This window comes from Eutrigla gurnardus (assembly GCF_963514095.1).
Source record: "Eutrigla gurnardus genome assembly, chromosome: 6".
NCBI classification, from domain to species: Eukaryota; Metazoa; Chordata; class Actinopteri; order Perciformes; family Triglidae; genus Eutrigla; species Eutrigla gurnardus.
The window spans coordinates 19,260,842-19,397,344 of record NC_139920.1 but is presented as its reverse complement, the minus strand read 5'-3'; the positions used below and the strand labels follow the sequence as shown (position 1 = coordinate 19,397,344).

General features: G+C 46.1%; 15 protein-coding genes and 1 long non-coding RNA gene across 38 annotated transcripts in view; 8 read left to right on the top strand and 8 right to left on the bottom strand.

Moving 5' to 3' along the window:
- The window catches only part of ptbp1b (polypyrimidine tract binding protein 1b), a 19,512-nt gene extending 8,430 nt beyond the window's left edge, over positions 1-11,082 (bottom strand). Inside the window, exons 1-3 of one of the 4 annotated variants that reach the window (XM_084012064.1) lie at positions 10,043-10,089; positions 8,058-8,091; positions 556-616 (exon numbers count right to left, since the gene is read on the bottom strand). In XM_084012064.1, the coding sequence (XP_083868190.1) occupies positions 556-616; positions 8,058-8,091; positions 10,043-10,074 (127 nt within the window). In that variant the 5' untranslated portion in view covers positions 10,075-10,089. Of the gene's footprint in view, positions 1-519; positions 617-8,057; positions 8,092-10,042; positions 10,090-10,541 lie in introns of those variants that run through there. The other 3 variants (XR_014597318.1, XM_084012062.1, XM_084012063.1) reach the window with 3 other exon arrangements.
- Positions 11,083-12,224: 1,142 nt separating this feature from the next.
- Positions 12,225-18,938, top strand: stil (STIL centriolar assembly protein). 3 transcript variants are annotated; one of them, XM_084012059.1, is made up of 16 exons: positions 12,225-12,362; positions 12,680-12,778; positions 12,919-13,034; positions 13,209-13,396; positions 13,768-14,018; positions 14,509-14,592; positions 14,679-14,765; positions 14,842-14,989; positions 15,069-15,169; positions 15,253-15,361; positions 15,445-16,575; positions 16,652-16,751; positions 17,044-17,224; positions 17,305-17,470; positions 17,553-17,776; positions 18,014-18,938. In XM_084012059.1, exons 1-16 carry the CDS (start codon positions 12,283-12,285, stop codon positions 18,552-18,554), a joined length of 3,606 nt encoding a protein of 1,201 aa, XP_083868185.1. In that variant the 5' UTR covers positions 12,225-12,282; the 3' UTR covers positions 18,555-18,938. The 3 variants fall into 3 exon arrangements, with proteins under 3 accessions (XP_083868185.1, XP_083868184.1, XP_083868183.1); XM_084012058.1 differs by lacking the exon at positions 12,225-12,362 and having other exon boundaries at positions 12,480-12,778; positions 17,341-17,470; XM_084012057.1 differs by lacking the exon at positions 12,225-12,362 and having other exon boundaries at positions 12,481-12,778.
- Positions 18,939-19,532: 594 nt separating this feature from the next.
- serpinc1 (serpin peptidase inhibitor, clade C (antithrombin), member 1) lies at positions 19,533-22,598 on the top strand (the record flags this gene model as incomplete). The annotated part of the gene is given in 10 exon segments (XM_084012068.1): positions 19,533-19,550; positions 19,554-19,623; positions 19,626-19,641; positions 19,987-20,353; positions 20,831-21,046; positions 21,129-21,266; positions 21,356-21,574; positions 21,659-21,833; positions 21,987-22,051; positions 22,221-22,598. Coding segments are annotated over 10 exon segments (1,461 nt in total). The 3' UTR covers positions 22,398-22,598.
- A 624-nt stretch (positions 22,599-23,222) lies between these two features.
- LOC311015041 lies at positions 23,223-26,476 on the top strand. The gene is made up of 2 exons (XR_014597320.1): positions 23,223-23,685; positions 23,791-26,476. It is a non-coding gene; the product is annotated as an uncharacterized lncRNA (long non-coding RNA).
- Positions 26,477-26,616: 140 nt separating this feature from the next.
- zbtb37 (zinc finger and BTB domain containing 37) lies at positions 26,617-35,210 on the bottom strand. Of its 2 annotated transcripts, none has more exons than XM_084012067.1 (4): positions 34,803-35,210; positions 32,361-33,294; positions 32,183-32,282; positions 26,617-29,905 (listed from the first exon to the last, which is right to left on the bottom strand). In XM_084012067.1, the coding sequence occupies exons 2-4, from the start codon at positions 33,284-33,286 to the stop codon at positions 29,387-29,389; spliced, it is 1,545 nt and encodes a 514-aa protein (XP_083868193.1). In that variant the 5' UTR covers positions 33,287-33,294; positions 34,803-35,210; the 3' UTR covers positions 26,617-29,386. The 2 variants fall into 2 exon arrangements, with proteins under 2 accessions (XP_083868193.1, XP_083868192.1); XM_084012066.1 differs by having other exon boundaries at positions 32,361-33,305; positions 34,803-35,209.
- Positions 35,211-38,841: 3,631 nt separating this feature from the next.
- s1pr1 (sphingosine-1-phosphate receptor 1) lies at positions 38,842-42,214 on the bottom strand. Of its 2 annotated transcripts, none has more exons than XM_084012246.1 (2): positions 42,174-42,214; positions 38,842-41,479 (listed from the first exon to the last, which is right to left on the bottom strand). In XM_084012246.1, exon 2 carries the CDS (start codon positions 41,359-41,361, stop codon positions 40,243-40,245), a length of 1,119 nt encoding a protein of 372 aa, XP_083868372.1. In that variant the 5' UTR covers positions 41,362-41,479; positions 42,174-42,214; the 3' UTR covers positions 38,842-40,242. The 2 variants fall into 2 exon arrangements, with proteins under 2 accessions (XP_083868372.1, XP_083868373.1); XM_084012247.1 differs by lacking the exon at positions 42,174-42,214 and adding an exon at positions 42,076-42,172.
- Positions 42,215-48,603: 6,389 nt separating this feature from the next.
- dph5 (diphthamide biosynthesis 5) lies at positions 48,604-53,304 on the top strand. The gene is made up of 7 exons (XM_084011308.1): positions 48,604-48,903; positions 49,823-49,947; positions 50,589-50,697; positions 51,014-51,134; positions 51,363-51,402; positions 51,934-52,055; positions 53,033-53,304. Exons 1-7 carry the CDS (start codon positions 48,769-48,771, stop codon positions 53,263-53,265), a joined length of 885 nt encoding a protein of 294 aa, XP_083867434.1. The 5' UTR covers positions 48,604-48,768; the 3' UTR covers positions 53,266-53,304.
- Positions 53,305-53,375: 71 nt separating this feature from the next.
- slc30a7 (solute carrier family 30 member 7) lies at positions 53,376-60,808 on the bottom strand. Its single transcript, XM_084011307.1, has 11 exons — positions 60,641-60,808; positions 60,271-60,372; positions 59,620-59,733; positions 59,062-59,149; positions 58,828-58,957; positions 57,587-57,781; positions 57,446-57,496; positions 56,328-56,463; positions 54,630-54,720; positions 53,985-54,134; positions 53,376-53,796 (listed from the first exon to the last, which is right to left on the bottom strand). Exons 1-11 carry the CDS (start codon positions 60,718-60,720, stop codon positions 53,749-53,751), a joined length of 1,185 nt encoding a protein of 394 aa, XP_083867433.1. The 5' UTR covers positions 60,721-60,808; the 3' UTR covers positions 53,376-53,748.
- Positions 60,809-66,102: 5,294 nt separating this feature from the next.
- Positions 66,103-73,232, bottom strand: vcam1b (vascular cell adhesion molecule 1b). Of its 2 annotated transcripts, none has more exons than XM_084010709.1 (10): positions 72,985-73,232; positions 71,976-72,324; positions 71,500-71,805; positions 71,145-71,405; positions 70,803-71,069; positions 70,042-70,314; positions 68,347-68,649; positions 68,001-68,267; positions 66,497-66,757; positions 66,103-66,405 (listed from the first exon to the last, which is right to left on the bottom strand). In XM_084010709.1, exons 2-10 carry the CDS (start codon positions 72,094-72,096, stop codon positions 66,239-66,241), a joined length of 2,226 nt encoding a protein of 741 aa, XP_083866835.1. In that variant the 5' UTR covers positions 72,097-72,324; positions 72,985-73,232; the 3' UTR covers positions 66,103-66,238. The 2 variants fall into 2 exon arrangements, with proteins under 2 accessions (XP_083866835.1, XP_083866834.1); XM_084010708.1 differs by having other exon boundaries at positions 72,019-72,324; positions 72,985-73,231.
- Positions 73,233-73,382: 150 nt separating this feature from the next.
- On the bottom strand, positions 73,383-85,316 carry cdc14ab (cell division cycle 14Ab). Its single transcript, XM_084012065.1, has 16 exons — positions 84,909-85,316; positions 83,513-83,603; positions 82,392-82,467; positions 81,828-81,920; positions 81,348-81,427; positions 79,080-79,146; positions 78,929-78,991; positions 78,349-78,436; positions 77,951-78,181; positions 77,580-77,718; positions 77,201-77,336; positions 77,021-77,121; positions 76,052-76,099; positions 75,601-75,729; positions 74,969-75,290; positions 73,383-74,458 (listed from the first exon to the last, which is right to left on the bottom strand). Exons 1-16 carry the CDS (start codon positions 85,003-85,005, stop codon positions 74,429-74,431), a joined length of 1,791 nt encoding a protein of 596 aa, XP_083868191.1. The 5' UTR covers positions 85,006-85,316; the 3' UTR covers positions 73,383-74,428.
- A 2,446-nt stretch (positions 85,317-87,762) lies between these two features.
- On the bottom strand, positions 87,763-92,704 carry rtca (RNA 3'-terminal phosphate cyclase). Of its 3 annotated transcripts, none has more exons than XR_014597283.1 (12): positions 92,516-92,704; positions 92,302-92,402; positions 91,832-91,975; positions 91,564-91,687; positions 91,236-91,294; positions 91,017-91,158; positions 90,212-90,333; positions 89,487-89,545; positions 88,480-88,574; positions 88,283-88,387; positions 87,982-88,181; positions 87,763-87,895 (listed from the first exon to the last, which is right to left on the bottom strand). XR_014597283.1 is itself a non-coding variant. In XM_084011346.1 (11 exons), exons 1-11 carry the CDS (start codon positions 92,552-92,554, stop codon positions 88,092-88,094), a joined length of 1,080 nt encoding a protein of 359 aa, XP_083867472.1. In that variant the 5' UTR covers positions 92,555-92,704; the 3' UTR covers positions 87,763-88,091. The 3 variants fall into 3 exon arrangements, 1 of the variants encoding a protein (XP_083867472.1); XR_014597284.1 differs by having other exon boundaries at positions 87,763-87,944; positions 88,019-88,181; XM_084011346.1 differs by having other exon boundaries at positions 87,763-88,181.
- A 1,408-nt stretch (positions 92,705-94,112) lies between these two features.
- Positions 94,113-100,270, top strand: dbt (dihydrolipoamide branched chain transacylase E2). Its single transcript, XM_084011664.1, has 11 exons — positions 94,113-94,219; positions 95,054-95,186; positions 95,916-95,991; positions 96,392-96,573; positions 96,661-96,788; positions 97,181-97,424; positions 97,504-97,670; positions 97,744-97,821; positions 98,340-98,531; positions 98,928-98,999; positions 99,090-100,270. Exons 1-11 carry the CDS (start codon positions 94,175-94,177, stop codon positions 99,255-99,257), a joined length of 1,485 nt encoding a protein of 494 aa, XP_083867790.1. The 5' UTR covers positions 94,113-94,174; the 3' UTR covers positions 99,258-100,270.
- A 1,193-nt stretch (positions 100,271-101,463) lies between these two features.
- Positions 101,464-104,085, top strand: lrrc39 (leucine rich repeat containing 39). Of its 4 annotated transcripts, none has more exons than XM_084011651.1 (7): positions 101,465-101,655; positions 101,864-101,972; positions 102,042-102,198; positions 102,301-102,437; positions 102,570-102,715; positions 102,788-102,940; positions 103,618-104,084. In XM_084011651.1, the coding sequence occupies exons 1-7, from the start codon at positions 101,534-101,536 to the stop codon at positions 103,811-103,813; spliced, it is 1,020 nt and encodes a 339-aa protein (XP_083867777.1). In that variant the 5' UTR covers positions 101,465-101,533; the 3' UTR covers positions 103,814-104,084. The 4 variants fall into 4 exon arrangements, with proteins under 4 accessions (XP_083867775.1, XP_083867777.1, XP_083867778.1 ...); XM_084011652.1 differs by having other exon boundaries at positions 103,621-104,074; XM_084011649.1 differs by having other exon boundaries at positions 101,464-101,655; positions 102,570-102,940; positions 103,621-104,085.
- Positions 104,086-104,178: 93 nt separating this feature from the next.
- trmt13 (tRNA methyltransferase 13 homolog) lies at positions 104,179-107,414 on the bottom strand. Of its 3 annotated transcripts, none has more exons than XM_084011645.1 (12): positions 107,302-107,414; positions 107,045-107,203; positions 106,481-106,548; positions 106,340-106,406; positions 106,191-106,247; positions 106,049-106,118; positions 105,845-105,951; positions 105,590-105,775; positions 105,400-105,472; positions 105,236-105,310; positions 104,747-105,161; positions 104,179-104,662 (listed from the first exon to the last, which is right to left on the bottom strand). In XM_084011645.1, exons 2-12 carry the CDS (start codon positions 107,153-107,155, stop codon positions 104,473-104,475), a joined length of 1,419 nt encoding a protein of 472 aa, XP_083867771.1. In that variant the 5' UTR covers positions 107,156-107,203; positions 107,302-107,414; the 3' UTR covers positions 104,179-104,472. The 3 variants fall into 3 exon arrangements, with proteins under 3 accessions (XP_083867771.1, XP_083867770.1, XP_083867772.1); XM_084011644.1 differs by lacking the exon at positions 107,302-107,414 and having other exon boundaries at positions 104,179-104,335; positions 104,488-104,662; positions 107,045-107,288; XM_084011646.1 differs by lacking the exon at positions 107,302-107,414 and having other exon boundaries at positions 106,481-106,527; positions 107,045-107,288.
- Positions 107,415-107,459: 45 nt separating this feature from the next.
- On the top strand, positions 107,460-118,492 carry map1sa (microtubule-associated protein 1Sa). Its single transcript, XM_084011643.1, has 7 exons — positions 107,460-107,739; positions 110,497-110,598; positions 110,921-111,003; positions 111,777-111,917; positions 112,668-115,596; positions 116,184-116,407; positions 116,488-118,492. The coding sequence occupies exons 1-7, from the start codon at positions 107,586-107,588 to the stop codon at positions 116,641-116,643; spliced, it is 3,789 nt and encodes a 1,262-aa protein (XP_083867769.1). The 5' UTR covers positions 107,460-107,585; the 3' UTR covers positions 116,644-118,492.
- A 2,241-nt stretch (positions 118,493-120,733) lies between these two features.
- Positions 120,734-133,170, top strand: palm1a (paralemmin 1a). Of its 8 annotated transcripts, XM_084011695.1 has the most exons (12): positions 120,734-120,888; positions 123,674-123,713; positions 126,180-126,260; positions 127,212-127,339; positions 127,508-127,571; positions 127,874-127,895; positions 127,973-128,041; positions 128,544-128,618; positions 130,126-130,257; positions 131,263-131,852; positions 131,895-131,937; positions 132,955-133,170. In XM_084011695.1, the coding sequence occupies exons 1-12, from the start codon at positions 120,884-120,886 to the stop codon at positions 132,963-132,965; spliced, it is 1,260 nt and encodes a 419-aa protein (XP_083867821.1). In that variant the 5' UTR covers positions 120,734-120,883; the 3' UTR covers positions 132,966-133,170. The 8 variants fall into 8 exon arrangements, with proteins under 8 accessions (XP_083867821.1, XP_083867819.1, XP_083867822.1 ...); XM_084011693.1 differs by having other exon boundaries at positions 131,263-131,937; XM_084011694.1 differs by lacking the exon at positions 132,955-133,170 and having other exon boundaries at positions 120,737-120,888; positions 131,895-132,615.
- The last annotated feature ends 3,333 nt before the right edge of the window (positions 133,171-136,503 follow it).

The window sequence follows — 136,503 nt, the reverse complement described above, 5'->3', positions numbered from 1 at the left end:
TTTCTTCTTCTGACTTTTTTTATTAGCCTATTATTATTAATCAAAAGTATGGCATATGACTATGAAGGATTGGGTCTAACGTGAATTAACACATTTATTTCCTATAAATTAGTCACAATAAAAGTACCCCCGTATTTTGTTATTTTAAAGCTTTTATTGTGAAGCGCAGAAACGGGAAATGCCGGGTTTCCGTGAGCGGTAATTTAACACGAGTCCTATGCAGCTTGAAGAACAACAAACGGTTAAAAAAAAAAGATGTTTTGTGAAAGTACTAACAGAGAAACCAAATTTTAGACCACAGAGCATCAAAAAAAACCTGTCATGTACCCCACCACGCATGTAGGCTAAGCCCCGCCCCTTCCAGTGCCATGGGACCATATTTCAGAATAAATATGCATGTTACTCAACAGAGACACAAATAATTTATTTGTCTCTCCACTGACTGATTGATGGTCACATGGTGGACACAGGAATGGGCGGGGCTTAGCTGGACTGCTGTGTACCTGGCAAGGTGTGTACCTGTGTGAGGTGTGTTGAGTGAGGAAGACATCTGACCTGTGGTGCTCATGATATACGGGCCGTTGGAGATGCTGGAGAAAAGCTCGTCAGATCCTCTCTGAAACACAACCAACGTCCATCATCAGCCCACATTAGAACACGTTGATCATTATTACTAGGGGCCCGAGCGCCGACAACATCAAGCCTTGCAAGGTTCTATTGCAACTAGGGCTGAACGATATATCATTATCGTATCTATATCTAGATATTAACATTCAAGATATTAATATCGAAAAAGCAACGATATAAACAATATAGATTTCCCCCGCGCTCGCCCTGCATGTACAGCTCTGGCAGTCACTATAAACTTCATTTTTACGATTGCCCTTGAATGCACCGCTATGGCCAGCCAACCACAAACCTTATTTCATGCTTGCTGTGGATCGACAGCTGAAGCTAACCAATGACGAACATACGAGGGCGGGACTCCCGCTGCGGGAGTGAGGGAGACGGAGACTGAGACGCAGACGCAATATACGCAGCGGGGAAATCAAAAAGAAAGAAAGAAAAGTGAGACGAGTGCGGAAGATAATGCGGCCAGTGGCGGTGCCGAATCTGATTTGGTGCCAAAACATAAATCATCCTCCATTATTTGGAGGTATTTTGGATTTAGTAACGATGATGTCAACCAGAGCGAGTGGTTGTGCAGGTTGTGTTTGGCGAAAATTGCACCGAGTGTACTGAAATGCGTTCAGTAGCGTTACACCGTATGAGTCGGCGTCCACCAGACATAAAGACATTACAGACGCTATAACATACCACATTGCAAAAGACATGGTACCCGTGTATACAGTCTAATATGTTTGATTTTTTTATTTATTGATTGGTGACTTTATGTTAATGTTGATGACTGGCAGTGAGTTATCATCAATAAATTGATTGTATTATGATGTTTTTAATTTTCTGAAAAATATTTGTTTTTCGGGGCTGCACGGTGGTGTAGTGGGTAGCACTCTCGCCTCACAGCAAGAGGGTCCTGGGTTTGATTCCCGGGTCGGCCCGGGTTCCTTCTGTGTGGAGTTTGCATGTTCTCCCCGTGTAAGCGTGGGTTCTCTCCGGGTTCTCCGGCTTCCTCCCACAGTCCAAAGACATGCAAGATGGGGATAGGTTAATTGGTGACTCTAAATTGCCCGTAGGTGTGAATGTGAGTGTGAATGGTTGTCTGTCTGTACATGTCGGCACTGCGATAGACTGGCGTCCTGTCCAGGGTGTACCCTGCCTTCGCCCAATGACAGCTGGGATCGGCTCCAGCCCGCCGGCGACCCTACATACAGGATAAGCGGTAGAAAATGGATGGATGGATATTTGGTTTTCACCGAACCCGTAGTCATATCGTATCGTATCGATATCTGGCATGAATATCGAGATATGAAATTTTGTACATATCGTTCAGCCCTAATTGCAACTGTGTCATTTATTATTCTTTAAAAAACTCAAAGTTGGTGTGGACATGCGCCCTGGTGAAAAATTTGAGAATTTGGAGGTTTCATATTCACCACAAAAAGTCACTCGCTAGTGCTATCTAGGTTCAGCTATAGGTAGCCCTGCCACACCGTAACTCCAATTGACATGAAGTTTTGCACACATGTGCAGGTGAGTGACCTCTACAAAAAAGTACCTTGGAGTACTAAAGTCCGTCTAGAAAAACACATTTTTGGGTACTCATTAGACCAAGCTAGGGTTTCGAAAATATGGTTTTATTCCGAAATTATTGGCCAATGAACATAAGAGGGGCGTGGCTCCGGAAAGAAATATGCATAACACCATAACCTTTGGGCCAATCATCACCACTTATGTTGACATCGCTACAGGGAACATTGTGTGCGAAATCGTTTCAGCAAGGCTACAGGAAAGCATTACAAAATTGCCCTTTTTTGGCCATTTCAGGCCAATTTCAGGGGTTCAGTTTATCAAAGTTACTCCTACCGTTGATCCGATTCATACCGAGCTAAGATTATCCTGTTTGAAAGGCCTCAAGGATAAAAGCTACCTATAAAGATCCTCAGAATACAAAGGGTGTGTTCAGGGCGACACCTTGACCGCGCTACAATTTTTTAACCTTCGCCAGGAACATATTTTCTTCTACTCTAGAGATGTACAAAAAAGCCACTTGGACCCTTCTCTAAAGACAACAGGAAGTCGTAAAAAAAATGTTTGGCACCGCCTGCTTATTTCACCAATTTCTCTCATTTCAACCTGCAGAGAGGAGTAACAGAGGGGGAGGGGCGCGAGACAACTGTGGTTGTCAGAGAGCTTTTAAGGAGGCATGGAGATGGATGTGACCTCCGTCACTGTTAAATGCAGTTCCACTTTGGCTAACACCAGATCAACAGTCATGAAACTTTGAACACCTGCTGAGCATGATGACTTTATACATTGTCTGACCTGACCTCTACACACTTCACATGAACCTCGGAGAGCTGTCAGGGAGAAAGATGGCTTTGAATGTCAATCACTTGTGTCACTGTTTAAGCCAGCAGCACTGGCAGGCAACCGCGGCACTCCACGGTCGCATATGCAGTTTTAATTATTATCATCAAATCAGTGTTCTCTTTCTAGTATGAAGATACCTTTCTGGTATCAGAATACCTTTCTAGTATGACGATACTTTTCTAGTATGATGATATCTTTCTAGTAGCAGGATACCTTTCTAGTACGAGGATACTTTTCTAGTACGAAGACACCTTTCTAGTATGACGATACTTTTCTAGTATGATGATACTTTTCTAGTTGCAGGATACCTTTCTAGTAGCAGGATACCTTTCTAGCACGAGGATACTTTTCTAGTACGAAGACACCTTTCTAGTATGACGATACTTTTCTAGTATGATGATATCTTTCTAGTAGCAGGATACCTTTCTAGTACGAGGATACTTTTCTAGTACGAAGACACCTTTCTAGTATGACGATACTTTTCTAGTATGATGATACTTTTCTAGTTGCAGGATACCTTTCTAGTAGCAGGATACCTTTCTAGCACGAGGATACTTTTCTAGTACGAAGACACCTTTCTAGTATGACGATACTTTTCTAGTATGATGATATCTTTCTAGTAGCAGGATACCTTTCTAGTACGAGGATACTTTTCTAGTACGAAGACACCTTTCTAGTATGACGATACTTTTCTAGTATGAAGACACCTTTCTAGTATGACAATACTTTTCTAGTATGACGGTACTTTTCTAGTAGCAGGATACTTTTCTAGATGAGGATCATCACTAATGTGTATCGTGTAAAAGGAAAGGGAGTGGACCGTGCTGTCAGCCATCACTGAGCCTCTCCTACTGCTATCAGACCATGTGACTGGAAGTGCCCTGTTGTCATAGCGATACAACCATCAGACTTCCTCTGTTCTGATACTGATACCTGGTCTTTGTTAATCAGATGACACTGAAAACTGATCCGATACTCGTGTTTAACCATCTGCCACATTTCTACGGCAGCTCAGAAGGGACAAACCAAACTCACTTGTAGTTCTCCTTCAAAGTTGGTTGTAATTTGCAACTACTCAAATATACGACTACAGCTTCAAGGTAGTGGTACTAATGAACTAATAAACTGACTAATTAACTAATAGAGACTAATGAACCAATAAACAGACTAATTAACTAACAGATCAATGAACTAATAAACAGACTAATGAGAAGAATGATAAACACTTACAAAGAGCCTAATAAACAAACTAATGAACTAATAAAGAGACGAATGAATGAATAAACAGTCTAATGAAATAATAAACGGACTAATTAACTAACAGACTAAAGAACAGACTAATGAACTAATACACAGACTAATCAATGAATAAACAGACTAATGAACTAATAAACAGACTAACAAACTAATGACCTAATAAACACTAATGAACTAATAAACGAACAAATTAACAGACTCATGAACTAAAAAACAGACTAATGAACTAATAAACAGACTGATTAACCAATAAATAAACAAATGAAATAACAGACTAATGAACTAATAAAAAAACAAATTCACTAATGAACATACTAATTAACGAATAAACGAATTAACTTGTAAACAAGACTAATGAACAGACTATTAACTAATGAGCAGAGTAATGAACTAATACATAAACTAATGAACAGCTGATCAGCGACAGTATCTGGTCCAGAGAGGAACCTGATCAGCAGACTCCTTTATTTGAACAGCAGCAACTCAGATCTGCTTTCAGCTCCTCACATGAATAATAGAGCAGAAACCTGAGTCCTGGTCTCCTCTCTGGTCATGGACCAGCTGCTAACCGGCCTCACGAAGACCAAGAGGGGGGACCCACTGATCTGAACCCAAACCGTCCTGTTTCTTTTCTTCTCTAAATGTTTTTCCTTTATTACAATAAAACCATCATTAAAATAAAAGCAATGAATTGGATGTTATTCTGGTGGCAGAAGAAGAAGACGAGTGAATCTAGTTAGAGAATCAGACTCTAGTTAAATCATCGATAGCTCCAGATCTATTACTGGACCCTCCAGATCTGCTGCTGGACCCTCCAGATCTGCTGCTGGACCCTCCATTCAGATTTGTTCCTCTCTGCTGCTTTTAACAAGGTTCATTAAAAAATTGAAGATGTGGAAAATCATCTGTCTGACGATGATGGAAACAACAACCATGAAAACAAAAAAGTTAAACACAAGTCCTCCATTGACGTGAAGACATTAAAACCCTGAACTGTCCCTTTAACAGGATCAGGTCTGAGGAGGCAACAGCAGAGCAGTGATCATCAAAACTCATCCTCCTCTTCCTCTCGTCACTTCCTGTTCTCACACCACAGCCTCCCTCTGCCTTCATGTGGTTTTGGCTCGGATTCTGGTTTGGGTCCCAAGACCAGAGCCTCACATTCCTCTGTTTGGAATGCGTCCGGCTGCAGAGCAATGCTCACTGCCGTAGCTGGACGCATTCCAAACAGAGGAATGTGAGCAAAGGCTGCTGGGAGATGAGAAACCAGCTCCTCTCTGATGTCGGACCACATGATCCGTAACAGTCAGGAAGTAGACATCAACACAAAGTGACATCAGTAAAGACAAACGCTACATATGAGTTCAGGACAGCAGGAGGAAACCCCAACACAAGGCCACTCCCACCACAGGTGATCAGTGGGCTCCAACACAAGGCCACGCCCATCACAGGTTATCAGTGGGCTCCAACACAAGGCCACGCCCACCACATGTGATCAGTGGGCTCCAACACAAGGCCACGCCCACCACAGGTGATCAGTGGGCTTCAACACAAGGCCACGCCCACCACAGGTGATCAAGTGGTCAGTGGGCTCCAACAGAAGCAGACCGACTGGTTCCTGTTGGTTTGGGTTTTCCTCTGACAGGAAGTGAACAGCCGACGGTCCTATTTGATGCCAGCATCTTTCTACAAACCTCATTAAAAACAACAGAGTAGGGCTGCAGCTATCGATTCTTTTTGTAATCGATTAATTTAGCACTTTATCGATCGATTAATCGAGGAATCGGATAAAAAAAAATTGCGTTTTTAAACAACCAAAACAAATAATGCATAACGAAAATGATGTGGCTGTAAAATCATCAAGCATTTCTAAAAAAAATAAACAGAGGTATTCATTCCAACTCCAAAATTTGGCTCCAAAACTAAGCCCATTTATTAAGTGCCAGTGAGAATTTAACAACAATACAGTTAAATCAACTTGGATAAAAACTGGATAACATTTAATTTACGTTTTGTTTTGCCAGCAATGGCCCTTTCCTCTCCCTGCCCTAAATATGTGTGTATATAGTGTATACTTCTTCTGTGCCATTTATGTATTTAGCTTTCTCTATCACTACAGTAACTGTTTGACCATTCTTTTCTCTGCTTTGAACTCCTCCGTCCGTTTGGGCGAACACAACAACTCACAGCCAAGCGTAAATCAGGCTTTCCGATTGGCTGTAAAAGCCGCTACGGGAGCCAATACGAGCGTCCGATGCATAAACGTAACTCTATACGTCACTCGCAAGATGGCGGATGAGAAGTGATCGATATACAAACAAAACGGAGAAATGCGCCACGGAGACGAGGAGACATCTAGTCACACATTTTACAACTTTACGCATTCGTTTTGTTGTCAGAAATAAATCGCTCACATGGGCAAGCAGGATACCGTTGTTTAGCCCCGATACTCTCTGTCGTTTACGGACATTCTGAGGCTGACTTTCCGCCATCGCGCCAACTAAATTCAGAATGAATGACCGTGTATGACGCGCTGGTGTGCTTCCTGAACAACGGTCCGTGTGGAACAATCAGATCCCTGCACATAGGCGCGTCATAGGAATTTAACGAGGCTTCGAGGCAGATGTTTTGCCTCGAGGAATTTTCATAATCGAGTTAATCGAGTAACTCGATGAATCGTTGCAGCCCTACAACAGAGATTAACTTTATCAGTAAGAATGACAAGTGTCTAAATGTGTGGTTGTCACGTGTCCGTGCGTCAGGATCAGGATGGTGTTTCAATTAAACCAGTGACCATGGTAAATGGTGACTTTCAGCTTATGGTAACTTCATTAAAAGGGTCACTTCTAGGGCTGTCAACAAATATTCTAAATTCGAATATATATTTCGAATAGTTGTTAAAAACAGAATTTCAAATGTGAAAATTAATATTCCAATCATATGTAAAAAGAAAAAAAAAAGCAGCGGCGCAACTGTCTGCTTTGCGGGTGGGCGCGTGCCTGATGTCAGAGAGTCCTTGTACCCAACACCATAAAGGTGACTCTTGGCTGGCTCTACTAGACATGGAAACTGACATCCCACTAGAAACCATCAGCTTTTAAGGCAACAACTGAGTCGCCATCTTTGTGAGCTCAGCTTCCTGTTCCACTGACACTGACCTCTGGTGGCGTCGGCTGGTCACTACAACACATCAACACAACACAGCATCATAGACAGAGCCGCATACTGAACCCAAAAGTGATATTGTAGTACTGCGATATTGTAGTACTGTGATATTGTAATACCTGTGATAGTGTAGTACTTTGATAGTGTAGTACTGTGATAGTGTAACATGTGATAGTGTAGTACTGTGATAGTGTAGTACTGTGGTATTGTAGCAATGTGATATTGGAATACTGTTGATATCATATTACTGTGATAGTGTAGTCAATGATATTGTAGTACTGTGGCATTGTAGTAGTGATAGTGTAGTATGGTGATAGTGCAGTACCGTGATAGTGCAGTACCGTGATAGTGCAGTACCGTGATAGTGCAGTACCGTGATAGTGCAGTACCGTGATAGTGCAGTACCGTGATAGTGCAGTACCGTATTTTGACCGGCCATTTAAGAGTGTCGTGAAGAACAAGACTGAATCACTGCTGCAGTTACAATAATATGTCTGATTGGTCCCAGATGTTCCGTTACCCTCTAGACACGATCACAGCAACACACACCAGGAGGGGAGGGGGTGGGGGAGTAGGGGGAGAGAGGAGGAGCAGCAGCAGGAGGCAGAGGAGCGGGGGGAGCAGCAGGAGGAGCAGGTGCCTACCTTAGTACCAACTGTTATATCTTGGTGGACACTGCTGTGAAGAGAAGACAGCGTGTTAGAAGCAGCAGGGAGAAAAACTCAAAACAACAAGCCAACAGAAGTTAAAATGAGGTTAAAGCCTGAGGGGAGAGAGAGGACCAGGGAGAGAGAGGATAGGGGAGAGAGGGGACAGGGACACCTAGCTAACTAGCTGCCTAGCTAGACATCATCTACAGAACTGATGCTCTCTCTTCCTGTGAGCAGCCACTAGACATATGCAAGTTTCATGTCATCCTGCCAAATTATGGCAATTTCACCATAATCTGCACAAAAGGCCTCAAACTCTTTGAAAATGGCACAAAGACATCCTGGAATCACAGAAACAAATGAGCAGAAACCCAGATCAATTTATTGAGTCTTTTATCTCTTTTAGAAAATCCTTTACTGTCCCATCACTAGCTGTGACATCACTTTACAGCCCCACTGACGTGTGTCATCACCATAGCAACTAACTACAATCACCATTTCCATCTGTACGAGACACATAACCTCTGAGAACAGTTCTACGTCCATTCTACTCCGAATGTGGAAGATCTGGTCTCCTCCTGCAGTCTGGAGGGTCCTAATTCTAATCTGTGGCCCCCCTTCAGGCCTCTACATCAGTTTCTTGCTCTATCATCCAGGTGTTCTTCACACTCTGCTGCCTGTAACACTTGTACACAATTTATCTCTGGTAAAATTGATTTCCAATAAAACCGTTCATTGACTGCCTTCCCTCCTCGTCACAATCACTGAGCCTGTTTGTGACAACATTTGGGGCCCAGACCCAGTTGATCCGTCCCACACAGAACCACGATTGTAGCATCATTTTTATTATAAAAAGGACGGAGTGTCGCCCACGAGGTCCCGCTCCTGTTCTAACCACACATGAGCTGTGGATAAGCAACAGTACCGAGCAGCACAGCCCTTCCTACGTACGAGGACCGAGAGAGTGGACCAGGGTTGGGGACGGTATGGAGCGTCACACTAGTCACGGATGTTGTAGTGTGAGTGAGTGTGATTAAAATATTTAAGAATATTATAAAAATCTGTTAAATAATCTTTGACAAACTTTAGCACCAGTGTGAGTGTATGTAATAGCAGCCCCAATGGAAAAAGGTTTAAATGTTTATATGTGTGGATTTAAAATATTAATGTTGATGCATTATTAACGTCATTGATTACACCGACTCGTCCCAGCAAGCACCACAGATCCACACGTCACCTGTACATGTAGTTCAAATGTTAGATCGCACGTAGAAATGAACAGGCGAAGCACAGAGTTGGAGTAGCGACTGAAGATGGGCGGCTGGAAAACCGGCTGGTCGGGCTGCAGAGCACTGAAGCAGCTGGGAGACGACCCCTCAGGGCCCAGATGAGTCCTGACAAAGCACAAACATGCACAGCAGGAATCGAACGTCTCCCCGTCTGCAGACAACGGGACACGATTTCCATCAAAGAGGAGCAAATGAGTCGACCGGACCGGATCAACCCTCATCAGTCCTCATACACAGAAAACAATCATTAGCAGGTTTAACAGGAAGCGTAGACAGCTGCAGGACAAACAGGTCGGTCTCTTCTGAGCCCGGTTCTGAGCCGATTCAAAAGACCACATTGAACAAGCAACCTGCAGCGTTTAACAACTGAGCCCCAGTTGGACGCTGAACTTCATATGAAAGACGACGTAATTTTAAAGTTCGGCTCCTTCTCTTCAAACCCACAGAGCTGATAGGACAGGACTCTTACATTTAAACTGATCAACAAGGAGTCGTCTTTAATCCGGTTCTCATCAGTAATCCAAACCATTTTAATCCAAACTGTTTCATTGATGTTTGAGCAGTCTGAGTGCCAGTTGTTTCCGTTCGTTCACCAGCAAGTAAAACTGAATCCCGTATGAACTTCTTCCGTTGTTAAGATCTCATCCAGATTATCAACGCCACAAAACCATAACGGACCCGTTATTGTACCTCAGAAGAACCAGCTGGGCCTGGTCTTCCATTCGGCACAGATGAGACAACATGAAGCCTCGTCAACTTAAAACAGTCTGGACCTCTCAGAGAGGGACGGTCCGGCTCCACGACACCGCAGTGGGCGTGAAGCCGAGGTCGAAGTTTAGCACGTTTGCTAATCGATTACTTCCAAAGAAGCATATCTATCAATCAGAGGACCAGAAGCAAGAGGTGACGTGTTAATTAAACGCAGTTGAACGACAAGTTGAGTTAACGGCCGTCTGTGTGGAGAGAACGGCCCGCTCCGAGGCTAACGCTACAGCTAACGCGGCTAGCTTCCTGCTATCACCACAAACACACAGTTTCGCGACAGTTAAGCGACCAACACGAACACCCACGGCCCTCCGGGGGAGACGCCGCCCGCCATCGTGTCTGTGTCGTCGCTCCCCGCGGCGAGGAGCACGGCCGCGGACGACATTAATTGTGAGAGAACACATAAGACGACGGGAGAACTCACCCGTCCATTGCACAACACGGAACTGCGGAGCAACAGGTTCCAGCCAGTGGCCGCGCAGAGTCGATCTCCGGTGCTGCGAACCCGACAAAATGGCGTTCGGCGGGGGCGAGCTGCCTGATTGGACGGCTGGCTAGAATTGTAGGCGGTCGTGACCTGCAGCCGGGCCGCTGATTGGCTGGTTGGCACAAGCGAGCGCGACAACAAAGACCTGAGGAAATTCCAGCGATGGTCGCTTAAGGATGTGCGACCCCCGTGGCAGAGAGCGGACCCTGGAGGGGGCGTTTCCCCGGTAAAACAACATGTCGGTGTCCCATTACAGCGGCGGAAACCTTCCTCTGATGAAGAAGAAGTAAAGTCATACATGTCCTCGTGAACAAGAGTGATTCCTCCGTGAGGACATCTGGAGAAGAAACTAACATGTTTCTAGTATCAGCAAGCAGAACAACATGGCGTCTCCTCGTAAACATCATCTACCAAGCCTACTACTTTCAAAGAAACACACTAGTCAGCAATATATTCAGAGAGGACAGTGAGGACAGAGAGGACATAGGACAGTGAGGACACAGGACAGAGCAGGCAGGTTTCTGAGTCTCAAGTATCCAGCTGATGAATAATTCCTCCACTTGCTGCTTTTCAGGAGATTGGTTGAAGAAGAGACAGCTGCTCTCACATCAATTATTCAACACACACACAAACACTGCCACCTTGTGACTTACACTTTCATAGGTTTCATAGATCTGTGGCTGCTGGTTTAGTTCTTCCTTCCTGTTTACGTCTGTTACTGATCAGGGACATTGATAAGGAACTAATCTGGATGCTGTCGATCCTGAAGCCTCTTTATCCAAACACATCCGCCTGCTAGCACACACAAGTCTAGCAGACCTGAAGACATTGAGTCTTTTCTCCCTCAAAGGCAAACCCAGGGGGGGAAAAAACTTGTATCTACGGCCCAGTTAGCAAACAATGACAGTCTTCTCAACACGGTTTAATTTATTTTAAAGATACATAATTGGAGCTGGGATCGGCTCCAGCCCACCCGTGACCCTGAATACAGGATAAGCAGTAGACAATGGATGGATGGATGGATACATAATTGGAGGTGGTGCAAGAAAGCAGCAGAGAAGACCAAGAGCTGAAAATATATAAAACTGTCTTAATTTCTTTAAAATTATCATCATCATCATCATCACCATCATCATCGTTATTATTATTTATTGTATTACTATTATCGTTATTTCTTTTATTATTATTGTCATTATTTATTTTATTATTACCGGTATTATAATTATTATTGTTGTAGTTGCTGTTCTGACTCGTGGGGGGCGGTGTCGAGCTTCGGTTCATTGAATCTACCGCTGACGACACAAGCGGGACTAGAAGAAGAAGAAGACGTTCCGTCAGTTTCCTATTGGCTGGTTGAGTTGCCCCGCCAGTGAGTCCATAAACAGCGCCATAATTAAACGCCGTCCAGCTGGCGGTTCTCTGCAGACTGGTTGTGGTAATATTCACACGCGTAGATCGAGATTAACCAGAGTAAACTCAGAGTTCGTGACTTTATTAACGTCCCGTCATCCGAGCGTCTCGAGCTTCGTCCCGGATGTGAAACTTACGAAGCTACCGGAGGGAGTCGATGCGGTGCGAGCAAGAAGTTAACGTGGCTAGCTGCTGTTAGCTAAACTCACCGCGGTGTTTCCGGCGTTTAGTGGCCGTAAATAGTTCCACGCTCTCGGCCTTAGCAGGGATGAGCTGCCCGGTGAACCTCCAAGCTCTGCCGTCCGGAGTATTGGACGTGGTTTTTACTCCAGAGAACGTGAGAGGAAGGTGAGCTGACGTTAACGCGCGTTAACCCTGACGTAAACACGTTACTAACGTTAACCCTGACGTAAACACACCTTACTCACTCACTAACTAACGTTAACCCTGACGTTAAAACACGTTCACCCTGACGACGTTTTCCCTGACGTAAACACACCATAACCCTGATTATGTTAACACAAGTTAACCCTGATGACGTTAACACACGTTAACCCTAATGGTGGTCACCATCGTACATCACAGTGCAACATGTGTTTGAGTATGACAGAGCGCTTGGTCCAGAGACGGGGATTTAATCCTCCTTTAACACTCTCCTTCTTCAGAACATCCATGTCTCCGCTGAGTTTCCCCAAATCCCGATCAGCTCTGTGGGACGGCAGTCCAGCTGGAGAGGAGCTCCGCCTTCAGCTCTGTGCTCACAGGTACACGAACACACAAGCACACGCTATCACACCACCACATGCTAACACAAATAAACACAACTCGTGTTTCAAATGATAGTATTTATTTTTATAAGCTGCTTCGAGCTGCTGATAGTCATTAATCGTGTGCATGTGTGTAGGAAGCCTCGGCTGGTGCTGTTGGAGAAAGCTCTTCGTCTGGCTCAACGCCACGCCCGTCACAGCAACAAGCCCCGCCTCCTGTGTTTCTTCCTGGGGTCGGTGTGTGTCGATGCAGGTAAGATCTGACCTGCATCTAGTCATGAAACCAAGAACCGGTTTCACACCTCAGGCGTCACTTCCTCTTATCGATGCCACCATCTCAGTTCTCATCCTGGCCTCTGATTTAGTCCAGTTCAACCAGTAGGATTGTGGCGGTCTTATTGACTCCCTTGTCCTGTGCCTGGTCCAGATGAGGAGGGGATCACGTTGACTCTGGACCGGTTCGATCCGGGTCGGGACCTGGCCGGAGCCTCAGACCGGGTTCCCTCTGCTCTGCTGCCTGGAGACGTCCTGGTTCCCTGTTGGTTCTCCACACAGACCGAGACCAGGTCTGGTGGCGTCGTGCAATCAGAGGCGGAGCTACATCACTGCTTCAAGGTGCATCCTTTTCTGTTGTCATGACAACGTCTCAGTTCTGTCACCAACAGCTGATTTTCTCAACTCTTCCAAAACAGCCTGATGACGTTTAACTCTAAGAATAAATATAAACTCACACTTCCCTAAGTTGCTGCTGTGTGATTAATTAATGATATTTATGAATTAACTGATAAATTAATTATTATTAATAATAGATAACAATTCAGTAAATTTATATTGATGTATTTGTTACATTTTGTGTTATGAAGTTAGTAAAGCAGTGTTTAAGTGAGGGTATCACATCAGTGTCCCTGTCTCTTTGTCTCTCTCTCTCTCTATTATCTGTCTGCCCCTCTGTCTGTCTATCTGTTGTCTCTCTCTGTCTGTCTCAGGCGTTGCAGCAGTACGTGAGCAGCAGACAGACTCTGGATCTGTCTCAGCTGATGAAGGTCAGAGGTCAGGTCCTTGTCTCCCAGCAGCTGGATTCCTCGGCATTCGTCCTCAGCTGGTGGTCCGTGTGTCCGTCCGTCAGTGTGGACGTGGAGTCGGTCCGATGCGTTCCCATCATCCCCAGCGCTCTGCTGAGGAGTCTGACCAGCATCACCCGGCCATCACCGGTGCATGCTGCCAACCACCAGCGAGGGTGAGGAGGACGCCATTACTGTTATCACTCTTATTATTACTGTTATTATTATTACTATTACTATCGTTATTGTTACTGTTATTTTTAGAGTTATTATTACTGTTATTACTATACTTATTACTACTGTTATTATTACGGTTATTATTACGGTTATTATTACAGTTATTATTACATTTATTATTACCATTATTATTACCGTTGTTATTGTGATCACCACCATGTTTCGTCATGATAATCTGTTTTGCTGTTTTCTCTTATTTCTATGATTGTTATTATATTTTCATTATTCTATGTTTTTCCTCCTGTCAATTATATTTACTTTGATTATTTATTAATTTTATGAGTGTGTTTCTATTGATTGTCCATTATTGGACCAGAACAGGAGTAGGCGGAGTCTGATAAACAGACCCCCCCCCCACCTGTTAGGGTGAGGACGGGTCATTGGTCTCGGTCTCTGCTGGACTCACGTTTCACTACTGTTTGTCTGCAGGTTTCTGACCATGGACCAGACCAGGAAGCTGCTCCTGCTCCTGGAGTCTGATCCTAAAGCCTCCAAGCTGCCGCTGGTCGGACTGTGAGTGTTTCATTCTTGATCCATCACGAACCAAGTCCACGTAGGGAGGAGGTCTAACCCTAACTGTACTTCCTGTCATGTGGCAGCTGGCTGAGTGGCGTCACACACGTGTCCAGTCCTCAGGTATGGGCCTGGTGTCTACGGTTCCTCTACAGCTCGACCATCCAGGATAGGTGAGTCTACTGGTCTGATTCAGTCCAGAAGAGGTCTGTGGATGTGGACACACTGAGGGATCCTCTTGTGTTTCAGAGTTCTGTCAGAGAGCCAGCATTTTCTCCTGGTCCTGTTCAGCTCCACCCATAGAGCTCCTCAGTTCTTCCAGTGTCGAGGACCGGGACCAGGAGCACAGCTGGACTACCAGCTGTGGACCGCCTCCCAGTGTGTCACACTGTTCCAGGTAAACTTGATACCCCACAGAGACTGAAGCGATGGTAGTTGATGAACATGGACTGATGAGGACTGATCTGGACCTTCAGCAGGTGGTTTTGGTGGAGGGTCGGACTCTGCAGTGTGAGCTGGGTTCAGAAGAGGGCAGACCGGCAGAGGTCTTCAGGGAGGCTCAGGCCTCCTTCAACAGGTACCAGAAACTGTACAACTCCACCTGATCATGAATATTAATTAACCTGAATAATTAATTAACCCGGTCCCCTTTTTCCTCAGGACCGTCCCCCCAGCTGCTGGTCTGTCTGTCAGCGATCAGGATTCGGGAGTCGAGGATGAGGACCTGTCTCCACGGCCATCCCCGAGCCCCCACCCCCCCGCTCAGCAGGTCCGACCTGCTAATGAGGCTAACGACGCTAACGAGCTGCCCGTGCTCACCTGTGTTCACCTGCAGGTGTGTTTGTGTTTCAGGCTCGCAGAGTTCAGCCGTCTGTCCCAGAACTCTCGCTGCTGATTGACAGCAGCTTCTCCTCCAATCACAATGGCTGGCAGGATCCTGGCCCCGCCCACAGACCTGCTGCTGCTGACAGGAAGTCTGTTCCTCTAGCCAGACCCTCCTCCTCAGCTCCTGGACCTGCTGCTCCTCCTCACCTCCACAGCACCCCCATCTCCACCCTACAGCCTCCCTCCTGCAGCTGCTCCTCCTACGACTGCACCTCCATCTACTCCTCCCCAGGACTTCTCCCTGCTGCCTTCTCACATCATCATCACTATCCTGCTCCTACACCCTCCCACCACCAAACTCCTCCTTCCTCCTCCAGTCTCCATCCTGGTCCTCCACCCTCCCACCACCACACTCCTCCTTCCTCCTCCAGTCTCCATCCTGGTCCTCCACCCTCCCACCACCACCACACTCCTCCTTCCTCCTCCAGTCTCCATCCTGGTCCTCCACCCTCCCACCACCACACTCCTCCTTCCTCCTCCAGTCTCCATCCTGGTCCTCCACCCTCCCACCACCACACTCCTCCTCCTTCCACCTCCAGTCTCCATCATGCTCCTCCACCCTCCCACCACCACACTCCTCCTCCTTCCTCCAGCCTCCATCCTGCTCCTCCACCCTCCCACCAACACCCTCCTCCTCCTAGCAACCATCCGACCACTCCTTTTGTCCCTCCTTCCTCTGTTCGCAGTACTCCTCTCTCCTCCCATCACCGTGCTCCATCTCCCTTCCTGAACTACTCACCCCACATCTCCTCTTCTCCTCCAGCTCCTCACCCCCATCACCACATTCCTCCTCCTCACAACTGTCAGTCTACTTCTGTTCCTCTGTCTTCCCATCACCACACTCCATCTCCACCCCACACCTCCTCTTCTTCTCCCTCTGCTCATCTCTCTGCTCCGCCTCTTCCTCCCGCCCCGTGGTGTGTTGACTCCCCCGCTCCTCCCCCCTCCCGTCCAGCAGCAGACCCCGTGTCTCCTCCTGGTTTCTCTCATCCCCCCTGTGAGACTCAGTGCTGTGATCAGGTGGGAGGAGTCCTGCCATCTGATGCCTACCAGCTCCTCCTCCACCAGGACCGCCAGCTCCGCCTCCTGCAGGCTCAGGTAAGAACAGTCTGCACCCACTCATCAGGTTGTTGTGGTTACGATGTTGAGTTGAAGATGGGCGGTCTGTCTTCAGGTCCAGATGTTGCTGAAGGCTCAGGGGAACCTTCAGTCATCTAGTCGGCAGGCTGACATTCAGCCACCCAGGAGCACCGCCAGCATTGCTGTGGGGACAGGTGAGTCCCCGAGTCCAATGGGACAGATGGGTGGTGGGCGGACGGGTGGGCGGGTCCCACCATGTACACAGGTGTAATGTAAAGTGAAATGTTTGTGCGGGCCGATTACATATAAAGTAAATTCAAAGATGCAAATTTGCACCGGAAACATGAATGAGGAAACAGGAAATAAGCATATTCACATGTAATAATTAAACTTGAGCGATGAAGTCGCATGGCGATGGGAGGAAGTCACATGACACTCCTGGTGGCGTGAACAGTCGGCATCATCATCTCCCTCTCTGGTCTTCAGGAGCCAGTCTGTTCTGGGGGGACCCTGTCCAGTCCCACGTCCCCCATCAGGAGGTGCAAGATCTTCCACCCAGCCCCCCCTACTCCTCCAAATCCCCCTCACACGCGGACCTGTCCCTCATCGGGGCTGTGGGCGGGGCCGAGGACAGTGACATCACAGGTCAGGTTGCTGGTCGTCACAGGTGAGACTGATGGAGACAGACAGCTGGCAGCACCTCTTACAGACCTGGAGGCAGACTTGTGATGACTTGTTTGTGTGCAGCGTTGGGGGTCTGCAGAGTCCAGTTCTGGGGGAGAGCGTTGGGGTTTTGCGGAGTCCGGTTCTGGGGGAGAGCGTTGGGGATCTGCAGAGTTTGGTTCTGGGGGAAAGCGTCAGCATGTTGAGACCTGCAGACGCTGAGCAGCAGAGCTTCTATCACAACCTGAAGGTAACAACAACCTTCAGTCTGGCAACCATCAATTCATGTTTAAAAATCAAAAGTCCTCATCAGATTCTCCGTGTGTCCGCAGAGTCAGCTGACCAGCCGTCTCCAGGACTCGGATTGTAGACAGGAAGTGGACGAGGACTCCAGGAGGAGGAGCCTGTCTGAGGCGTCCAGGAGGAAGTGGAGCGGGGGAGGAGACCCGGTGGTCAGCGCCACCGTGAGGCGGCTGCAGCAGCTCGGAGTCCACGTGGACCACGAAGACCTGAGCGAGTCTGACAGGAGAGTCCACCTGACGGCAGAGAGCAGCAGGTATGAGCGTAGTTGCGACCAGGGTTCTATGATGCCGGTTTTTAAGAGTCATGATCATCTATCCAGGGTTGGTACGGGTGCTGGAAGTCCTTGAAAACACTTGAATTTTAGTGTGGTGTTTTCAAGGTCACCTGAATACCTGTTGATCACCTGTTGATTTATCTTCTAATTAGTGTTAAACTGGCGGGGCAGCATCAGGTGCTCAGGTTAACGTGTGTGTGATGTGTGTATCGGCAGCACCCTGGCGGGCATCAACCCGGCGGCGGTCCTGTCCAGACTGAGCGTGTCGGAGGCAACTCTGTTTCCGGGAGGCAGCGTGGATCTGAGTCTGGAGGCCAACGCCATCGCCCTGCGCTACCTCAGTGACTCTCAGCTCAGCAGGCTGTCTCTGGGTGGCCACGCCCCCCAGCCAGGCCCCACCTCCAACAGCTCCCTGCTGTCGCCTAGCAACATGTCTCTGGCCACCAGGAAGTACATGAGGAGGTACGGCCTGATCGAGGAGGAGGAGGAGGACAGCGAGGATGAGGAGGAGGTGCAGGAGGCGTTGGCTCGCCAGCCCCTGACCGAAGCTCTGAATGTGAAGCTCCTCCCACAGAGTCAGCTGATCCGGGACCTGCAGCCCAAAATGCAGCTGTTTGCCACCACCGCCGCCGTGGACAAAGAGAACTGCTCCAGCAGGCGACCATCTTTATTAAGGGCGAGCAGCCCTCAGACGGAAGGCTCGGTGGGGAACATCCTGGACCTGAGCCGCCTGAGACAGCTGCCCAAACTCTTCTAACCCAGCAGCACCAGGCTGGAGTCTGCTGCAAGGTTCTGGTCTGATTGGGTCCAACTGGGAGCATGGTTTCTGTACTGAGCTGGAGGGACGGTGAGGATCTGTCCAAACCAGAAACCAGAACCCTGTTTCAGCCCGACGATGTCAAAGGCCTGCTGGAAGATTTTAAAAACTGTTATTTCTTAAATGGAGTCTGGTGTGACTGAGATGCCTGGTGTGGACTCAGGTCCTGGTATATATGGGGCTCCTGGTATGTATGGGGCTCCTGGTCTTACTGCATCTCTGCCACCTCCAGTTTGTTTGTTTGATCTCTTCTGTCATCTCTTCCTGTTTTAATGTGAAATATTTTGCACAGATTTTTTTTTTTTATATTTATTATTTCACAAATAAAATTTACAATACTTTAAAGACCTGAGTCCATATTTACATGTAAATATCAAACAGCGTGGGGGGGGGGGGGGGAATTGTCCCCAAATGTTGAACTTAAATTTGAAAAAAAAGACAGAAAGTTCAGTAAGCTAAAACATGACCACTACGTCTCACTTTAATTATATTAATGGTTATCTTATTCATGAAAATGAATCCCTGGAACAAAGCATATGTGCCCCTAGTGGACGACAGGAGAACAGCATGCATTTGTTCCACAGAACAAACACGAAATAAATGTTTCTCTGCTGTCCTGGGATCAAAGGTTTCATATTTTATGGCTACAAGGTTCATTATAGACTTAATAATAATAATAAAGATCTGAGTTTTAACTTCCAAAATATAAAAACTCACGACCAGGCGTGAAGAAGAAATTATGTAAACATTAAAAAGCTGCAAATGTCCTCAGTGAGCAGCGTACTGAATGTTCCCAGAATCCTCTGAGATTCTGGTGAATCATGTTGGCGTTCAGGCTGAAGTGATGAACGGAGCCTCGTGCTTAGTTATTGATCGGGGATCAGAGCTGCTCTGTGTGCTGTTGACAACACACAATCAATGTCTCAAAGGTTACTGTGATGCTCGGGCGCTCTGCAGGACACTGACCTGGGTTCAGCTCAAACTGCAAACGTCTGCCCGTCTGAGCACTCGACTATTACCTGCTCAGGTAAGATTTACCAGCTAATTCTCTACATGTTGAACTTCTCCACTTTCTGTTCGTTTGGAAAGGAAAGTCATTTGACTGGTTGATTAATTCTGTTTGCAGTGTCGGTTCTATTCATGGCTCAGTGATCAATATTGTCAATAATGTTAATAATGTTATACGTTACATTCAAACGTAAGAAAATGTCCTCTGACTCATGTTTACAATAATCAATGATCTCATGATATTTACATATTAATGTCTTTTGATCTGAAAACGATCATCTGCTGATCAGAGTGAAATCTGCTAGAATCTGTTATTCTTTTAATGGTGTGAATCAAACTCACCTCTGACTGGCTCTCTGTGCAGAATGAGAGCTGTTGATTGGCTGTTGGTTCTGGCGATCCTGCCACTCGTGTCTCTCGCCATTCACCCGGACATCTGTACTGCCAAACCCCGAGACCTCCTCCTGGAGCCCCGCTGCATCTACCGCAGCCCAGACCTCGAGGCCCCCGAGGGCCCGACAGCCGAGCCGGAGCAGGTCCCCGAGTCCACCAACCCCCGAGTATGGGAGTTGTCTAAGGCTAACAGCCGCTTTGCTGTGTCACTGTACAAACAACTGGCCCTCAACAAGACCCCCGAGTCCAACATTTTCATGTCCCCCATCAGCATCTCCACCGCCTTCGCCATGACCAAACTGGGAGCCTGCAGCCAGACGCTGCAGCAGATCATGGAGGTTGTTATTGTCATCATTATTATCATTATTATAATCATTGTTATCATTATTATTAACATTGTTATCATTATTATTATCATCAGTTATCATTATAATTTTATTATTATCATCAGTTATCATTATAATTTTATTATCATCATTATTGTTAGCATCATCATTATTATTATTATTATTATTATTATTATTATTATTATTATCATAATCATTGGTATTATTATCATTGTTATTATTATTGTTATTATTATTATGATCATTGTTGTTATTATTATTATAGTGTTGTAGATTTAAATTGAGTGATGATTTGATTAACTACTATTGTCAGTTTATTCGGGTCGGTTTCTTCAGCTGGCGGTTAAGAACTAGACTAAGGGGGGCAGATGGACTCCCATAGTATGTGTGGTGGGCTCATGTGAGACCACCAGACTGTTGACCAGAAGCAGTGACAGTAAGAAGCAGTCTCCGTGTTCCTGTCTGTAGGTGTTTGAGTTCGACACCATCAAAGAGAAGACCTCAGACCAGGTCCACTTCTTCTTCGCCAAACTCAACTGTCGTCTGTACAGGAAGAAGGACGAGACCACCGAGCTGATCTCCGCCAACCGATTGTTCGGGGACAAGTCTCTGGTCTTCAATGAGACATACCAGAACATCAGTGAGACGGTCTACGGGGCCAAACTGCTGCCCCTCAACTTCAAGGTCACATACTGGTCTCAACACAAGTCCACTTCACGATCGCCCTAGAAGAAGTTAAACTCATAACCCCGGTTCTGTGCTGCAGGAGAACCCAGAGAAGGCCCGGGTCGTCATCAATGACTGGATCTCCAACAAGACTGAGAACCTGATCCAGGACACATTGCCAGCGGGGGCACTGGACTCCAACAGCATCCTGGTCCTTGTCAACACCATCTACTTCAAGGTAGCTGAGCTGGTTCCTCATTCCCTCTGCAACACCCTGTTCCACACAGTAACTCTCTGGTGACGTCTGACCTCTCTCTCTCCTCTCAGGGTCAGTGGAAGAACAAGTTCGACAAAGACAACGTTTACGTTTCAGACTTCCACGTCAGTGGGACTCGAACCTGCAACGTCAACATGATGTACCAGGAGACCAGGTTCAGGTACAGGTACTTCCCTGACGACCAGGTGCAGCTGCTGGAGATGCCGTACCGCGGAGACGACATCACCATGGTGATCATCCTGCCGGGCAAAGACACCACACTCAGCCAGGTAACCATGACGATGACAAACCGATGAGATCGTGACAGGATCCCATAAGTTCTAGTGTGTATTAAGGTGCGTGTGTGTGTGTAGGTAGAGCAGAACCTGGACCTGAACAAACTGACGTCCTGGTTCGAAGATATGAAGGAGACCGCGGTGGCGGTCCACGTACCCCGGTTCAGGATTGAGGACAGCTTCAGTCTGAAGGAGCGGCTGCAGGCGATGGGTCTGACGGACCTGTTCAGCCCCGACAAGGCCAGTCTGCCAGGTACCAGGACCAGCAGGGACCAGTTCATATCTATGAAAAGGGGGCGTTCTTTTGTTTTTTATTTATTCTTTTATAAGTGCAGGAAGTGACTTTCTTGTGAGATGTTGTACTTAATAAAGGGTGTCTGTCTCTCTTTCTCTTTCTGTGTCTCAGGTCTGCTGGACCAGGACTCAACAGGAGTCCACATCTCTGATGCGTTCCACAAGGCGTTCCTGGAGGTTGGTTCATTTAACATCTGCAACATGTTTGAATACTTGTTTCACATTGGAACTGATCCAGATCAGAGCCCCTTATTAGAGACCCAGAGCAGAGACCCACATCAGAGACCCTTATTAGAGACCCAGATCAGAGCCCCTGATCAGTGCCCCTGGTGTTTTGTGGTTCTAGGTGAACGAGGAGGGCAGCGAGGCAGCGGCGTCCACCGCCGTCGTAGCAGTGGGCCGCTCCATCAACCTAAACCGGGAGGTGTTCCTGGTCAACAGGCCATTCCTGCTGCTCATCAGAGAGTCCACCATCAACGCGCTGCTGTTCACTGCCAGGGTGGCCGACCCCTGCAGCCAATGAGAGCCCAGCGGCGGTGCTTCACTGTGACCTCATAGTCCTCTAGAAACCAATCAGCTGAGCTTCTTGTGTTTACATGTTCAGTAGCTTCACACCCAGCATGACATCACCACCAGCCCTGCCCCCTCCAGGGACCACCATGGGACCTTCCTTTGGTCGTCAACCGCAACAGACACATCCTGTTTGAATTGTCCCGTGAGTGAAGTTTGTTCACACCAAACGCAACGACGAAGACTTGTTTAAATGTTTTACATTTACATTTAGGTCATTTATCAGACACTTTTGTCCAAAGCGACTTACAATAAGTACATTTGTCATAAGAAAGAAACCACAACATATCATTGCCGATAAAGTAAGAGCAAAAAAAACAAAAAACAAGTGTTGGGTCCTAGTCTGAGTAAAGTAGTAGCTGTTTTAACTCGAGAGATACATTCTCATGATGCTGTCACTAAATCCTCTCGGCGTCCTCCTGGATCCTAAATGTGGTCCCCCAGAGGTCTACGATAGTAGCTCACATTAGTCCAGAGACCAGACCAGACTGTGTGGAGAAACTAGAGACTGTCTGTAATCCAAACAACAAGGTCTCTGCTGTATGAACATCTAGACGACCTTATTTGGAGTGTTGATGGAGCAGGTACATTGTTAACCCAGACAGGATGGGGTCTGGGTTCCTGGTGGATCTGGGACTTCAACATGTACAAAAACAGTGATAGTGGTGATTTTAGCCCAGATGGAGGAGACGTGTTGGTGTCCATGTGGTGCTAAGCCTCCTCTCTGGATAGGCCAATAAACAGGGATGATAATGCGCTCAAACGTTTGCTTTGCATTTGGTGTGAACTCACCTTTAGACTGTGAGAATGCAGATTTATAAAGACGATACAATGAAAAGTTGTGTAAGTGTCATCGCAACATCGTAACTCCGACGTGTTCGGTACCAGGATATAACTTTCTTTCACATCTGTGTGTGGAGCATCGCTTCATTAGCTAGCTAGCAACCTATAGACTCCTGCTGTTAGTAAACAATGACATGTTTAGGTAAGCGGAGCATCAGCGTAAACTAACACGGCTAGCAAGATATTTCAAGTTATTTTTTAACGATTGTAGAAAAAAAATGTGTTTTTCAAATTCTCTCTGGGACCTTCAGTGTTACTGGAGAACGTTCTGTCGACTCATTGATCACATTATCGTGTTAGCTGACGGCTACGCTGCCTGACTGGTGAGCAGACGGGACTCCTGTAGAGGACAGCTGGATAGTTAGCTAGCTCATTAGCTTGTCCATCTCCAGAGCTGGGTAGTTAGCTTGTCCAGCTCCAGAGCAAGGTAGTTAGCTAGTCCATATCCAGAGCTGTCATTAGTTAGCTAGCTAGTTAGCTTGTCCAGCTCCAGAGCTATGTAGTTAGTAAGCTAGCTAGTTAGCTTGTCCATATCAAGGACTAGGTAGTTAGCTTGTCCAGCTCCAGAGCTAGGTAGTTATTTAGCTAGCTAGTTAGCTTGTCCAGCTCCAGAGCTAGGCAGTTAGTTTGTTCAGCTCCAGAGCTGGGTAGTTAGCTAGTTATCTTGTCCATCTCCAGATCTAAGTAGCTAGCTAGTTAGCTTGTCCATATCCAGCGCTAGGTAGTCAGCTAGTCCATATTCATTGCTAGGTAGCTTATCCAGCTCCAGAGCTGGCTAGCTAGCTAGCTGGTCTGTAGCCACGCCTGCTCTCCTTGTCTACTCGTCTCCCTGTAACTTGTAAAACGCTGACTCATGTATTTGTCTCCCTGTAACTTGTAAAACGCTGACTCATGTACTCGTCTCCCTGTAACTTGTAAAACGCTGACTCATGCTACAGTTCAAACGGGATCGAACATTGTTAGCGTCTGTTGACGAGCGGGCTAACCATAGCGTACGTTTGTGCACTCCTTGGGGAACAAGGACACGTTATCAGCTGCATTGTGGGTAAAGAAAGAGGCGGGTGGGCTGTGGACACTTAAAGTGCTTTATTTGCTGGAGGAGACCTGTGAGTGATCTAGTGATCGAGTGATCTAGTGGTCACGGTGGACGAAGCGTCTTCACATTCTACTAAACTAATAACCGACCTTTGACCCCCAACATGCAACATAAACCAGCCCCCTTCAATCAGATGTACAGGATTAAAAGTGAATTATTTGACTCGTCATCTCCTGCTTCCACATGTTAGGACACTCTCAACAGGGAAGAGTAATCTCATTACATCTCCAATAAGTCTGGTTGTTGTCAAGGTTACGGGATATAATCAACATTTGATTCACACAGTAAAAAGAATAAAAAGCCAGAAGCTGAAGAAACATGAAACCAGCTGATCAGAGGGGTGAAGCCTCGATGGAGGACGAGGATGATGAAGTTGATGATGAGGTTAAGGTTGATGAAGATGATGATCATGAAGATGAGGTTGAGCCGTTTTCACAGTTTTTAGTTGAATCTGAACCATCGAGGAGGAAAAGTCAAATCTTTAAAAAATGTTTATAAAACATGTCTCTGATTCTCCTCAAACATCTGACTGGAACCTGAAGGCAGTTCTCATCAGGTCCAGACTCTGAAATCTTGTTCTAAAACCAGACTCTGAAATCTAGTTCTAAAGCCAGACTCTGAAATCTAGTTCTAAAACCAGACTCTGAAATCTGGTTCTAAAACCAGGCTGTGAAATATAGTTCTAAAACCTTGAACCAGCTTGAACATCTTCTTGAAAGTTTTCTTCTGTAGAGGTTCCTCCAGCTGGACCTGAACCGGGCTAGACCGGTTTGGACTGAAGCGGAGCAGTTGTGGAAGCAGCGTTTTCTGGACACAACGTCCCTCTGGATCGGTTCAGAAAGGACAAACCAAGGACATGACCCGGTCTGAGGACTGAGATTCCGGTTTTACTGCTGAATCTCTCTGAGACTTGGAATGAAGATGAGATCAGGTGCTGGTCAGAGCTGGACAACATGGTCTCTAGTCTTTAGTTTCACGTCCTGTTAACCATAAACACAAAGACCCTGATCCTCACTTAGTCCACATCCCACCAGTTCAGACTGGGACCTGTTCAGACTGGTCTAAGAACCATAACAATTAGGAATCTGATCAGCAGCCAAAAGCTATTTGTATTTATTTAAAAATCACTGAAACATCGAGACTCCAGGATGGTGTGATGTCACTGGTGGGTGTGGCTAATCAGTCTTTTTTACAGATGTAAATGAACAAAATGTGAAGATTTTTTTTATCTAAATAATATTCATCAGGTTGACCCTGTATTCAGGGTCACTTGGGGAGCTGGAGCCAATCCCAGCTGACATTGGGCCAAGGCAGGGTACACCTGGACAGGTAACCAGTCTATCACAGGGCTGACATGTAGAGACAGACAACCACTCACACCTATGGGCAATTTAGAGTCATCAATGAACCTATCGAACCCAGGACCCGCTCGCTGTGAGGTGACCGTGCTACCCACTACACCACCTTGCAGCCATATCATCATATATAAATAAAATATCCTAATATTCATAATCAGATATTGTGAGCGGCGACTTATGAAGGAACGGATTAAAAACTCCATACAGGAGCTCAACCAATCAGAGAGCAGGTCCATGTTGTCCAGCCCTGGTTGGTGGTGTTTTGCTGCAGCGATTCGCAGGTGTTTCTTGCCTGCGGCCGTGGAGTTCCTTTACAGGTGAGTTAGGTTTCTGCGGCGTGTAGCTCACTGAGGTTTAGCGTTCTGCTACGTGAGGAAAGGTAAACGTCCGATTCACTGAATAAAAGAGTCTGTATACCTGATAGTTCCTGGTTTTGCCTGAAGAGTGAGTGCAGCGGCGTCGGCAGGTTCTGGACTCTGTAGTCCTGGACTCCAGAGTCCAGGACTCCATAGTCCAGCCTGCCGGCGTTAGGACGAGCCGCTGGCGTCACTTGCATAAAAAAGGTTCCCGTCCACTGAGAATGACTCTCAGCTCAGTAGAAAACAGTAACAGCCGATCCAAGTGCTACCTGCCTGCCGACTTTTGACCTCCAGCTTACTGACTTTATTCATACGCAAAGAAAACATCTTAGTAGTTAAATATGTTGCTAATATGATTTTATATTGTTCTTTTTTTTATAAAAAGTTCTGCTTTTGATCCTCTGATAAGTGCTGAAGTTGTTTTGGAGCCAACGAGGCCACGTCATCTTTCCTTTGGTTCCCTGGCGGTCCGACCCGCTTCCCCAGCGGTCTGACCCACTTCCCAGCGGTCCGACTCGCTTCCCCCTCCGCCAGGTGAACTTTCACCTCTGGCGGGTTTTTCTTTAGTCCAGCTCCATGGCCTGACTACTACATCCATCTGGTCTGACAGGATCTGGCTCCTCGCCCTGTCGCTACCCGATCAGTGACCCAATCAATGACCCGATCAGAACAGTCCGTCGTCGTGATGCATTACCTCTACTGCACATGTGCAACTTTCACAACACCAGAACGATATTTCAACTACTGTTCATCCGTCAGAATGATGAGAAAAGCTAACATTAGCTAAGGTACAGCTATGCTACTAGTTACTGCCCACCTCCAGTCATTGTGCTAAGCTAGGCTAAACACGACCTGGAGCTAACTCTGTATCTCATACAGAGAAGTGAAACTGTGGGAATCACTAATGTTCTATGAACACTAACGTTGGCTAACTAGCTCATAAGCTCTTTTAAACATGGAGGTCTGCAGTGTGTCATTAAAATATAAAAGTAGAATACAATTGGAGTGCAGTTAACCTGTTAGCTTGTAGCTTCATGTACATTTTAGTCTTGGTCAACAGCTAGCTAACTAGCGGTTAGCTCATACAGCAATGGAGGTCGGTGGTGTAGTTTGAAATGTAAGAGTAGAATACAATTTCCAAAAATCTGTTAGCCTACAAGCTAACATAACTTCCTGTGTGTGTGCCTCAAGAAAATATACGTCAAATAGGCTAAACTTGTTAGCTTACGAAGGTTTAAGCAGCATCATGGAGAATAAAAATCTACTGGAATACAAATGAGATATAGTAAGTATGCTAAGTTAATTTATGTTAGCTAACCAGCACATGAACTTGAGTTAATTTTTTACTTTTGCGAAAATAGTCGGTGTCAGGTAATAAACGTCGGCTAACTAGCCCACAGCTGTCACTAATTAGCATTAGAATGACTTGTACTTGTTTTAAGCTAGTAGAATACAAAGTGTGTATTATGGGTAAGCAAATATTGGTTAGCTTGCAAGCTAATGCTCAATGAACTAACTAAAGCTAGCTGAACGTTAGCTCTTTTCGCAACGTAGGTCTGTCGTTTGTAATCGCTTGTAAAATAGATTGCTTAGAACTATGCATTATAATTAAGGGGGGCCTGTTAGCTTGCTAGCTAATGTTAGCATTATTTCCCTCCATTTTTGACGATGACCCTGTTAGCTAGCCACATGCTAGTTGGGTTATTTCCCTTCGTGGACGTGCAGCAGATTTAATGCGTCAGGGACAGGAACGTGAAAGGCTGATCCGGTCGTGACGTCGAAGCTTGGGTCGTACGTCACACATTGTCAGAGCAAAGAAAGTGTCCAAGAAACACAAAAAACAATAAAAAACACATGCTTGTTTATAAAAATATCTGAGAAGACTGTCAGAGATCTCCGAGTGGATCAGAGCGCCCCCCCGGTGGTGCGGTGCTGTGCAGCAGCTGTATTGCGTAGTGATGAGAGGTAACTGAGCTGTGTAGCTTATCCGAGGCTGGATCCGTCCAGGTTCCTGCTGAGTCCAGGTTCATGCCGAGTTGATCGGATCCGTTAACGTTGTTTTTTACCGTCAAACAACAATCGGAGGAATTTATTTTACAGCCAAATTAACTGATCAGTGACCAGAGTTCTTCACCTTGTCTCTTTATTCCTGGAGGTTTTGAATGCATCACATGACCTTCTTCTGGTTTATTGAACAGGCGGCTAGGTCACCGAGGTCCTCTGGGCCCCCTCGTACGACCACCTGTTATGATCATGTGACTAATGTCCTGATGACACCTGAGCAGGTTTGATCCGCTGAAGAAGGCCATGGGATTCAGTCGAAAGCTCTGTTAACAGTAGAACATTTAGATGATGATGGAACATCCTGATAACTGACGTTCTATATTAATTATTGATCCAAACAGAAAATCTAAAGATTGGAAGCAGCCATTTTCCCTGATTGTGGAAGATTACGTATCCTAATTTATTTTTGATTGATATCATGTGACAACAAAGTAATTTTGCATTTGAAATATGTGGAGCAGAATTCAGCATCTGAAACGTGAAACGAAATTTAGTTCCTCATTTAAATGCTGTGACAGTAAATTATTCATCTACTCATCCATAACCTGAAATCAATCATCATCAAGATTATTGTTACCTGCAGACAGATTTCCTGGTTTTATGAGAAAGTAAAGATAATACATTTGTCGTAAGATGATGAGAAACTCTGATCACTAACTAAACTTTAACAGTCGGAGGTTTTTCTCATTGAACTTATTTGTGCAACTAAATATTTGAACGCCGATGTGGCACTTTAAAGAGCAGGCAGGATTATTATTATTATTATTATTATTATTATTATTAACCAGCTGCTCCAGATTGTCTCAAGGCAAATAGGAAGGATTTGAAGTGTTAAACTGGCACTGAGTAGTTTGGCAAGGTTCCCAGCAGACGGACTGTTGTGACGCTGCATTGAGAACCTGGAACAATATAAAAGTAGAAATCTGTAACATAAAGTCAACGGAGGCAGACGATGACCACGACGAGGACCACGACGAGGACCTGACGAGGACCATGACGTCGTGGTTATGAGGTTGTTGGAGTGTGTGGCGTTTCTTCAGTTTAGCTTCATCGGTTCCGTTTGGTTAGTGAAGGTAGATGCGGTTTAAAGCGGAAAAATCTCAGTTTGGACTCTGAGGCGTCTTTTCTGTCGCCGTGATTCAGCGTTTTGTTGGCTTCAGGTGCAACAGGATCAGAGCAGCCCCCCTACCCCCAACAGGGACCGTTTCCTCCTCCCTCGGGGTCAGTCGGGCCCAGTGGTGGAGACCGAGGCCTGGGGACCCTCACTGTACTGGCCCCCTCCGCTGCTGCTCCCGCCCTCGGGCTCATCCTGGCTGGGGGAGGCCTCATCACTCGGCCCTCCCCTGGATGTGACGGAGGCGGTGGTGGTCTCAGGGGAGGCGCTGTGGGCCTCCTGGGGGGCGCAGCCTGGGTGGTTCTTGCGGAAGTGCTGGTTGAGGATGGCCTGAAAGGGGAAGCTCTTTCCGCAGACGTGACAGTGGAAGGGTTTGTTGCCGGTGTGCTTGCGGATGTGGTACTCCAGCTGGTCCTTGCGGGTGTACTTCTTCCCACAGATGCGGCAAACGAAGGGTGTGATGCCCATGTGCAGGCGCATGTGCCGGTCCAGGCTGCCCTTTTGGTTGAAGGACTTGCAGCAGTAGATGCAGGTGAGCCGAGGGTTGTAGCGGTACCAGCGGTCTCCTACCTGCTCCCTCAGGTAGTCCTCGTAGCCACCCATATCAAACGATGCATGCTCCTCCCCCTGACAGACAGAATGAACCGTTAATACAGCCCAGAACCGGAACAGACTGCATCAGTTTTAATGTCTGAATGAGGTTTTGTGTTGGCAGCATCAGTCTTTCTAAGGTTCTTGTGGTTACAGACAAGGTTCTAGGGATCCTTAAGGTTGTAGTGGCTATTAAAGCTATAAATGGTTAATTAGGGAGTTCAGAAGGTTTTAGAGGTCATGCAAGGTTCTAATGACCACCATTCATCTACAAGGTTCTCGTGGTCATTGAGGAGATTGACTGGGGAAGTAATAGTACTAATACTTGTACTTTTTACAGCAAAGGTAAAGGCTAGCTCCCTCCCAAAGACCTTGGGAGAGTTATTCATTCTTTTATTCCCTCCTGGTTGGACGACTGCTTGATTTTAAGGTTTTAAATGGACTGGCTCCACCCAAGGCTGGGCAATTTATTCGATTTTAATTGATTCATTTGCATTTTTGCTTTCCTACGGTTTGTGATATCGCTGAACCGCAAAATCGTGATGTAAAAACAGTTCTAGACTCCGCAGATTTGTTTTGCTTCAAAGGGCCTCCGTAGTAGCCTACTCTCACTTTCCAGAACGGCAAATACGATCACACCCACCGCGCCCCGACAGACGTACCATTAAAATGTCCACAAAGTCAAACCTCCTTTTACCAATTAAGGAGAATACTTCCAAAAGTGTGCGATCTCAATTTACTGCTCCTTGGCGCTATCCTATCTCTCCTCTCTCTTCCCTCTTGCGTCTTTCTGCCCCTCCTCCTTAAGCCCCGCCCCTCCCGGGCTCTTCCTTACCTGTGGCCAATTGTAACAGACGACACTGACAGATACATGCAGTGAATCAAATTACACAAACAAGAAAAAGGCAGTCTCTATTTTTCTCCTTTACCTTACTGTTACAAACATTTAGAATAATTTACTCATTTATGATTTATTTGTCTTGATCTCTGAGTTAACCATTTTTACTCTTTATTAAACCAAATACATTTTACTTCAGCTTACTTACGGATTTACGGCACTTATTTAGGAACTCATATTTTTGAATCCCTGCTTTCTACACCCGGACTACATATTATTTATTGTATTTCATTTTACAAGTTTTTTCAGGGATGGCCTACAAGAGACATTTTCTGTAGTGGTGCTGTTTTTTTTTTTTTTTAGGCATAGAGGTCCTCCAGCCGGGATTCGAACCAGGGTCGGCTGCTTATGTACCTTCGTACAAGGCATGCGCTCTAACCACTCCGCCACCAGCACACCAGTGCTGTTTTTTTTAAATTCTTGAACAACTGATTTGTTCACATAGGCCTAGACTACTTGGTAATCTCATTGTGTCTCTCATGTATTTAAATTTTGCATTGGGCTTTTTTAGTTGTTGTTTAGAAGAAAAGAGAAAAAAATCGAGGTTTAAAAAGAAAATTGTCTATTAGTTTGAAAAAAATTGAGATTTTATTTTTAGGTCAAATCGCCCGGCCTTAGCGCCACCTTATCTAGCAGATCTATACTCCGGTCAGAGAACTGAAGTCAATCAATCAGATGCTCCTGTACACAATAACTGTTGCGACCGAGTCTTTGGGGTGTGAATAGCAAAGACACATAGTTTACTACAAAGGTATGCGCCAACATCAGACAATTTTGTTATGATTTAACTGCAAACAGATCAAAATGAGGCCAAAGTCACAATATAATGAGGCTGATTGGTTAAAAGTCCAAAGCCATGGTTTGTTAAGTCTCTCCCTAAGACGTTACGCAAATAACTTAAAATGCATGTTTTCTTAATGGCGTTCGGCTCAATCAGAGCTCGATGTTTTCTAGGTATTTGGTCCTCGGGGTGGACAAGCCTTTGCCTCAGGGTGTTGCTAAGCTTGAAGTGCACAGGGACAGGGTGTTTTTTGAATATCCTCCTGAGTTTTGGGAGGAATTGCTTTTTGATTCACAACACCAACCGGAACACAAGTTAGGGGCCATCAGAACCCTCCAGAACTGGCCCAAAATGTACCCACAAGTCCAGGTTCAGGGTCGGTCTAAAAACTTGTGGGTCCCCTGACTGGGCTTCAATCACCCGAACAAAGAGACAACACATACACAACAACATTGTCATTCCATATATTGCGGGTGAGAAACTCACTCCTGGATCCAACCAGGAGGGGGGCCACACTCCTGGACCCCCATGACTCTCACAGTATTAACAACCCTACAAGAAGCTGTGTAAATACATGTAAATGAGTAGCAGGGGTACTAGAAGGAGTAATAGTGAGTAGTCTGGTTCCTGGTACCTGGGAGCTGGACTGACGCAGCTCGTCCGCCCTGCTGGGAGACTCGCTCTTCGCTCTCTGCCGCTCCGCCAGGACGACTACGCTGCCGGTGGGACTGAACCTGAGAGGAACACATGAACACCCTCATCAGGCATCTTCACTTCAGTCAGGAAGACTCTGCAGGGTTAAGGTGACTCACCTTTCTGTCTCACTGAAGCTGGACGACGGCTGGGCGCTCCGGGTCGCCAGCGCCCCCACCGGCCCCGTCACCAGGGTACTGCGTCCTGAAGTGTCAATCATCACGGTAGCCCCCTCCTCCACCTGCCCCCCCTCCTCCTCCTGGTGCTCACCTGCTCCGATCCAATCCTCCATCCTCTCAGTCTTGATCCTTACGCGTTCCATGCCCCCGCCCTCCTCGGCACTACCGGTACGCTCCGGCTCGCTGCTCGTCTCCACATACCACTGACCGGCCCGGTTGATGCGAAGGATGGGTTCTTTGCCAGCTCTACCGGAGGTCCCGGTCTCCTCCAGCCCACTGTGCTCCACTGTTGGCGGCGGGCTGAGGGCCTCTTCGGCGGGGCTGACTGCCTCGCACACCTCAGCACCTCCTCGTGCACCAAGCAGCCGGAGGCTGGCATGATGACCGCCTGCTCGCACCACGGCCTCCAGAGTCCTGCTGCCCCTGGACCCTCGTGCCGCTTCTTCCTCCCTAGGCTCCTCATCCAGGTCGGCCAAACTGATCTTCAGGTGGATGCCCTCCAGGATCTGGGTGCAGCGGTCTATGATGTGCTGCATCTGTAAGAAGCTGGCGGCCGTCAGGTAGCTGATGATGTCGGCAAGCTGCAGACAGAGCCGGCCCGTGTAGCAGAAGGACAGCAGCTGCTCGAAGACAGACGGGTTGCGGATCACGGTCAGCGACACGGTGCTCATCTGGCCTAGAGACATGTGGTCCCGGAAGTACGGTGAGCTGGCGGCAAGGACCACCTTGTGCGCCCGGAAGCTCTGACCCTGTACGTTGACCACAATGTCACAGAGACGGCCCTGCACACGCAGCTGGTTCAGGTGAGACAGAACCGAGTTACTGAAGTCCGGGATGTCCAGCTGGATACTGCCGGAGCGCTCCATGCTGCAGCCTGCAGGGACCCTGTAACAACAGGGACCAGGATCAAATGGTGAACAGTCAAAATACCTGCAGTGACATCACTAAAAGGGGTGTGGCCAGAGGAGACAGAAGTATTAAAAGCCAGGAAGATTTTTTTTAAAACAAAAGTAATTCAAAGAGTCCAATTTTCAAATGACGAGCGTACAAAATTAAATTAAAATGGTCCGCTGGGGCCTGTTAGTACATTTAAAGGTAGTAGAAGTAGGAGTAGTAGTGGTAGTAGTAGTAGTAGTAGCAGTAGTAGTAGTTATAGTAGTAGCAGTAGTGGTAGTAGTAGCAGTAGTAGTAGTAGTAGTAGCAGTAGTAGTAGTAATAGTGGTAGTAGTAGTAGTAGCAGCAGTAGTAGTAGTAGTAGTGGTGGTGGTAGTAGCAGTAGTAGTAGTAATAGTGGTAGTAGTAGTAGTAGCAGCAGTAGTAGTAGTAGTAGTAGTGGTAGTAGCAGTAGTAGTAGTAATAGTGGTAGTAGTAGTGGTAGTAGCAGTAGTAGTAGTAATAGTGGTAGTAGTAGTAGTAGCAGCAGTAGTAGTAGTAGTAGTATTGGTAGCAGTAGTTATAGTAGTAGCAGACTGAAAGTCTGTCAGACGGTGTTTTCTCTCCACTAGGTGACGCTGTAATTCTTTACTCCTGGTGATGTTGGGAGTCTGAACTTTGTTGACTCGAGAAGACCCTGGCTCGGTTCTAGTCCTGACCCTGTTCTAGTCCTGCTCTACGTGGAAATGGTCCTGAGATATCGTAATTAATTATTGATCATATTTAGTTTGAATCATCTGAATCTAAAGTTGAATCTAAATGTTTGTTTTCTGTTAATTTATAGAAATCAGAACTGAACCTTTTGGATCAGACCTGAGCCTGAGTCCTGTCAGACTCTGTGATGCTGGTGTCAGCTCTCAGTCATGTGACACATGAAAACACTGGAACCTGGTTCCACCCAGATCCACATGGAGACTTCAGGTCTGGTACAAGCAGCACAGAACCTGAGACAGGTTCAGGATTCATCTGACCAGCAGCACCCAGAACCAGATTAGGACCCGACCAGTTTGAAGCAGGACCCAAAGCCATATCAGGACTAGACCAGTCTCACAACAGGACCCAGAACCTGACCAGGACCAGACCAGTCAGGACCCAGAACCAAACCAGGACCAGATCAGTCTGCCAACAGGATCCTGAACCAGATCAGAACAAGATTGGGACAAAACCAGTATGACAACAGGATCCTGAACCAGACTAGGACCAGACCAGTCTACTAACAGGATCCTGAATCAGGACCGGTTCAGGACCAGACCATTCTGACAGCAGGATCCTGAACCAGTTCAGGACCAGTACAATCTAACAGCAGGATCCTGAAACAGATCAGGACCAGAGCAGTCTGACAGCAGGATCCAGAACCAATAGAAATCTGGATCAGGGTCCAGATTCATGTCAGTGCCGGTCTGTGTCGGGGGACCAGGTAAACCACCAGGTGTGCAGCCGGACTCTCACCTGAAGGGGGACGGGGAGATCGCTTCTGGTTTCGGGGTGCGGTACGGTAGAGGCTTCAGTCCTGCAGCCGGCTGAGCATCGTCAGCAGGCCGGGGGATGACAACTCGGCTCGGCTTAGCGCGGCCCGGTCCGACCCGGTCTGGCAGACTGCAGCTCCACCCGCCGCTCCTCCGGGCTCCGGGACTCCAGCGGCGGTCGCGACGGGTTCAAGGCCGAGGACCAGCAACTGAGCTCGGGAACCGGTCCGTCGGCTGCCGCAGCGCCGCCATTCCGCTGGAAGTCAGACGGTTCTGGGTCGGACTCGGTTCTGGTTCCGCGGTCTGCGGCCGCTTCTCATCTTCCTTTTCACAGCAGAAGGGCCGAGGCTGCAGGAAGGAAGGAGGGAAGGAAGAAAACGCGCGGGTCATGCTGGGAGACGTAGTCCATGTCCCGAAGGAGAGCTGGCGTCGCCGCTGGGTTGAAGACTTCATCTCCCAGCATGCATCTGTGACGAGAGGGGTCATCACGGCACTTGGGAGTTGGAGTGGAGTTCACACGCACGCACACACACACGCACGCACACACACACACACTCAATTCCCTTATTCCCTCTATTCATTTGTTTATATAGCTTTCATTTTTCTTATTCTTTTTTAAAATTCTGTTTAAATGTTTTTATTTATTTATTTATTTCAAGAATTTAATTTACTTACCTTACTATTTAATTTCCCATTAAATTGTTTATTGTTATTAATTTATTTTATTTTGTTTCAATGTATTTATTAATTTTCAAATGTATGAATTTGTTTTATTTTATATTCCCTTTAAATTATATATTTCTAATCATTTTTATTTTCTGTTTAAACATAGAAAGGCAGCAACAGTACATGTGTACAACCAGCAGGTGGCAGCAGTTAGCAAACTACAATAACCTGTTTCACTAACAGTTTATAATGACGTTAAAACAAGGAACAAACTTCATCATTATTAAACTGTTTATCTCCAGATCAGATTTGTATATTAAATGTATTATTAGATATTCATATCGACACATCGTCATCTTATAAAGAGTAATGTAAATGCTGTTTATTTATTATTTAAATGTAAAATATTTACACCATGTTATTCTATTTCTACTTTCATATTGTTCATTATGTCCAGATGTGAAAATAAAAAAATCTAATATTAATGAACTTACAGCAGAACCAGGTCCTTCGGGTCCAGCTGAGACCGGATTACATTTACATTTACATTTACATTTACATTTAGGGCCTCTGCGAGGTCAGCAGGGGGTGGAGTCAGGAGGTCTGATGACTTCATCAATATGTCGACTTTAGCCTCATTCAGCAGACGCTTTTGTCCAAAGCGACTTACAATAAGTACATTTGTCAAAAGAAAGAAACCACAACATATCATTGCCGATAAAGTAAGAGCGAAAAAATAGAAACAAGTGTTAGGTTCTCGTCTGAGTAAAATAGTAATTGTTCAGCAAGTATACCTTAAGAACAACAGTGCTATGATCAAAGTGCTATAGGTAAGAACATAGAAGTGCTTTTTCGTTTTTTGTTGTTTTTTCAGAGTCGAGGTGAAGTTTGAACAGGTGAGACTTGAGCCTTTTTCGGAAGATGGCAAATGACTCAGCTGTCCTGACATTAGTCGGAGTTCGTTCCACCACTGAGGCGCCAGAACAGAGAAGAGTCGGGACTTTGCTGAGTGACATTTGTTTGGTTTCAGCGATGGTGGTACTAGCCGGCCAGCTGAAGTCGAGGAGCGAAGTGCTCACTTCAGGGCATGAGGTTTGACCAGTGTTTGAAGGTAGATGGGTGCCGTTCCATTGATGGCCTTGAAGGCCAGTGCCATCGTCTTGAATTGGATGCGTGCTGCAACAGGGAGCCAGTGGAGGTCACAGAGGAGGGGGGTCACATGGGAGAATTTGGGTTCTGGATACGCTGCAATGGTTTAGTCGCCGAGGCCGGTAGTCCAGCCAGGAGAGAGTTGCAGTAGTCAAGGCGGGAGATGACCAGTGCTTGGACCAGGAGTTGCGTTGCGTCCTTTGTGAGGAAAGTCCGAATCCTGTCGATATTGTAGAGGGCAGCACAGCAGTGATGTTGGGGGTGCAGGATAGTTGGTCATCGAGGATTACACCTGGGTTACTGGCAGTTGACGAAGGCAATACTGTGATGCCCTCGACAGTGACCGACAGGTCCATGCAAGGGCAGTCTTTCCCTGGGATGAAGAGGAGTTCGGTTTTATTCAGGTTAAGCTTGAGGTGATGCGCAGTTATCCAGACAGAGATGTCTGCCAGACATTCCGAGATGCAAATGCAATGTGAGTGTCAGAGGTTGGGGGAAAAGAGAGGAACAACTGAGTGTCATCTGCGTAACAATGGTAGGAGAATCCATGTGATTACAGAGCCTAGTGATCCGGTGTATAATGAGAACAGAAGCGGTCCTAGTACTGAGCCTTGAGGGACAACCGTTTCCAGAGAACAGGGTTTGGATATAAAGCCATGAGGAGCTGATGTCATTTACTTTGTTGGTAAAGTAAGTTGCAAAGTCATCAGCAGTTAGGGAGGAGGGAGGGGGAGGAGTAGGAGGGGTGAGGAGGGAGGAGAACATGGAGAAGAGTTTCCTGGGGTTGGAGGTGGAAGAATTGATCCTTGACAGGTAGAAGGCAGATTTAGCTGCCAAAACAGTTGAGGTGAAGTCAGCGAGGAGGTGGTGGTAGTGAGCAAAGTCCTCATCCTGGCCCGATTTCTTCCATTTTCTCTCTGCCGCTCGCAACACTGATCACCAGATCCCTGCCAGACTGACGGACCTGCAGCTGCTTTAAATATTATCAAATGTCTGTATAATAATTAAAAATAATCCATGATGGTGATAATTTATTCTCATTATTATCCATCAGATCTTCGTCATCATCAATGTTTTGGATCATTTTGTAAAACGGAAAATAAAGTTTAATAAATCTCAACTAAAGAGAAAATAAAATGTTGTTTCTCTGTCATATTAAGAGTTTAATGTTTTCCTGTTGAATTATTAAACTGACCAGATGTTTCAGGTCCTGATGGGACCACCAGGAGGCAGCGTGAACCCAGACCTGAAGACCACTGAAGACCATCACTGATGAACTTGGGACCTTGACTACTCCAGGGAACCAGACCTATTCTGACCCCACAATGATGGATGGATCCTGGATCATAAAGGTCAGTGTGGAGCCTCATTATAGCCAGGACCAGGACCAGGACCTGAGACTACGTGAACATCAGCCAAAATGTGTGTTTCTGTCTTTATTAAACACTAATGAACACTCAGGAATTAACGGGTTAAATCACCGGTAACCATGGTAACAGAGTCTGATCTGTACGGAGGCCCATTACTGCCAATAGTTGAAATTGTTAAAAGGTGAGTTTTCTCTGTGAGTCCTGCTTGAAGGATCATTTTTCCATTTTATGTTGAGTTTATTTAACAGCGGAGTTGATCTGCTGTTAAATAAACTTTCAATCTAAATGTTTCATACATCTTCAATTAATTCATTTATTTATTTAAATTATAACTGATTTCTTGTTAAATTCATCCTCATATGATTTGATATTCTCTCTCGGGCAGAAATGAGCCTCCGTACATCTGAAACATGACTGAAGCAACAAATCTTTAATTTATGTGATTTTTTTTCTTCCTGCTTTCAAATATAAATTAATTATACTACACTGATGTCACTACTGATGACGACGACAACAACAACAACAACACAGAGAGGAAGTAGAAAACACATTCTGACCAACAGAAGTTTCTAAAACTTAAAACAGTTAACTTTGTACAAAAAAGCATAAATTCAAAGGTCAGGTTCTTCTGAGAGACGTCAGATAAAAGATTGAAGATTGATGAATCAGCACATTTATCTGAAGATCGAAGACTCAGCACTTTTATCTGAAGATCATTGACTCAGCATATTCATCTGAAGATTGATGACTCAGCACATTTATCTGAAGATTGAGGACCGAGATTGATGACTCAGCACATTTATCTTTAAATCAAAGACTCAGCAAATTGATCTGAAATTCAATGACTGCACATTCTTATAAAGATTGATGACTCAGCACATTCATCTGAAGATCAATGATGCCGCACATTTATCTGAAGAACAATGACTAAGCACATTTAGCTTAAGATCAATGACTCAGCAAATGTATCTTAAAATCAAAGACTCAGCAAATTGATCTGAAAATCAATGACTCAGCAAATTCATCTTAAGAGCAATGACTCAGCACATCCTCTGGATGAAATCCAAATTTCAACTGATCACAGATTGATATGGACCTGGAAAACAACATGCTGAAGTATTATTATTACTATTATTATTATTATTATTATTATTATTATTGATTAACTGACTTCAGTTTCCTGACAGATTGCTAATACTTTACGATGTTTAATCATCTTAAATTGTAAATGGTTTACAAGAAACAATCTGAGGAATATTAGTTTTAACAGGACTTAAAATGAAACACTGTTTGATTTTTTTCTAGTTGAACCATAAATGTGTCTCAGAGCCCATTAATGTAGGAAGGAAATGGTAGAAAGCTCAGGAAGAAAGTTGTGAACGTAGTTGTGAATGTGCAGCTTCTTTCTCTGACTGACGATATCAATCAACACGTGATGCTCAAGTCACATGACCTGTTGGATCGAAGCGCCTGGACTCAGAATTCATGATTTATTCAAGTTTCACAGCAGCTCGTTAAATCAAATCTACTGGTTTCATGTTCAGGGACATTTAGTGTCTGAAGCTAACGTTAGCTTTAGTTGTCTGAAGCTAACGTTGGTTTTGTCGTCTAAAGCTAATGTTGGTTTTGTTGTCTACTGCTAACGTTGGTTTTGTCATCTAAAGCTAACGTTGGTTTTGTTGTCTGAAGCTAACGTTGGTTTTGTTGTCTGAAGCTAACGTTGGTTTTGTTGTCTGAAGCTACGTTGGTTTTGTTGTCTGAAGCTAACGTTGGTTTTGTTGTCTGAAGCTAACGTTGGTTTTGCAGCGTAGCAATACTTCCCATTGAAACTCATTAGTTTGAAACTCCGTCCGTGTAGACAAGTCCGTAGATCGCGTTTTGCCAAACTGCTGTGAGACTTTTGTATTTTTCACATGTGAATTATTTTAAATGTCAGTGTTTAAGCGCTACGGTTCTAGTTAGAGTCTGATCAGGATCAACGACTCTTCTGTGAAGCTCAGACCTGATCAGACCTGATGTGGATCTTCAGGTGAACCTGCTGGTCCTCGATGACACAATCCAGGTGTGAGCTTCTCACTCTGAGGGGTCACTGGTCCCTGTTGAACCATGTTCAAAGTCTCCATAAGTGCTGTGAGTCCTGATTGGCTGAAGGTTCGGACCGGACCGGACCGCCGCGATGACGGTGACGGCTTGTTTCCTTTCGGACGCCGACTCTACGTGTGACGCGCTACGGCAGGTTTAGGATGATGAGGTGATGTTCCCCGAGGATGCCGCCCCCTTCGGAAGATGCTCCGCCCCCTCCCGGTGGGGGTGGGAGGAGTTATCAGACCTGCTGCGGCTGAACTCCGCCCCCAGGGTCGGCCCGGTGGACTTGGCGGCAGGTCGGATGCAGGCGGTGCAGCACAGCAGCGTCTTCAGGAAGGCGCGGCGCATCTCGTTGCTGGTCAGCGTGTAGATGAGTGGGTTCATGGCAGAGTTGAGCACGGCGAGCGCCAGGAACCACTCGGCCTTGTAGAGGATCGGGCAGCTCAGCGTCTCGCAAGCGGCGTCCAGCAGCAGCAGCACGAAGAGTGGTGCCCAGCAGGCGATGAAGCAGCTCAGCACAATGATGACGGTCTTCAGCAGCGCCATTGACTTCTCCGAGCTCTTGATGCTGGCTCCAGCGGCGCCGCTGCGGCCATTGGTTGCTTTCCGGAAGACGAGCTTGCGGCTGCGCGTGCGCACCAGTGCGTAGATGCGGGCGTACAAGACCACGACGGCGAGCAGGAGGACGCTAAACACGCTGGTGCAGAACAGGATGTAGGTCTTGTGGTAGAGCGGCAGCACTGTGGAGCAGCGCGTCACACTGCGGATGCAGTTCCAGCCCATGAGTGGCAGCCCACCCAGAGCCGCCGCCACCATCCACACAGCACTGATCAGTAGGAAGACGCGGCAAGTGTTGCCATTGTTGTGCAGCTTCATCTTCAGCATGGTGAGGTGGCGCTCGATGGCGATGGCGAGCAGGCTGAACACGGACGCCGCCAGCGCCACGAACATGCTGCCCTCCCGCACAAACCACTGCGTGGGCGTCAGCTTGTAGGTGTTGGCGCCCGACAGCAGGATGTTGGCGGTGTAGACGCCGCCGGCCAGCAGGTCGGACAGTGCCAGGTTCCCAATGAAGTAATACATGGGCTTGTGGAACTTCTTGGTCCTCCAGATGGTGGTCAGGACCAGGACGTTCTCCAGGATGATGAAGCAGCACACGATGATGAAGACCACCGAGTCCGCCTTCAGGCCCTGGTCCTGCTGGGTCTTGCGGAACTTGCCGGTGTAGTTGTAGTGTTTGGCGATCAGGTCGGAGTAGCTGGGCTCAGCCATGACCTGCAGGGGCAGCGGGAGTCCAGCAGGGGGCGTCCTCAGACCTCAGTCCTCCATGTCAGGCAGTGGACCGTGAAGACCAGAGGAGACGGCCCTGCTGTCGGAGGGGGACATGGTCCTGCAGAGACACGGGGACAATGTCAGAACTGGTTTCTCATTTAGATTTTAAAGTCACAACCCAGTTCCTGGAACTGGTCCAAGAGAACCGGGACCTGTTTTTACAGTAAAGGTCACTTTAAGTCTTCAGGAAATTAGTCGTTTAAAGCTGCAGAAACACTCAGAAACACAGTTCATAGACCCGTTTGACGATTGAGTCCCTCAGAGTCCCTTAAAATCCCTCCAAGTCCCTTAAAGTCCCTCCAAGTCCCTCCGAGTCCCTTAAAGTCCTTTAAAGTCCCTCAAAGCCCCCCCCCCCCCTCCCCGAGTCTGATTCCCTTAAAGTCCTTCAAAGTCCCTTAAAGTCCCTCAAAGTCCTTCCTTTAAAAACGTGTTTTTATCTAAAATCTCCTTTAAAGCTGCAGATTTGAACTCCTTGAAACTGAATAAAAAGAAAACATTTAAACGTTAAATCTTTCAACGTTTCGAACCGAGAATGACAGAAATCCCGTTAATGGAAGAAATCCCGTTAATGATCCATTATTTCCGTTGAAGAGCGGAATCGATCAGCGCGTATTTCTCATGGACATTTAAAGAAATTAATCAAAAGAAACGAACCGTCGTCGCGTTGAATTTCTTCACAATAAAATTCGAAAGATCGAACGGAGTTTCTCCCGAAGATTCACGAAGTTTAAACAGAGAAAATAGAGTTTTACCTTCAGAGTGTTCAGAGAGGAGACGAGTCCGGAGAGAGAGAGAGAGAGAGAGAGAGAGAGAGAGAGAGAGAGAGAGAGAGGATGATGATGATGTCCCCCCTCCTCCTTCTGCTGCTGCTTCATTGTATCTTTGCTCTTTTATTCTTCTTATAATAACTGGAATATATCAACACAAAGGGCTTTATGAACAAATCAATAATAAAGATAACGGTAAAAAAAATAATAAAAAAAAATATATATATATATATATATATATAATGTAAAAACACCTATGAACATGAGATAAAATAACAAGCTGAAAAGGTAATTGTATTAAAATCAACAGAAATCTGGTTCTCTGATTTAAATATAAAATAAAACAACAGATTATAATATTATATATTATATTATATATATATAATATATAAAACATTGTTGATAGAAATCTCCATCCTTTTGTTTGCTGTGTGGGAACCAACCAGCTGACCCCTCCAGCTGACCTCTGACCCCTGACCTCCATCTTCTCTGCGAGGTCAGCAGGGGGTGGAGTCAGGAGGTCTGATGACTTCATCAATATGTCGACTTTAAAACCAGCTGATTTCATAGTAAAACCTTTTTATTAATGAGATGTTGATAAACAAGCCAACCAATGAGGCTTTCACTCCATCCATTACCAATATGACAAGTAAAGATTATGGTTGGTTGGTAGGTTGCTAGGTTGGTTGGTTAGTTGTTTGGATGGTTGGTTAGTTGTTTGGATGGTTGGTAGGTTGGTTGGTTGGTTGCTAGGTTGGTTGCTAGGTTTGTTGGTTTGTTGGTTTGATGGTTGGTAGGTTGGTTGGTTGCTAGGTTGGTTGGTAGGTTGGTTGGTTGCTAGGTTGGTTGGTAGGTTGGTTAGTTAATTGGTTGGATGGTTGGTGTGTTGGTTGGTTAGTTGGTTGGATGGTTGGTAGGTTGGTTGGTAGGTTGGTTGGTTGGTTGGTTGGTAGGCCTGCACTGGCCTGCAGAAGGATCTGTCCCCAAAACTGCAGAGGTTGGTTTTGTGGGTGGAGAGGAGACTGGCTGATGTGGATCCAGGATTTTGTAGGTGATGTGGTGGGAGGTGGGAAGCCAATGGAATTGGTTCTCCTAGTGTCCCAGTCAGGTCCTCCTAGTGTCCCAGTCAGGTCTGGTGGTGTATTTGGAGGATATTAACTGGTTTTACTGGTGGCATACTGGGACCATCCTGGTTGTTGGTCCTGGTTTCAGTTTGCTGAGATGAGGCGACGCCGGAGGGGGAGGAGGTGGAAGGGCTTGTGGGTAACAAAGGCCTCTTTCCTCAGAGCTGCTGACTGTATTCAGAGTCTGCATAGCTGAGTGTCTCCATGACGACGACTGGAGGGAACCAGGGGGACCAGGGGGAACCGAAGACCAGGACAACCTACAGATCCACAAACACACAGACATGTTCACTTCTGGTGGACTCTGTTAGACTCTGGTAGTCCCCTGGTAGATCCTGTTAGACCATAGTAGAGCCTGTTAGATTCTATTAGTCCTGGTCTTAGTCGTGGTTCTGTCTCAATCTTGGTCAAGTTGGTCTCAGTCCTGGTCCTCGTTTCAGTCCTAATCCTGGTCTCAGTGCTGATCCTGGTCTCAGTCCTGATCCCCCAATTTTTTTTGCAGTTTTGAAGAAACTGCTGAACATCTGAAATGTGTGTGTGTGTGTGTGTGTGTGTGTGTGTGTGTGTGTGTGTGTGTGTGTGTGTGTGTGTGTGTGTGTGTGTGTGTGTGTGCGTGCGTGTGCGTGTGCGTGTGCGTGTGCGTGTGTGTGTGTGTGTGTGTGTGTGTGAAGCTTCAGTGGTCACAACAAACACCACAGAAGAAGAACTTAAAGGACGACCTGTCCTACTTACCGAGGCACAGATCATAGAAAAAGGTCTCATTAAGGTCCTGGTTCAGGGTCTGATCCGGGTTCAGGTTCAGTATCCTGGGTTCTGGTTCAGAACAGAATCCAGGTTTCTGCTACCTGAACTAAGTATTTATACAAATGCTCCATGACTAGTTAATGTACTAATAACCCAAATACTCCTTTACTAGTAAAGATAATAACTAGCTATGACATTACCTAGCTAGCTAGCTACCTAGCTAACATCTCTCTCCAGAGCTGCTTCCTCTCTTTTCCTGGTGAGCTGTGACAACACTGGTTTGTGAGCTTTGACATCACTGGTTTGTGAAGTGTGACATCACTTGTTTGAGGTGAGAAAGCACAAAGACTGATGGGAAGAAGTCAAGTTGCTCACAACATTAATGGGACATGACTGATTCAGATCCAGATGGAGAGGAGTTCAGTGGATCAGAGGAAGTCTTCACCGGTCTAGGCCTGTAGCAACTGCACTAAGGGCTGGTCCAAGACAGGCCTAAGTATAATCCTTATCAGAGAGGAACGTCTTAAACCTGGGGAGGGGGTCTGCCTCTTGGACTGAAACTGGCAGCCGGTTCTTCAGGAGGGGGGCATGATAGCTGAAGGCTCTGGCTCCCTCTAGGAACCACCATCCATTCATCGTATTCAAGGTCGCAGGGGGGCTGAAGCCGATCCCAGCTGTCAGTGGGCGAAGGCAGGGTACACCCTGGACAGGTCGCCAGTCCATCTCAGGGCCGACATGTAGAGACATACAACCATTCACTCTCACATTCACACCTCAGGGCAATTTAGAGTCACCAATTAACCTATCCCCATCCTGCATGTCTTTGGACTGTGGGAGGAAGCCGGAGAACCCGGAGAGAACCCACGCTTACACGGGGAGAACATGCAAACTCCACACAGAAGGAATCAAACCCGGGACCCTCTCGCTGTGAGGTGACAGTGCTACCCACTAAACCACCGTGCAGCCTCTAGGAACCACCAGTAACCCTTCATTCAGGGAGCAATAGGGTACTATGAAGTCTTTCAGGTGTGATGGTCCTGAACATTCAGGTCTTTGTAGGTGAGGAGGAGGATTTTACAGGCAACTGATCCAGAGAAGCTAATACAGGACTAATGTGGGTTCCTCTCTCTAGTTCTTGTCAGAACATGGGCCTGATTCCTTGAAGTCTGTTTTATGAACCTTAAACCGGATCAAACCAAACGGAAACTGTTCACGGGGTCTTAGTCATACCTTTACTGCAGTAAAGGATCTGAAAACATCTTCCATCGTACAGTCTGGATGTCTGACTGCAGGGGTATAGAAAGGGGTACGGGGGTATTTAGGGGTGCTGGGGGGTAGGGGGGTGCTGGTGATGGAGGCCTTTTAGCATTCAGCAGGGCGCTCATTAGAAATGCAAAGCTGCAGTGTTGGTGCTGCCGGCCTGAATGAGTCGTCTTTGTCCTGTAATTGGAGATGTTTCTGGGGGACCACAAAGAACCCAGGGCCCCACCGGCCCCCTGCACCACCCCCCCACCCCACACACACACACACACACACACACACACACACACACCTCTCTGATTCATCCTGTCCTCAGTCCTCTCTCTGTTGTATAACTTGTTGCATAAAGATTCCGTTTCCAGGAAGTGATCCAATCAAAGTGGAGGAACCACGAAGGTGACAGAGTCCAGGTGAGTCCGTCGGGTGTAGTGATGAACGCCTGTTTGATGTCACATGACATCAAGAAGCCAGTTGTCATCTTCTTAAAATGACCAGTGTCTTCTTAAAGAACCCTCTCGAGATGTAGCCCAACAGAGGCTAAGTCCCGCCCCTTCTGGTGGTCCACCCTGGGACCTCAATTTAGAACAAATATGTCCGCTAGTCAATGGAGACAGATCAATACATTTTTGATCCTGTTTTAATTAGAAATATGATGTTGGTCCCTGGACTAATGTGAGCTACTATCGTAGACCTCTGGGCGACCACAGACAGTCTCTGGTTTCTCCACATAGTCTGGCCTGGTCCCTGGACTAATGTGAGCTACTACCTAGACCTCAGAGGGCCCACAGACAGTCTCTGGTTTCCCCACATAGTCTGGTCTCTGGACTAATGTGAGCTACTATCTAGTCCTCTGAGGGACCATAGACACTCTCTGGTGTGGTCTGGTCTCTGGACGTGGTCTCTCTCATGTTTCTCAAACATGTGTAATCCCGTTAATCTCTGTAATCCCGTTCCCGTCTGATTCACCTGAACTCAGCTGGAAACGTTCTGTTTATCTTCTGTGTTTACACACATGTAAATCCTGTCTGAGCTTTTCAAAATAAAAGCTTTTTGTCTAAACTAGTGCAATTACATTTAATTTAATTTGTTATTTTAGTTTCGTTTTCAAAAACATTTGTAACATGATTGAAATAAAAAAAATACAAATTAAATTAAATTAGTATCACCGTCCACTCACATGTATTTATTATTTATGTTTCTGCATGAAAGTTAAATATGCAAATATGCAAATTTCGTTTGTTTTCATGAAGCATCACTTTAAACGTTGCAAGGCATTGTGGGTCGCCGGTCTCTCCTTTGGTAAAGGAGACCTGGAAGGAAGCAAGCAAATTTGGAGGGTCGGACCGAGTCTCATCAGGGCCGACACCCAAATCAGGTTCAACCCTGTTTCACACGACATGTTTTCTGCCAAGTGGTCCTGGTCCTGAACGGGTGCTGATCCAGATCAGGATGTGAGGCTGTAGAGAAACAGTTAACAGAGACGAAACGGAGCCTGGATTCTCTGGGTGACTGGAGCTGAACAAGACCTGAACCACCAACAAAAGACCACGATCCTCCTCCTCCTCACCCATCCCCCTCCTCCACGGCCCCCATTATGTAACCCCCCAGCCCTCCCAGTCCTGAAGTGGTTCCCAGTTAGAGGAGTGAGGGGGACTGGGGGGGTCACGTGGTCCAGAGAGGCCTGTTTACCACAACAAGGGGCGACCGAAGGAGAAACAGACTGTGAAGAGAGAGAGAAAAGAGGTATTTCCCACGCCGCACTGCCCACCGCGTCACCATGGCGACCACCAGGTCCAACCAATCACACCAGACTATACTCTCACATACACACCAGATATACAGAGATTTGTATTATTATCATCATCATCATCATTATTATTATTATTATCATTATTGTAGTGGGTAGCACGGTCGCCTCACAGCGGGAGGGTCCCGGATTCGATTCCCAGTTTGGGTTCGGGTTCCTTCTGTGTGGAGTTTGCATGTTCTCCCCTTGTGAGTGTGGGTTCTCTCCGGGTTCTCCCGCTTCCTCCTACAGTCCAAAGACATGCAGGATGGGGATAGGTTAATCGATGACTCTATATGTCCCATAGATGTGAATCTGAGTGTGAATGGTTGTCTGTCTCTTTTTGTCGGCCCTGTGATAGACAGGTTACCTGTCTGTCTCTACATGTCGGCCCTGTGATAGACTGGTTACCTGTCTGTCTCTACATGTCAGCCCTGTGAAGACTGGTTACCTGTCTATCTCTACATGTCGGCCCTGTAATAGACTGGTTACCTGTCTATCTCTACATGTCGGCCCTGTGATAGACTGGTTACCTGTCTATCTCTACATGTCAGCCCTGTGAAGACTGGTTACCTGTCTGTCTCTACATGTCAGCCCTGTGAAGACTGGTTACCTGTCTATCTCTACATGTCGGCCCTGTAATAGACTGGTTACCTGTCTGTCTTTACATGTCAGCCCTGTGAAGACTGGTTACCTGTCTATCTCTACATGTCGGCCCTGTGATAGACTGGTTACCTGTCTGTCTCTACATGTCAGCCCTGTGATAGACTGGTTACCTGTCTATCTCTACATGTCGGCCCTGTAATAGACTGGTTACCTGTCTGTCTCTACATGTCAGCCCTGTGAAGACTGGTTACCTGTCTATCTCTACATGTTGGCCCTGTGATAGGCTGGCGTCCTGTCTAGGGTGTACCCTGCCTTCGCCCAATGTTGGGCTGGGATTGGCACATACAGGATCAGCGGTAGACATATATACATATATATTTCAATGATATAAATATATATTTTATATATTATATAAGTTTAATAATATAAATTAATATTATTATTAATGATAATATATTATATAAAAAATATATATTAATATATATATGATATATACATGTAAATAATAATAATAATTATATATATATTTATTGATTATTGATTTGTTGTTTTATTGATATATGAATATATATCAATATAAAGTATTAATAATAATTCATTATGATATAATTATTAAATATTAAATATTTTTATATTAGTTTTATTTGTTCATATTAGTCCATATTTAAGATTAACTGAACGGTTAAAGTCACATTATTACACAGTGTTGGACCTGAACCTGCTGCTGGACCTGAACCGGCTGTTTATAGAACCTGTTTAAATGAAAGGAAGAGGCGGGAGGACGACCCGCGGGATCCGTCGGTGGAGTTCAGTGTCGCGGCTCCAACTGTCGTGAACGTGAACGCTTTACTGCAGGCCGTATTCCGCTCCGTGCAGCGAATCCCACGTGAGAACAACAGTGTTGTGAAGCTGAAGACCCGGACACTGCCGGACCCGGACACTCCCGGACTCGGACTCTACCGGACCCGGACAGTCCCAGACCCCGACTCTACCGGACCGCGACTCTCCCGGACACCGACCCTCACGTACACCGACCCTCTCTCACTCTGACGCCGGCGGGATGTTGTATCTGGTCGGCCTCGGGCTTGGCGACGCAGCGGACATCACGGTGAAGGGTCTGCAGGCGGTGAAGACCTGCTCCCGGGTCTACCTGGAGGCATACACCTCCGTCCTCACGGTGGGCAAGGAGGCTCTGGTGGGTCACTGTTATTATTATTATTTAGTGTTTTATGAACCTCCCCTTTCATCTCTCTTGGTGACGTTCGAGCGTGAACCCCTTCCACGTCCTTCTTCCTGTTTTTAAAACCATATATTTATACATACCGGTATATTGAAATGCAGAATGCACCTTGAACACCTGGATGAGAGGTGTAGCCAGGTGTGGCCAGGTGAAGTCCTGATCCCAGGGTCTCTGAACTCCCCCTGACCTCTCTCTCCCTGCTCTGTCTATTGCAATAACACAGATTAAAACATATATTCGCAAAGCAAATGTTTTGAGCCTCACCGTTTCTACTGTTAACTGATCTATATTGCGGCTATATTGGGGCGACTGTGGCTCAGTTGGTAGAGCGGGTTGGCCAATGTTCGGAGGGTCGGCGGTTCGATACCCGCCCTTGTCACTGTGTCATGGTCGTTGTGTCCTTGGGCAAGACACTTCACCCAGCTTGCCTCGTGTGAATGTGTATGAATGCTGTATGTTTGAGGTGGGGGTCGGAGGGGCAGCCACGCTTCCGTCAGTCTGCCCCAGGGCAGCTGTGGCTACTATCGTAGTTTACTACCACCGGTATGACTGTGTGTGAATGAATGGAACCCGGAACCCTGTCAGAGCGCTTTGAGTGTCTAGAAAAGCGCCATATAAATCCAATCCATTATTATTATTATTATTATATTGATCTCATTAAGGTGACATCATTGAGCTAACATCATCATCAGGCACACAGCATCACTCAGAGTCACTATTACAGCAGCAGCACTGCCGGCGCACATTAATAAATTAATATATATATATATATATATATATATATATATATATATATATATATATATATATTAATATGAATATATATGTGTGTGTGTGTGTATGTTGAGTCCCTGCTGGTCTTGCATCCCCCCAGGAGGAGTACTACGGGAAGGACCTGATCCTGGCTGACAGAGACCTGGTTGAACAGGGGGCCGACGAGATCCTGAAGGATGCTGATGTGACCGACGTGGCTTTCCTGGTGGTGGGGGACCCGTTCGGGTGAGTGGTGTGGTCCACGTACGCGGCAGCTCTGAGATCTGCTGAGTCAGCTCTCCGAGGGTTTCCTGTGACCACAGAGCTGCTCTCAGATCTGATCTCAGAGCCACATTCCTCCCCAGACCGCCAGTTAATAACAGACCTCGGATCGCGGTCTGGAACTCTGTGGACTTTTGTTCTCTCCTACCCAGAATCCTCCTCTTCTCTGGACTTTATTTTGACTCGCATACAAATACTCACTAGAGCAGCAAGTGTGGATTAATCCACCGCTGAAAAAAGTCACCCACAAAGTCCCTCTTCCTCCTGTTGGTTGGATGAATACGAACAGCTGATTAAAAATGAATGATGACGAAGGAATCAATGAGACGCAGACGGGGAGGAGACGTACCAACGTCTGCTGTTTGAGGCTAAAATGATGGAATTATTATTATTGGTCAACCAATGGTTAAGTGATGTCTTCAGGGAGCACAGGAATTCTTAGTTTCCTGTCTTTTTCTTAGTTTTCTATGTCTGATTCATTTATTTTCACGTGAATCTGCACAGTTATCTGATTTTATTTCTTATTGAATCGTTTAAACTGATGGCAGCCTTGTTCCTCCGTACGAACAAAGAGGTGTTAAACAGCGTTTCCTGTTGTCCTGCAGCGCCACAACCCACAGCGACCTGGTGCTGAGAGCAGTGAATGCTGGGATACCGTACAGAGTCATCCACAATGCCTCCATCATGAACGCAGTCGGCTGCTGTGGACTGCAGGTACATCCCTCCCCCCAGCCCCATCCCTACCCCCCCGCCCCATCTGCTGATGAAAGACATTAAAGTGATCATCAATAACTGAGCTGTCACAGCAGCCAATCAGAGAGCAGGACCCAGCTGTCCACACACACACTCATTAGCATTAATGCTCAACTGGGAGGTGGTTAATATGCTAATGAAGGGCGGGGTATGCAAATGAGCTCACTGTTCCCTCCACTGGGAGTCAATCCATGTCCAGAGTCTGACCTCCCCTGGGAAGAAAACTGTATGACCTGTGTGTGTGTGTGTGTGTGTAAAAATGTGTGTGCGTGTGTAGCTCTATAACTTCGGAGAGACGGTGTCATTGGTGTTCTGGACGGAGTCCTGGAGACCAGAGAGCTTCTACGACAAAATCTGTAAAAACAGAACAGCTGGACTCCACACACTCTGCCTGCTGGGTGAGAGTGAGACACACGTTTATTTACATGTATGTTGTTTTTCTCTCTTTCCTGCTCTGCACTTAAAAGGTTCTATATAGATAAAGTTGATTATTTCTACTATTAATTAAAGTAATTAAAAAATGTACAAATTTAAAAAACGTAAAAAATGTAAACAGAGTTTTGGAGTTTGTTCTGGATGAAACATGTTGTGAGAACGAAGTTAAAAGTAAATGTTTTTCTTCACAGATATTAAAGTCAAAGAGCAGAGCATCGAGAACATGATGAGGTAAGAACCGGAACCAGGTCCAGGTCCTCCTCCTGGTCTATATGATGTCTGTCGCAGCTGGTTTCAGGTTTGCAGGCTGATGATGTCATGATTATTATTATTACCGGTATACGTTCACGTCGGTGCAGAGAAGTTATTTAAGGAAAGTTGTCGAACCGGGTTAGAAGTATAAATATAATATACATATTATATATAATATATATTTTATATATATAATATATACAGCTCTTTTATAACAAACTTAGACTTTTTAATATTAATTTGTATTAGTTTTGTGACTTTGACTTTTTACATCATATTTTTAATGTCATTCTATACATTTTTTTGAATTAAACTATTTTTGTATTATACCTAATTAAACGTTTTGATAAATTGATAATCAACTAATAGAGCTATTAATTATCAATGCATAGATGTAGATCTGATGGATTTCTTAAATATTTCACGTTGGTGTTGATGAACTCGAAGGGAACGAAGGATCAATGGATCAGTTTGTGAGCAGGTTCATGATTGTTGATTGACTGATTTCAGGGGGAAGAAGATCTACGAGCCGCCTCGCTTCATGACCATCAGTCAGGCTGCAGACCAGCTGATCCAGATCATCCAGAGGAGGAGGGAGGCGGGGGTGGAGCCTGAGCTGGGGGCGGAGCTGGGTGAGTGTCTGCTGTCTTCTGATTGGCTTAAGGGGGAAAGCGTGATACTTCATCATCTGAGGGGAAACATAAATATGAGGTCCAGTTGAGCCTTTATTCCTCCAGGGCCCGTTCCAGAAAGTAGGTCCCCCCCCCCCCCCCCCAACACACCCCTCCTTTCTGTGCTCCTTAATTCCCCCCCTTCAAGCTCGTATCGTTCTCCCCTCGCAGCCTCCCACCGCCCTCTTCCATCCATCCATCCATCCTCTACCGCTTATCCTGTATTTAGGGTCACGGGGGGGGGGGGGGGGGGGGGGGGGCTGGAGAAAATCCCAGCTATCATTGGGCGAAGGCAGGGTACACCTGGACAGGTCGCCAGTTAGATCGACAACGGTCAGTTTAAAAGATTTTCGAGAGCTTGCTGGAGGTGGCGTCCCGTCTGTAGAAACTCGCCATGCATTGCATGGCTTCTTACGTAGACAATAAATGGGAACATTCCCTCCGCTTATAAACTCAGGCAGGATGCCACAACATGTACAAAGCAGTAATAGTGTTTATTACGGCCACGAATGATGAAACATTATCGGTGTAAATGCAGCGGGTGCCGGTCGGATTTCTCTCTCACCCCTGCTGTAGTACGTCCCCGATCCTTAACTGCTCGCCACTCGCTCGCCACAATCCCCCTCCCCGACGCCGCAGCCTCAGCCAAAATCTCACTCTGAACTCCGTTAAACACTTGAGAGCCCTGCTCCAATCCTGAACTGCTGCTCAGGTAGTTTCAAATGCAGAAGTGAGTTGGGACGTGGCTTGAGCAGGAGCAAGCGAGAATTGGATCGGAATATTTAGCCAATAGTAGCCATGCGGACTGCATTCTTTTAAAATTTTGGCTCAATTGACAAATCTTTCAAATCGTAGACCAGAGCTTTAAATTTCCGTGAGCGTGCTAACAGTTAGCGTGCTAACGCCTGGTCTGCTGATTGATGTTGTGTCCCCTCCAGGTGTGACGGAGGAGACTGTGTGTGTGGGCGTGGCCCGGCTCGGCGCCGATGACCAGGTGATCCGCGTCGGGACGTTGAGTCAGCTGGTGTCATGTGACCTTGGGGGTCCGCTCCATTCGCTGGTCGTCACTGGGCGACTCCACCCACTGGAGGTGGACATGCTGAGGATCAACGCAGAACCCAACGCACTTCAGCACTTGCAGATGACGGACAGCTCCACCTACTTCTCATAACACACACACGTCTGTCTGTACTTATGAGGACAACACACCGGGTCCCCACAACGGCAGCAATATAAATCCACGTGGACACAGTGTTATGTCGTCAATAAAAGCATCAATAATCAGAGAAACAGATAATTTATTACAGTTGAAAAAAAGACTGACTGGTCACATGGTTTGGTCACATGGCACATTAAAAACAGCGACATCAAGCTGGCAGGAGACTGTTCCCGGCAGTGATGTCATAGAAAGGGGAGGGGCTCAGATTGTCTCTGATTCATGATGAAGGCACTTACCCAGAATGCTTTGCTCCAGTCTACAAAGTGCATTGGGGGGGTGGGGGGGTGTTAGAGTTGGGCTGTAGCTTCATGGGAGATCAGTCTGTCAACACCCCCCCCTCCCCCCCTCAGTCCTGCAGCGACTCTGTAGGGGTCAGAGGTCACCTGCAGCAGACTGAAGGTGATTGGTCCCAGGTGTTCAGAGCAGGCGGAGCTTCTACATGGCAGCCGTCTCAATCTGAACGTACAGCTGTCGGATTCCCGCCTGCAGATGGAGACAACAGGTCGTTACTATGACAACTGAAGGTGTGGTGCGTTCAGGTACCTGGGTGAAGATGGGTTGTGTTCAGGTACCTGAGTGAAGGTGTGGGGCGTTCAGGTACCCAGGTGAGGGTGTGGTGTGTTCAGGTACTTGACTGAAGATGTGTGTTCAGGTGTGGTGCGTTCAGGTACCTGAGTGAAGATATGGTGCGTCTGGCTGAGGACCCAGCGTGTGTCCGCATCAGGGGCCACCAGCAGCTTCAGGGTCCCGATGTAGACGTCCGTACACAGGGTCCAGAAATGAGGCTCCTGCAGGTTGTAGACTCCCTGCAGCTGCTGCACCTAAACACAACACAAGGAGCACCGGGAATCAGACTCCCGAGTCGGACACAACAAACCGCATTCCATTAAAATGCCACGGAAAAACATTTTACTGTTAGTTTGGGGAAATACTTTTACTTTTCTTGGTGTCAAACCACCGGTGACCTGGTTCAACTGGGTCAGAGTTTGAGGTCCTTCAACAGGGGAGAATAAGAAATGACCATGGCTGTTACAAATGCTGAGACCATTTTGATTGGTCAGTAGGTGGTGCTTTTATATGCGTTGATCTCCAATCAGGAACATAAACTGTTCCGGAGCAGGTTAGCTCTGCAGCGTAAGTTACCATGGCGATCTTTCCCGGTAAGAAGTGAACCAGCGTTGTAGGGTTAACCCTGAAGTTACCTCGCTAAGCCCAAATCCTTCTTTGTAGTACAGGCCGTGTGTGTGTGTGTGTGTGTGTGTGTGTGTGTGTGTGTGTGTGTGTGTGTGTGTGTGTGTGTGTGTGTGTACACTCACCCTCTGGTAACACTCGGGCAGGGCCTGATCCAGAGAAGGGGGTGTCCGCTGCATCAGGATCCCGATGGACTCCCTCAGTAACGGCACAACACTGGGGTCAAAGGTCACAGAGGATGGACTGAGCATGAGTGAACAGCTGATCGACAGGCTTCACCCCTCAGTGACATCACAACCACTAGTGTAGTTTAGCTACTAGAACTACAAACAGACCTGAAAACAGATACTAAAGTACCACAATAATGATGTACAAGTGCTACTACTACTACTACAACTATGATGTAGTACATGTACAACATGATGTACTACTACTACAACAGTCTGGTACACAGAAACCAACCAGACTGTAAGTTTGCTCTTTGCTGCAGCTCTTAATATTATTACTTACATTATTATTGTTAATATATTAGGATTATAATTAATAATAATAAGTTTAAAAAAATAGCCAAAAGAACTCTCTGAGATTAAAGTCGCACATTTACTTGAAGTATTCCCCCCCGCCCATCCCCCTCCAAGAAGAATCTGTGGATTTTTAAGTGGACTCTGGTCTGAGTTCCAGTCTTTGGTGCAGCTCAGATCCACGTGAGGAATCTGGATGTTTCCAGCTGCTGTAACAGGATCCTGCGGTCTGTGAAGGTCCCTGAAGGTCCCTGAAGGCCTCTCAGCTGACCACATCGCTGCTCTGCTGACGGTTTGTTTCCAGCCTATCAAACCACATCATTACACATCAATTCCATCTACCGCCGGGGCTTCTGGGAAATCTGACCACTGCATTTACAACCAGAGGACGGCAGACTCCAGACCTGGTTCGGATTCCATACCGGCGGTTTGGCTTGTTGAAGACCATTAAGTACTAATTACACATTCTTTACATCGGTGGAAAACCACGTTCCAGAGCTGAAACCTGAGAGCTGATCCACCACAGAGAACCGAGAACAAGCGCTCCCTCATTGGTGTGTTCAAGGAAGCTGGGACATCTGAGAGGTGCAGGGATTTCATGTAAATGACCAAAGTCACATCAGAATTAGAGATGGCCAAAACTAAAAATACTTTTGAACGACCACCGAGCCTCACTAACCGGTTGAAACTGGTTAACTGATCAGATTGAAATGCGCTATTAAAATAAAAAAATAAAATAAAAGGCTGCCGAGGCGCGAGACCAGGTACGAACCAGGCACAAACACACTCCACAGTCCACGCTGACCTGATTATTATTATTATTTTTTTTTTAAACCAACTACCGACAAGTTTAAATCGGTTAATGTTAAAACGGTCAACACGGGTCAAACGGTTATCATCCCTAATCAGAATTTTCACAATTTCTATGTGAATAACAAATATTAATAATAATAATAATAATAATAATAATGGGTTAAGATGATTATTTCTCAGAGCGTTTTGAGCAGGAGGTTCTAACTGTAATTTACGGGGTTCTGTTGCTCATTTCTAGGAGGTTCTCATGGTCACTGAAATGATCCTTTAGAATGTCTTTACAGGGGTTCTACTATTCAGGAAGAGTTTTTCTGGGTTCTTTGAGACGTTCCAATGGTAATTTATTGAGTTCTACTGATCATTAAAGAGGTTCTAGTGGTCACTGAGGAGGTTCTAGATTTAAATTAAGGGGTTCTATTGATCATTTAAGACTAAAACCCCAGAGAATACCAGACTAGACCTCCGAACCCTGATAGTGGGGGTGGTCACCTGACTCCGATGAGGAGGGAGATCAGCATGGAGCAGATGGGGTCGGCGATCATCAAGTCGTATCGCTGCATCAGGAGCGCCGAGATAATGACGCCGACGCTGCCGAGGGTGTCAGCAATAATGTGGAGCAGGACGCCTGCACACAAGGGAATATGCGAACGTCATTTTTGTGCAATTTTAATAGCCCTAATACACAGACCCACACACAATAATGATGTTATTGACTCAGACTAGATTATTGTAATCCTGCCATAGTACCCTACTGCTCCCAGAATGGAGGGTTACTGGTGGTTCCGAGAGGGAGCCAGAGCCTTCAGCTATCAGGCCCCCCTCCTGAAGAACAGGCTCCCAGTTTCAGTCCAGGAGGCAGACCCCCTTCCCAGGTTTAAGACTTTCCTCTCTGATAAGGTTTATACTTAGGGCTGGCTCAGGCCTGTCTTGGACCAGCCCTTAGTGCAACTGCTACAGGCCTAGACTAGTCGTAGGACTTCCTCTGATCCACTGAGCTCCTCCTCTCCATCTAGATCTGGATCATTCATGTCCCATTAATGTTGTGAGCAACTTGACTTCTTCCCATTAGTCTTTGTGCTTTCTTAGCTCAAAGGTTTCCATGGTTACAGGGTTACACTCTGTGATATTTGTTATATTATTACTGCTTTACAATCTGCTAATGTTATTCTTAGGATGTTATTACTGCCATAGATAATTTCTGTTGTCTGGTTGGACTATGTTATTATAATTATAATTATTATGACAAACTGTAAACTCATCGTTGTTTAAACTTCATGACAGTTAACCTGGATGATCCGTTGAGTTCATCCCGGTGGGGTGAATGACTGCATGGTGGTGTGATGGCGCCCTCCAGTGGCCACGGCTGCTAATGTTCATCACAAACTCTTAAGTGCATATTCTGTCATATTTGCACATGAAAATAATGTACGTTTGAATTTTGTCATGTAGCTCCTCATGCTGTTCTGTGTTTCATAACGGCATCTTAAAAGGAGTCACCGTTGTCTGGTGTTCTAGTCCTGATCCGGTTCTAGGCCTGCTCGGTGTGGAAAGGGTTCTAAGATAACGGATGTTGTGACCCTATAAAGACCACCGAATTGAGTCCTCACCCTGCAGGATCTGTTTGCTGGACCCTTTCCCCGGAGTGCGCAGCTGCTCGTCTGCAACAGAACACAGAAAACACTGAAATCAGAAAACAGACAAAAAACATTGAAACTCAACTGAGCCGATTGTCCTCCGCTCAGACTCACCATGACAGTGTGGGTCATCATGGCCGCCGTGACTGTGTCCATGATCGTGTCCGCCGTGACTGTGTCCATGATCGTGGCCGCCGTGACTGTGTCCGTGCCCCCCATGTCCATCATGACTGTGTCCATGTTTGTTCTGATGTTCATGTCCTCTGTGACTCGCACTGCCGTTAAACAGAGAGTGGCTGTGACCGTGACCTGAGAGAGAGACAGGTTAGACAGGTGAGGTTCTAGTGAAGGGCAGTGAGGTTCTAGTGTAGAACACTTGTTAAAAGAATTTTTCCGTAAACGAATAAATTCACCCAAGGAGGAGATCGGAGACATAAGTAAAGTCGACGTCTGACTTTAATCTTGATCAAGCAGTTACAATGCAACAACGTATGAGGATGCTACAGAGGAAGTGCTCAAATCACTGTTGTGACTTGAGTCTTTTAAAGGCACAGGAGATAACGCGTCACTGACAGTTAACCTTCATGTAGAACAAGATATCATGACTACCAGGCCTCTGATAACATTTAGGTCAGCAATGGGGATACTAAAGTAATAAACAGTTCAACACATAAAGCTGTAACCTGAACAAAGAGAACGTTAAGACATGAGGTTATACAAAATTCGTATAACAACACTGAGGTTCTAGTGAAAGACATTGAGGTTCTAGTGAAGAGCAATGAGGTCCAAGTGTAGAACACTGAGGTTCTAGTGAAAGACACTGAGGTTCTACTGAAGCGTGGTGAGGTTCTAGTGAAGAACACTGAGGTTCTAGTGAAGGACGCTGAGGTTCTAGTGAAGGGCAGCGAGGTTCTATTGAAGAGTGGTGAGGTTCTACTGAAGAGCCATGAGATTCAAGTGTAGAACACTGAGGTTCTAGTGAAAGACACTGAGGTTCTACTGAAGCGTGGTGAGGTTCTAGTGAAAGACAATAAGGTACTAGTGCAGAGAAGTGAGGTTCTAGTGAAAGATGTTGAGGTTCTACTGAAGAGCAGTGAAGTTCTAGTAAAGAACACTGAGGTTCTAGTGAAAGACGCTGAGGTTCTAGTGAAGGGCAGCGAGGTTCTAGTGAAGAGCAGTGAGGTTGCAGTTAGGAGCAGTGAGGTTGTAGTGAAAGACACTGAGGTTCTAGTGAAGTGCAGTGAAGTTCTAGTGAAAAACACTGAGGTTATACTGAAGAGCAGTGAGGTTCTAGTAAAGAACACAGAGGCTCTAGTGAGCTTGGTTCTACTCTGATGTGGACGTTCTGCAGGTACCTTCATCGCCATGCGAGTGTCCGTGCCCACCGTGCTGGAACACAAAGATCCCGACCAGGTTCACCAGCAGACCGGCTATGGAGACCGGAAGCAGCCGGTCATGGTGAACGTCAGGAGGCTCCAGAGCTCTCTGACAGGGAGACGGGTAAAAAAAGACAGACAGGTTCATACAGACAGACGGTTCTCAGTGAGTGTGTGTGTGTGTGTGTGTGTGTGTGTGCGCGCGTGCATTACCTCAACTCCTTCAGAGAAGATGAAGAAGGCTGTGAAGATGAGGAAGAGTCCGTTGACGAAGCCAGCCAGAACTTCTGCTCTGACATATCTGAAACACAGATAGGTCAGACCTGACTAACAGAACACAGATAGACAGACCTGACTAACGGAGCATAGACAGACAGACCTGACTAACAGAACACAGATAGACAGACTTGACTAACATAGGACAGACAGACAGACAGACAGACAGACCTGACAAACAGAGCACAGGCATACCTGACTAACGGAGCACAGACAGGCAGACTTGACTTACAGAGCACGGACAGGCAGACCTGACAAACAGTGCACAGACAGACCTGACTAACAGAGCAAAGACAGACAGACCTGACTAACAGAGTACAGACAGGCCTGACTAACAAAGTACACAGACAGACCTGACTAACAGAGCACAGACAGGCAGACCTGACTAACGGAGCACAGACGGACAGACCTGACTAACAGAGCACAGGCGGACACACCTGACTAACAGAGCACAGACGGACACACCTGACAAACAGCACAGAGCACTGATCTCACCCGTAGGAGAAGCTGTCGTTGGACCTCCACCTGGAAATGACTGAGGCTGCCAGGCCGGCCAGTAGAGCGGTGCAGTCAAAGAACATGTGGAAGGAGTCTGAGATCAAACCTAGACTGAATGGCAAACAACATATCACATATTACGATGCTCCGATCGGTCAGACACCCGTCATTACTGATCAATACTCATGATCAATGTTCTATTTGAACAGATCACATGATGCAGAACACAGAGCTGTCTGTGGAAAAAACCTACATGTACATTTCATATGCATACATATACACATACATACATACACACACATATATACTGTATATATATATATATATATATATATATATATATATATATATATATTATATTTTTTTATGAAATAATATATAATATAATAAATATATAATATATAATATATATATATATATATATTATATATATATATATAAAATGTTTATGAAATAATTAAAACAATCTATTATGAAGAGTTCGTCATCAATAAACAGGTCAGCTCTGTGATTAATGATTGGCAGGAAGTGTGGAGGGCTGACCGAGCACACACACACACACACACACACACACACACACACACACTAAGACATACGTGGCACATCCCGAACAGAACAAACAGACGAATGCTAACGGCGCTAGCTCACCTGTTGCTCCAGATGCCGTAGCTGAGCTCCACGAAGGCGAAAGAAAGGTTGAGGCAGAGGAAGAAGAACAGGTTCCGGGACGTCTTGTCCGCGAGGATCGACCTGAAGACACGAGACCACCAGAGACCAGCTCCATCAGCAGGCAGACCCGGGACAGACACACACGTTCACACACAGTACTACCGCCATAAACAACACGTGATACCAACAATAACAACAACAATAAAAATAATAAAGAATCTGGCAGCGGAGCGACAAATCTGTTCAGGCTAGCCGGTTAGCATCCTGCTAGCAGCTCAGTCAGCTGCTTCCCCGTTAGCTCCGTACGCCGCCACTAGCTCCGTCCGCGGTGCTCGGCAGGTGAGCTTACCTGAACCATCCCGAGAGCTTCAGCAGCAGGTTGAACTTGGCGGGTTTGTACTCGTCGTCTTTCACCGATAAAGGTAACATCTTCCCACCGGAACACACACACACACACACACTCACTCACACGGACACACTCTCGCCGGCGGAGACTTAGCTACGGGATGCTAACAGTCAACTTCCGCTCTGCTCGGTTTTCACAATAAAAGCGCTCCAGTTAGGCTACCCACACACTGAGCGATAAGTAGGACTGCTGCTGCTGCTACTAATACTACTAGTAGCCTACTGTTGTTTTTACCACTAGTATGTCAAACCTACATGAGTCCTTCATGAATATACTCCCGTGTCACACACATGTATAAGACAATTAATGTTATATTGTAGTTCATTTTAATACGGTATATTATTTCTTACTTTACTTCCTCATCTGAGTAAAGTAGTAGCTGATCAGCAAGGACACCTTAAAGCTATGGTCTACATTCTGAAAATCAGCTGAGCCTCTGAGCCCCCCCCCCCAAAACAAACCCCTCCCCTCAGTGTTCCACGATTTGATGAAGCGCAGGAGTGGGAGGGGATGAGGCGGGATGACGAGGAACAAGGGAGACGAGGGGATTGGATGGAGGGTACGAACCAATGGCAGCCTTCCGGAGCAATGGCTCCCATTGGTCAATTTCTATGCAGGCCTACTGCTGATAGACTGAATGGATTTTTTTTAAATTCCAAATCGTAGACCATAGCTTTTAAGTACAACAGTGCTATGATCAAAGTGCTATAGGGAAGAACATAGTAATAGTAGTAGTAGTAATTTTTTTTTGGGGGGGGGGGGGGGGGGGGGGGGGGGTCTGAACAGGTGAGTCTTGAGTCTTTTTCAGAAGATGGCAAGTGACTCTGACTCTGACATTGGTCAAGTGTTCGTTCCACCACTGAGGCGCCAGAACAAAGAAGAGTAGGGAATTTGCTGAGTGACCTTTGTTTGATTTCAGCGATGCTGGTACCAGGCGGCCAGCTGAAGTAGAGGAGCGAAGTGCTCGCGTCATGGGCGTGTGGTTTCAAAAGTGTTTGGAGGGAGATGGGTGCCGTTCCATTGATGGCCTTGAAGGCCAGTGCTATCGTTTTGAATTGGACTGCACTGCAACAGTGGAGGTCACGGAGGAGGGGGGATAGATAGATAGATAGATAGATAGATAGATAGATAGATAGATAGATAGATAGATAGATAGATAGATAGATAGATAGATAATTCATATTTTACCTTCTTTATTATTTCTCTTAGCTGTGTCTTTTTTAAACGTTAAATGAAAGCCACTGTCTGAAATGTGTTGATTCTCATAATAAAAGTCGCAGCAGGTGTGAGCAGCAGGGGGCGCTCCAGCTCTGTCCCTGTCTGTCACTGTAGTCTTCATGAGATGGATCCATCAGCTTCCTGTTCCACACAAATCACATCTTCAATCAAACGTTAGTAATAATATAATACTAGTTAACATAGTAATAACATAAGTTAATATCCATCCATCCATTGTCTACCGCTTATCCTGTATTCAGGGTCGCGGGGGGGCTGGAGCCAATCCCAGCTGTCATTGGGCGAAGGCAGGGTACACCCTGGACAATTCGCCAGTCTATATAAGTTAATATAAGCTTACATAATAATATACGTTAATATAATAACAATGTAAGTTAATTTAATAATAATATAATCTAATATAATTATAATAATATAATTTAATATAATAATAATATCATTATAATAATATAAGTTAGAATATAAGGAAGTTGTTGGTATGTAGAGTCCCTTCTTTTGCTTCCTGTCCGGTTCTTCTCTGGTTCTGCCATTGTCTGGTGGAGGACCAGGAGGAGGACCAGCTGTTAGACAGAGCTGGACAGGACCGTACAAGGGTATCAACCCAGGACCAGTATCTGCCCCTTTGTGGAGGAGGACCAGGAGAGCTGGACAGGGTCATAGAGGGGCATCAACCCAGGACCAGGAGGAGGACCAGTAGAACCGGACAGGACCGTAGAGGGGCATCAACCCTGCACCAGGACCAGGAGAGCTGGACAGGGTCGTAGAGGGGCATCAACCCAGCACAAGGCCAGGAGGAGGACCAGGAGACCGGCTGTTAGACCAGTAGAGCTGGACAGGGTTGTAGAGGGACTTGTGATGAAATCCACTAGTTGGATCAGTTGAGATTTCAATGTTTCACTGTGATTCTCGGTGTGATCCTGAATCCAGACCAGCAGGTTGCTGGTTCTGGTTTCATCCAGAGTCTGTGACATCATCAACACAACAACTTTATTTAGAGTCTGGTGTGTGTGGAATCGGTTTCCATGGCGACTGCATCAGAAGAAAATGCAGACGCAGAGTTCACAGTGTCGACAGGAAGAGGAAATGATCAGTAGCTCCACTCTAGGACCAAGAGCAGGACTAGGTCCACACATAGACAGGACCAAGACCGGGACAAAGATCAGAACCAGGATTAATACAATAACCAAGACCAGGTCTAGTAGTACTACCACTGGTTCTGTTCCTGGACAAAGTTCTGAATCAGGCTCAGGACAAAGACCAAAACCAGAACCAGGACCAGGGCTCAGGGTCTCTGTAGTGTTTCGCTGCTGACAGAGGGAAACCAACAGGAAGCACCAGTCGATTTATTAGGAGGAGATGCAGCAGAACGCCGTCCGAGGTCAGAGATCACGGAGGCCTGCCAGGAACCAAACGCACCACAACCATTTATCTCTGAGACTTTAAGCTGAATCATCAAGAACGTGACCTTTGACCCCCCAACAACAAATAAAAATGTCACATGATCTCAGACCAACGTGGAATGCGAAGTTAGAACCAGAACTGAGCTAAACTCTGATAATAATAATAATAATAATTATTATTATTATTATGTCAAGAAGATAAATTATATTCACAGAGTGAAACCTCAGTGGTCTGAACGAAGACCCTGCTGGACTCCGCAAGTCTGGACTCCGAGAGTCTGACATGAGTTTGATTATTAAAGATTGAATGTGGCTGTTTCACTGTTTAAATAACGTTTAGAATTAGTGGAGCTGATTGATTGATTTCCAGATCAATCAGAAATCGTATATATATATATACACACACACACACACACACACACACGTATATGGGTCTGGGTTAAAGTCTGGGTCTGGACTTTGACTCGACTATCAACCTCACAGAGGATTTAGTTTTGCTTTCCCTCTCAAACATTGTCTTTAGTCCTCGGGACTGAGTGAGTGTCGCCATGGTTACCTGCTGAAAAGTCTGAACACTTCCAGTCAACACAAACGTGGTTGTTGCATCATGGGAAGTTCCCAGGAATTCTAATTAGGTTCCAACAAGAGAAGAAATAAATATGTTTGAGAAGAGAAAGTCTGATGAGGACTAACTGAGACCGCTAAAGAACTGACTAATTATTATTATTATTATTATTATTATTAACAATAACTTAATGATTATAGTGGTGATTTGCATAAAAAGATTAAATTAAAATGACTCTAAAATAAATGATTGTATTTTATTGATAAAAGCATCATATCAATCAGTGTTTTGATGATGTAATATGAACATCCGGTTTATTGGCGTCACCAGAGAGAGAGCGGGGCTTCCCTCCACGTAGACCCCAACCAGGTCTCCTCCATCAGGGCTGAAATCACCACTACTGCTGCTTTGTACATGTTGAAGTCCCAGATCGACCAGGAACCCAGACCCCATCCTGTCTGGGTTCATGACATCCAGAGCTGGATTCATTGGATCTAGCAAGACCCATGTGGGTTGGAGGAACCCAGAATAAAGTATTTATCTGGGATTTAATATCAATAACCAGATGAAAAGGATGCTGAAATGACTCCATAATTATGGTGATCATTAAAAAGTGTGAAGTCATGCTTTGTTAGGTCTGTCTGCAAGACCACAAGCTAACTAGGGGGGAGTAGCTCAGGAGGTAGAGCGGGTTGGCTAGCAACCGCAAGATTGCTGGTTTGATCCCCGACTCCTCCTAGCTGAGTGCCTGGTGTCCCTGAGCAAGACACCTCACCCTAATTGCTCCTGACGAGCTGGCTGTCCCTGGGTGGTTGACTCCGCCGTCGGTGTGTGAATGTATGCGTGAATGGGTGAATGTCAGTCATTCCTGTAAAGCGCTTTGGATAAAAGCGCTACATAAATGAGGACCATTTAACTACTTTTAAAATGCTGGTTTTCTGAATGGAGTCTGGTTGATGGGTGCTAGGCTATGCTAACATTGAAGCTGCTCCACCAACACTCCAAACAAGGTCATCTAGAAATAAATACGGCAGAGACCTTGTTGTGTGGACCACAGACAGGTTTCTCTACATAGTCTGGTCTGGCCTCTGAACTCATGTGGTCTCTGGGGGACCACAGACAGGTTTCTCTACATAGTCTGGTCTGGCCTCTGAACTCATGTGGTCTCTGGGGGACCACAGAGCCTACATGTGAATTCTTAGTATTAAATGCTTTGTGTTTGTTATGAACAGAATTAGAAGTAAAACAGCTCAGAATTAATTCTAATATCTATTTTATATTAATGTGACAAAACTGGATTTATTCAAGTTTCTCACCAAAAACTGCAATTTACAATATAACATTTGAACACATCATGATAGTGCTATAACCTAACTTATAGTCATGTTTATTGAACAGAGCATTAAGGCATCATAATGTTACTCAATGTAGCCGTTAGCTCCGTGCTGTCGGCATACATGTCACTGTGATGACTAAGGGAGCATGATGGGAATTAATTACAATAGAATGGGAGACAGACAGTTGTGGTTCTGGTCCACTTCAGCCCTGATGGGTCCTCAGTTCTCTTTGAGTTCACAGTTCCTCTGGATCTCAGACTGCCTTAAGTGTTTTATTTTATGTGACACTGCAATCAATTCAGACACCTGGTCACCTGTCACTGGTCACCTGTCACTGGTCACCTGTCACTGTTCACTGGTCATCTGTTACTGGTCACCTGTCATGGCTGATCACCTGAGAACCGTCCGGTTTCGATCGTCAGCCGATCGTTAGTTGCGTATCTACTAATGTAGGAAAGTGTATGGGAGCCACATGTTGAGGACTGGTTGCCAAACATTGGATGATTACAAAAGTAAGTTACCATGTTGTAACATAGTGACACGGAAGGAGTACTGCTGGAGAGTCCTGATGAAGAGTCTTGGTGGAGAGTCTTGATGGAGAGTCCTGGTGGAGAGTCCTGATGCAACCATGCATTTAATTTGGCAGCCATATGTTGAACGCCAAGTGGTTGGTTGTTATACACACACGTTTGGATATGGTAGCCACACCATGGATCATAGTAGCCACATATAAAAATATTAAAGTCACATGCTAAAACAGCTGGTCATCACCTTTTGGCAGGCAGTAGTCACATGTTGGGATACAGTAGCAACAGATGTAGTGGCCATATTTTGGAATTTGGTAGCCACATTTGGTAGCCACACACGTTTGGAGGTGGTAGTTACATCAAAAAAAGGCGGTAGCCACATGTTGGAACTTGGTAGTCATTTGTAGAAGGATGATAGCCACCTATAGGGAGGTGGTAGTTACATGTTGGAACTTGGTAGCCACTTGTAGAGGATGTTAGCCTCCGGCTGTAGTAGGGACAGACTGGGGCAGCTGATAGAAACCTTTCTTCCTGGATCTCCTCAGGTAGTCCAGGAGCACAGCAGCAGCTGCTAGCCCAGTGGCAACACAGATGACTGGGATGATGACAGCGCCGAGACTGGGAGGATGACTGGTGCTCCTCTCTGCGGGAGGAAACGGAAACTTCAGAATAAAATGACAGATTGTTTTAATTTGAAACCAAACTGTGGATCAGAGTCACCTGGTCTGACTGACCTCGTACGCTGATGCTGAAGACTTTGACCTGGTAGCCGAGGTCATTGCTCACGTTGACCTGGTAGAGCCCCGAATCTCTGGCGGTGACGTTGACCAATAGGAAGGTGCCGTCGGCTGAGTGAAGCTCCGCCCCATTGGCAAGCTTCTTCAGGACCACGGCCGACAGCGGGAAGCTGATGGTCCGACAGCAGACAGTGACATTTTGGCCCTCCTGGACTACCGTAGATGGCAGGACGAGGACTGTAGTGTTTCTGGGAGGAGCTGGACCACCAGAGACCAGATAAAAGTTACTGGTCACATGACTCACACAGAGGAGAGAACATTAGAACCAAAGGATGTTGACACTTCCTGTTAGATTTGAACATTTTACAAGTAACATTTTTATTTTACGTCCTGAGTTTGTAAAGAACCAGACTCATCGCTGATGAAGAAGAAGCGATGAAGGTTTCTGCTTCCTGGAACAGTGATGAAGTGTCAAAGTCATGAAGGGAGTCTAAAGTGGAAGCGATAGCAGAGATACAAGGCAGCTGGGGGGTCAACAGACCCCTCATCATGGTCTTCCTCCCTTCAGACAGAAACTCTGGTGTTACATCACTTTCATGTCTTCTTGCTTTACAGGAAAACCTCGCATTGAACTGCTCCGAGATCAGAGAGATGCTGAACCTATTGACCTCCGAGCGACACGTCAGCACCTGATACTGGAACACAACGTCAAGTGGTCATCAAGCAGCTTTTAGTGTGGTGTGTTTCGTTTTTACATCAGAGCCGTGTGGAGGATCCGGATCTACTAAGAAATATTTAAAGAACCTAAAAGTTGAAATGTGTTTCATTCATTTCTTTTGTTGGTTAACAATATAATTCCTCATTTCATGTTAAATGATAAACTATTTGACACAAAGTAGAGAAATGAGCTGAAGTCACTTAAAGAAACATAGTTTCATTATATTAATTATATTAATAAAACTAATAATTCATTGATTCATACTTTGAGGTTTTCATTTTCACAAAGTATCAATAAATGACTCCAGCTGACATCAATCCCCCTTATCAGACCCGGTCCAGGTCAGTCTGGACCCGGTCCAGGTCAGGCAGGTCCGGGTCTGGTCTCCATCAGCAGTAGGAGGCTCTAAGTGTCTGACAGATTACTCAACAGTGGAGTTTATTTCTGTCTAGCTGAACATCGTGTGGAGGAGTGAGAGGTTGCCTTGTTAGATAAACTCCGTCAAACAGGAAGCAGAAGAAGAAGAAGTGGAGGAGGACTGAAGGGATCACAAAGAACAGAAGGCTGAGTCCCTCAGGGCTCCGTCCTAGGACCTCCAGGTTTCACCAACAACGTACCGTCGTAAATCCCCCAAAAACATTTTGTTATTGGAACATTAGCTGTTAGCATTAGCATTGGAACATTACTGTTTTAAACTAAACAAAAATCAAAGCCAGGTGGCTTCAGAATCAAACTGATCCAGAATCTGAACTATGGGGTTATGATGTCATAGTAGACCAGTACCTATGACGGTGATGGAGCTGCTGACCAGCTGGGACCCGTACTGGTTGGAGGCTTCACACTGGTAGAGGGCGGAGTCTCCCAGCTGGGCAGAGGAAAGGCAGAAGGAGAGTGAGGAGGCGGGGCCAATCCTCTGAAGCTCCGCCCCTGCTCTCCTAAGCACCAGCGTGGGGGGTGGAGCTCCGTCTGAGCGGCAGGTAAAGGTCACCTGCTGACCCTCCAGCACCTCCTCGCCTGGACTCACCGACAGGGAGGTTCTCCTGGGAAGATCTGGACCACAAACAGACCAGGACTCTGAACCGACCCGTCACAATAAAAGCCTCCAGTTTCTAAACAGGGAGACACTCACAGTGAACCTGCAGGGGGACGCTGGTCCTCCTGGATCTCCACACGGCTCCATCCTCCGTCAGCAGTTCAGCCCTGCAGATCAGAACCTGCTGGTCCTCCTGGACCCGGTATCGAAGAACAGACGAGACGTTCTGCAGGGAACCGGAGAACCCGAAGGACTCCGACATCAGTGTTGTGTTCCCCGACAGCCATAGGACTCTCATCTGATTGGCTGAGAAGACGCTGCTGATGTGACAGTGAAGGACGGCCTCCTGACCCAGCAGGACAGGACCAGGATCCTCCAGAACCGGATCAGACGGGAATGCTGGGAGAAGAGAGTTGAAGAGAAACTGTTTCTGTGTTTTTACAGGGTTTTTGTTTTTCAGGTCACATTCTACTTTTTGTATAAAAATATTATAATAATGGTGCATTCAAGGACACTCTAATATCTGACATCTGAGTGTCAGCTCTTTCACTTTGGTTAAAGACGTTTAGATAACGTGGGATGTTAGAACAGAGCTTATAATGTGGCTGACTCAGAGTCAGCGTTGGCTGTCTGAGAGTCTGTGGGGGACGAGATCACGCCGTTCTACAGGAAGTGTGTGTGTGTGTGTGTGTGTGTGTGTGTGGGGGGGGGGGGGGGGGGGGTCACCCTGGACCTCTGAAGGAATGTCTCAGTATCACATTTATGCTGATGGTTCAGATCTGGACTCCTCACAGATTCAGAGTCCAACAGAAGAACAGTAAACCTCTTCTGATTGGCTCACGTTTGTTGTCAGACTTATAACAACAGACATGCCAACCAGAGTTCTCTCCGGTGACATGGAACCTTATCATGGGTTCTACTGAACCGAGACCATCAGAAGATTCCTTCTGTTTCTACGGAGCTGAAAGTCGCCAACTAGACACAAACACTGTCTTGTTGTCAGCTGATCATTAGAGCAAATGGAGTTAACAACACTTAAGGTGGACTGACCTTTAAGGTGGATCAGCACTATTCTCCTCTGAGTGTCGAGCTTCTTATCTTTAACATTCCTCTGAATCATTATTCATAACACCATGAGACCCGGGACCCCTCTGACCCCCCACACCATCAGACGTTGTCTTTTCTGAGAAATTCTTTTGCAAACCCATGATCATATATATGATCATATATATGATATAATATATGATATAAGTGTGTGGCTGTAGTGTCTATTTCATGTTTATGTTCTTGACTTCAGAACTTTATTGTTTATTGTTTATTGTTGTTTTAATTATTGTGTCACTGAACAACGACAATAAACAGCAATGGCAATTAACTCTGATTCTGACGTTTAATAATAATAATATTAATAATAATCTCAAAAATACATCAGGAGGGGGCGGTCGGTGGCGCAGTGGTTAGGGCAGCCGCCCCATGTACAGAGGCTCAACATTCTCGACGCGGTGGTCCCGGGTTCAACTCCCGGCCCGGGATCAGCTTCCCGCAATGTCCTCTCCCTCTCTCTCTCCCTGTTTCCACATGTCTATATAAAATAATAAAAGGCTTGAATGACGCTCTAGCCGGAAAAAAATAATCTAAAAAAATACATCAGGAGCATTAAATTGAACCTAATGTTGCAGGATGACATCACCAAAACGGACCAATCAGTGAGCTCCCTGCCGGTCTGTAGAACTTCCTGTTACCTCCGGACCACAACTCAGATGCAACACTAGAAAGCGGCCTCAGACTCACAGTAGACCTGGACCTGGATGGTTCCAGTCCTGATGACGGAGTCACACTCTGCCTCACAGCTGTGTCCTCCCTGGTCATGGAGGTCCAGGTCCTGTAGGCGGAGCAGGGAAAGTCTGTCCTGGTCTGTCACCTGGAGGAGGATCCGGTCCTGGTCTGTCCTTCTCCAGGTGAAGGTGGGAGGGTGGCGACATCCGGAGGCTCTGCAGGTAAGGACGAGACCTGAACCCCTGGGTGCTGAGACCAGAGGACTCACCTCCACCTGCAGAGGATGAGCTGACAGAAGGAGGACTCTGAACTGTGGATCTGGTTTATTCTGTTGACCAAAACCTGATTAGCATTGTAGCATTAGTAATGACTTCACCTCGACTCTGCATAGTATGACCCACTAACAACCCCCTGCCCTCCCCCCCCAAAAAGGCACTTCTATGTTCTTCTTACCTATAGCACTTTGATCATAGCTACCGAACAGCTACTGCTTTACTCAGATGAGGACCTAACACTTGTTCCTATTTTTTCGCACTTACTTTGTCGGCAATGATAAAAAGCGTCTGCTAAATGTAAATTAGTATCGCATTAGCAATGTAGAATTAGCATCGTAGCCGTAGCATTGTAGCATTGGCTGTTAACATTAACATTGTGGCATTAGCTGTTAACGATAGCCGTTAATGTTAGCATTGTAGCATTAGCTGTTAGCATTAGCATTGGAACATAAGCTGTAAGCATTAGCATTAGAAGGTAATGATGTCATAGTAGACCAGTACCTGTGACGGTGATGGAGCTGCTGACCAGCTGGGACCCGTACTGGTTGGAGGCTTCACACTGGTAGAGGGCGGAGTCTCCCAGCTGGGCGGAGGAGAGGCAAAAGGAGAGTGAGGAGGCGGGGCCAATCCTCTGAAGCTCCACCCCCGCCCTCCTAAGCACCAGCGTGGTGGGAGGAGCTCCGTCTGAGCGGCAGGTAAAGGTCACCTGCTGACCCTCCAGCACCTCCTCGCCTGGACTCACCGACAGGGAGGTGTTGGTGGGCGGAGCTGTGGGCGGAGCAGAGAGGTGTGTCATCATTCTGAGGTCCAGAGACAGGAAATTAAACAGGAAGCGTGTCTCACCGTGAACTGTGACCTCCACTTCAGCGGTCCGGTTCCCCTCAGAATTCTGGGCCTCACAAATGTAGCGTCCGGCCTCAGACGGACCCACTGCCACAAGGACCAGCTGTGGGCCTGGACCCAGCCCCTCAGACTCGCCGCCTGCCGACCTGAAGCTCCAGGTGATGATGGGCTCGGGGTTTCCCTCAGCGGAGCAGCTGAGAGTGAGCGGCGCGCCGGCCATCACCACCACGGAGCCGTTCATCGCTGTGATGACGGGAGCGTCTGCAGGACAAGGACCATGTGACAGACCAGGTCAGATATTATATTAATTAATAACATATAAATAGAAAACAGAGTCAGACCCTGCAGGACTCACAGAGCAGGTTTAGGGGGACGGTGGTCTCTCTGGTCCTATCCTCCGCTGGCAGGTCCTGCAGGTCCAGCGTGGCCCTGCAGCTGATGTTTCCTCCAGAGTCCTGGTCCAGAGGGGTGAAACTGTATTCAGCCCAGACCGAGCTGGATCCAGGATCTCCCATGATGCTCTGCAGGACGGTGTCTCCTCTGACCCAGCTGAGGGTCAGCAGCTCGGTGGGGTACAGGTCCGACACCTGGCAGGTGAGGCTGGACTCCGTCCCCACACGGAGGTGGTCCTGGCCCCTGATCAGAGGGGCTGATGGGAAAGCTGCAGAACAGGGGAGAGTTTGGAGTGCAAGTACCTGAGGTGTGTACTTGAGTATGGAGTAGAAATACCTGAGGTGTGTACTTGATTATGAGGTACAAGTACTTGAGGTGTGTACTTGAGTATGGAGTACAAGTATCTGAGATGTGTACTTCAGTATGAGGTTCAAGTACCTGAGGTGTGTACTTGAGTGCAGCAGAAGGAATGAGGACTCACAGTAGACCTGGACTGAGGTCTTGACGACTCTCTTGTTGTCTTCTCCACAGACAACTCGACACAGCAGCGCTCCTTCATGCTCCATCATCACAGGGTCAAAGGTCACCACAGACAGAGTCCTGTTACTGCTGATGAACGCCATCAGAGGCCGGTCCCCCAGCAGAGACCAGGAGATGCTCGGCATCATGGGGCAGTCCTGGACCCGACACACCAGCTGCTGACGCCCCCCCAGCCTGAAAAGTGGCCTTCTGGGAAATACATCCACATGCAGACCCTGAACAGAGCACGATGACATCAGCAGCACAGCTGGGAAAGTAAACAACAACAAGAGTGATGTCACTAACATTTGAACATGTCTGTTACATTTCTGTTACCTGTCTGTAAACTGTCTGTTACATGTCTGTAACCTGTCTGTTATCTGTCAGTCATCTGTCTGCAATCTGTCTAGTTACATGTCTGTTACATTTCTGTAACCTGTCTGTAAACTGTCTGTTACATGTCTGTAACCTGTCTGTTACATTTCTGTAACCTGTCTGTTAAGTATATTTGGTGATGTTTTAATGAGTAATAACATTGTAAGAGCTTCACATCAAACCCAAATAAGTAAATACGACGTTTGAAACTGTAAATAAAGTCTTTATTTGGGCTCGTGACGTCACTGAGTTGTCTGGTGTTTACTGATCAACTGAGTGATTGATAATCAATAAAAAAGAAACAGCTTACTTTCATCACGTGTTTTCTACATTAAGTCTGAAAGATGAACACGTTATTCATCTTCCTTCTTTCATCTCGTTTATCTCCATTAAATGATTATTATGAAGCATTAAATGATTATTATGAAGCATTAACACAAACACAGCAGATCCGCAGCTTCAGAATAAAACGTGAGAAACATCAACAATACAAGAAAACACACACGAGAGTAGAAATACTTCAATATTGCAATATCAAACATAGTACAAATACCTGAGAGGACGGACAGCGGAGACATCTGTCCTCCGAGGACGCAGAGCGACGAAGACGCGATGAAGTTGAAGAGCAGCGGCGATTTTTTTTGTCGATGTTTCATGAAATCACATCAAATTGGATCAGATGATCCGGTTCACCGCGACCACGTCCGCGTATCTCCGAGTCCGTCTGCGTCTTCATGTCTTCATGTCTCCGTCTCTCTGCATCATCGGTCTCATTAACCGGGTCCACAGTTCACAGCGCCCCCTGCTGGACAGCCGGGACATCATCATCCTTCAGTCTCCTTCCTTACACAACAGTGCAACAAATACCTTTTGTTTGTACTTGGCGACAGTACTTGAGAGTACTCGTACTTCAGGTCCTCGGGTGTTTTCAGATAAAAACGGGAAACAGGCTCGGATTCATTCGTTTTATTTTGTGTCTCAGATAAAAACTGAAATGTACAAGTTACGTTTCCCTTTAATACAATACTTCCACATTAAAATGAGGAATCAGCAACAATTAAACATCTTCATTTAAACATCATCAACCAGGATGTGGTTTATTCCAAAATAAAAGCCATCTGCTGTATGAAAATAAAGCTCCTGATAAACACTGAAGGCACTTGGAAGCCTGAGAATCATTTAAACAGAAGTAACCCAGTCACATGTCATCATCTAGTGTTGGTCCCCTGGAGTTTTTATATTGAAATTTTAAATAGCTTTTCCCCCTGAAGGTCTTAAAGGTCAATGCTGGCATGGACAGTTTTGGTAAGGACCACCAGCTCAGAGGACAGGAAGTGTGGCCCAGTCCCAACGTCCCCCCTAAAGCCTGACACCCTGACCCCTCAGGGACCCAACAGACCTGGTACACAAGTGTGAAGGTCTGTGAGGGTCTGTGAGGGTTCTTGTTACCTAGATGAGACAGAAACATGTTGTGGGATTCACATCATCACTGAGCCTGAATGTTGGCTGCAGCTCTGACCAGCTAACCTGGACCTGGACGGAGGGTCATGAGGACTTGGACGTTGCTTTAAATGGATTCCCTGAGACTTCGGCTCCCTTCTTCTTCTACTTCTGGAATTATTACTGTGATTGTTATTATTGCTGCTGGTTAGAATAAATAATCACTAACCAATCACTGGTCAGAAACAGGAGGTAAATACTGTTAACATGATGACGGAGAGGCGTCAACAAGTGATCCTTCATAAAAAATATCCTCTGTCACAAATAAGAAATATAAAATCTGTTTTCTTTATCTAAATATATATCTTCTTCTGACAAACACGCATAGATTACGTCGTACATACAGCTCATTACCATACAGCTGATTAACATACAATGTGAGCAGCTGCTGTCTCTGTAGTCAATGAGCTGAGCTCCCGCTGCTTCATTAGCTTTCCTTTGAGCCTCCCGCAGAGGGGGGATTATGGGTAATGTGTCCTCAAGTGAGATCTGTAGTTCTAGTACTGGATGTATTCAGACTGAAGAGACTGAAAAACAAAACACAAAGAGTCAGATATCATCTCTGTGTTAAAGAGTCACACACACACACACACACACACACACACACACACACACACACACACACACATGTATGTATGTATATACAGTATAGAAATATATATATATATATATATATATATATATATATATATATATATATATATACACAGCTATTTCAGTTACACAGTTAAATATTAAGGATCAGACTCAGAGGTCCTCGAGCATGGAGCGGAGGGTGGAGAGTGGGAGGGGCCTTAAACAACCATTCACCCCTGGTCATGTGACCTCAATTGCCTTTCGTCAGAGCTAGCTGCTCCCAGTTTTTCTGCTAAGCTAACTAGCTCCATATTTACTGACGAGAGAGAAGAGGTATATTTTAATGTTTCTGTTTGAAATAACACAAGTGACGTTTCTATTTGATTATTTCTTATGAAACTACTTAGGTGTGTATCAGATCAGAGAGGGGCGGGGCTTAGCTGCTGTGTCAGATGACTTACAGGTATGGAGCGGCTCAGGTAACGTCCTGATGGGCCCTTCGGGGCGCTGTGGGGCCCTGGGCCCCTGTAGGGGCTGAAGTCCTGAGGTCCCGGCCTGCTGCTGGAGGAAGCAGAGCTCCTATAAGGGCCGCTGTTGTTGTTGACCTCCTGTGTGCTGCGAGGGCCATTACCATAGCGACACAGAGGGGGCTGACCCAGATGAGAGGGGGAGGGGCTTAGAGTCCCAGAGAAAGGCGAGGGAGGGAGAGCGGCGTACGGGGAGTTTTTATCCTCGTCAACATCGGCGGCGTAAAGATCAGTGAGAGAGCTGGCCAATCGGGAGCTGGCGGGGGGGACAGGTGTTAATAACACACACTGTACACACACACTGTACACACACACTGTACACACACACACACACACACACACACACACACACAATCCTGACAACCATCTCGAGAACCCCCTGAGAACCATCCTGAGAACTACATACTGGATAGAGCGTTACCCATAAAAGCATTTTCAAAAGTACCTGCTGCCGCTTCAGACCAGGTCTAATTGATAACAGGTAGTACAGACTGTGTATAAATACTACAGGAGGTGGTGATGAAGAGAAGGGTGACTCGGACAGGAAGTGGAAGTGTTACACTGACCTCCTGATGTTGGACGCTGTAGACGACGGACTTCTTCCAATCCTCTTAGCGGCAGCAGAAGCAGAGGATGCTGGGAATTTGGAGGACTTGAGGGGGGAGGAGGGGCCCTGACCCCCACCCATCGACCATCTGAACACGGCAACACATTATGATCAATATGTGTATTGATTACTGCTTAGCCGCCAATTAGTGAGAAACAACATTTAAAGGGTGAAACTAGGTGTTTTTCATTCTGACTTTTACTTTGTTGATTAATAAATTTGTCTTTAACATGCTGACGTTGTGAAGAATCATTTTGTAAAACAAGATGGAGAACAGGAGAAGATTTTGGGACAAGCAATATTTAAAGGAGTAACAGTGTTACTGTTAGTGTCATGTTGAATTATAATGATTATTATTGGTCATTACGTTTCTTTGATGGAACTGTTTCAGGATCTGTGAGCAGACTTACCTGAGTGGCTGAGAGGCTGACCTGCTGTGTATCTTCATCTCCTCCACTCTGAAAGGAAACAACAACTCTTCATCAGCAATCAACACTTCTTCATCACTGCTGATAAACCGCTGCCAGCTTCGTCCACTTGGCCTGACCTTTCTACCAAAGTTTGAACTTCTTCCCCGTTGATGGAAGCAACAGTCTGAAGCTCATTGTAGCGGTAAAAGGCCGTCGTGGTTTCACAGCGACACACAACCCTCTCTCTGGTTGTAAATATAACATCACAGGAACATTATTCTTGATAACTTTGATTAACATGGCGTGTGATCATCTACCTGGTATTCTCTCTGTGTCTCTCTCAAACACACACGCACACTGCGAGCAAAGTGCTGCTCTGGTATTATCTCAGTCCTAAAGTCTCAATGGATGGAAATCATCATTTACAAAATTCACAGCATGTTTTATTTAAAGAAATATTCTGTTATAATCCAAATGTTTTGAAGTTTATCCTTTCAAAACAAGCTAACTCCCCTCTCTCACCTGTAATATCCACTGTGAATCAGAAAAGGGCATCGTCATGGTGACGGCACCTGTTGGTTTTTGGACTGGGTTTGACAATTTGTATGTTTGCAACCAGTGAAGGAAGTGACCATATTTGGACTGTGGACAAAGTTAGCTTCAAGATTCATGGTCAACATTAGAGCTAAGTGTTAAAGTCATCTAACTGTAGCTAACGACATTGGTAGCGACCTGTCAATCAGCAAGTAAGCCCCACCCCCTAAATAATCACTTGCTTTTTGGTCTATTTGACTCTAAATGGACCATAATGTACTAAATGAACACCATGCTGGATTAAAGAAGACTTGAAACTAGAGATTGAGAAGTGGGCGTGGTTTCATCCAAAGTAGGTCGACGCAGGCAGCCAGCGCCTTCTGCTGTTAATACAGATGATAGATGTGGTTCTGGTTCTGGTTTTGGACCTAGTACCTGAGAGCTCCAGTGGTGGCTGGTCGGGGGGGACGGCGGCTCTTTAATGCTCTTAGTTTGTCTCCCTGAGTCAGACCTGGTCCAGTGTCCACCGTCTCAATCTGGAGGACGGAACACAAACCATGAGAACACAGACAGACAGACAGACGGACAGACGGACAGACGGACAGACGGACAGACCTCATGCAGGCTGTTGTGGGCGGGGTTTAATGTGAGGTCATCCATATTAGTGATGAGGTGAGACACCACCCTCTCCTCCAGCTTCACCTTGTGGGAACGCTGGCTGTCACCTAGCAACCACAGCGCTGCCTGTTTCCTGTTAACACAAACACACAGAGGTTATAAACACACACACACACACACACACACACACACACACACACACACACACACACACACACACACACACACACACACACACACACACACACACACACACACACACACACACACACACACACACACACACACACACACACACACACACACACACACACACACACACACACACTAACATGACAACATGGAGGACAAAATGGAGGAAACTTCAGAGACTCACTCCTCCAGAAAGTTCTGCTGTGGTCCAATCACAGACCCCGGTCTGCACATCCTGGTCCAGGCGATGACCTCACCTGCCGTGAAGCGGTAGTGTTTCATCAGGTAACAGCCAATCAGAGAGCCCGTCCTTCCCAGACCAGCTGACAGACAGAGACAGTATCACAGATGTTTGTTTACACTAAAACTCCACAGGAGGAAGATAATATATTTAAATAAAGCCAACATGTCTATGCTGTTTTTAGTGTTACGATTCGGATGGGACAGCAAGTTATAGTACAGAACGGTGTTATAGACCAGGTCAGGGTGTTATAGTCCAGGCCAGGACAGGAAGTTATAGTACAGTACAGGACCTCATAGAAAGGAAGTCCTCACCCTTGCAGTGGACAGCCACAGCGCCATCTGTGCTCTCGCAGATGTGCAAGAAGCGGTGTGTGATGATATCACTTGGCGTGCTGCCATCTAAGAAAAAGAGGTCATAGTGGTCGAAGCCAGCGTCCGTGAAGCGCTTGGAGTCATAGATTTTCTTGTTGAGACGAACTATGGTGGTCACATTGTGTTTCCTGAAGTACGGGAAATACGCCTCGGGGGCGTGGAGAGGGTAACCTGCGGGTGTTACAGGTGTTACAAAACAACAACACCAACAACAACATGGCATGTCAGCTTCAACAAGCCCCCTTCATTAAGTGCTGATATCTGACAAGTACACCCTTGCATATCTGAAGGGTACTCACCCACTTGTTTCCAGCTTCCTGTAATCATTGTTAACTCACCGTTCTCTATCTTCGTTTTAGGATGAGGTCCGCTGAAGGCCAGAAGCTTTCCCGGCACGATCCAGTTCAGATCTCCATTCTCAACCCGCTGCAAACACACAGGCATAGGTTCAAATCCCAAAACCAAGTAGAGAAAGTCTGCACTGGAAACTATACTGGTTTAACCAGGTCAGCCTGACACTGAAGGGATTATCAGTGGAGGTAAAACCTGATTGGCTGTTGAATCTCTGTTCAGGCACAGTGATCCTCCTGAACTATTTTTCCAGGCGTAATAATATTCAGCCCAACGGTTCTCTTAGCTCTGTTGTGATTGACAGCTCAGAGGACGGAACCAAGGTATGAAGGAGGTCAACGATTTGCTGAAAGTTAGACCTCGGACTTCGTGAGTTTCAGGCTTGTACTGATGCGACTAACAGTCTCCATAAATGAATGATGTCTAACTTCTCCCAGCACGTCTTCCTCATATTCATACTGGGATTGTTGGGAACTTGTTCTCTGACCAGGATCTTCTGTTTTAGACTAGAAATATGTGCAGACTCGTCATTTTATAACTAGTGAAGATGATTATGAGGACTTTCACCTCGTAGTGTTCATACTCATCCACGTCAAATGTCTCAAAGTCAAAGAAGCCGTGCTGCAGAGCCTGAAACACAAACATAACAGACTGTGACATCATACGAGTGACACTCAGCCGACAGATGTCAGCTTCCATCCAGCTAATCAGAACTCACCTTCCTGATGCCCTGCAGACAGTCCAGCACTGTGAGGTTGAAGGTGCAATTCCCAAAGGAAGCATCTCTGCAGAGACACAGAGGGTAGACCACATGATCAGTCTTCTAATCTCTCACACACACACACACACACACACACACACACACACACACACACCCGTCACCTGCAGCAGACAGGGAGAGCTCTCCTACTGTCAGCTGCAGCAGGTCCGGGATCAGCAGCTCATGTGACCAGACTCCATGTATTTATAGAGTGGTGAAGTCCCTTTCCCTTCCGCTAGACTCCCATGGGACCTCTGAGATTGTAAAAAATGTATGGGTCTCAATGCAGATAATATAATTATTTGCTGGTCCCAGTCGTTATATCCCTCGAATTAGAAATATGTCGTTTGTCACGTCATCACCCTTTCTCACAGCGATTCAGTGCCTATCAAACGCAGATGCCAGTGTGTTTTGTTCCTGAATGTTCCCATTCCAGCAGGTACGGATGTTCATTCTTTCGGTTGTGGAGCAGAGAAATGGCCATGTCTGTACCTCCAGCGTACCAAGTGCGGGTGGTGACGTATACCAGTATCATTCGCATTGAGAGCAGTGAAGAGCTGTAGTTCACAAAGCGACCTCACACAAAACCTACCATTATCAAACTTCTTCGCGATAAATCATAGTTTTTTTTATATGGAAAATGATCTTTAAAAACCACAAACAACATATGTGAAATTCATGGGACAATTCAAACGGGACCGGGACCAATTCATGCATCAGAAACTCACATTGAGGTCCCATGTACCAGAAATAGAAACTCTATAGGATCGTTTAACAGAGTGACGACTCCTCACACATGAAGTCACACTGTGAAGCTTCAGTATCACAGCAGCGCCTCACTCCTCTCGAGTCACTCCTCTCATCAGTGACAAAAGTCTGAGTGATGTGTGATGTTCAGATATATCTCCAGGGAGGGAGGGGCCACCAGGTGGGAGGGGCCACCAGGAATGATGTTTATCCGCAATTCATCTGAGATTTATCTTTTGCATTGATCAATTCATTATTGGAATTGATGATGTGAGCCATGAGTATGTGAGACAATGGAAATATATTATAATATATTACTGGAAATATGTTTAGTTATGAATCATTAATCCACTATTCATCGATCATCAATAGTTAGCAGTTAATTTGCAGGTCGACTCATTTATTAATCAAACGACCGTTGCTGTTTTAGACTGAAGTGCAGTCCGATTGGAGGTCACTTTATGGAGTAATAGGTTTGCCATCATAAAGAATACATCTGTAAAAGAATAAGAAAATAAGTATGGAAATGTTAAAAGGAATAAATGAAAGAATATTTAAATTAAATTGTAAATAAATAAATAGAGAAATAAAAAAATAATGAATAATGTGGAAATACGAAGACAAATCAAATATAACAGAATAATGATAAGCATTTTAATGTATTAATTGTTCACTGATTTCTGTATTTATTTGTATATTTTTGCATGTAATTTAATATATTTTCAGATTTTGCTTTTAATATGAAAGTTATATTACTTTCACCCCTTTGATTTTCCTTCAGTTGATCTGTCAATCAACTGGCTGCTTTGGGGCGGGACCTCCTGTCCAGGCTGAGCAGTCAATTCCTGCACTCATGAACCAATGAGAAGAGTTTATCTGCAGTCCCACAGACTAGATGACACACCCACTTCACTACACGGCACTGGCAGCAAAATAAATTCTGAGTCTGACGGTCAGTGAATGCCTCACTAGTAGGTGTCACTCAGTGGGCGTGGCCTCCTCGTGAATAATCCACCAAAAGAATCCTCCATTGAACAGTGTTGTTATGTAACCGGAGAGACAACAACAAGGCCTTTATCCTCCTGTTTCCACCCGGCTGTCTCAGAGAGGACATCACCACTACCAATACTACCACTACTACCACTACTACTACTACAGTAGCAGAGTGTTTTTATGTAACCGGAGAGACAACAACAAGGCCTTTATCCTCCTGGTACCATCCGGCTGTATCAGAGAGGACACGACTACCACTACTATTGCTACTTCTACTACTACCACTGCTAATACTACCACTACTAGTAGTACTACTACTACTACTGCTACTACTACTACAGTAGCAGTGCACAATACTACTGTAATACTCTACTACTGTACTACACTACTACAGTATAGTACACTACTACAGTAGCAGTACAGTACTACAGTAGTACTGTGACTAACCTGAATAATAATAGGTAAGAAGACAGTAGAAAGTCAAACCTGAAGGGCAGGTAGGAGGCATTGGACCCAGAGGTCAGAGCTCTGTAAGCTTCTTCTGGAGTTTTCTTCAGGTAGATCACCTGGCAGAGACACACAGGTAAACAGTGACTCAGCAGGATTCTCACAACCTTAATGCTTAGCTAGGCTAATCATCACATCTGTGCACTGGATCAGACTCATGTCTCCATACATATGCGGTCTACTCTCCTCTCTGATTGTATAGAAGTCCACGCGACAATGATCTACTTCTCATGTGGACGATGATGCTAACAGTTTAGCCTAATGCTAACTGTTTAGCCTCGTGCTAACCATTTAGCCTCGTGCTAACCGTAGCCACAGTAGACGACAATCAATGTGATGCTGAAGGACACTGCTTTTTTCTTGGACTTTTATTATGGACACTCATCAGAGATGAAGTCAGTCACATTGAATTATTTCAGCGTGTCTGACCAATAGGAGCGCAGCGTGCTGATGACTCACTGCGTAGCTTCCAATCAGCACGGCGGCGTTGGATCTCTTCCTCTGGTCGAAGCTGGTGTAGTGAACGATCCTCTTCCTGGTCAGCGTGAACGACTGCAGAGAAGAAGAACAGAGGTCACGTGACCACGTGGGTCCTGATCACATCCATAATAATAATGATTCCCTCCATGGTGTGAAGATGATGGAACTGTTAATAAAGTCAGAACAAGCAGCTGAGGATTCTCTCATTCGACTGTTACTCTGTCATCACCACCAACGTGTGACCCATAGGAAGGACCCCCCCACCACTGTGGGGATTTCAAAGTAAAAGACACCTGTGGACTCAGGCGTTGGGTCATCCTCACATACTCCAAGATGAGGTTTGGGTTCACCGTCGTCATGGAGACATCACATCTCAGTCCTTATGAACTATTTACAAACGGATGCACTGATGAACAAACTAACAACAGCACGTTTATTAGATCTAGAAGAGGCAGAACACAGAGTCCCAGACTGAGCCGGCCGTGACTGCCTTGTTGCATTCTGGGCATTCCTGTTGGGGGAGAGTCGGCCGCAGAGACTCACCTTGAGCTTCTTGTTGAGTTTGCAGCAGTATCGATACAACATGGCCAGGTTGAGGGGACCGAAGTCTGCATAGAAACTGAGACAGAACCCACTGTTAGAAATCACAGACCGGGACCGGGACCAGGATCAAGACATGCATCTAACACAGGTCTAACAGGACCAGGTTATGTGACCCAGGTCTAACAGGACCAGGACCAGGTTGTACATGTGACCAGGGTCCAGGAGCAGGTTATATATGTGACCAGGTCTAACAGGACCAGGTTATGTGACCCAGGTCTAACAGGACCAGGACCAGGTTGTACATGTGACCCAGGGTCCAGGAGCAGGTTATATATGTGACCAGGTCTAACAGGACCAGGTTGTATATGTGAAGCAGGTCTAACAAGACCAGGTTGTATATGTGACCCAGGTCCCAGGACCAGGACAGGTTGTACATGTGACCCGGGTCTGACAGGACCAGGACCAGGTTATATATGAAACCCAGGTGTAACAGGACCAGGTCATATATGTGACCCAGGTCTAACAGGACCGGGTTATATATTTGACCTGGGTCTTAGAGGACCAGGTTGTATATGTGACCCAGGTCTAACAGGACCAGGTTGTTTACATGACCCAGTTCCCAGGACCAGATTGTACATGTGACCCGGGTCCAGGACCAGGTTGTATATGTGACCCAGGTCTGACAGGACCAGGACCAGGTTATATATGTGACCCAGGTCTAACAGGACCAGGACCAGATTATATGTCACCCAGGTCTAAGAGGACCAGGCTATATATGTGACCCAGGTCTAACTGGACCAGGTTATATATGTGACCAGGGTCGAACAGGACCAAGTATACGTGACCCAGGTCTAACAGGACCAGGTTATATGTTTCACCCAGGTCTAACAGGACCAGGTTATATATGTGACCCAGGTCTAACAGGACCAGGACCAGATTATATGTCACCCAGGTCTAAGAGGACCAGGCTATATATGTGACCCAGGTCTAACTGGACCAGGTTATATATGTGACCAGGGTCGAACAGGACCAAGTTATATACGTGACCCAGGTCTAACAGGACCAGGTTATATACGTGACCCGGGTTGTACATGTGACCCGGGTCCAGGACCAGGACTTACTTGTCGTAGGTGAACTCATCGTCGGTGCAGAAGTAGTGGGTGTTGGCGGTGCTCTTGGGTTTACTGCGTAGCGTGGCAAAGTACAGACGCTCTGTAAGAGACACAAAAGTGTCAGAACCTGGTCTCAGATCTGATCAACGGGCTCGGGTACATAAATAGTAAATAAAAGTGAAGCTAATACAGAACCCTGCAGCACCCCCTTATGAACAGATACATTGTCAGAGCATAGCCCTTCATATCGAACACACTGGCTCTGTCTGAAATCATTCCCTACTCCCTACTCCCTACACCCTGCTCCCTACTCCCGATCGGGTCCAGGTGGACTTCAGAACCAGTTTGCAGCACTACCGGGATCCCACATCTTCGCAATTCACCGAACCCTGAACAGGCTGCAGTAAGTCCCCGACCCCAAACTGCTCGGCAGTCGCTCGCCAGTCCGTCCTTCATCTCCGCATCTTTATAGTCTTCAGACTGTCATACAGCGAATATCAGCCAATATCTCATATAAATTATAAATATATATCGCATTTCTTTTAAATAAAGAAAGAAAAACGTTCGTAATTTGGCCTGTTGTGTTGTCTTGTTGTGGTCTGTGCACAATCAATATATTACATATTAACCAATTATTAATATATTATTAATATTTGTGCCGCTCTCTTTTGACAAATCAATAAAAAGTGCTGCGCACTGTCGCTTCTCATCAAGTGCTCCAGAGATGTCATTTACAACCTTCAGTGCAGCTGGTAGTGCCGTCTTTTTCTAAAACCTGATTGATTTGCTGATAACATGTCTTCGGTGTATAAATACTCCTTCAGCGGATGACCCACAAGAGATTTCAGAATTTTAACTAAATTACTTTATTTCAGTACAGATAAGTTTGATATTGGCCTATAATTATTGTAAATACTTGGGGTCACAAAAGCAGATTTCCATATCTTAGGAATTTCCTTAGTCAGCACTGAGAGGTTAAAAATGTGTGAGCGGTTCTGAAACAAAATCAGCTGATGGTTTTAAGTAAGGTTCAATCAGATCATAATTAAGTCGTTCATAGCCACCGTTACAATGCTGTTAGTACTTGTACTTGTAGTAAACTGTGTAAAATAAGTATTGTACCTGTAGTAAACTGCGTATTTGTACCTGTAATAAACTGTGTATTTGTACCTGTAATAAACAGAGTACTCGTACCTGAAGTAAACGGTGTACTTAAAATGAGAATTTGTACCTGTAGTAAAATGAGAATTTGTACCTGTAGGCCTAATAAACAGTTTACTGTGTACTTGCACCAAAATCTGTATTTGCACCTGTAATAAACTCTTTTTACTCTTCTAACTCTTTTATGTACTTGTAGCTTTCATAAACCGAGTACTTGTACCTGAAGTAAATAATGTGCTTGTACCTTTAATAAACTGAGCTGCTCCCAGCGGCTCGGACTCGTCAGACATCCCGAACAGGGCAGACAGGATCGTGGAGTGTCTCACCCCCTCTACCGCCATGGGTCCGTCTAATTCCAGGCCTATTTGGGTCCGTCTAATTCCCGGCCTGTCTCACTCTACAGGCTGTCTCGCTTGGAACTTTTTAACTGCTAGCAGCTCGGTTAGCCGTTAGCAGGCTAGCAGCAGAGCGCAGGCAGGTGAACGGAGATTCTTCCGAAGTTAAAGAAAACTTTCTCATCGGTTTCCCATCAGCCCCTGCGGCCGTAATTCGCCGCCAGGGGAATCTTTTCTACCTTTTCCGTTGTTCGTTTCCGTCTTTTCGCCGGTAAACACAACTGATTTAGCATGTTAGCATGTTACTCCCGACGCTCCGAGAGTCTGAAACTCTGATTGAACAAATCCCTCCTTAAGACACGTTACCATAACAACGGGAGCCGCTCCCATAGCAACCACAGCCAATCACCAATCAGAACAGACTTTGCTGCCTTCAAGGTCGGCTTGGAGACACACTATGAGGCGTTCAGGTACCAACAGGAACTTTTTCTCCACAAAAGTACGTTTTAAGCCGCTGATCGGCTCTTAGTTTTGACAACAAACACCACGTTAAATAGAAAATGCTAATTTCTAATATTTAACGCTAGATCGTGGGCTATTAGTCTCATGCTGTGCAATAAAAGTTCAATCTTTTAACAAACGTATCTCATGTGATTGATAATATTAATAACAATCATAATAACGACAATAAAAGGTTATTAATTGTTTTATTATACCTTATCAAAACGAGAAATTTGCCTAGTGTGCTTTAAGAAAGCACTAGATTCTATGATACTACCTCAACAGCAGATACACTACTATACCATATAGTGTTTTATATACATGCATTATGTTCAAACATTACATACAGTATATTTAATAGTGTTATTTTATAGGTCTACTTTATATTTTTATATTTATTTGGCTATTTCCTGACTCTTATAAAGCAACTGCAGGGATTACTAAATTATTCTGCTTCCCGCAAATATTTATGAACAAATATAAATAAATGCGAATGTGGTCGCAAACTACAGATAGCCTAAAGATCGCGTCTAACAAGATATAACTTTTTTATGACATGACCGTCAAATCTTTGAAGGCTGCTGCATTTATGCTCCGCCTCCTGGTCTACTTTCCAGGGCGCTGTTTATCTCGAACGAGCCTAATGTCCCACATAGCCTACACAGAATGAGTATGTTGTTTGTATATTCTCTTATATTATTAGGATAGTGTGTAATTTATACATGGATGATGTACGTAGATATTAAACGTATCTTATGGACGACTTGATGATAAACTTAAATTTTGGACTAAATTTAAACGACGGCAGATCAAATACGGATTAAATCATTGAGCAAATCAACATTTGTACTTTTTCATTGATGTTTTCTATTTTGAGTTGAGCTCTATCGTACGTTATATTAACATATCATTATATTAACATACTGTTATATTAACAAATCGTTATATTAACATATCATTAACATTATATTAACATATGATTTTATTATATGGACATATTGTTCTATTAATATATCGTTATATTAACATATAATATTAGCGTATCATATATATTTTGGTGTTTTATGGACGCAGCATTTCCTTCAATCAGCTGAATGTAGAATTCATTGATCTAATAGTTTTAGTTACTTTAAAGTCTCAGTGAAATTCCAAACAAACTTTTCCAGTTTTGATGCTGTTAATTATTCATTGGTGCAAACATCCTCCAATCAAATGAGACCTTGCGGTCCAGTAGAACCAGGACTCCATGGAGGCCAGATCTTCCCTCACATCTGCATGTTAAAACTGCAGATTAGTCCTTTAATGGCTGCTGACAAGGTTTATGTCAGAATCTCACCTGCAATCAGAGAGATCCACACACGGTTTGGTTCAGGTCCTGGTCCTGATCCTGATCCAGGTCCAGGCTGGAGAACCCGGGGGCCATCCTGGTGCATCCTCCAGACCCCGGCGTCCGCCATGCTGCAGGGCGGCGAGCAGACTGCGAGGACACGTCAGGGCTGAGCTGAGGGGGTGTCAGGTGAACCGGCTCAGGTTACACATGGTTCCAGAGGGGACAGAGGTGTGAGTTTACAGCCGGGTCTGGTTTCAACACACATTCAGGTCTGAGCTGGACTTCCTGCTGTACATACTGTACATCAGCTCACCGGCTGCAGGTGAGTTAAATAGGTGAGATTGGCAAACACGACACCAAGCTGATGACATCACGGAAACACGATGGAGACCACAAGAAACCGGGTCCATCGGGACACTCCAGGACAGCGGTCGACATCCTGTAGACAAACTGAACTGACATGTCCTGTCCCAGCAAAACCACACTACCTCTAAATCTGGACCTCCAGGTTTACCCTTAAAACTAGACTTCCAAGTTTACCCTTAAAATGTAACCCTCAGGTTCACCCTTAAAAGCTAGACCTCCAGGTTATTCCTTAAAACATAACCCACAGGTTATGCCTTAAAACGTAACCCTAAGGTTTACCCTTAAAACTAGACCTCCAGGTTATCCCTTAAAACATAACCCACAAGTTATGCCTTAAAACGTAACCCTAAGGTTTACCCTTAAAACTTAACCCTCAGGTTTACCCTTAAATGTTGTGTCGACGGTCACGTGACTCAGTCCCGTTACCTAGCGTAACTTCCTGTGAGGTTTAGTTTGAAAGGACTGAGCGAGCGTGTATTGATGAGAAAGTCGAGCTCCGACCAGCAGGAGGTCGTCGGAGGGTCAAAGGCCAAGGTAACAAGGTCAAAAACACACACACACAGATATTTATTGATTTCATCATCACAGTTTAATGAATGAAACATCCTGAGGGTTGGGGGGGTCTACAGGTGTGTGTGTGTGTCTCTACGTGTGTGTGTGTGTCTCTACATGTGTGTCTCTCTACGTGTGTGTGTATGTCTACAGGTGTGTACGAGTGCGTCTACAGGTGTGTGTGTGTGTGTGTGTGTGTGTGTGAGTGAGTGAGTGAGTGAGTGAGTGTCTACAGGTGTGTGTGTGTGTGTGTGTGTGTGTGAGTGAGTGAGTGAGTGTCTACAGGTGTGTACGTGTGTGTCTCCAGGTGTGTGTGTCTCTCCAGGTGTGGGGGTGTGTGTGTCTACAGGTGTGTATTAGCTGCTCCTGATCCTTCACATTGGATTATGTTCGTCTCTGATTCGTCTTCACATTTTGTTATTGTGAACTTTGCCTGAAAACAGAAAAACAGATGATTTATTGTTATTATTATTATTAGTTAGAATTATGTGTAAATGCTGTGTGTGCGTGTGTGTATACGTGTGTGTGTGAGACCTGAGTCAGCTGCTCTGCGATGTGGATGGCCGTCTGTGTGTGTAGTGTCACAGCGCCGGTTCGAATCCGAGACGTTCCCTTCGCCAACGCCATGAAGATGATGAGCTGAGTGGGAAGAGGACACGGGTCACATGACTTCTCATAACGCTGTAAACATGACTCAGCACAACGGCTCAGCACTGCCGGCAGCCACTCACCTGGTCCTGCAAGAACTCGTCCACACAGCCGTTGTGTCTGATGTTCCTCAGCAACATCTCAGCAGCTTCTATACCGATCTTATCTACATACACACCTACACACCCGCACACACACACACACACACACACACACACAAGCCGTCAATGTTTCTCTATAATACTATTCGAATTTCATTCCATATTGTTTTCAATATTCAAATTATATTCTAATATTTAATGCTCAAATACAGCCTATTATTAATATTAATTACACTACACAGGGTTATAAGTTGCCAATGTCATTATTGTCAATGTGGTTGTTTTAATTATTGTCCACTAGAGGGTGTTCCAAAAGCATTTACGTGTTATCTCTGTGATGCGCCGCTGTCAGCTCTTTCCGATACTGAGATTGTGATTCACAAAACTTTATTGTTCATCAGACTTCATGTGTCAAAAGCATCCGTTTATGCGGGTAGGCCAAGGCGAGGAGGGCGAGATTGATTATTGAATATTACGGATTATATTATACATTATACACACACATACACAGAGTATACCCACACACACACACACACACACACAGTATACCCACACACACACACAGTATACCCACACACACACACACACAGTATACCCACACACACACAGTATACCCACACACACACACACACACAGTATACCCACACACACACACACACAGTATACCCACACACAGTACACACAGTACACACACACAGTATACCCACACACACACACACACACACACACACAGTATACCCACACACACAGTATACCCACCCACACCCACACACACACACACACACACACACACACACACACACAGTATACCCACACACAGTATACCCACACACACACACACACACACAGTATACCCACACACACAGTATACCCACACACAGTACACACACACACACACACACACACACACACACACACACACACACACACACCAGTGTCCAGCTCAGCAAGCCAGCCAGGCTGCGATCTGATTGGCTGTACAGACTCACCTTTCTTCCCGAGCGCTGAACCTGCAAAGACGCAACCTGTCGAAGACTCAGCGATTATTCTGAAACACAGAAGAAAGGACCAATCAGAGAGCAGCAGCTGAGGTCACCTGTCTCACTGTCAACAGCTAGGAAAGGACCAATCATGTATGAGAAGAGGACGTCGTCATGGTGACATCACCCACTGTGTGGACTAGCCTTGAGTTCCCATGGTAGCAACCTGTCAATCAGCAGGTATCCCCACCCACCCACCCACCCAACGCATCTCCTGCTTTCTGGTCTGTTGGATTCTAAATGGACCAGAATCCCTTTGATAGGAAAGAACAACGGCCTGCCTCCAACGCTGGATCCAGTTCTCTTTAGACAGCCATGCTCCGCTCGGATTCAGGAACGCACATCCTGATTGGCCGGCTACGCCAACGCAAAAATAAAGTCCTGCCCCACAAAGTAAACTCTTGTCCTTCCCTACAAAATAAATCCTGCACTTATAAGTAAAGTCCTGTCCTACAGAGTAAAGTCCTGCCCTTCAAAATACAGTCCTGTCCTACAAACTAAAGTCTTGTCCTACAGAGTAAAGTCCTGTCCTACAAAGTCATGCCCTTCAAAATGAGCTCCATCCTCATAGAACTAGGGTTACAACATTGAAACCGTCTCACTCGTTTACAGCTTGCATCTATTTCAGCCTGATTTAAAATCTGTAGTGATGTCAGCAAGTGGGTGGGGCTTACATGATGCCGTTGCCGTTCCCACAAGCTTTTTCTTTCTCCTGCACCGCCGGGATGTTGATGTACAGGTCTTTGATCTCCCTCCGAATGGTTCGGACCGCCGCAAGCGACATATCTTTAGCCAACTGAAGACACACACACACAATCAATACAAACACACACGATCAATACAAACACACATGATCAATACAAACACACATGATCAATACAAACACACAATCACACGGGCGGGACTTTATTTTGTAGGGCAGGAGAGGACTTTACTTTGTAGAACAGTACTTTACTCTGTAGGGCAAAACTTTGCTTTGTAGGGCAGGACTTTATTTTGAAGGGCGGGACTTTATTTTCAAGGGCGGACTTTATTTTGAAGGGCGGGACTTTCTTTTGAAGGGCGGGACTTCACTTTGTAGGGCAGTACTTTATTTTGGAGGGCAGGACTTTGCTTTGTCCAGCAGGACTTTATTTTTTTTTGTAGAGCAGGACATTGCTTTGTAGGGCAGGACTTTATTTTGTAGGGCAGGACTTTATTTTGAAGGGCAGGACTTTATTTTGAAGGGCAGGACTTCACTTTGTAGGGCAGGACTTTATTTTGGAGGGCAGGACTTTGCTTTGTAGGGCAGGACTTTATTGTATTTTGTAGGGCAGGACATTGCTTTGTAGGGCAGGACTTTATTTTGTAGGGCAGGACATTGCTTTGTAGGGCAGGACATTATTTTGTAGGGCAGGACTTTATTTCATTTTATAGGGCAGGAATTTACTTTATTTTGTAGGGCAGCACTTTGCTTTATTTTGTCGGGCAGGAATTTACTTTGTAGGGCAGGACTCCAGCGACGAACGCCCGGCCGTAGATCTTGGTGATGTTTCCTCTCTCTGTCATGACGACCGGCTGCAGCTCTTTGACCGGGTTCACCGTCACCATCACCTCCCCTCCACCTTTAGGGTAGTACCCTCTGAAACACACACACGTCACCTTTAGGGTAATGCACGCGCGAACACACACATGCATGCACGCACGGATGGAACTGACCTCATTCTGATGTCACAATCAAAATGGACGCCAAACTTCTCCACAATCGGTTTAAACACCTGAAAAAAACAAGTGTAGTGTACAGTGTGTTAGTATACAGTGTGTAGTGTACAGTGTTAGTATACAGTATGTAGTAGTATACAGTATGTAGTATACAGTGTGAAGTAGTGTGTACCCTGTGTAGTAGTATACAGAATGTAGTAGTATGCAGTAAGTAGTAGTATGCAGCATGTAGTATACTGGGTGTAGTGTACAGTGTGTAGTATTATACAGTATGTAGTATACAGTATGTAGTAGTATACAGTGTTTAGTGTGTAGTATACTAGACCTTGACGGTGTAGTCGATCTGAGGTGCCATCTCCGCATTGGTTCCTCCCTTCAGAAGGAGCTGTGAGGAGGCGTCAGCATACAGTGCACAAGGTAGAGATACCTGCAGCAGCAGACACACACTCCTAACACACACACACACACAGACTTGTTTTGTGTCTATTCAGCATCACAGCAGCAAAATCAAACTCACATGGTCATTACAGCTGGCCGAAATCCCATCATGCATCATTCACGTTCACTGACAGACAGGCGACAGACACACTCACCCTGCTGTCTGTGGGTCAGCCGTGTGGTTTCCAGACAGGATCTTTCCTGGAGTAAGACTGATGTCGGTGGAGCCGATGGTGCCTCCCTGCAGACCGCCAGAACACAGATCTGAGACCAGCTGGAGGCCACTCAGGTGCTGAGGTCTACACGCACACACACACACGCACACAGTTTATAATCAGTGAGAGGTGGTGTATCGATCAGTGAGCAGCTCTGAGTCTAGGTAACACGTGATCGGAGGCTGGAAGCGTCACTTTGTTTGCCTGAAGTTTCCTAATAGGAGCCGGGTAGATAATCGAGCTACCCGGGATTCTAGACCCGGACTACAACCAAGAACCAGTCCGGTATCGATCCCCGTTAATAACGCAGGCTTGTGTGTTTATCGGGAACATCTACGTGAGTTTTCCGACGACTCAACTTCAATGAATAGGCTAACGTTAGCATGCTACCCCGCGGGCTGCTAGCTCACCTGAGCCCCGGCGTGCTTCTGCCGGCCCGGATCTTGGAGATCTTGATGGCAGATCCGGTGATGCAGCTGAGCGCCGCGGAGACTCTCAGGATCTGCCCACCCTGCAGAGACCAGAAACCGGGGAACACATCAAACACGGCTCGGCGCCGGCTGCTAGCTAGCCTTCTGTTAGCATGCAAGCAGCGCGGAACATCTGCGCTAACGGACTACTCACTCCCTCCATCACGCTGCCGTCCACCTCCACCGCGTCCATCTGCACCGGAACACCGTTACCACCGGGACACGGGAACTTTCTACGGTCCGTTCTAACACGAGCTGAGCCTGAGTGGAATTCTTCTGTTTCTATCACTTCTTCTTCGTATGGAACTTCTCTCTAGCATCTTAGACGGAACTACTACAAACACTTCCGGTGGCTTTCAAAATAAAACAGTTTTTTTTTTTTTTTTAAATAATTTATATTTTATTTATTCATTAACAGTGAGAATAATCCAACAGCATGGTAAACGTAAAATATATAGAAACATAACAGCAGAAATACCAGGGGATCAGAATATAGCCAGAAATCATACATTTGTTTGTCAAAATGTGATATAGGGTACACAGATCCAGGGTTTTAATAGCGTTTTTGTTTTTAGAATTTAAAATTGACTTAATTTATTGTTTGAATTCATTTACGAAAATTAAAAATATTTCATGTATATTCATACATTCATGTATATGATTTTTTCAAGTAATATTATAGTGTCATATCACAACAGTTATCTCAAAACAGCATCAGGATCTTCAACGAAGACATCACCAGGAGCAGAGTTACGGCGCCACCTAGTGGACAGACACACTGCCTGAACAGACTTTAGGCAGAATACTGGAGCAGACGAGGATCTGGGTTCATCACGATTTGGTGTTGGTAGTAGTAGTAGTAGTAGTATTAACAGCAGTATCCATGGTAACACAGCCACGTTTAGATGGATCCGTCTCTATCAGGTCCCCGTAGACCAGAAAGGAGCCACAGTACGGCGCTTCATCATCAGACCATGTAGCAGTCGGTCAGGACCTCGGCGGACTCTGCCGTGGTTGAGTTGTGTCGGCTTCCTCAGGCAGCGGGAAGAACGACCATCAGTTTAGAGAAGATAAAAAGAATAAAGATGACATTAAAAAAAAAAAAACGTTATTGATCTCCAGACAGTGAATCCAGAAATAAGTAGAGATCGAACTGAAGTTGTTATAATAACCATCTGTCGTTGGGACTTGTGTACATTAAATATTATTTTTATACTTCATACTGTGAACCTTTGCACGTTTATTGGACAATTTTGTTCATTTCTGCACAAAACTAAAAAACCTCTAAGTCTACATATGTTTCTTGTATTTGTTTCTATTCTTTATTTATGTTTCTTGACTTTAACAATACTTGCTTTTATTTTTCATTTCATTTTGTCTTACCATGTTTATCTTCTCACCTCAAGAAAAAAAAAATTGCACTTATATGTTCTCACCTATAGCACTTTGATCATAGCACTGTTGTACTTAAGGTATCCTTGCTGAACAGCTACAACTTTACTCAGATGAGGACCTAACTATTTCTATTTTTCGCTCTTACTTTATCGGCAAAGCTATGTTGTGGTTCCTTTCTTTTGACAAATTTACTTATTGTAATTCGCTTTGGACAAAAGCGTCTGCTAAATGTAATAGTGTATGTTGTGAAGTTCATTCGGTGAATATTCATCTCTTGTAGTTCCGCGGCTGGTCGCTAGGGGACAGCACTATGTTGCGCTGCGTCCAGTCTGCTGCACCGAAAAGAGAAGAAGATGGTGAGCGTTGATTGGCTTCTGAGGGAGGCGTGCAGCTGTAACGTCGGAGTGGTAGAGCAAAGATGGCGGTGGTGACCAGAGGCTCCTACACTGTCTTCAGACGGCTGGTGAGGGAAATATATAGTTTATAAATGTTTTCTGTTGTTTGTTTGTTTGATTGTTTGCTTCTGCTGCGAACGCAAAGGGAGTGACGTCATCACTCTGTCATCTGGTCAACCTGTTAGCTTAGCCCCTTAGCTGCTGTACTTCCACGCTAATTCTGATGCTAATAATGTGAACGTAAAGAAATAAAACAAACCGCTGCCGTCGCTCAACGCTACCGGCCAGGTGCTAACCTGGTGTGTTTGGCATGCAGCGTCAGTTAGTGTCAGTTAGCGCCACTTAACATCCTGTAGGTGAACCCATCGATGGGTGAACCAGCTGTTGGGTCACAGAGGAGGCTAACGGCTAACAGGCTGCTGATGACTAAATGCGTACGACACTGCAGTAAAAGTACTAATGAACATTGCGGAACTACTTTGCCATAAGTACAAGTACTGCGTTGTCATCTGTCTCTACCTGTCTGTCTGTCTGTCTGTCTCTGTGTGAGGACTCTGCCTGTCTGTCTGTCTGTCTGTCTCTCTCTGTGTGAGGACTCTACCTGTCTCTGTGTGAGGACTCTACCTGTCTGTCTGTCTCTGTGTGAGGACTCTGCCTCTCTCTGTGTGAGGACTCTACCTGTCTGTCTGTCTCTGTGTGAGGACTCTGTCTGTCTGTTTGTCTGTTTGTCTGTCTGTCTCTGTGTGAGGACTCTACATGTCTGTCTGTCTGTCTGTCTGACTCTGTGTGAATACTCTACCTGTCTGTCTGTCTCTGCGTGAGAACTCTACCTGTCTGTCTCTGTGTGAGGACTCTGGTTGAAGTTCAGGTCTCGGTCCCTGTTGTGCTCCTCTTCCTGTCAGCTGACTCAGCAGTACCGTCGCCGGTGTTTCCGGGTCCAGAACTTCAGGTCTGACAGAACTGTGCAGCCGCTGACCTTCAGATGTGACCCAAACCTGCAGATGTTTGGCAGCAGGACTCTGCACACGGCCACCGGTGAGTCGAGACCAGCAGGACCCAAAGTCCAGACCAGCAGGACTAGGGATGTTGATTGTTGCCTGAGCATGAAACCGTGAGGAGTGTATTTTTTTTTGTCGGGTTAGCTCTCACATTGGCGACCCCAACGTTCCAGGCTCATGTAAGGTGGACTTACCTTTTAAGGTGGACCGGTTATTCTCATTTGACAAGCTAGACGGATTTAATATTTGTGTTAAATGTTTAAACAATGGAATAAATGAGTCAAACATTTAGAATGAATCTTAGAATGTCACATGTTATATTTTATGATGTCATCAATATCCAGTCAGACCAGCAGGGACCATAGTCCTGACTCTAAACCTCAGCCTGTTTCCTGTTCTTGGGATTCTTTTCTGTTTCGAAGAGTTTCTACTTTCTAATCAGGGAGTTGTTCAGAGTTTAGATCTGGTCCAACTAGTTTCAGGAATCCAGGAATTGGCCTGGTTTGAGGCCGCCACAAAACAAAGTCCTATTGTTGTACGTCATAGCGGTTACCATCGGAACCGGATTAACCAGGCCTGGGTTGTGGTTTATTGGCAATGGAGCTTTTCCTGGTTTAGTTCAGAGAATCCAGATCAACAGGTTTCAGTAAACGGTTCAGCCTCAGGCCAGTCCTCCTCAGGCCAGTTCTCCTCAGGCCAGTTCTCCTCCCCCTCAACGAGTCCACATGAAGTGATGTTGTGATGATGATGTTGTCTCCTCCTACAGCGTGTCAAGGACCGATCGTCTCCTTCAAACTGTCTGACATCGGCGAGGGGATCATGGAGGTGACGGTGAAGGAGTGGTAGGTCCTGAGACCACATGGGACCACACAAGACTACATGGGACCACATTGATACCGAGACTACCAAGACCACATTGATACTGAGATCTATATAGCGAAACCACATACTATATACCGAGACCACATACTATATACCGAGACCACATTGATACCGAGACCACATACTATATACAGAGACTACATACTATATACCGAGACCACATACTATATACCGAGACCTCATTAATACAAGACCACATTGATACCGAGACCATAGTCGGTCTCATGTATGCCACACTCTTTTTAAACTTTGTCCCCAGTATGTCTCCAGTCCCCTTTGTCTTGTCCCAGTGTGTCTGTAGAGAGGACTTGGGGGTCCTGTCTCGGACCCCTAGCAGACCCTTTGTCCCCCTCGTCCCAGGTACGTGAAGGAGGGTGATAAGGTCTCCCAGTTCGACAGCATCTGTGAGGTCCAGAGCGACAAGGCGTCGGTCACCATCACCAGCCGCTACGACGGCGTCATCACCAAGCTGTACTACGACGTGGACGCCACAGCCTTGGTGGGGAGACCGCTGGTGGACATCGAGACCGAGTCCAGTTCAGGTGAGCCATGGCATCTCCTGTTAGTCTGGAACCAGAACTTCAGTGTCTCCGGTTGTTGGATCAGACTAAACCCCCGTTGTTGATCAGAGTTGATCCAGGAGGAGGACGTGGTGGAGACCCCCGCCATGGCCCGAGAGGAACACACCCACCAGGAGATCAAAGGTCACAAGACCCAGGCCACGCCCGCCGTACGGCGCCTTGCCATGGAGAACAACGTGAGTCCGGCTCTGGTCTGTCCCGGGTCTATCTCCCAGGTCTATGTCTCTGTCTATATCTAGTCCTTCTCCAGTCTGTCCCAGGTCTATGTCCAGCTCGTTTCTTTTCTGCTCGTCTTCTCTAGTCTGTCTAAGTCTGTCCGTAATTTCATTTTTTTTTGTCTTCAGTCTGACTTTTCAGTCTCACAGTCTGTGTCCAGTTTGTCCCCTGTCTCTTGTTTACCTGGTCTACCTGGTATGACTGGTCTACCTGGTCCGACTGGTCTAACTGGTTTAACTGGTCTGACTGGTTTACCTGGTCTGACTATTCTAACTGGTCTGACTGGTTTACTTGGTCTAACTGGTTTACCTGGTCTGACTGGTCTACCTGGTCTCCCTGGTCTGCCTCCTAGATTAAGCTCAGTGAGGTGGTGGGGACTGGGAAAGACGGACGAATACTGAAGGAGGACATCTTGAACTTCCTGGCGAAACAGACCGGAGCCATCATACCGCCGACCCTGTTTCAGGAGATCCAGACTCCCGGGCCCCCCCCTGCTGCTGCTGCCAAACCCATGAGCACCGCGGCCACCATCAAACCTCCACCCACCACACCCATACCGGTCTTCACCGGCAAGGACGTCACCGAACCCCTCAAAGGTGATTATTGGATAAGTCGGGACTTCATTACCTGGGATGAAGTCTGAACACACCTGTAATGGCTGTTGTGGTCCTGCAGGTTTCCACAGAGGTATGGTGAAGACCATGACGGCGGCTCTGAAGATCCCTCACTTTGGTTACTGTGATGAAGTGGACATGAGCCGCCTGGTGGCTCTGAGATCTGAACTCAAATCCACTAGTGAAGGCAGGGGAGTGAAACTGAGCTACATGCCCTTCTTCATCAAGGTACGGCTTCTCAGGTTCGTGCTCATTGGTGAAACTGGTAGTGTTGATGTTAATGATTTTGTCATTGGTCCAGGCTGCCTCCCTCGGCCTCCTACACTTTCCCATCCTCAACGCCTCATTAGACGACGGCTGCCAGAACATCACGTACAAGGTGAAAACTTCCTGTCGCTCATCACACATTCGATTCATTCTCTAGAGTACAATCTACGTCCCCTCCCCCACCCCGAGTCCCCCATACAGTAGATTCATTATCTAGATTACAAATATATGCCCCCCATCCCGAGTCCCCCATAGACTAGCTTCATTATCTAGAATACAAATATTCACACTAGAACCACGACGACACACTCGAACCACGACGTCCCACTAGAACTAAGACGACGCACTCGAACCACAATGAGATACAAGGATCAGTTTATTTCCAGAAGGGTTACACAACGAGATCACCTTTGTCCCATTGTTGCTCAAACTGTGTTATATGTGGTTGCAAGTGGAGAATTTAACTTTGTGTTCGTTAACGAGCATCAGTCGCATCATAACAACTCTTAAATATGGAGAATGTGGTCCTGAGAGTCCTGTATCAGTCTTCTTTAATATCTCCCAGAAAAAGGTGTTAACTTGTTGAAGTTGTTGTTGTTAATGACGGACCGATGTGCTTGTGTTCTGAAGGCGTCTCATAACATCGGCCTGGCGATGGACACCAGTCAGGGTCTGCTGGTTCCCAACATCAAGAACGTCCAGCTGCTCAGTGTGTTCCAGATCGCTCAGGAGTTAACCCGTCTGCAGGGGCTCGGATCTGCAGGCCAGCTGGGAACCAATGAGCTCAGCGGAGGAACCTTCACCTTGTCCAACATCGGATCAGTGGGTTCTACAGACACACACCAGAACCACGATGATTCACTGAACCAAAAGCACATACCAAACCACAACAACACTAGAACCAGCACGACCACACTAGAACATCGACATACCAAACCACAATCCCACACTACAACCACAACCACACTAGAACCAGCACAACCACAGTAGAACCACATCGACATACCAAGCCACAACCACACTAGAACCACAAGCACATACCAAGCCACAACCACACTAGAACCACAACAACACACTACAACCATAACAACATACCAAAGACAATCACACTAGAACCACAACAACACACTGGAACCATAACGACATACCAAACCACACTGGAACCACGACGACATACTTGAACTACAACTGAACACTCTGCTGTTTTGCTTGAACCAGATTGGAGGGACGTACGCCAAACCGGTCATCCTTCCTCCAGAAGTCGCCATTGGAGCTCTGGGGAAAATCCAGGTGAGTCCCAAACACCTCGAGAACTCATGAAGTTTGTGGTTCTTATTAACTGTGCTGTCGCCCGGTGCTACACTCTCGTTTCTCCGTCAGGTTCTTCCCCGGTTCGACGCCAGTGGTCAGGTGGTCCGAGCTCACATCATGAACGTCAGCTGGTCGGCGGACCATCGCATTATCGACGGGGCCACCATGTCCCGGTTCTCCAACCTGTGGAGGGAGTACCTGGAGAACCCGGCCAGCATGGTGCTTGACCTCAAATGAACAGAAAGGAATATTTCCCATCAGCCCCAGGAAGGACCTCCACTTCTCCCGCCACCTTCGCTGCGTCTTTCTGTCTGAGGCCTTCCCATTCACTCACTATCTTTCCTTGTGGCCTTTGAGCAATGCGCTGCGAAGAGGAGGGGTCAGCCGGTCAATCATGTTGTTTCCGTGACGACCAATAACACAGTAGTTAAAGGTACTTTAATGTGTCACTGAATATATGTTTCACCGAGTCCTAAATTAGATTAAAAAACTGGCAACGTCATCCAACTGTGATCCAGATCCCAGTTTAGCCTGGTTCTGAACCTGGATGTGGACCAAGACCAGGAGCAGGTCTGAGATGAGCTCCTTTAACACGGTTAGTAAAGTGAAACATTCAAACAGCCGCTTGTTCCTTTAAAGAAGAAATGTATGTGTTTTGAAATGTTCTCAGTAGAACCAGATCAACTAGAACTGGATCATGTAGAACCGTGTCAAACAGGAATATTGTCTTTATGAACGTAGCGAATATTGAGCTGAATGTCTGTTACTGATAAGTTTTGACTAAAATAACAATCGCCAATGTATAACATGCTAATGAGGTGGGCGGAGCCAGCACGTCATGTCTGGCAGGTGGAGGGTCGAAGAATAATTGTAGTTTCATGAAACCCTGATTAATGTGCAGCTTGTTCACTAATCAAAATAATACAAACGTTAATAAACATGGTTAGTTTTATCTCTATTCTGGTTCAGGACCAGTCAGTTTTCTGGTTCAGGACCAGTCTCTGCCGTGTTTAAAGGTCCCCTCTGTCCTCTAATGAGTCTCAATCGTTATCATGAAAACTGACAGTCTGGTTCCTGGTGTGTGGTCTTCCCTGACTCTTACTGAACCTCTTTATAATCTCTGCTCCTGGACCAGCGGATTGGTCTCTCCTCTGCCCCGGGGGCTGCTGGGTAACGATTTTTGCTGTTCTTGTGTTTTTGTATTTTGGGATTCTGTGTGAGTGTTTGAATAAAGCTGAGGTGAACAACAATGGTAAATAGGCCTGCATTTATATAGCGCTTTTCTAGCTAACTAGCTACTCAAGGAGCTTCACATACTACATTCACACACATTCATACACTAATGGCAGAGGAGCCACCTGCACATCAGGATCTAACTCATTCATACACATTCACACGCCGATGGCGCAGCATCGGGGGCAATTGGGGGTTCGGCACGCAGACTGGAGGAGCCGGTATTCAAACCGCCAATCTTCTGATTGGAGGACGACTTGCTCTACCTCTGAGCCACAGTCAACGATTGATGTTATTGGTCCATAAAGTGATGATGTTCAGGTTTAGATTATCAAAACTTTAAATGTCACTGTAGCGCCATCTAGTGCCTCTAGACTTCCTCTAATATCTGACTTTATTAAAAATACATAATGAGGTCATGAGATGATCAGCTCGGGGGTCTCAAGCTGAATGTTGGGTTCTACTTTAAAGAGTAGAAGCCTTAAAGGAACAGTGTAGCATTAAGATGGATATATAAACACAAATATGTGATTCAACAAAACCAGGATTTTTTGGATTTCTGGCTTAACTAATCCTAGAAGGGCTTACAAAGAGTTTACAACATCAACCAATTACAGAGATGGACGCGTCTACTGTCAGCAGGGTGAATTAAACAGAGTAAAGAAGCTGGGATCATTTCTACCAGTAGGGGGAGTGATTTGACTGTATTGTCATGTGATTGTATTATGTCATGTGACTTGCAGGCTAAAATTATTCAGCTGATCTAAGGTCAGGTTTCAGTTGAAGAGATGCAGTATGGAGGACGACTGCTGCCCTGAAACAAGGTGAGGACCCGATACTATAGCAGTACTACAACCATAGTACTACAGTAGTACTACAACCATAGTACTACAGCAGTACTACAGTAGTACTACAACCAAAGTACTACAGCAGTACTACAACCAAAGTATTACAGCAGTACTACAACCAAAGTACTACAGCAGTACTACAACCAAAGTATTACAGCAGTACTACAACAACAGTACTACAGTAGTACTACAAGCATAATAGTACTACAACCATAATAGTACTACAGTAGTACCACAACCATAGTTCAACAGTAGTACTACAACAATAGTACAACAGTAGTACTACAACAATAGTGTATTACAGCAGTACTATGGATCTAGTATCACTCAGACCCACAGTTAATTATCCAACAGGAAGCTCAGAGGTCAGAGGTAATTTAACCTGTACACCTGTGCACTGTGACATCACACGGCTCACAGGAAGTAGTCATCATGGTGGGCGTGGTGAGCTCAGTGAGCTCCATCAAAGCTCTGTGGGAGAGGAGGATCAGGAGGGTCCAGGAGGAGGAGGAGATCCAGAAGACCAGGAAGACCAGGGGCGGGTCCGATGGCAGGTCAGACTCCACCTCCTCTGCTGAGAAGTCATTCTATTGGTTAATCATAAAGTGATGAGTCTCATGTTTGGAATGAAAACAGCCACTCCTGGGGGCTGAATGACATAGCATTATTATTATTTTTATTATTATCATTATTATTTATTATCTCTGGTTCAGACCGAGTCCCGGTCTGTAATGTTTAATGTGGTTCTGGTCGCTGATTCAGACTTAGTCTTGGGGTCTGGGAAGACCGGGGTCTCCTGGCTCGGCTGAAACAGAAGCTGCAGACAGAAGACGGACGACTCGTCCTCCGAATTGAACAGGAGGAGTGGAAGGTAAAGCGGACTGTACTGGACCTGATGTTCGATCATGGACATGTCTTCATTTGTCTCTCCCTCCACCAGTCGTTGCCAGGTGCTCTGGTCCAGTTCAATCAGGTCCAGGAGTGGCAGATCCATCGGACCGGATTGCAGAAGATACCTCACTTCATCAGCAGCTTCCAGAACCTTCTAGTTCTGGATCTGTCCCGTAACGGGGTCACAGAGATCCCCAAAGAGATCGGTCAGTACGTCCCCAACTTCTCAGAACAAAAAAAACCCTGATTTAAACCTGGTTCATGTTCTGTAGCTTAGTTCTGTCTCTGTGTCCTGGTTCTGGTCTTAGGGAAGCTGACTCGGCTCAGAGAGATCCTGCTGAGCTACAACAGAATCCAATTTGTTCCCGAAGAACTGAGCTGCTGTGAAAGTCTGGAAAGACTGGAGCTGGCCATGAACCAGGACCTGAACCAGCTACCAGAGCAGGTACCATCCACTGCGTCAGTCAGGTTCTAGGATTGTAGTTTTAATAATAATAATATTATTATTATATATATATATACAGTATATATATATATGATGTTATGGTGTCTGACCTATCTGTCCTTTGAATCCCAGCTCACATCCCTGAAGAAGCTGCAGCACCTTGATCTGTCCATGAACCACTTCAGCTGCATCCCGGACTGCGTGGTCGGCCTGCCAGCGCTTCAGTGGCTCGACATGGGAGGAAACCGCCTGCAGCACTTACCTGAAGACATCCACAGGTGGGTGGAGTCACCCGTGCCCCGCCCCTTCTGCCGTCAGCCAATGAAGGCTGAGCTTTGGTCTGTCCTCAGAATGGAGACGCTTCACACTCTGTGGCTGCAGAGAAACCAGCTGGAGGAACTTCCAGAGACCATCAGCAGGATGAAGAGCCTGGACACCCTGGTCCTCAGCAGCAACAGACTCCGAGATATCCCCCTGCTGATGGAGGACATGTCCAACCTCAGGTCAGTCAGTCTGTCCTCAGGTCAGTCTGTCTGTCCTCAGATCTGTCTGTCTTTCCTCAGGTCCGTCGCTCTGTCCACAGGTCTGTCAGTCTGTCCTCAGGTCAGTCTGTCTGTCCTTGGATCCGTCTGTCTTTCCTCAGGTCCGTCGCTCTGTCCGCAGGTCTGTCAGTCTGTCCTCAGGTCAGTCTGTCTGTCCTCGGATCCGTCTGTCTTTCCTCAGGTCTGTCAGTCTGTCCTCAGGTCAGTCTGTCTGTCCTCAGGTCAGTCTGTCTGTCCTCGGATCCGTCTGTCTTTCCTCAGGTCCGTCGGTCTGTCCTCAGGTCAGTCTGTCTGTCCTCCGATCTATCCGTCTGTCTGTCCGCAGGTCTGTCAGTCTGTCCTCAGTTCAGTCTGTCTGTCCTCCGATCTATCCGTCTGTCTGTCCGCAGGTCTGTCAGTCTGTCCTCAGATCAGTTTGTCTGTTATCAGGTCTATCTGTCATCAGAAAAAAATCAGTCTGTCTGTTTGTCCTCAGATTTATCTGTCTGTCTGTCCTCAGATCTATCTGTTTGTCCTCAGATCTGTCTGTGTGTCCTCAAAGACAGAATCGGATTATATTCACATTGTTTGTATGTGAGACGTCCCTGCGTGTCCCTGGCGTTTCTCAGACTGGACAAATGTTTGTGTCTTTGGTGAAGCAGGTTTGTGAACTTCCGGGACAACCCTCTGACTCTGGACGTGTCCCTGCCCTGCAGGAAGACGAAGGATGGGGACGATGAAGAGGACGATGAAGACGACAGGGAGCTGTTTGGACGAGAGTTCATGCAGATTTACATCCAGGCCAGAAAGAGAGCCTCAATGTCCACCGTTAGTATCACAACACGGACATGCTAACTGTGGAGCCTACATTCCCCACAATGCACCTGGAAAGCATATTTCATTAGGCTCCTTGCGTATTATTAATAAAAGAATAATCTCTCGGTTGACTCTGACTAAAAACCTGATTGAAACTGATAATCTACGCGTTTCTGTTGTTCTTCTGGGCAGCGACGCATTTTAAAACCAAAGACCCATTCATATATATATATTTATATATTCATATTCATGTTTCTGAGGATGAAATCTGTTGAAAGCTGACAGTTAATAAAACCTTACAAACACAGTTTGTGTCCTGATTTTAGTTTGTTTAACATTATGATTATATTGAAACAGAAACATTGTTTTTGAATTTAAATCAAAGATTAGCAGCTGACTGAAAATATGTGAAAAATGTTTAATACAAACTTTAATCTACAAAGACAAATCCAACAAGTCTACAGTCCGTCTAAAGTCAGTCTGCTTACAGTCTACTGTAAGTCTACAGTCAGTCTGGGTGTCTGTGATTGGCCGAGGGGACGGCGGTCAGTCTGGGTGTCTGTGATTGGCCGAGGGGACGGCGGTCAGTCTGGGTGTCTGTGATTGGCCGAGGGGACGGCGGTCAGTCTGGGTGTCTGTGATTGGCCGAGGGGACGGCGGTCAGTCTGGGTGTCTGTGATTGGCCGAGGGGACGGCGGTCAGTCTGGGTGTCTTTGATTGGCCGAGGGGACGGCGGTCAGTAGGACGTTCTCCAGAGTCACTTGACTGTTGACGTAATGAGTCAGTTTGCTGTCGAATCCTTTTGTCTTCAGGAAGTGAAGTCTGCCGCCGTCGATCAGACGTTTACAGAGCAGACCGACCTGCCGGCGGTCCTCCGCCACCAGAAACCTGAAGACCAGAAGAAGGAACAGTCTTTGATCTTCTCCATTTGTTTTATAGACGTGAAATAAAGAGACAAACATCAGTATTTACCCGCTCACAGCATCCTCCTCCTCCTCTTCTTCATGCTCTTCATCATCTCCTGTTTGATTGGTTGGACCCTGAGCTGAAGGGTCCTGATTGGTCGGTCTGAGTCCACATGTGGCCCAGCTGGACATCCGACAGAACGCTGAGAACTCTGCTGGTCCCAGTCCTCGCTGCAGGAAGAACTCCTGCCCCACGTAATGACGCCACTCACAGCGATGGTGGCAGCACAGCGCCACCGCCAGGCCCAGCACCGCACCAGAGTCTGGACCAGGACCAGAGTCTGGACCACAACCAGAGTCTGGCAGTGCTACAGAACCAGCTGATTGTGGATCAGCTGGTTGTGAAGATTTGAGGCGTTTTAATGGGGGTTCGGCCTCCTCTCTGAGTCCTGGTGTTTCCAACAAACAGCGCAGAGCCAGATCTGAGACCAGAGACAGAAGAGACCGGCTGAGTCCACATTCTTCAAATGACTGCAGCCAATCAGAAGAGACTCACCTGTTGCTGCTCCACACAGGTGCTTCCCGACGCCGACCAAAGGTAACTTCTTCTGTCTGAGCAGCTGGACTTTACCTGAAACATCAGTCAAAAGGTTCAGACCAGAACCACACTAGACCAGAAACACACTAGACCACCACGGGCTCCAGGTGTTTGTCTCTTACTTAAATCCAGATGTTGAATGTCGACCTGCAGCCTGTTGAACTGGACTGCGAGATGCTGATGTTTCCCATCCACCTGGACCAGACCAGAACATAACAGAACGGGTCATACCAGATTTACTTCAGAAGACAGAAATTAATCATTCAGCAGGTTAAACATATAGAAGCGTGTTGACTAATGAGGTCTTCCTGCCTTAAAGCGGGTGCTGCAGCGCTCCACCAACAGCAGCTGCAGGTCTTCACAGGTCTTCAGGTGGTCTGGGGTCTTCAGGGCTTCATGGATCCAGTGAGACAGTTTCCCTCGACCTGCTCCGAACTCCACAAAGCAACGTCCCCGTCCCAGAAGCCCCAGCGCCTCCAGGTGACCTAAGAGAGAGGACTGGACACACCTGACAGGTGAGAGGGGACCACCATGGATGGCTGGGGGGGGGATGTCACAGCTGTGTACCTGCTGCTTCAAGTGTTTGTGGGCAGAGTCTCCGTTCTTTGGGTTGTTGAGTTCCTCCTCGAGGACATGATGAGACAACACCCTGTCCTCCACATCACACTGCAGTCCTAAAACAACAACAACAACAACATCATCCTCATCAACAACATTAACAATAACAACATTATATCATAACTCACAGGTACACATATGAGTAGGACTCACCTGAGACGGCGGCCTTCAGTTGGTCCACCAGAGACCGTAACTCAGCTCCGCTACGCTCAGACAGACTCACCTGTCACACAGACAGCAGGATTATCATTATTATTATCATTACCATAATTATTATTATTGTTATTATTATTACCTGTCTGGGCGTCTCTCCATCAGCTGATCCAGCATTTATGTTCTCAACATAATAAACCTGCAGACGAGTTACAACAGTGACTGTCCAGAATATTATTTATATACTGAAACATGGTAGTCGTAGTAGTAATAATAATAATAACAACTCACAGGTTTGGGTTTGTCTCTGGCGTTACATTTCTTCAGGTGTTTGTCCAGTTTGTCTTCCGTCACGGTGCTGAAGGTCAAACAGAAAGTGAGGTCACTAACTGATCATTAAGGATCAATAATGTCATTGATTTGCTGACTCACTGTTTGGGGTCCAGAGGACACATGATCCTCTTGCTGCTTCCTTTCTCCTGGAGACAGGAAACAGGAAGGTGTTAACAGACAGGCGATGACATCACAACTCACCCGTCATCAGCAGGTGTGAGTACTGAAGTACTGAGTAGCAAGTAGAAGTACATGAAGGAAGGCAGTACAGGTAGTACGGTTCGATCCCCGTCTCCGACTGTCCAAATGTCCAAGTGTTCTTCAGCCGTAGATGATCAGTCTGGTCTGGTTAAGAGAACCTCATAGACCCTTACAGACCCTCATAGATACTCAGAGACCCTCGTAGGCCCCCACAGAACCTCATAGACCCTCGTAGGCACTCACAGACCCTCATAGGCCCTCGTAGGCCCTCACAGAACCTCATAGACCCTCGTAGGCCCTCACAGACCCTCATAGGCCCTCGTAGGCCCTCACAGAACCTCATAGACCCAGACCCTCATAGACCCTCAGACTCTGGTAGGCCCTTACAGACCCTCATAGGCTCTCACAGACTCTCATAAACCCTCACAGACCCGTGAACTCACCGCGGGACCCTGAACTCACCATGGTCGCGTGCTCTCCGCAGAACACGTTCCCTTTCGCGACGATCATTTTACAGAAACGTTTCTTTTTCTCCACGAAGAAGCCACATCTTCCGGGCAGGGGCGCCGCCATGTTGGAGGACGTGGTTGACGCTCCGTGCTGCGTTCTCGTGCTCAGCCACTGTAGGAAATAAGGAGATGAGGCTCAGACAAAAACTGTTGATCCTCCGTAATGATCGAACGAAAAATAAATTGAATAAAATAATCTACGGCGGCTACGGGCAGGTTAGAGTCAGCAGTTGACCGGACAGAACCAGGTGAGAATCAGGAGAGAACCCGGAAAGGACCAAGGCTTAGGGAGAACACGCAAACTCCACACAGAACGAAGCCGGATTCTAAACCGGGACCCTGAAGGGACCAGACTCTTCTGATTGGCCATCTAGTCTCCACCTCCTCAGCTGCTCATTGGCCGCCTTGGATGCCAGATCATCAGAGTTTCCCGCCTCTTGTGAGAGAGGGCGGGGCTTGTGTTCTGGAGACGTCATTCGTGGACTGTCCAAACTATGATGGCGGCAGCAGCAGCGACGCGGGGTGGCGGTCCCGGTCCTTCTCCCGGTTCGTCCCGGCCTGCGGCGCCGGACTACTCTGTGCTGGTGGTGGTCGGAGCGCTGCGGCCCGCCGGCCTTCTGGAGCGGCTGCTGCGGCAAATAGAGTCCGGTAAGTTCTGTTGAAGTTACTCGGTACCGTAAACGGTAACGTGAACGACGCAGGGGGGCCCTTCACAATAAAACCGTGAAAAGTTCGCGTCTTCATCCCGAAGTTCAACATCACGACCTGAACGTCCGCAGCTCGTCGGTATCCGGTCCACCCGGACCTCAGAAAGTCCAGGAAAGCATGCTAACAAACAAGCTAGCCAGCTAACGGAACCGCCGGAGGTTTCCTCCAGATTCACGTTTATTCAAGACTGGTTCACGTTTTAACGGGATCCGGTCTGTGTGGGACCCCCTCCGCCGTGTGAAGCAGCTGCTTCTGTTTAAACGGTTCAATTTAGATTTCACAGCTGACATAATGCGGGACATCCTGTCCCCCGATCCGGATCCAGGACCAATGTGGTGTTAAAACGCGTCCAATCTCAGTTTCTACTCTAAGTGTATTATACGTTTATTATACGTTTAATATAAGTGTAATGTTGCTAGTCCACTGTGACGGAGGCTTGTTGGCTGTTTGTTGTCTGGTGACGTGTGGTTTGTTTCGGTACCTTGAGACTTTTCACAGATACGTCACTGACACACGTGTTAGTGCCACAGGGTTTCAGGGCCGCAGGGTGAGACCCTGAAAACCTGCGGGTTTCAGGGCCAGCCTCCTCAAATTTTTGATCCGTGTCTTCAGTCTGAGTGTTCAGTGAACGTTCAGTTGGTTTTCTGTCTGTGGCAGAAGTGTCAGCGTGCTGACACACAAAGTGGAAGTGGTGTTAGTGAATATCTTCAACTTCCTGTTTGCAGAGAAGGAAACTGGTCATCGGACAGAGAGAGGAGGAACCATAGAGGGAGGTAGACCAGTCTCGTCTGTAAACCAGTCTGGTCTGTAGACCATCCTGGTCTCCAGCTGCTGGTCAGTTCAGCCTGGATCCACAACAGAACAACATCCCATAAAAACTGAAAGCTTGACTCACAGATCCTTCATATTATATGTCTGATTCCTTGTGAACCAGAACTCGGTGTGAAGTCTGACAGTTAACGGGGTCAGTGAATGCAACACAAGCTACGTTCAGGGCTGTTGATCAGAAACAGGAAGTTGCGTGATGGATGAATCGTATCATTGATGGTCTTCAGGCTGACTGCTGTAACGCTTATATTCACATCCTGACCACCATAACTACAGATACAGATAATCTATAGTGTCAGGGACTGTGTCTCAGTGTTGAGACTGTGTCTCAGTGTTGTAGCGGGTCTTCCTTGACTCACAAGGTTGGAGGTTTGATCCCCTGCTCCGACGGTCCACATGTCAGAGGGTCCTCGGTGAGACTCTGAACCACAAGCTGCTGAATGTGTTTTAGGAAGATATCCATGAAATCACCACTTTGATATTGTGACAACACAACAAATATTAATAGAAATAAATAAAAGATCAAGTCCAGAATGATGCATCATGGGACATGATTACATAAGATATAACTTTTTTTTAATCCTGAAGGAAATTCTTCAACCAATCAACAATCAACAGAGTAATGCATATAAATGTAAACATTCAACAGAGTAACACTATAAGCATAAACAAGCAACATCCATCATCTACCACTTATCCTGGAGCCGATCCCAGCTATCTTTGAGCGAAGGCGGGGTACACCCTGGACAGAACGCCAGTCTATCGCAGAGACAGACAACCATTCACATTCACACCTACGGTTAATTTAGAGTCATCAATTAACCTATCCCCATCCTGCATGACTATGGGAGGAAGCCGGAACCCATGCTCACACAGGGAGAACATGCAAACTCCAGACAGAAGGAACTCAAACCCGACCCGGGAATCAAACCCAGGACCCTGTGGATCGGGTCTCTTAGGAGAGCTCAAGTGCTCAGAAACGTTACATGTGCGCCCAAAATGAGGGACAGACTGTATTCATCACATTGCGTTACTTTGCCACGGGTACTTTTCTGTATGCTGTGAATTATGTTTTTATATTTATTTTTTTATTTTTTACGCCGCCTGGTTTGAGGCCGCTATTGTCATATACCACGCCATAAGAATACATCCAATCAACACATTCATTTTTTTTGGCCCTTTTTGAGAGAGGACAGCGGACGGATTCAAACCAGGGCCACTGCAGTGGGGACTTAAGCCTTGGTAAATGGGGCTCCAACTCTACCACTGAGCTATAACCCACAACTAATTAATTTAATGGAATACACAAATGTAGTTATAGTCAGATCTACTTGTGCCCCTATGATGGGGCAGTGATATTATAAGACTATTAATGATTTTTTTTGCGAGCTGTCCTTCCTGCATTTGACAGATGAAACTGTTGCTTTTTGCCTGTATTATATGTTTAACGTCTTCGTATTTCTGTAAGATTATGGTTCGCTCCTCGTACATGAAATTTGCTGCTCTGCTGCCCGTTGGCGTAGACTGATCCATGTTTGTGATTTGGTCAAATGCTGCAAACAGCAAACACTCTTATCTGCACACGCTCATAGCTTGATAGGGAAACCCTGGGTTGATTTGCCGAGTTGATAACCAGCGTCGTGTGACCGCTGATCTCTGATTGCAGTTGTTAGCGTTAGTGAAGCTAGATAACAGAAAGATACCCTGGTATGTTGAACTTGCTTCATAATACAGGCCTCTGGAGTCAGACTATTCAGATCAGATATAAATGTTGAAAGAACAATATTGTACGTGATGATGATGATGATGATATCGGAAACCTAATTGTTATTATTAATCTGATTAATGCTGGATGTGTGTGAACTGCAGGCGTGCGCTGCTGGCCCGTACATCTGGATGTTTCTGTTCTGGATCAGCAGCTGAAGCTGTTCGTGTCGAGACACTCGGCCTTCCTGTCGGAGGATGTCCCAGGTGAGACGAAGTACTATTATTACAAGTGTTATGAGATTATTATCATTATTTTGCTTTTTAAAGTAAAACCAAAGTCTTTGCTCTGAAGGTCAAAAGGTCATTGTCACACCACCCGACAGGAAGTATGACATCATCTGTGTCTCGGAAGTTATTTAAAGAGATGGTTGCAACTCATGAAGAGTCAGCTGAGAGTCTGCTGACACACACACACACACACACACTGTAGACACACACACACTCAGTTTTGTCCTGTTTTGATGGGGGTCCAGACCCCTCTGCTCCGCCTGCCATCCTGTCTGTCTGTCTATCTATCTGTCTGCAGGTCAGAGGACTCTGCAGCACAGTGGAGACGTTCTGGATACTCAGGTTGTTGTGAATCCGGCTCACGACTTTGTCTGCTCCGAGGTGATGAATCGTCCTCCACTGTCACTGAAGCTTCCTGTTTTGTTATTATTATATTAATGTTGTTGTTTTATTATTAAATTACTGTTGTTGTTGTTATTATATTAATTTTGTCATTTTATTATATTGTTAGTTTTATTATTATATTAATGTTGTTTTATTATTATGTTGTTGTTATTGTTTTATTATTATGATTGTTGTTGTTTTATTATTATATATACAGTTAAAATGTCAGGATCATAATGAATGATACAACTACTACCTGATAATGAAGCAGAGTGCTAGTTAGCATTAGCAGGTAGCCGTTAGCAGCTAACAGCCCGTCCCGCTGGCTCACTAACGGCAGAGCAACATCAGCAGCGACTCTCTTCTGCTGTTAGCAGCGACGCTCCACACACACACACACAACGCTTACGGCTAATGAGTCACGTTGTGGTGGACACATGGCTCCAGAGTGGGAGGGGCCTGGAGAGTGGGAGGAGCCTGGTGGACAGGACCTCTGGAGTAGGAGGAGCCTGGAGAATGGGATGAGCCTGGTGGACAGGTTGCTCCAGAGTGGGAGGAGCCTGGTGGACAGTTGCTCTGGAGTGGGAGGAGCCTTCCTATATAAAATATTTCAGTTTTGTTCCAAAACGGTGCAGCTTGAATATAAATGAAAATAACCAATTTATTTATGAAGATAAGTTGTCGTCAGTCCTGATCATCTAAATCCTCCTGATTTGTGTGTAGACTGGATCAGACATATTGATGCGTGTGTTTCCTGTGTGGGGGTCCAGGTCCGGCGGCTGGTCTGTCATCCGTCACGACACAAACTTCTGGTCCTGGCCAGTCAGTGTGTTGAAGAGTCCGGAGACATTGTGTTACAGAGAGGCTGCTTCTCTCTCTGGGACTTCATCCACATCTTCACTGATGACCAGGTCAGAGAACCTGTCTGTCTGTCTGTCTGTCTCTCTCTCTCTCTTTCTCTCTCTCTCTCTCTCGTTATTTCTGAATGGAGAGTGTCAATAATGTCTTCTTCCAAAGGAGAGTCTACTGCAGGTTTATAAATATGACAGGGATATAGATCAGTTCAGCCGAGTGTTTGATCTAACCTCAACCTGACGTGGCTGAATGGAGCAACCAAATGTTGTCTCCTTTGTCGGTGGTCCCCCAGAGGTCTACGATAGTAGCTCACATTAGTCCAGAGACCAGACCAGACTATGTGGAGAAACCAGAGACTGTCTGTGGCCCAAAAATAAGGTCTCTAACGTATTTATATCTAGATGACCTTATTTGGAGTGTTGATGGTGCAGCTACAAAGTTAGCATAGCTTAGCACCCATCAACCAGACTCCATTCAGAAAACAAGCATTTTAGAGGTAGTTAGTTCTGTCTGCAAGATGACAAGCTAACAGGGAGGGAAGCCCTGTCTCCTCTACAGTGATGCCAATAAACTCAAATGATCTTGCGCTCAAACTTGTGAGTAATGCAAGGTGAAGGTCCGGTGTGAATGTGGCGTTAGATCACATCTAGCAGCTTCTGCCATGAATGAGTGTGAGAACGGGAGAACATGTTGTGTAAAAGGACTTTGAGTAGTCAGATGACTAGACTAAATACTGTAAATGCAAGTCCATTTTGAATAGTCAGACTCTCCATCATCAATCCTGATTCTCTGTGTCTGTTTGAAAGGTGGGTCAGTTGTTGAGTTCTGCAGATCCGGCGGCGAAGGCAAACCTCACCCTCAGCTGTCCAGACGTTGGTCTTTGGAAGAAGTCTGAGCTAGAGAAACACAACCTGCAAGACTACATTAACATCCAGATCAACCCTCCCCCTGTCCTCCCAGAAATGGAGGGTCTGCAGGAGTTCACAGAGTACCTGTCCGAGTCCCTGGAACCAGAGTCCCCTTACGACCTCCTACAGCCTCCGAGCACTGTGGGATTCCTGAAACTCTCTCGACCCTGCTGCTACATCTTTCCTGGTGGGAGGGGGGACTCTGCATTCTTTGCTGTTAACGGTTTTAACGTCCTAGTGAATGGTGGCTCTGATACCCGCTCCTGCTTCTGGAAACTGGTGCGGCACCTGGACAGGATCGACTCGGTGCTTCTGACTCACATTGGTGTCGACAATCTTCCTGGGCTGAACAGCCTGCTGCTGAGGAAAGTAGCTGAGCAGGAGGAAGAGTCTGCTGGATCCCAGACTGATGAGGATTGGATGAGAAACCTCATCTCCCCTGAGATCGGGGTGGTCTTCCTTAATGTTCCCCACAGGTTGAAGTCCTTACAGGGAAACCCCACTGAGCTGCGGAGTTGTGACCAGGTGGCACTCACTCTGCAGCATTTACAAAGACTTGCAATCAAACCTGAACCTCTGAGCCGGTCTAACGGACCCATTATAGAACCAGTTATACTGTTTCAAAAGATGGGAGTGGGCCGTCTGGAGCTGTACCCTCTGAATCCAGTCAGTGGCAGCAAAAATCTTGAAGCTTTCATGCAGATTTGGCCAAACAGCGGATCAAATGTTAAAGGCTCAGATCTTCCACTACCGTGCCTTGTTGCCATTTGTGCTTTGCTGGTCTGGTATCCTTCCAGTCCTCAGGAGAAGATCATCCGGGTCCTGTTTCCCGGGTGCACACCACAGACCAAAATTCTGGATGGACTTGACAAACTCAAACATCTGAATTTCCTCAAACATCCAGTTGTGTATTTGAAGGACCTAGAAACATCCAAAACTGAGAAACAACCAAAACGAGCAGAGAGTCGGGAGAGCCTTAAGTCCCAGAGCAAGGACTTCAGACCCAGCAGTGCCTTACAGAAAGACAAGCTTGGACGAGTAGACGTCAAGAAACAGGAGGTGAAATCGATGCCAAAGGCAGCAGGTGAAAGTAAAGAAAAGAAAGAGGAAGACAAGTCCAAAGTAAAGGATGCAGATGCAAAATCAAAACCACTGAAACCTGCTGAAAAACTTGTCCTCAAGAAAGATGTGTCAAAAGAAGAGAAAAGGGAAGTGAAAAAGAAGGATGAGAAGGCCACTGCTGCTGCTGTAAAGAAAGAAGAGATTGGAGAGAAAAAGAAAGAAGCAGTAAAGAGAGAAACTCTGAAAGCAAAGAAGGACTTAAAATCTGAACCAAAGAAAGACGGCAAGAAGGATGTAAAAACAGAGGAGAAAAAAATGGCTAAACCAGCTGTTAGAGAAGTGAAGAAATCAACAGAAGTCAAGACTTCTGGAAAGGGTGGGAATCTTAAAAAAGATGGGACTCTCCCAAAGAAAGATATTTCAAATATTGAGACAAAGGGTAAACCCAGTTCAAAAGAGCAAGAAAATCAGAAGGAGGCGGATCGATCCAAGTTGTCAACACCTGAGGACATGACTGCTGATTTTGAAAGACTTCGACTAGAAGACAACAATGTCAGCTGTAGTCAAAACGCAAAGGTCACTGATGGAGTAAAGACCAATGAGAACCAGGCTGCAACACTAGAGAGTCCAGATAATGTTTGCTCTATGGAGACGGACCCGGACGATCAATCCCCTAAAGAAGATATTCTGGGTTTAGCTGAAGACAGGGGCCCCAAGACCAGAGGATCTAGTCCGGGTTTTGGGGATAACATACAGGGAGGTCCTCAGACTTCAGACCTGAGCTCCCTTAGGGAAGGTCTGGAAAACTCCACATGCTCTCATGATAAACAGCCCAGTCTTTTGACATCCACCACCATGACCTCCATGCCAGCCGAGGTTGGCTCTCCTCATTCAACAGAAGTTGATGAATCCCTGTCGGTTTCTTTTGAGCAAACGCTGACCCCCACTACAGGCCCACCCAAAGGCCCCCTGGGAGATAGAGTCTACTCTAATGGACACATTATTGACTCAGAGTCCAACAACAAAACAGGCTTCCCTCTGAGACCAAACCATAGTGGTCACTGTGGATCGGAGGAACATGTCCACGGGATGACAGAACTCATCTCGGATGTTCCACATGATGTGGATCTTTGCTTAGTGTCGCCTTGTGAATTCCAGCACCCCAAGACTCCAGAGAACCACCAGCAGCATGTTGGTCCCGGCCTTGCCACTGGGATCGTACCAGACCTCTCTGACGAAAACAACCACTCACAGGATCCAAGCAGCAGCGACGGCCCTTCAGCCTACAGCCAGGAGACTCCACCCACATCGGTTAGCGAGTCCCTCCCGGCAGACTCAGACGTGCCCCCCAGTACAGAGGACTGTCCATCCATCATGGCTGATATGGACTCTGACGATGATTCCAGTAGCCTTTTCCTGCCCAGTCATCCACAAGATCATCCCAGTCCACACTACTCCCACAGGGGAGGGCACGACCCGCCACCGGCTCCGATCAAGGACTTGCCCCCATTGCCCTCCCAGCCTGGAGCCTGCATGGCTGACACAGAGGCAAGCAAGAACCTGAAGAGTTCATCTGGCAAGACCAAGAAACCAGCACTGAAGACACAGAAGGCCACCGTTGGAAGTACCTCAGCCCAGAATTTAAAGTCCAAGGCGGGCAACTCTGTGGGGTCACTGAAGATGACCTCCAGCCTCGACACAAAGCCATCAGCCCGAAATTCACTAGGAGGCTCCAGGATTGGATCTGCAAAACCTTCATCCTCAGGTAGGCCGGCACAGTCCTGAAACACATGAAGGGTACTTTAATAGAAACAAGATCATGAAGCTCTGAAACACATTCATTTATCTTCTACTTTATAAGAAGTGACACATTAATTCATTGGAACACAGATACCTGATCAGGTCTAGAGGTCTAGCCGGGCTTCATGTTAGATACCTGTTCATCTACATTCAACATGTATCTACAACATGATGATGATGATGAGCTTTAATTGCTGTCCTTCCTGCAGCTCTGCTGCTTTTAGTCTGATTAGGTGTTTACATTGTCATATTTAAATTAAAAATACACCACTCTGCTGACATGTCTGTTTGGGATTGGTCAGATGCTGTAAATCCCTTTTATGTAAGCACGTTGATGCCCACCGCCGTAGGACTGTTTAGCTGGATCGCAGTTGTCAGGATTAGTTAAGTAAGATAACCAAAAGAGTTTTGTTGAACTCGCTCACTGACGATACATGGTCAGTAGAACTGCTGATCCGCCCTATTTCTGCTGCTTTCTGTTCGTTAGTACTGATTGGTTTTAATTTGTGTGTGGTCGTCTGTTTTAACCTCAATCTTCTGACTTCCTGTCAGCCTCCAAAGCTGCAGGTTCTGAGGGATCTGAGGGTCCTGCGGTCTACGTGGACCTGGCCTACCTGCCTTCTGGCTGTGCTTTGTCCACGGTGGACATTGACTTGTTCAGACGCCTCCGCTCCTCCTATTACATCATCAGTGGAGACGACCCTGTGAAGGAGGTGTCGATGAGGAGCATCCTGGACGCTCTGCTGGAGGGGAAGAGCAGCTGGCCAGAGCTCCAGGTGTGTAACACGCTCAGGTGACTTCTTCACCGTCACATGATCTGTCCTCTGATTGGTCCGTTTCCCTGACCTTTCCTCAGGTGACTCTGATCCCAACGTTTGATTCGCTGGCGATGCACGAATGGTACCAGGAGACCCACGACAGGCAGAAGGAGCTGTCAATCACTGTGCTGGGTAGCAACAGCACCGTCTCCATGCAGGAGGAGACCTTCCCGGCCTGCAAGGTGGAGTTCTGAGGCTGCAGGAAGCCCCGCCTACATCCCCTCTGACCGCTGCACAGTCAGAGCGTAGACTTTGATCATTGCCATGGTTACATCAGACCAGACCAATGCACAGTGATCAATCAGGTTTCACTTCGGTTGAGTCATTCTTGTGAGCATGATCAGTTAATCCCTGCACAGCTCTAATTCTGAAGGTTGATGAAACAGGAAGTCCAGATTCTGGTCTCCTACTATGAAACGGTTTCCTTTACATTTCCTGCACCTGTGTGACATCACTGCATGGTCACTTCCTGTCAGCACCTGTCACTTCCTCTCTGCTGGATCAGCTGGATTTTAACATAAACATTCCCATCCAAAGTGTTTACTGAGAATACTGGAGCACTGGAGTTGTTGCTTCAGTTAATGTAGTGTTTTAGACTGATGGTCTCGTTAGCAGTTGACCACATTCATTTTTACATCCTTCTATTTCTCTTAACCTAATAACGTTGGTTCTGTTATTACATGACCTTTATTTGATCATTAATCCTCAGATTTCTGTCTCGGTAAAACTTGATGAGATATTTAAGTTGAAATTACAATCTTTATCTCTTAATTCTGAAAGTGTTAACTTTGCCTCTGGTTTTTATGTGATCTTTGACCGGTTTATGATCATAAATAGATTTTAGTCTCGTTACGGAGTGTTTAGATGTAAGTTTCTGATCCAGCAGAGGTTTTTAATATTCACTCATTAATGTGTTTTATCATGTTTGGGACACATGTTGCCTAGAAACAGCAACGATCCGATCGCCATCATCACCGGCTCTAAATACTACAACTCCCATGAGCCTCAGCTCTTGCATCCTATTCACATCTCGAAAGATCCAAACTCTAAAATTGACTTGATTCAAATCAGCCCGACAACAGAGTGGAAGAGTGGAGCTCTCCAATTGGATGCTTCCTGCAGCTGTGCTTTCTGGGACTTGTGGTATCTTTCATCTGATATAAAGCAGCCGGTTAAATCAATATAGAATCAGTTGATCAATATCTGTTCAGAAAGTTGGTCTTTTGTGCTTTTCTTGTTTTCTTGTTTTGTTTGCTGGCGACTGAAACCACGAAAATCCCACTTTTATTTTGTATTTCTGCTCCAAAAACGTTTCAAAAAAGTTTCAATCTTTAACTTATTTATTTATTTAAATTGTAGTCCTTTTTAAAACTGCTCGTCTGCACGGTGAACTTTGGTACGAGCTCCAGCTGGAGGAATTCAGAGTTTATTGATCGTGAACTTTCAGGACTGAGCACACAAACGTTGTGATGTTAAATACAGTTTGTTGACTCTTAAATGATCAACATTATTGATCCAGTTATGATTTTCAAAATCAAGTCGTCATTTATATTCTAAGGTTATCTGACAGAATATAAACATGACGAGTCATTTGACTTTATTCGTTTTCGATTTTTGTGTTTTATTCATAGAATCACAACTTTATTCTCATTCAGCTGTATGTCGTCAAATTCTCTGTTGGATTTAGATTTGGACACATTTTCTATAAAAGAAATTGCTTTTGTTTTTATATTACAACTTTGATTTTCTTCATCAGTGAATCTAAAAGGATTCAAAGCCATAAAAATGTTAAAAATATGATTTAATTTTGATGGTTCCCCCTCCACACACACACACACACACACACACACACACACACACTCTTCCATGCTGCCTTTCCATTTCCTCGCCGTCGTGGCGTTACTGAGGAGATTTTGTGAAAAAAATGCCTTCTATAACACAAACACTATAACACACACACACACACACACACACACACACTATAACACACAATTTGTGAACTGAAACACTAATTTTGATGGTTCTTTCAAAATAAAAGTAGCCCTTTAACACTGTCTGCAGTGAGTTTTATTCTGATAATGTGTTTGTGATCTGGTTGACTATTATCTGATTGATTATATGTGAACATCCAGAGTTCAGTAAGTCTGAGTGTTTTATGGATTCTCAGTTTCCTGATCAATATAATTGATTCATTGATTTCATGTTCACCGATCTCTCACTCTCTGCTGCAGAGCGACGTCGCCCTCTGCTGGATGAGGCTCACTGATTTATACATCATTGATCAATATTTGTCATGTTTAGATGGGCAGAGCTGAGTTGTTACCTGTTGATCACTAATCAATCAGGATGTTAAGTTCATTATGTTGTTGTTAATGTGTTCAGGGAGTCTACGGAATGTCCCCTTAGGAAACCAGGTCTGCCTGTGATGGTCTCTCTCTATGGCCAGACCGGGTCTGCCTGTGGTGGTCTCTCTCTCTCTATGGCCACACCCAGTCTGCCTGTGGTGGTCTCTCTATGGCCAGACCAGGTCTGCCGGTGGTGGTCTCTCTGTGGCCAGACTGGGTCTGCCTGTGGTGGTCTCTCTCTGTGGCCAGACTGGATCTGCCTATGGTAGTCTCTCTCTAAGGCCAGACCAGATCTAGTGTCTGTTCTACTAGCTGTTCTACTGTTCTAGAGTCCTGACTTCAATGTCTACTAGGGGATGCTGGGGACTACAGGCCGTTCTAGAGTCCTGACTTCTGTCTCTAGTGGGGGGATGCTGGGGTCTACAGACTGTTCAAGAGTCCTGACTTCTGTCTCTAGTGGGGGATGCTGGGGACTACAGACCGTTCTAGAGTCCTGACTTCTGTCTCTAGTGGGGGGATGCTGGGGTCTACAGACTGCTCTAGAGTCCTGACTTCTGTCTCTAGTGGGGGGATGCTGGGGACTACAGACTGCTCTAGAGTCCTGACTTCAGTCTCTAGTGGGGGGATGCTGGGGACTACAGACTGCTCTAGAGTCCTGACTTCAGTCTCTAGTGGGGGGATGCTGGGGACTACAGACCGTTCTAGAGTCCTGACTTCTGTCTCTAGTGGGGGGATGCTGGGGACTACAGACCGTTCAAGAGTCCTGACTTCTGTCTCTAGTGGGGGATGCTGGGGACTACAGACTGCTCTAGAGTCCTGACTTCAGTCTCTAGTGGGGGATGCTGGGGACTACAGACTGTTCTAGAGTCCTGACTTCAGTCTCTAGTGGGGGATGCTGGGGACTACGGACTGCTCTAGAGTCCTGACTTCAGTCTCTAGTGGGGGGTGCTGGGGACTACAGACTGTTCTAGAGTCCTGACTTCAGTCTCTAGTGGGGGTGCTGGGGACTACAGACTGTTCTAGAGTCCTGACTTCAGTCTCTAGTGGGGGGATGCTGGGGACTACGGACTTCTCTAGAGCCACACCCAGTCTGCCTGTGGTGGTCTCTCTATGGCCAGACCAGGTCTGCCTGTGGTGGTCTCTCTGTGGCCAGACTGGGTCTGCCTGTGGTGGTCTCTCTCTGTGGCCAGACTGGATCTGCCTATGGTAGTCTCTCTCTAAGGCCAGACCAGATCTAGTGTCTGTTCTACTAGCTGTTCTACTGTTCTAGAGTCCTGACTTCAATGTCTACTAGGGGATGCTGGGGACTACAGACCGTTCTAGAGTCCTGACTTCAGTCTCTAGTGGGGGGATGCTGGGGACTACAGACCGTTCTAGAGTCCTGACTTCAGTCTCTAGTGGGGGGATGCTAGGGACTACGGACTGCTCTAGAGTCCTGACTTCAGTCTCTAGTGGGGGGATGCTGGGGACTACAGACTGTTCTAGAGTCCTGACTTCAGTCTCTAGTGGGAGGATGCTAGGTACTACAGACCGTTCTAGAGTCCTGACTTCAGTCTCTAGTGGGGGGATGCTAGGGACTACGGACTGCTCTAGAGTCCTGACTTCAGTCTCTAGTGGGAGGATGCTAGGGACTACGGACTGCTCTAGAGTCCTGACTTCGGTCTCTAGTGGGGGGATGCTGGGGACTACAGACTGTTCTAGAGTCCTGACTTTGGTCTCCAGTGGGGGGATGCTGGGGACTACAGACTGTTCTAGAGTCCTGACTTCGGTCTCCAGTGGGGGGATGCTGGGGACTACAGACTGTTCTAGAGTCCTGACTTCGGTCTCCAGTGGGGGGATGCTGGGGACTACAGACTGTTCTAGAGTCCTGACTTCGGTCTCCAGTGGGGGGATGCTGGGGACTACAGACTGTTCTAGAGTCCTCTCCTCCTCTATGTCTCCTCTCTCTCTGCCTCTCTCCCTTGCTCTCTCGCCCTCTACTCCTCCTACCCCCACCCCCACCACCATGGGCGGGTCTGTTTTCTGTCGCGGATGTAGACTCCACTAGCTGAATCGTGCTGCAGCGGACTGATCTGATCTGCAGTCAGACATGGAGTGAGTACACTTTCTATTTCTATTTCTCTTATTTCATCTTCTCGATCATTTTCTGAATGTTTGTGACGTGCGAGTTGCATGTGCGCGTGCGGTTTCTCGCGTGTCGTCATTGTGCGGCATCAGTCCGTCAGACTGCTGAGTCAGGATCTGTTACCGGCAACCTGAGGGCGGAGAACTGCGCACAAACGGCACCGAACTCTGTTAAAAAACGAGTTAAATAAGGAGCGCGCACGTGCGAGGCGGAGCAGACCGGAAAGGGTTAAATGATATTAAATCACGCGCTGGATGCTCTACTTATCTCAGTGGAAGCAGACCCGTCAGCTCATCAATGAGCAGCACGAGCCTTTATAATTACGTATTGATCCGCGCTACCCGATTTATGATCAATAGCTGTCAAGATGGACACAACATGAGCTTCCGGTCGTTATTCTTCACAATAAAAGCTTCACTAGGGTTCAGTCATATTAATAGTATATTCTTTATAGCCTAAATATTTATTTTGATTTATTTGTCAGTATTCTTCTCAAGTTAACAAGAGTTTCATTAGTGTGACAACCAACAGACGGATTGATCGCTCAGCTGATTGTTGATGTGACTCATCAGATTCATGTCACTAACAATTTTAACCCAGCTGTCTGCTGGGTTAAAGTCCTGTGTTTGTTTGATCGGTCCACCTCCCTGTGTGGACTCTCTGAGGATCTGTATCTCTCTGGGACCAGTCACACAGACTGGGATAGATTGCGACCAGTCAGATAGATTGGAACCAGTCAGACAGACTGGGACCGGTCCTACAGACTGAGACCAGTCCCACAACAACACAGGACCGATGGTCTGTCTGCTGTCAGACCAGACCCAGATGGATCCAAGTTCTCAATACAGGAAGTCAGAATACACAAAGAGGCACTTCCTCATACAAAATAAACAACTGAATGATATGGATCTTTTATGTTCAACTGAACTGGTTAATGATCGCAACATTAAACAGACTGCACAGAATCGACCAACATGACACAACTGTTGGTGTTGTTGGTATGGTGGTGGTGGTGTACTACTGAGTACTGTACTGTCCTGCTCTTTACTTGTTCACTCAGGATCTACTGGTCTTGAACTGAAGCAGCTTTGTTCCTTTTGTAGTTTGTGTAGTTTAGTAAACTGTCTGTCCATCCAGTGCTGCTGCTATAGTCTGAACTGGTTTCCAGTGACCCTGTAGTCTAAACTGGTTTCCAGTGGACCCTCTAGTCTGAACTGGTTTCCATTGAACCTGTAGTCTGAACTGGTTTCCAGTGAACCTGTAGTCTAAACTGGTTTCCAGTGGACCCTCTAGTCTGAACTGGTTTCCAGTGAACCTGTAGTCTGAACTGGTTTCCAGTGAACCTGTAGTCTGAACTGGTTTCCAATGGACGCTTTAGTCTGATTTCTAGCGGGCCCTCGAGTCTGAAATGCTTTGTAGCGGGGCCCTCAAGTCTGAACTGGTTTCCAGTGGGTCCAGTACATGTAACAGACCCTGTAGCCTGAACCTTGTTTGTCCTCTGTTGCTCAGATTCTCTGTCGTGGACTCTGGTCTCCATGGAGACGGACAGCAGCTTTGTTCAGGATCCTTTGAGTTCAGAAACTGTGGAGCTCAGCAGAGTTCAGCTGGTCCTCTTTAACAGCTGCAGCAAGTAGACCTGTTCACATTTACTGGTGTTCACATTAGATATATCGAAGAAAGATATACATATACATATATATATATATATATATATATATATATATATATATATACATATATATCTTTCTTCGATGTGGATCTTTACTGTCTGGAGACCATTTCTCATCTAGACTCTGAAGCACCACAGAAGAAGACAAAGGCCAATTTAAATGAACAGTTCAGCTCAGTTAGGTTTACAGATGTTATAAAACAGCCGATCGTAAACTGTTCAAAAAAATAAAGGGAACACCTAAACACCACATGCTAGTTCTCAATGAATAACATTTTCCAGTTGGAAATCTTTATTCATAACAAAGTGCAATGCGTTGACAACAAAACAACATAAAGATGATTAATGAAATCAAAATCCTCATCTTATGGAGGTCTCGATTCAGAATCATATCAAAAATCAAAGTAGAAAATCTTTTGTGGAGATTTTTCAAGACATGTCAAAATGATCCAGTAGTGCGTATGTCCTCCACGTGCCTGTATGCACTCCCTACAACGCCTGGGCATGCTCCTGATGAGACGACGGACGGTCTCCTGAAGGATCTCCTCCCAGACCTGGACCAGAGCAGCAGTCAACTCCTGGACAGCCTGTGGTGCGACATGGCGTTGGTGGATGGAATGAGACATGATGTCCCAGATGTGCTGAATAGGATTCAGGTCCGGGGAACGGGCAGGCCAGTCCATAACATCAATGCCTTCATCATGCAGGAACTGCTGACACACTCCAGCCACATGAGGCCTAGCATTGTCATGCATTAGAAGGAACCAGAAAACTGGAACTGCAGGAACTGCACCAGCATATCATCTCACAATGGGTCTGAGGATCTCATCCCGGTACCTAATGGCAGTCAGGGTACCTCCGGCAAGCACATGGAGGGCTGTGCGACCTCAGAGCCACATGCTAATGTTAGCATCTGTCCAGCTAAGTGAACCCTGGGACGGAGACAGTCTGCTAGATTAAAATAAATCTGTCATGTGAGACATGCGAGAGGTTTGTCCTTTGTAGTTAAATATAAAACATTCATGAAATCTAACGTGTCTGTCTGTCTCTCATTATGTCTATCTCTCATTCTGTCTGTCTCTCAGGGTCAGTGAGGCTCAGCAGGATCGACAGCAGCTCCTTGCCGTGAGTGTAATTTACATGTTGTCAGTGAACACACCGCCTCTGACTGCAGCAGACATTTAAACCCACAGACACTCAGCTGCTCTGAGGTCTGCTTCTGAGCTCTTTCACTAATGCACTTATTGATCCACAAGGACACACACACACACACACACACACACACACACACATACACACACACTTATCTACTATCTGTGTAACTGAATCATCCTGTTGTGCCTTAGGCGTCAGCAGTAGTACAGTAGTATTAGTACAGTATGAGTATTGTATTAGTACAGTAGTATTGGTGCTGTAGTAGCAGTGCTATATCAGTAGTAGTATTGTATTAGTACAGTAGTAGTATTGTTTTAGTACAGTATATATATATATATATAATATATATTTTATATTTTATACAATATATACTGTATATATATATATATATACAAGATATACAAGATATAATATATCTTCATTCACACTCCGATGTTCAGCTACATTGACGTATTTGTCATTAAACAAACTTTTATTTAGATAGAACATAACGGCGCAAAGCAAAAACATCTGATTGGTTGTTGAAAGAGAGCTTTGATTTGTACACATGAAGCAGTGAAACGCTGAGTCACTTTAATATGAAGCAATGAAACGCTGAGTCACTTTGATTTCAAACAGCTAAACAGTTTAAAGTTTTAATGTCCTAGTGAAACGCTGAGTCACTTTAAGTTGAAGCAGTGAAATGCTGAGTCACTTTAACATGAAACAGTGTAACGCTGAGTCACTTTAAGTTGAAGCAGTGAAACGCTGAGTTACTTTAACATGAAGCAGTCTAACGCTGAGTCACTTTAACATAAAGCAATGAAACGCTGAGTCACTTTAACATAAAGCAATGAAACGCTGAGTTACTTTAACATGAAGCAGTCTAACGCTGAGTCACTCTAACATAAAGCAATGAAATGCTGAGTCACTTTAACATGAAGCAATGAAACACTGAGTCACTTTGAATTGAAACAGCGAGTTTCTCAGGGACAGCAGCACTGTGGTTGTGTCTGGGTCGTCTCTTTGTTGATGATTGAAGCCCAGTCAGGACCCACAAGTATTTAGAGTATCCCTGAAGATTTGGGGGTACATTTTGGGCCGATGCTAGAGGTTTCTGGTTGGTTCTGGTGACCCCTTGTGCAAGTTCAACACCAGGGTATCTTTCTGTTATCCTGCTTAAGTAACCTTAACAAAGGCAATCAGAAATCAGCAGTCACACGACGCTGGTTATCAACTCGGTAAGTCAACCCAGGGTTTCCCTATTGAGCTATGAGCATGTGCGCATAAAAGAGGCGGGGTTTGCAGCATTTGACCAATCACAAACATGGATCAGTCTACGGGCAGCAGAGTGGCATATTTCACGTATGAAGAGCGAACCATAATTTTACAGAAATACAAAGAAGTTGAATGTATAATGCAGCCAAAAAGCAACAGATTCAAGTCGTATTAATAGTCTTTTAATATGACTGCCCCATCATAAGGGCACTACTAGATCTGACTGATTAAATCAACATGTTAAGTGCGCTGATAGTACATGGGGCGGTAACTCTACCACTGAGCTGAGGCTCCCTGCAGCGGTCTCGGGTTCGAATCTGCCCTGCAGACCTCTTTTAAAGCATGTTGTCTCTCTCTCTCTCTCTCTCTCTCTCTCTCTCTCTCTCTCTCTCTCTCTCTCGTCACTTTAACTCTCACACAGTCCTCCCGCAATAAAAAGCCAAGAATTAACTTTAAACAAATGAATGTGTCACTTAGGTGTATTCTTATAGCATGGTTTATGACAATATCAGTCTCATTCTTTCAGCTGCAATCCCGGCGGTGTAAAACTGACTTGGGAGCAACTAAAATAAATATAAAAACATAATTCAAAGTGGTAAGTAGGCTGTACGCTGACACAGATAAATCATTCCCTCCGATTAGAATCTGTATCTCATATAAAACATCGTCCGGGAAAGAAGAAGGGTTTTGCTGAACACTCTGATCACTCTAGTTCTCCTAAGAGAGCCTCTCACGATCCATTGAGCTTCTTTTTTTTTTTATCCGCGCACCAAGAGAGCTGATTGGTCAGTAGGAGGTGCTTTTCTCCATGTTGATCTCTTATCAGGAACATAACCTGCTCTGGAGCAAGTTAGCTCTGCAGCGTAAGTTACCATGGCGATCTACCCGGTAAGAAGTGAACCAGCGTCATAGGAACAAAAACCCAGAGTTACACCTGAAGTTACCTCGCTAAGTCCAAACCCTGCTTCGTAGTACAGGCCTCAGGGACCACTGCGTAGAGGACGTTGAGCCTCTGTACATGGGGCGGCTGCCCTAACCACTGCACCACGGGACGCCCCTGACATGATATTTATGATTATATAATATTTAATATAAGCTCAAACTGACCCAGGACCATCGTTATCTAATAAAGCCATATTGTGTCCACCAACATGAGTTCTTTTTCTCATCATGCATCAGGAGAAGAGGAGGTGGCAGACGGAGATTGAGAACAAGAAGCGTCAAGTGGAGGACGACAGGAGAGAACTGCAGCACCTGAAGGTGAGACAGACACACAGCGACAGACACGCACATAGAAACAGACACACACACACACACACACACACACACACACACACACACACACACACACACACACACACACACACACACACACACACACACACACAGACACACACAGACAGACAGACAGAGAGAGACAGACAGACAGGCAGAGATTAAATATAAATAATAATATGAAAACAATAATAATATAGAATATAAATCAATGTTAATGTTCATATTTCTGTTTATTGTGTACTTTTGATGCTTTGGTAACATGAGAGAGAGAGAGAGAGACAGACAGGGAGAGAGAGAGAGAGACACACCTCAGACACATTGAATGTTGGAGAAATGACATACAACCCATCACCAAGTTGGAATGTTATTGTTTGTTAAAAAGAGAATCCTGTTTAGCACCATATCTTCTCAAACTTAATTTAGGCCTATGAGTTATTTATGTATTTGTAGAAAATATGATGTGATGTAATCAAATGTAATATGTCTCATTATTGATTGTTTTCCATTCAATAAAGTATATTGAGTTGAATTGACAGAATACTCCTGTCTCTAAAATGCCCAGAAACAATTAAAACTGTCTCAGAGACAGTCTCTGATCCAGAGGAGGAGACCCGGGTCTCTGATCCAGAGGGGGAGACCCGAGTTTCTGATCCAGAGGGGGAGACCTGGGTCTCTCATCCAGACGAGACCTGGGTCTCTATGTGGCTGTTAACAGCTGCAGAGTAAAAATATCTGCAGCTGATCTCAGATCAGACGAGGCCTTCAGACTCTCAGACCTCAGATTATTTATAACCACCAGCTGCTTCATGTCCATCAGCTGGTTTGGACTTTAATTCTGTATTTTATTGCATCAAACTTCACGTTAACTTCCTGTCAGGAACTAGTTCTTTCAGAATTTTAATACTCTTATCAATGATTTGACTTTCTGTCCAGTCGAAGGCTCTGAGGGAGCGCTGGCTGCTGGATGGAGCGCCCTCTGCTGGACCAGAACAGGAGGAGGTCCGGAGACAACTGGAGCAGGACGAGGCCAAGACCAGGAGGCTGGAGGAAACCATCAACAGGTCTGATCTGGTCTGATGTAAAACCAGACACACACTGTCAATGGAGACGCTTTGACTGTCTGATAGTTTACATTGGATATAAATAATGTTTGTTTTAATTCTGGATCAGATGGTAATTCAGACAAACTGGATTAAATGAAATTAAAGTATTCAGTCTGTGTGTTGCAGCTTGGAGGAGGAGCTGGTCAGTCTGGAAACAGGAAGTGTGTGTCAGACCATAACACACACCACTGTGAGTACACACACACACACACAAACACGCATTTAACAGAAACACACAAACAAACAAGCAAAAAAGATTAAATACAATAAAAAAAGATGGGAAGAGACTACTCATAGAGAAGCATAACAGAGGATCTACATTCAAATATTATATCTAATATATAGTAGACGTTAATTAGTGGCATTAGTAATAACACATTATTCTGTTAAGGACATGTCTTTAGTTTTTATTTTGTATTTTATTTTGTAGTTTTCTGTTGGACTAACAGGACTTTAATTGTGAAGTTCAACTTCCTGTCTCTGTACCCGCAGGTGTCACCAGGACCAGTTAAAGGTACATTTCTTCTTCTCTTGCTCCTTTTTGTGTTGTTGTTGTGTCTGCTCTTCCCCTCACTGTGTCTCTCTGATCAGCTGTAGAGGTCAAAGGTCACAACAGCCGTCAGCAGGACGGAGCAGCAGCCTCAGGTCAGGTAGTGGGAGGTGAGACTTGTAGTCATCACGTTACACTATCAAGTTCTCTTAGTCACACTAGTATTCACATTATGGTAATCCGATTACAGTAGTCAGATTACCATAGTCACATCACAGTAGTCACATAACAGTAGTCACATTATAATAGTCACATCACAGTAGTAGGATTACAGAAGTAATATAACAGCAGACAGATTTCAGTAGTCAGTTTACCATAGTCATATAGCTGTAGTCAGATTACAGTAGTCAGATTACAGTAGTAATGTAACAGTAGTCACATTACAGTAGTAGGATTACAGTAGTAATATAACAGTAGACAGATTACAGTAGTCACATTACAGAAGTCATAACTAGTTAGATTACAGCAAGGCAGATTACAGTAATCTGATTACAGTAATCAGTTTAAATGACATCAAAGAGGAACCAGTGAAGTGTTGTGATGACCTTCTGATGACCTCACAGCTTCAGTCTTTACTCTGTCTCTGTCCCTACTTTCTTTCTTTCCCATGAGCCCTTGCAGAGGTCAAAGTTCACAAAAGCCCTCGAGTGAACAAACCGAGAGAGGCGACAGAGGAGATGAAGAGAGGTGAGTCATTGAGGGACTCGTTCTCAGACCTGGTTCAGCTCTGAACCAGTTGTTTGATGGTTAGGGGTCCTCTGGTTCAGCTCTGAACCAGTTGGTTGATGGTTAGGGATGCTCTTGTTCAGCTGTGAACCAGCTGGTTGATGGTTAGGGATGCTCTTGTTCAGCTCTGAACCAGCTGGTTGATGGTTACGGATGCTCTGGTTCAGCTCTGAACCAACTGGTTGATGGTTAGGGGTCCTCTGGTTCAGCTCTGAACCAGCTGGTTGATGGTTAGGGATGCTCTTGTTCAGCTCTGAACCAGCTGGTTGATGGTTACGGATGATCTGGTTCAGCTCTGAACCAACTGGTTGATGGTTAGGGGTCCTCTGGTTCAGCTCTGAACCAGCTGGTTGATGGTTAGGGGTGCTCTAGTTCAGCTCTGAACCAGTTGGTTGATGGTTACGGATGCTCTGGTTCAGCTCTGAACCAGCTGGTTGACGGTTAGGGGTGCTCTGGTTCAGCTCTGAACCAGCTGGTTGACGGTTAGGGGTGCTCTGGTTCAGCTCTGAACCAGTTGGTTGACGGTTAGGGGTGCTCTGGTTCAGCTCTGAACCAGTTGGTTGATGGTTAGGGGTGCTCTGGTTCAGCTCTGAACCAGTTGGTTGATGGTTAGGGGTGCTCTGGTTCAGCTCTGAACCGGTTGGTTACTAGTGCAGCATCCTTCTGTAAATCATGGCAGTGTTTGCGTAACATGGCTTTCATGGTCTGGTGACTGGTGGCTTCTTGAACCTTACTTCTTTGTGAGCTTCTATGCGTATCAACCTTGCACCTTCTCTTTTTCAAGTCCGTCTAGCTGGAGGCTGGCTAGACCAACCTTCAGCCAGGCATTCAGACCGGAATGACCCATGGGATCCTGGGGAAAATGGTTCAAAACAAGGAAAGGTTGTTGAGGTGTGGCCACTGTGGCCCTTTCCTCCTCGCCATTTAGAAAAGGAGAAACACCTGGTGCAACAGAAGGAACATCATCAGTGGCGCCCTCAAGAGCAACAAGGACCTTTAAGTCAACTCATTCTTCCAACACCTTATTTTTTATTTCTTTTTTTACACTATAGTTTGACACAAGAATGTCAAAATGTGCTACAGTACACATCAGATCATCTTTGGAGCATCAATCAACCTTCTCAAAACTAGAATTGTCTATAAAGTTCTGCAAATCAAAGCTAATTTTTACAACAAATGCCACCACGATAGCAACTCCTCCATTTTGGTTGTCATAGCTCAGAAACAAAAGATCCCAGGCGAGCCCCCAACAGTTACATCCCCTTAAAGGACTCAAGACATTTGACATGCTGATAAAAATTATTGTAGATTCAGTTGGTCTCCAGTTGTGATGTCAGGTAACATTCCACCTCTGTCTTTGTCCATCTGTCCCTGTGTGAGTCTTCAACTCTGTCTTCTCTTTAATGTCTCATGTTTGTCTGTGGTGTGTTTGTTTCCTTGACCCTGTGTGACCTCCCCTAACCTCCAGCCATGTACTCGGTGGAGATTACAGTAGAGCGGGACAAGGTGACGGGAGAAACCAGGGTTCTGTCCACTAACACCACACTTCCTGTTGACCTCTCTCATCAAGGGGTCAAAGTTTACGAGGACGAGAAGAAAGGTGATGAAAAATAAATATATTTACATAAATATATATTTATGTACAGATAATTTCTTTAGACCATCAGATAGTGTTTCCAGTTTGGTCTTCTAAAGATTATGTTCCCACACAACTAAACTAAGTGTACGTTACATTCAGTGTGACGTTCTTTTAATCACAAGAGTTGGTGTGTGCCAGCGGGTCAGTGATGTGGGAGCAGCTCTGCTAGATAACTGAACGGATCCACAAGAGAACGGTTTAAACATAAAAGTCCATGTCTAGGATTTAGCTAGCATATGTTGAAGTACAAGGATGGAGTTAGAAGAAGACTAAAGCAGGACAGGAAGCGCTCTAAGCTGGTTCTGGGTCAGCAGAACTCCATTCAGAAAACCAAGAAAATAACAACTCTGCTCTAATTAGTTTAGTCGTCTCAACCTTACTATGTAGTTTAGTGGTCTTTTTAGTGGGTTTTCCTGGAAACATAATTGAGTTTAGTTGTCGAAGACAGACTTGAGTTTTATTTTCGAATGTTTTTCATAACCCTTCTCAAAGTAAAAGCTGACTCAGCAGGATGTCTGTGTGGTGGAAATCAGTTTATGATTTCCTAATGAGAAACAAGAATACTACTCCTAACAGAGCTTTGACTGTAAATAGACACAATCTAACAAGTCAAAGCCCTCGCAAACGGGTTATCCAAGTGGTCCGCGTCACCAGCATACAGCTTCAGAGCAAAGCTACTCTGATCCGGTAGGGGCAGACCCGGCAGAGTCTGACCAATTCTTCAATCCCATCACAGTCTGCATCTTCTTCTTCCTCTTTTTCATCTCAAAACAATACAATAGACAAAAATCAGACAGATTCAGACCCGAAGGAGGAGGAGTCAGACTCCAGCAGGAAGACTGATTGATTTATTGATTAATTGGAGAGAGCCTTAACCATTACACAGCTGAATAGTCTGTTACTATGAGTACTTGAGCTGTGACCTAATCTGGTCCCTGATGCTCGTCCTGGTTCTGTCCCCCTCAGTGGTCCACGAGATGAACGGTGAAGACGGTGTCCAGCTGCTCAGCTTCTCTGAGGTCGAAGAGCTCATCCACCAAGCTGACAAGGCCCCGATGATGTCACAGAATGTCACCACGGAGACCTCTCAGCTGACAGCGGAGGTCCAGGAGGAGGCGCATCCCGAGCTGCCACCGCCGGAGATCAGCGGGCTGGAGGCCAAAGAGAGCGTCGAGCTGAGCGCGGCCAAGGGCGGCGAGCCAAGCATGGCCGAGGCTAGTGCCGACAACCCCGTCACCATGGTGTTCATGGGATACCAGAGCGTGGAGGACGAGGACGAGACCAAGAAGGTTCTGGGTCTGCAGGGGACGGTGAAGGCAGAGCTGGTCCTCATCGATGACGCCAATGGGAAGATTTCGCCAGGCGGAGGGGAGGAGGAGACCAGCTGTGCTCAGACACCCGCTTCCCCCGCCCCGCCACCGGCCACCAAACCTCCAGAGATGGCGGCGACGAGCAACGGGGAGACAGAGGAGCTGAAGGGAGGAGTGGTAGAGGTGAAGGGAGGAGCGGTGGAGGTGAAGGGAGGAGCGGCGGAGGTGAAGGGAGGAGTGGCGGAGGTGAAGAGAGGAGCGGCAGAGGTGAAGGAAGGAGCGGCTGAGGTGAAGGGAGGAGCGGCAGAGGTGAAGAAGGAGAAGCAGCCGTGTAAGTGCTGCAGCATCATGTGATCCTGCAGGTGGCGCCACGTCAACATAAAATAACCTAAGACCTTCTAGGACAAAAACCACAGGAAATAAACTCCACCCACTGCCCTCGACCCCGCCTCTAACAACAAGACATCACTTCCTGTTTCTTTTTCTTTTCTGTTTTATAAAACCTTTCTTTACATTTTTCTATTTTCTTGAAGCCTTTTTACTTTTGTATTCATCATTTTTCCTGTTGTGATGCCTTGATGGGTCTGACTAGATTAGCATTAGCCTAGCATTAGCTTAGCATTAATATTAGCCATGCTGTCCTGAGACTCGTAACATTAACCTCCTCTCTCTTTATAAGCTCCATCATATAAACAGTGAATTCATTTTAGACTTGTATTTATTTAATTTTGTAAGTTTCTCCTGCAGAGTTTCATGATTCTGTTTGCTGGAGTTTTATAAAAGAGAAAATAAAAGTCAGCTGACAGACGAGTCGCTAAACTAAACAAATTTATCCTGTATTTCTGTTTGCGGATAAACATCACAGATTCCATCACATCACCTTCCAATGTCCAACATTCACTGATTCATCGGACTGACTGAGTCTCTCCTGTTCCAATTGATGAATTAATGTGGGACGATTCATTTGTTGAATAACTCACACATTAATGCTTTTGGCTGTCTGGACGTTGGAGTAAAAAACAAAGATAGAACAATCAATAAACACGCAGCCTCATAAAACTACTAAGATACAATGGCACCAACACACTGCAGCTACATGAGCATTCATGTCATTTGTTTTCTCTTTGTTTGTAAATATATATAAATCTTTTCTATATAAATATATATAAATCGTTTATATATATGAATATCATTTTATAACCATTGGACACTTTAACATCAACACACAATTAATGATGACCTCATTTCATCACAATCCATCCAATAATAGCTGACAGTCATGTGTCATCATCAGCGTAAGAGACAAACACACATGAGGTTCAAACGACTTCATGTCTTCCATCAACAGATCCGAACTGACCGTCGCCATGGTGACGTCACAACAAAGATGGCCGACTAAAGTGACGACAAAATGAGACAGCTGCTCCTTGTTTGTGTCAAAGAAGGTTAAATAAATGATGATCGATGTTTCTGATGGATTCTACTACTCCTGAAGCCTCATGATGAAAATATCAGCAAACCAAATAACTTTAACAACTTCATCAATTAATAAACTAAACTGTCAAAATGGTTCTGATTTATGTTGTTGATCGTAAATGTCGTCCACTTTTGTTATCCTCCTCACAGCCGTGACAGCCTTGCCTTCATGCACCAGGAGGCATAGCTCTCAGCTTCACCGCTATTTCAGTAATCACACAACATATAACAGAATTTAATCTGATTTCTTTCTCAATGAAACCCCTCTGATGTCACTCCTCTGGTGTTACCCCTCTAATGTGTCACCCCTCTGGTGTTACCCCTCTGATGTGTCACCTCTCTGGTGTGTCACTCGTCTGGTGTCTCACTCCTCTGGTGTCTCACTCCTCTGGTGTATCACTCCTCTGATGTGTCACTCCTCTACCTGGTGTCACTTGAACGGTGATCCTGTCAGGGACCCCAAAAGGGGACCGTGTGTGTGTATGTGTGAGTGAGTGTGTGCGTGAGTGCGCATGTGTGTGTGCGAGTGGGTGTGGTCAGTCATTGTGAGTGTGTTTCTGTTGGTCAGCAGCATTCCTGACATTCTACAGCTCATCAACATACACACACACACACATACAAACACACACAGACACACACTCTATCAGTCTGGACCAGTCCTCATCAGCTGGTGGATCTGAGCATCCAGGTAAGCTCTATCGTTGCCTGTGTGACATCATGGTGATCACTACAGGTAATGTGGTTAGATGATGATGTGTTATGGGGTTAGATGGAGGTGTGTGATGGGGGTTACATGGTGATGTGTGATGGGGTTAGATGGAGGTGTGTGATGGGGGTTAGATGGAGGTGTGTGATGGGGTTTAGATGGAGGTGCGTGATGGGGGTTACATGGTGATGTGTGATGGGGTCAGATGGTGATGTGTGATGGGGTTAGATGGTGATGTGTGATGGGGTTTAGATGGAGGTGTGTGATGGGGTTAGATGGTGATGTGTGATGGGGTTTGATGGTGATGGGGTTAGATGGAGGTGTGTGATGGGGTTAGTTGGAGGTGTGTGATGGGGTTTAGATGGAGGTGTGTGATGGAGTTTAGATGGAGGTGTGTGATGGGGTTAGTTGGAGGTGTGTGATGGAGTTTAGATGGAGGTGTGTGATGGGGTTAGATGGTGATGTGTGAAGGGGTTAGATGTAGGTGTGTGATGGGGTTACATGGTGATGTGTGATGGGGTTAGATGGAGGTGTGTGAGATGGAGTGGCGTGATGGGGGTTTGATGGTGATGTGTGATGGGGTTAGATGGAGGTTTGTGATGGGGTTAGATGGTGATGTGTGATGGGGTTTAGATGGAGGTGTGTGATGGGGGTTAGATGGTGATGTGTGATGGGGGTTAGATGGTGATGTGTGATGGGGTTAGATGGTGATGTGTGATGGGGTTAGATGGTGATGTGTGATGGGGGTTAGATGGAGGTGTGTGAAGGGGTTAGATGGAGGTGTGTGAAGGGGTTTAGATGGAGGTGTGTGATAAGGGTTAGATGGTGATGTGTGATGGGGGTTAGATGGTGATGTGTGATGGGGGTTAGATGGTGATGTGTGATGGGGTTAGATGGTGATGTGTGATGGGGGTTAGATGGAGGTGTGTGAAGGGGTTAGATGGAGGTGTGTGAAGGGGTTTAGATGGAGGTGTGTGATGGGGGTTAGATGGTGATGTGTGATGGGGGTTAGATGGTGATGTGTGATGGGGGTTAGATGGTGATGTGTGATGGGGTTAGATGGAGGTGTGTGATGGGGTTAGATGGTGATGTGTGATGGGGTTAGATGGAGGTGTGTGAAGGGGTTTAGATGGAGGTGTGTGATGGGGTTAGATGGTGATGTGTGATGGGATTAGATGGAGATGTGATATTGTCTCATTAATAAGATCAGATAACTTTGACTTAGTGTTTTGTCCTTTTAAATCATTATCATAATTATTGAAATATTTATTTTTCTCCAGTATTAGTTCTTTTAAACCTATTTGAGTAAGTTGCATTACTGACATCATGTTTACTTTGCTGGTGATTTCTGATTGGAGAGCATCAGTTATTAAGGACTTTTTTGGAGTCTGACTGACATCATCATCATCATCCAACCAGGAGGAATCAGACTACAATGTTCAGGTACACTCCTCCCTGGCAGGTTCTCTGTCACAGTCTGGACCAGGACACAAAGGTGAGATCTCAAACAATCAAATAAACAAACAAACATCATATTGTTATTGTACATGCCGTGCCGGGCTTGTCCTTCCATGATAGTTCCCCCTCTTCCTCCTCACCTTCATCCTCAGGTTTCTGCTGCATATATGTATAGACAAACTAAAATATACTGCATTCAAAATGTAACTTCAGTTAAATAAAGCAAAGCCATCAACCCATTGAGGGCTGGATTTAAAATAACACCGAAAATCCAATTAAGACCTTTAAATGGCTGATTCAACTCATAATGTGACTCATGGCTGGGATAGTTCTGCACCAGGAGAAACCCAGGGCCCACTGCACCAGGAGGAAACCAGGGTCTACTTCATCAGGAGGAACCCAGGGTCTACTTCATCAGGAGGAACCCAGGGACTACTGCATCAGGAGGAAACCAGGACCCACTGCACCAGGAGGAAACCAGGGTCTACCTCATCAGGAGGTACCCAGGGTCTACTTCATCAGGAGGAACCCAGGGTCTACTGCATCAGGAGGAAACCAGGACCCACTGCACCAGAAGGAACCCAGGGTCTACTGCATCAGGAGGAAACCAGGACCCACTGCACCAGGAGGAACCCAGGACCCACTATACCAGGAGGAACCCAGTGCCCACTGCACCAGGAGGAACCCAGGGTCTACCTCATCAGGAGGTACCCAGGGTCTACTTCATCAGGAGGAACCCAGGGTCTACTGCATCAGGAGGAAACCAGGACCCACTGCACCAGAAGGAACCCAGGACCCACTATACCAGGAGGAACCCAGTGCCCACTGCACCAGGAGGAACCCAGTACCAATATGCCCCAGGAGGGACCCAGGGCCCACTGCACCAGGAGGAACCCAGGGCCCACTGCACCAGCGTAAGGTCTGAAAGTCACTCATCCCAGTACGTAACATCAGTCAGGGTACCGTTGGCTATGACATGCAGGTCTGTGTGGCCCTCCAAGGATAGGCCTCCTCAGACCATAACTGACCCACCAACAGGTCCTGCTGCATGATGTTACAGCAGCATCAGGTTCACCACAGCGTCTCCAGACTCTGTCAGCCTGTCACATGGTCTCAGTGTGAACCAGCTCTCATCTATGAGGACAACAGGGCACCAATGGTGGACCTGCTAGTCCTGGGGTCCTCCGGCGAATACCAATGGAGCTGCACAGTGCTGGGCTGTGAGACCAGGTCCCTCAAGAGGACGTTGGGCCCTCA

Coding starts and splice junctions, on each gene's coding strand:
- stil (XM_084012057.1), top strand. CDS start 12,549: ATGACGTTAACACACGTTAACCCTAATGGTGGTCACCATCGTACATCA. Junction 13,397..13,767: donor AGCTACATCACTGCTTCAAG/GTGCATCCTTTT, acceptor TGTCTGTCTCAG/GCGTTGCAGCAGTACGTGAG. Junction 14,766..14,841: donor AGCTCGACCATCCAGGATAG/GTGAGTCTACTG, acceptor CTTGTGTTTCAG/AGTTCTGTCAGAGAGCCAGC.
- zbtb37 (XM_084012067.1), bottom strand. CDS start 33,286: ATGGAGCGCTCCGGCAGTATCCAGCTGGACATCCCGGACTTCAGTAAC. Junction 32,283..32,360: donor AGCTTCAGTGAGACAGAAAG/GTGAGTCACCTT, acceptor TGTTCCTCTCAG/GTTCAGTCCCACCGGCAGCG. Junction 29,906..32,182: donor TGCGTCAGTCCAGCTCCCAG/GTACCAGGAACC, acceptor TCTGTCTGTCAG/GGGGAGGAGCATGCATCGTT.
- s1pr1 (XM_084012246.1), bottom strand. CDS start 41,361: ATGGCTGAGCCCAGCTACTCCGACCTGATCGCCAAACACTACAACTAC.
- dph5 (XM_084011308.1), top strand. CDS start 48,769: ATGTTGTATCTGGTCGGCCTCGGGCTTGGCGACGCAGCGGACATCACG. Junction 51,135..51,362: donor CCACACACTCTGCCTGCTGG/GTGAGAGTGAGA, acceptor TTTTCTTCACAG/ATATTAAAGTCAAAGAGCAG. Junction 52,056..53,032: donor TGAGCTGGGGGCGGAGCTGG/GTGAGTGTCTGC, acceptor TGTCCCCTCCAG/GTGTGACGGAGGAGACTGTG.
- slc30a7 (XM_084011307.1), bottom strand. CDS start 60,720: ATGTTACCTTTATCGGTGAAAGACGACGAGTACAAACCCGCCAAGTTC. Junction 57,497..57,586: donor TGATGACCCACACTGTCATG/GTGAGTCTGAGC, acceptor GTTCTGTTGCAG/ACGAGCAGCTGCGCACTCCG. Junction 56,464..57,445: donor CAGCAAACAGATCCTGCAGG/GTGAGGACTCAA, acceptor CCTTGTGTGCAG/GCGTCCTGCTCCACATTATT.
- vcam1b (XM_084010708.1), bottom strand. CDS start 73,087: ATGAAACATCGACAAAAAAAATCGCCGCTGCTCTTCAACTTCATCGCG. Junction 71,806..72,018: donor GACCTCAGTCCAGGTCTACT/GTGAGTCCTCAT, acceptor CCTGTTCTGCAG/CTTTCCCATCAGCCCCTCTG. Junction 68,650..70,041: donor CATCCAGGTCCAGGTCTACT/GTGAGTCTGAGG, acceptor CTCTTCTCCCAG/CATTCCCGTCTGATCCGGTT.
- cdc14ab (XM_084012065.1), bottom strand. CDS start 85,005: ATGGCGGTAGAGGGGGTGAGACACTCCACGATCCTGTCTGCCCTGTTC. Junction 83,604..84,908: donor AGCAGCTCAGTTTATTAAAG/GTACAAGCACAT, acceptor TGTCTCTTACAG/AGCGTCTGTACTTTGCCACG. Junction 76,100..77,020: donor GCCACCACTGGAGCTCTCAG/GTACTAGGTCCA, acceptor GTTTCCTTTCAG/AGTGGAGGAGATGAAGATAC.
- rtca (XM_084011346.1), bottom strand. CDS start 92,554: ATGGACGCGGTGGAGGTGGACGGCAGCGTGATGGAGGGA. Junction 91,295..91,563: donor AGATCGACTACACCGTCAAG/GTCTAGTATACT, acceptor TGTTTTTTTCAG/GTGTTTAAACCGATTGTGGA. Junction 89,546..90,211: donor GGGAACGGCAACGGCATCAT/GTAAGCCCCACC, acceptor TCTGTGTTTCAG/AATAATCGCTGAGTCTTCGA.
- dbt (XM_084011664.1), top strand. CDS start 94,175: ATGGCGGTGGTGACCAGAGGCTCCTACACTGTCTTCAGACGGCTG. Junction 96,789..97,180: donor GCCTTGCCATGGAGAACAAC/GTGAGTCCGGCT, acceptor TCTGCCTCCTAG/ATTAAGCTCAGTGAGGTGGT. Junction 99,000..99,089: donor GAGCTCTGGGGAAAATCCAG/GTGAGTCCCAAA, acceptor TTTCTCCGTCAG/GTTCTTCCCCGGTTCGACGC.
- lrrc39 (XM_084011649.1), top strand. CDS start 101,534: ATGGTGGGCGTGGTGAGCTCAGTGAGCTCCATCAAAGCTCTGTGGGAG. Junction 101,656..101,863: donor AGGGGCGGGTCCGATGGCAG/GTCAGACTCCAC, acceptor TCGCTGATTCAG/ACTTAGTCTTGGGGTCTGGG. Junction 102,199..102,300: donor AGAGATCCCCAAAGAGATCG/GTCAGTACGTCC, acceptor TTCTGGTCTTAG/GGAAGCTGACTCGGCTCAGA.
- trmt13 (XM_084011645.1), bottom strand. CDS start 107,155: ATGGCGGCGCCCCTGCCCGGAAGATGTGGCTTCTTCGTGGAGAAAAAG. Junction 106,407..106,480: donor TGTCCTCTGGACCCCAAACA/GTGAGTCAGCAA, acceptor TTTGACCTTCAG/CACCGTGACGGAAGACAAAC. Junction 105,776..105,844: donor ACAAACACTTGAAGCAGCAG/GTACACAGCTGT, acceptor AGGTGTGTCCAG/TCCTCTCTCTTAGGTCACCT.
- map1sa (XM_084011643.1), top strand. CDS start 107,586: ATGATGGCGGCAGCAGCAGCGACGCGGGGTGGCGGTCCCGGTCCTTCT. Junction 111,918..112,667: donor ACATCTTCACTGATGACCAG/GTCAGAGAACCT, acceptor TCTGTTTGAAAG/GTGGGTCAGTTGTTGAGTTC. Junction 116,408..116,487: donor GCAGCTGGCCAGAGCTCCAG/GTGTGTAACACG, acceptor ACCTTTCCTCAG/GTGACTCTGATCCCAACGTT.
- palm1a (XM_084011691.1), top strand. Junction 123,714..126,179: donor ATCGACAGCAGCTCCTTGCC/GTGAGTGTAATT, acceptor ATCATGCATCAG/GAGAAGAGGAGGTGGCAGAC. Junction 127,896..127,972: donor GTCACCAGGACCAGTTAAAG/GTACATTTCTTC, acceptor CTCTCTGATCAG/CTGTAGAGGTCAAAGGTCAC.